The sequence below is a fragment of the Trachurus japonicus genome, chromosome 15 (genome assembly GCF_045865225.1).
Source record: "Trachurus japonicus isolate A0001 chromosome 15, Traja_1.0".
Taxonomy (NCBI): Eukaryota; Metazoa; Chordata; class Actinopteri; order Carangiformes; family Carangidae; genus Trachurus; species Trachurus japonicus.
In genome coordinates, this window is record NC_140921.1 from 11192739 (window position 1) to 11318671 (window position 125933).

The 125933-nt window shown below is 41.2% G+C and overlaps 4 protein-coding genes across 4 annotated transcripts in view; 2 read left to right on the forward strand and 2 right to left on the reverse strand.

Annotated features, from left to right (window-relative positions):
• The window catches only part of LOC146973245 (inactive phospholipase D5), a 54591-nt gene extending 52342 nt beyond the window's left edge, over window positions 1-2249 (reverse strand). The window contains exon 1 of the mRNA XM_085799575.1: window positions 2064-2249. Coding sequence (XP_085655701.1) covers window positions 2064-2234 — 171 coding nt within the window. The 5' untranslated portion in view covers window positions 2235-2249. The remainder of the gene's footprint in view (window positions 1-2063) is intronic.
• A 4856-nt stretch (window positions 2250-7105) lies between these two features.
• LOC146973246 (SLC35A4 upstream open reading frame protein-like) lies at window positions 7106-9689 on the forward strand. The gene is made up of 3 exons (XM_085799579.1): window positions 7106-7203; window positions 8103-8201; window positions 9476-9689. Exons 1-3 carry the CDS (start codon window positions 7189-7191, stop codon window positions 9671-9673), a joined length of 312 nt encoding a protein of 103 aa, XP_085655705.1. The 5' UTR covers window positions 7106-7188; the 3' UTR covers window positions 9674-9689.
• A 2383-nt stretch (window positions 9690-12072) lies between these two features.
• Window positions 12073-15921, reverse strand: cd74b (CD74 molecule, major histocompatibility complex, class II invariant chain b). The gene is made up of 8 exons (XM_085799578.1): window positions 15835-15921; window positions 15622-15698; window positions 14231-14400; window positions 13820-13890; window positions 13708-13729; window positions 13314-13526; window positions 12583-12633; window positions 12073-12351 (listed from the first exon to the last, which is right to left on the reverse strand). Exons 2-7 carry the CDS (start codon window positions 15684-15686, stop codon window positions 12587-12589), a joined length of 588 nt encoding a protein of 195 aa, XP_085655704.1. The 5' UTR covers window positions 15687-15698; window positions 15835-15921; the 3' UTR covers window positions 12073-12351; window positions 12583-12586.
• A 2495-nt stretch (window positions 15922-18416) lies between these two features.
• On the forward strand, window positions 18417-64197 carry srbd1 (S1 RNA binding domain 1). The gene is made up of 20 exons (XM_085799577.1): window positions 18417-18481; window positions 18808-19204; window positions 19397-19630; window positions 20063-20229; window positions 21049-21166; window positions 21344-21482; window positions 21819-21915; window positions 22096-22282; window positions 27030-27133; window positions 28197-28304; window positions 28616-28773; window positions 30175-30265; window positions 30372-30479; window positions 42732-42823; window positions 45274-45356; window positions 54525-54631; window positions 55540-55707; window positions 57088-57237; window positions 61773-61957; window positions 63781-64197. The coding sequence occupies exons 1-20, from the start codon at window positions 18417-18419 to the stop codon at window positions 64071-64073; spliced, it is 3051 nt and encodes a 1016-aa protein (XP_085655703.1). The 3' UTR covers window positions 64074-64197.
• Window positions 64198-125933: the final 61736 nt, after the last annotated feature.

The window sequence follows — 125933 nt, forward strand, 5'->3', positions numbered from 1 at the left end:
CTTTCTCTAGGACTGACACAGCCAAACATGTCTGATTAATGACCAAAGTTTGTCTTGCAGTTGTCGACCTTGGCCTTGGGACAGATGCCAACTGCCAAGGGACCTGAACTAAGACTCGTACTTGAACCCACTGGCAGGGCTGTTGGCAGGAATTCTGGGCCCCAAGAAAAAATACTGTAAGTCGGCTCCTGCCCCATCACCATGTTTTTCATATCCTACGATCTTTTTTTTCTACATTTATTTCAACCACGACAACGATGGCAGTGAATGATGATAACAGACAATTTGCCTGTCATTCTGATTTAATAGTCCTCCACTATGTCTCATGAAACTTTTGTTTTTCTTGTTTCTAATGTCATACCAGACATGTGACAACACAGTGTAGGTGAGCGCCCTGTATTGAGACAATAAGCTACAGTGCATTTTATTTTTCAATACAGGATCATCTCATATTATACAGGATTGTCCAGTAGTTAAATTCAACATATAAAAATCATGTTTTAGGCAATTACTGTGTTACGTCAGTGCACTCTGAGGGAGGCTGGGGCTGGTGCGAGGCCCATGTGCGAAAAGCCTGCTGATGCTTACGATGACAGGTTACAGCACATCTATATGGCAAAAATGATGCTTTCAGAGTGTTCAGACAGATAGGGTTTGAAGGATTTCCTGAGACTTACGACTGACTCAGAGTTTGACAAGTTGTTGCTGAACTCGTGACTTGAATCACGCTACTTTGACAGCAGAGCTCAAGGCGCCTGGAGCACTTTGTATCCAACTTCTTATCTCATTCTCCTTGTAGCCTACTACTTACTCCCCATTAATCATCAGTGTTAGCAGTCTAACACTTACACTTTAAATCTACCATCTGTCTGAGCCACATCTGATCAGGAAAACTCTGTCAGAGACTTTTCATGACTAGAATTAGAAATCTAATGGCTCGCAGACGAGTCCAGAAGTCTGATTTACCACACTGCAGATGTTGCCAATACATCCTAGATTCACACTTTATGAAAAATATTACAGTGTGTGTGTGTGTGCATGTGTGTGTGTCAGTGCATTTAGCTCAGTTTGGTGTTGAGTTAAACTGCAAAAAATCCTTGTCTGTCAAGCCATTGCAGAAGGCTTGTCTGAAACATAGCTTGTCTGTCTGTGTGGCCTAGTGCCCGCAGGAAACCCACTTACTGTACGTGTGCATTTAAGTGCCTGTGTGCACTTTACGTGTATGTGTGTACGTGTTGGTCTGCAGAAAGGGGACAGGCTGATTCATCATCCTAGTTGGTTATGCAGACAGGCATGGAAAGCAGCTCTCTGGACGTGGCACTGTTCCCCTCCAGCATCAAATATTCAGCGCACACCTTTTCTATTCCGTTGCCCGACATTAAATCTCTACACCTTCGCCCTCTGTAGAATGCTGATATTGTTTACCTGCTAACAGAGAGTGTGCCGAGGACCTTATAACTCCTCTGTAATAGCAAACAAAAGTGACTGTTAAGTGGCACAAAGACATGAAAGAGAGGTAGAGTGTTACTGTAACAGGGTAAAATAAGAAACAGCTTGTTCCTCCTCCAGCAAGAAAAGGAGAGCTCCCACAACATGCAACATTTAGAGACTTACAGTGCACAGTATGTCTCGTTCAAACAAAGCTCTCCTGAAGTTCCTCAACACAGTCTTTAGTCATATTTGAGTGCCAACACCCTGATGCTATGCCACCACTGTGATACCAGTGTTACTCTGATCATTCATCCAGACATTTTTAGCGTAATATAATGTTCTCATTCCCTGTAAAAACAACATGCACAGAGCCAACATGCTACAATGCATAGCCAAATGTCATGAAAGTATATTTTGGCTAATATAACAGAACCTCTATAACACATTCGGTGGCTTTGTCATTCCATTTGATCCTATTGCACAATAAGGCTCTTCAATTTAGTCACAGACACATTTGCATCTCTTTAATATGAATGATTTTGGGGCCTGATACTTCAGTTCCCCACTTGTCTTAGCACTTCAACCTCCTTCCATCTGTCTCTCAGACCTCAGCTCCAGCATCCACAACTTACATGTTCCAGTTTGTCCCTCCTACGAAGCCAGACGCTGGCTGAGTAGTCCTGCTGCTGCACCGCCGTTATTATGGAACTTGCTGGTGGACCAGAGACCGGCACGCCGAACCCTAACCCCTGACCCCTCAGGTCCTGGCCACCCATTAGACCACGGGTCCCTCGGAGCTCCATATGGCTAGATAGTTGGGTGGATGGTGCCGTTTCAGTTTTATTAAAAAATGAAAAAGTGAAAAATTAACCTGTTAATCTCCTGATAGTTGCTGAAGAAAACTCCTCCTTTTTTGGATGCATCATGCACATTTAGCTTGACTGCCTCTTTTAATTCCTTTGTAAACGGTAAAAAAACAAAAAATATACTCTCATATTATCATCCTGCAAAGGGTGGTATTTGCAGCAGCTTTCTGTGAGCATTCAGCCCCAGTGACTTGTCCTCTCAGGGAATGTTTGAGAATACAGAAGATAAATATCACAAGCTTTCAGCATTAGCCGTGTCTTAAATGGACAGAATCAGAGCTAGGAGATTTACACTCCTCAAATGCCTCACCAAATAGCTTTCATTATCATCATACCCCTGTCTTCATATAGTAGAGGCATCTCTGTCTTCACCAGTGTAGGCAAATGTCCACAGGCTGTCAGAAATCCTGCTCCAACGTGGCTCCAGAAAGCTGCGCTTCAGCCTCTCAAGATAGCTAATCACAGACCTGTTAGGTTCAGGTCTCAGCAGACCAGGGACTCCGACGACTCTGCTCAGGACTTCCACCGATTCAGGCATCCCCCGGTGTGAGAGCGTGTGTGTGAGGAAGAGGAAGAGGAGGAGAGAAGAGAAGAGAAGGGAGGGGTGGAGAAACTCAAAGAAAGAGGTAGAAAAAGAGAGAGGGTGACTGACAGAGAGAGTTGTGGTGATGCTGATGCAGCATCACAGAGGAAGGAAAGACCCTCCTGTGAAACACCCAGTGCCTCCGGTCGACACAGTAAATGGACACGTTCGTTTCTGCGTCTCTTCATAACGCCTCACTTCACATTGTCACTCTTTTTCTCATTAACATTCCTGCTTGCAGCCCCTCAACTCCTCTTTTAGGGCATTTATTACAGACTTCCCTCTCACTACAGCACATATTTCTGCCTCTACACGTTAACAACTCTTTCTACACACTACTACACACACTTTGCCAGCCATATGCAAAGTGGTTTTGTCTCTTTTGTTCTCCGTTTATTTCCACCAATCCCAACTCAATACTGATAAAGTTTTACCCTTTCTCGTTCAATCAGCAGCGGTCCTCTGTCCTTTGACTCTGTGAACAGGCAGCTATATCTGGCTACACATATGCACCTCTGACTGCACACACAGACAGACACACACCTTGGCACATCACAGCAGAGTGGTGCAGTGAGGCTGCAGTACCTCTCTTCCCTTACCTTGGCTTGCCTCAGTGTGCCAGAGAAGCAACAGAGCTTAAAAAACTTTAATTGGCTCATAGCTGGCATCCAGGCAAGCCTATATACACCACACACACACACGCCTGCGCACACGCACACACACCATCTAAATGTTGAAATCATTAGTGGCAAACAGCAAGTGCACCTTGACTCTTTGAAATGGAAACAATCCATTTTAATTGCACACCTTCGTTCCCAGCTCCTGCTGCTAAATGCTGACTCTCATAGATTAAAGGAATACACACAAAAAGAGAAGAAGGAAAATGCGATGCCAAGTCAGAAATGACGGTTCATCAACAATGGAAATAATATGTTCTTATGCTCTTTAGTTTTCATTGCTTTGATTGCCAGCGTGATTACCAGGAAATGTATTATTTAGCAGTTTATGTGTTTGGAAATGAAACACGCAGCAGGAGCATCATACTGTTATGATTCACTGACTGAAATGGACCACTGTAACTCTGTAAGGATAAAGCCAAGGCCTTGAGTTTGCAATATAAATGATCCTGAGCTACAGTTTGTGAATTCTCTTGTAGACCAATTTGACCACAGTCAATACAATTTGACCTTCTCTTGTTGCTGCGGGCTGGAAAAGTCTCTCCGACCACACACAGGAAGTAAATGTTATTTAACTTGTCCGTCTGTTCAGTGAGACAAAGAGTCCATACTTCAATCAATGCAGTGCTTGTTCTCATTCCTTCGAGTGGCAGATGATTTTTCTTTGGTGACACTCTATTCCATCTCAACAGCGCCGCTGAGTCATGCACATTCATGATTAAAGCTTACATCGCAAAAAATAAAATGTGCGCCCAAACTCCCGTTCCCTCTGATTCAGTCCTGTTGTATTCCAATCACATTTCTCTCTGCTAGCAGGGTGTACTGTATCAGTAGCCATCAGTGGAAACGCCAGCTGAATACTGAACGCCGAGGTTAATGAGGCAACTAGGCTGAACATGAGCCAAGTCCGTCCAGAAAAACATAAAGCCGGGAGGTTCAGACCATGGAAAAAAAGCAACATTTTGTGCCAGACATCAAAAAATGTCTGACTTGTGAAAAGCTTTCAATGATCCCAATTAATAGGTCCAACTAGATCACAAAACATGACATATGCACTGCACTACATGTCAACATATAGGCATAGTGCAGTGCAGCACAGTGGAGAAAGTACATTTATCACACAGGGATAATAAATCTATAACAACACAACAGAACATCCAACACGTTGCAGCGCAGCCAAACGCAGCAGAGCAGAGCGCAGCCCCAAAGCCAAGAGCACACACAACATCTCCGACTCAGAGCACAGGTTATGAAACAATAATTCACTACTTTTGACTCACGGGGCAGCAAGGAGCAATTTGTTTACACACGCATACTTTCACACCAAGATATGACATGCTTCGTGCCAATTTTTTATGTTTTTTCAGAGGCTTGGAAATACAAAGGCATCTACAATAAAAACACTTGAGCATTTTGCAAGCAGCCTATCTAACTTTTTCTGTGAAGCTGCTGAAGCTGAAATGTGCTTATCACTGAGATTCATGTTGTTCCCAAGGTTACTAAAGCCCATGTCACCCCTATTTCAAGTAAATCCACGCTGGGATAAATGCACCTTGTGACGTTTCTGTTTATAAGATAAATCATTTTTAAAGGACAATGATACTGGCTGTACCCACTGCACTGACTATAAAGTACATTTTGAAGTGCTCCTCAAAGCCTGCTGCTAAATAGACTGCATACTTTTATGTCCTGGAGCTGCATGGGGGTTTCTTTTCTCTCTATTTGAATCATAATAACTGTGCATACACAAACAACCCTTACATTTACTGTTTGGCATATAATACAAACTGCTGCCATTATGTAAGAAGGAAAACTCAGCTTGGATCATTAAATAATAGATGAAGCTTTAGTTGCAAAGCTTTAAAAGAATATAAACACATTTGTATTTACTTAAAAGCTTATTTCAACTTTTATAACATTATCACAGATTATCCTTCTTTTCAATTCAATATGACAGTACAAACATATACAGTGGCTGCCTGGAATACACAAGCCCAAAGTACATCACTATAATGACTGTACCATAAGCTTCAATGACCTTTCCTTTACAGTGGTGTCCAAAGATTAGTCAGCCAAATATGCCTCAGCCAAAATCAATACCCACTCCTCTAAACCATCAACAGCGCTGAAGTCCAAAGACATCTTACCTCCATCACTCCCTCTGGTTCTGCAGAACAGTGCTCAGCCTCACGGAAGAGAAGTATGAAAACTGTTCACTCGCGGTGTGAAGAGAGCGTTAAATACTGTGGTCCATATCAGGTCGGGCCTGCGATAACCCTGAATAAGGAAAGGTTAATGGACTCTCTGCCTTGCCAAGTATAAGGATTAAATACTTTTCAGGCCCTTGAGAGTGACAAAGTCCTGCAGAAGAAACCACCATATTCTGTTTGAAGAGTAATCATTTGTTATGGCAAGATTAATCTTTTAAAATTAATCCGAGGCAGAGACCTTTACATATTGTACTGTACAGTCTTCCTTCCTCTCTGTGTGATAGCAATCACTCGCTTGTTCTCTGCTAAGTCTCTTATACTTCCTCTCTCCATCTTTCTCAATGTCTCTCTCCCTCTCTCTCATCCTCCGAGCTGTGACTCCAAGCTCCAAAATTCAGTCTCACTTTGACAGTGAGTCACACTTGTGACCAGTCATCCAGGCAGCCAGTGTTTGCTGAGGGAAAGTGACACATTAAGGCACACAGCATTTTATATGCAACTCAGGCCGTATAATCATTAAATTTGTCTTATAATTCAGGGGCGAAGGGGGCGTTTTTTGACTGTTTAATCTGAACAATTTTTCCTCCCTCTTCAGGCTGAGTTGATGGAGCGATGGTGACAAAATGTGGCAGATTAAACACCTCTGATATCTCTGCTTCCAATGCACATTATCCTTCTGCCCCCTATAACAATTGTCTCTCACACCTCTTTTCTCAGTGTCTTGTCTATGCTCATGCAGATTGCAGACACTCAGGCTGCACAGTCTACACACAGTAGCCTACGTCCAAGGTAATTAGGCAGGTTGCTCCCAGTCAGCTGGGGGTGGCAATATGGAGGTTTGCATAAAAAACCATGCAGATTTACAGTACTATTTGCAATGAGATACTAATGAAGTATAGGCAAAATATTACAACATACTGTTTTGCTAGACAGGAGACGTGTTGCAATATGCTGCAATTTACTGACAGCTTCAAAACATGTGGAGGCTGATGCAGAGCCTGTGTAAGGCTACCCAGCATAATATTAAACCAGTATCAGACACAGACAGCATCATATTGTCTACTGTATCTAGTAGCCTACAATTGTTCACACTACACCAATAAACTGGCATTTGGGGTCACAGGAGCCTCAACATGAGAAAAGATGTGAACATTAAGAAATTGTCTGCTGATTAAATCAGTGTGAAGCTACAAAAAAAAAAAACCCAAGACATAGGCAACAGAGTATAGAGAAGGCTGCATCTTCACATAGCCTATCATTTTGTACAATTTTGCATGTTAGTTTTGAAGATCATAACACTAGGCAGCGTTTGTGAGGAGCCAGTAGAGGGCAGAAAGATTAAACCTCAACTAAATCAGCGGAAGAAGAAGAAGAAGAAGAAGAGGTGGAATCAATACAGCAGTGAAACCTCGAGTGAAACTATGGCAGATGACAAGGTCGGTCCTTAAGTTTTTAATCTACATTTGCACTATTGTTTATTAACGTACCTCTGCTGTGTCACTCCTGCTCCTCCTCGGTTACAGAGCCGTGAACGTGTCGTTTCACGTAAACATGAATCTCCCTCAGCTGTCCTAGCTTGTGGTGTTAGCTTTACTTACTGTACTTACTGCTCGGTAGGTGGCTAATTACTTTCCGTACAGGACTGTAAAGTAACACAGGATTAATTGCGGGTCGTTTAATGAACAAGACACCGCCTAGCTGTTTAAGTAGATGTTAAAATAAGGACTGTGGCTATTGGCTAACCTGCTAACTGCTAACCTAAGGCTACAGTAAGTTAGCTGGGTTCACAGTGTGAGCTAAGTTAGTTCAAGTAGAAAAGTTTGAAAGGTCTAAATACTCAGAGAAACAAAATGAAAGGACCATATGAAAACCTTTATTTCATGTGCTATACAAGCACTCAACTCAACTTAATTTGTTTGTCTGTTTTTATTCTATTTGTTTATATTAGTATTATTATTAGTATTATGTTAACTTAACCTATTGCTGCTGCTATTTGTTATTTCTTGTCCACTTTTATGGGTTGTCTGTGTGTACTGTAATCTTATGTGGGGAAGCCAAAGCCAAATTTCCACATAGGTGGACAATAAAGTTAAAGTTAACTAAAAGCCTGTGGACGTTCAGAGAAACAGTTTGAAAATGAAAATGAAACATGACCTTCAGTAATAAATGTGATTGTTATCTCAGATATTGTAACATTTCCATGTAGATAGGCTAGTTGTTAAACACTAGTGGTTCTTGTACTGTATGTGCAAGGTGATCATAAACCTTGGGTTTTAGGAAAGCACCACTAACGTGTTGTTGTTGTGATTGTTTGTTTATTTGTGTGATAATGTAGAATCCCCTGGGGCAACTCAAAGACCTGGTGGAGCTGAAGGACCAGCTGGAGGACATCCAGAGACGAGTGGAGGATGAGATACAGGCTGGTGTTCCTCCAGTGAGTCTCACACACAGCCACTGACTGACGTGCTCATGTTAACTCTGCCTTGAATTGTGTTCACATGTCGGGCAGCTCGAAAAACATGAAAACTGTCATGGATATAAAGTACTTGATCTAAAGACGGTTAAGAAGCAGCAAGATGCCCCACGACGAGTCAGTTTCCTGTATCTGTGTCACGTTGGGTTCTCCACTACTCCGCTCCTTCAGGAGACCAGCAGCTGGTCTCGAGTCTGTTGACTCCAATGGGAGAAGTGAACGTGAGCACAGATTATGGTCGATTCTTTCGCCCCATAGTCACTGAAGTAAATATTGGACTCAATTTTCACAAGCCACATACACTGTCCGTCCGAAAAAAAGGTCACCTCCTGGATTTTACAAAGCTAATTCTAATAGCCTCATAAGTACTGCGTGGATGATTATGTTTTAGCTGGCAACAACTTATTTAACCCTAACTGATGGAGTCTCATTTCTTAAACAACCATGTTGGAAGATGCATCCTGTGGTCGTGGAAAAGATGTTAATCTGTTTTAAAAGGGTCAAATTATTGGCATCAAGCAAATAAAAGAAAAAAGGAGATTGCTGAGACTACTAAAATTGGGTTAGGAACTGTCCAACGCATAATTAAAAACTAGTAGGATAATGGAGAACCATCATCTTCAAAGAAGAAATGTGGTCCAATGTGACCACAGAGTCCAGAGACCTGAACCCCACTGAGAATCTTTAAAAGATTAATGCAACACTGGATGAGAAATAAATGTTGTGACATTGCAGAAGCTTATCGAAACGATGCCACAGCAAATGTGCACCGTAATCAAAGCTAAAGGCGGTCCAACGAAATGTTATGTGTGTGACTTTTTTTTGGACGGGCAGTGTATATTCTGAACATTTAGATGGACAAATCACGAGAAAATGAACTTTGTTCAAGACCTGTCTGTGTCTCTACAACACACTCTTGTGAGATTTGGCACAGATGTCTTAGGCAATCTCAACTCGTTCGCGCTAACTAATTTTCCCAATGCTAAATATGACTGTTAGCTGTGTAAATATTAGATGTTACCATAAGAAAATATACGTAAATACCTCACTTTCCTGCACTGACAAGTTTTATAAATCCACGTTCACAACACAAGTTGGCGACACAGGTGACCACGCCCACTTAGGAGACAGGAAGTGAACCATTTCATATCATTGACACAGCTTGTATTGAGCCATCTTGTCATAGTAGAGTATCTTTGCTTGATCTGATCTCTCCTCTCGTCTTTCTTCCCCAGGGAGGCAGTCTGCTTGCTTCTCCTTTCCTGAAGGGTTTTCTGGCTGGGTACATCGTTGCCAGGCTACGCTCTTCAGCATTACTGGGTGTCGCCGTAGGAACGTGTACAGGAATCTATGCAGCACAAAATTACGCTGTTCCCAACATTGAAAGCACCGTCAAAGACTACATTAACAACCTGAGAGGAGGACGCAAATGAGACGACGGAAGGAAAACTAAGAAGACAGAAGGGATGGGTATTTCAAAAGTTCAAATATTAGAGTTAATTTCACTCTTCCACATTAATAAGTAAATAGGAAAATTCTACTGTGGCAAGCAGATTTATAGTAAGATAAAATCTTTTCTTCATCAGAAACTGTGCATCATGAATATGGAAAGGGAGAGACGAAAGAAATACTTATATTGACTGACCCTGTATCTCTTCCCTAAGTGATCACTGACTCAAATTTAGACAAACTGTTACCTTTGAAAAAAAAACAAACATAGTCTCTATCATTGATTTCTGATCCCAACCCTGTCCTGCCTGAAACTATAATATGTGCTTTTCAAAGATTGTTTACGTCTGTTGGCTCTTTTCACCTCCTAAAGGAGCAACACTTGAAGGAAGCACCACACATCTTATTTACTATTTTAACAGATAGGAGTGTTGAGCTTCTTCCACAGTAATTTCTTTATTAGGTGCTTTAGAGGGATTCCCCTTTCCGTATCCAAAGCACATGAAGAATGTGGTCTGTCATCATGTCTTTTGCTGCCTAGTGGTCAGAAATCAGTGATAGCAGCCTTAACTAATTTGCACTTGTAATGTATGCTCAGGGGATGATGGAGCATGTAAAAAAAAAAAAAAAATCATAGCACATCACATCATGCTCCTCTTTAAAAACCTGCCACGGTTGGTGTTAGTATTATAAATGTTGGCAGGTGTCAGAGCAAAGTCTGTGGTGTCATGTGAGGTGTCTGTAGAGGTTCATAAAAACTCACTTACACTAAAGACTTTCAATTTTTTCATTCTAAATTACTCCTTGACTGACACACTCCTTTCATACTCAAGGAAACAAATATATATATCCAAAAAATTTAGTAGTTCTCTTTATTTTACCTCATTGCTAAAAAAAAAACCACAATACATTTCAGTCTGAAAAAGCTGGAGAACAGCAGTTGGGAAGTTGGGTGAAAATGTGCACCAAAGTTGGATTTTTGTGCAAAGATGTAGTTCAAAATGTGCTTGGGAGTATAGTATATAGTATTTTATGTAAAATGTATATTAAGAGTGCCTACTCTGGTCTGGACTTGATATCATCTCATGCCATATGTGCAATAGCCTTCTCCTGATGGGATATGGGCTGCCTCTTTCATATGCTGGAAACTAGTCGATCTTTTGCACTTGTTTGAATTTGAGGGTTTAAAACTGTTCTTTTTGTCTTCCAGAAATCAAGTGATTTAGATTTTTGTCCCCAAAATGTCAAACGTAAATCAGTGATAAAGTGACATTTGTGCTTATTTATGAGGTATCTGCATCATGAGCAGCAAGAGAGTTTAACTGTAAGATTAAGTCAATATTATGTCCTCAAATAATAATGTTGCTGCAAGACAACTGTCTGAAAAGATTGTATAAGAAAACTAAGTGAACAGTAGCATATTCAACAACACAGCTGACGTGCAATAAAGCAATGTCATTTTTCGAAATGACAAGCATTACAGTTGATGGAAAGATACCAAAATAAAACTGAAATTGAAATTATGCCCTCCCATACTGTCATTGTTAGCACCATGTCTGTCAGTATCATGCCAATGGGCTAAGCACTTTTATTTGTCAACAGTTAACTTGCACCAGAAAACAGTTTTTTATACATTGTATTTTGTAGCTTTCAGAAGGGTTTGTTCATTTTTGTAACACGCCCCTTTCAACAAGATTAAAGAAATCAGAGTTTTGATGTTTGAGAGAACATAACATGATCATATAGTACCCAAAATAAAGTTTCTATAGGGGTGTATTCATACGTGCCTCTGAAAACACTCAAGATAGATGTAAATGCAATGTAAAAAAAAAAAAAAAAAAAGAGTACTGCACTAAGGTTCTCATGTAACAGAAACATTTGTGTCCCATGTACTGTATTGCTGCTGTTGGACTTGTGGGAAGTATTAGCAAAAAAAAAAGCCATAAAAGAGAATCATATACAAGTTAAATTTGTTCTTACTTTGACTAGAAAGTGTATATTATACACATACTGTGTGTTTGATAACTGGAAACCAGAAACAACTTGTGCCTATTTACAACTGTTGTGTTGCTGTCCTTATGTTGCATGCTCTTAGTTCTTTAATTTTGTGTCTTTCATTATGTGTTTGCATGTTTATCTTGTTATTTAAGCGGTACCTTTTCTTTAAACACCTTTTATTCTGTGGAGTATAGAACATGACGAATGAGTTGATGGTGTTTTCATTTGCTCGTCAGTCTGTCTAATTGTCATCAGTTTTTACTCCTGCACATCAATGCAGAAGTTTATAACTTCCATTATGACTTTGTAAGAGAAAACAACTGAAACTGTCTTTATTATTTTGGTTTATTTGGGACGTTCCAATAAAAGGGGAAAATACAGTTAAATACCTGTCTCGTTTGTTCCTAATAGTTCCCAAATATGTGAAGCAAGAACACGCTATTCTGAAATCCTTAACTTTTATTAGCCATTTAAAAAGAAAAAACAAAAGATGTAAATTAATCAGTAGTTAAGGGTCACACCTGTCTATATCATATTGATTGCAGATAATAAGATGATAGTAAGCAAACTTATCAGGAAATATTATCATGATTATAAATTGAGGAAGTTGCATGGTCATGATAAGAAGGAGCTGGTTGCTGGTGTCTGGGGTAGAGTCCGTCAGCTTCAGTTTTCCAAGAGAAAGAAACAGAAATTGTTTATTAAAAAACAGAAAAAACAATGGAAAGTTATTTCCCTTTCCAAAATAAGTACTGAAACCACTGGGCTGAAATAAACTGAACTGAAACTACACCAGAGGCATCATCACACGCACATACATATTGTTGACAAATATTTTTATACGGTATCAATGTAGTATACGTACAGTAGTGAATCAAAGGAAGACTATACTCACCACACTATGCCTGGGCAATATCATCCAGACCCAGCATGGTGTTCATGCGAGCTACAAAGACAGAATAACATCACATCTTAGATTCTGGGCTCCAACATTATCGGTTCTTTCAGCTCTTGTTATCTGCTTTCAGACACAGTATTCTCGCTGCTTCCATTTCGCGTGAACATTTCTCATTTAATTCTGATAATTTAAAAACAGTCACACAACATTCATCAGTTAGACTTACAGATGTCTCTTTAATCTTGACGCTGTCCTGCATTGCATCAGAGTTTTTAATCAAATCAATTCAAATTTACAAATATACAAAAGAACTAGGACAGCCACAGCCACACCAATGAGAAATGCATTAAGAGTCGTGGCGATTGATGTTTCTTTGAATTGCATCAAAGCCAATGAGAAACACTGAAATATCAGAAATGTTTTTGGCTATCACAGATCCTCAAACAAGCAGGACTGAAAACTTGAAGAAGGTTATATGGATAACCTCAAACATAACAACACCAATACATTTATATGCTACTGTGTGTAGTACTTTAGCAAAGCTGTAAGTCTATGTGGAACTTGAGGACTTCTGTTTGTGCCGCAGTGAAATCCACTGCATTTTCCATAAAATCAATGATTTACTGAAACCTGAGAGCTTTTTGTTTGAAACTACTGATTCAAACACTGGTTGAACTCTGCGGCTTATATTCTCAGTCTGGCTTTTGTTGAAAGTTATCTTGTCTCACCAGCTGGCCTGGCTCCACCGCATCTGACCGGTCCAGAGCTCATGGATCCAGGGACTTGTTCCCCGCTGGATGGGTTCACACACCAGCAATGGTTCATGAAGCACTGCTGGGCCTTGTAGAGGCCGCGCTCATCACAGACAGGGAGGAAACCTGGCACCTGCACAGGCTTCACACCAGCAGCCTCCTGCTGGCATGGAGTGCCCTGCAGAGGGACTGAGAGCAGAGAGGAGTTACATCATATCTGTCTTACAGAAAACACAAGACTACTATCTTAGATATGAGTGGAGGGAGAGGGGTTCGTGATTGTAATCATATGTAGATAGAGAAGATTCATAGATCAAGATGACGATTTCATTTGCTATGTATGTGTAGATGAATACAGTAATAGACATACCCAGTTTGCCAGTGGAGGACTCCTGCAAGACAATCAGTGAAATAGATCATTATGGTAACCTGTATTATTTATATCAATGTCAGGAAATCTGGTCTTGATCTATTTTATCCACCTCATCTTCAGGATCGTAGGTCAGCTTGGTCAGGGCGTTCATGGGCATGTGCATCCGCACTGGCACAGACACTACAGGCAAAAAGAGAAGTGTGTGTGTGTCAGAGGTTGAGAACCAAAGGAAACAGGTCCTACCAACTTACAACTTACGGTGCTACAGGATTGTTTAGGACACATATTGTGTTTAAATACTATTATGAATTTACAGTGAGATTACAGTTTTCTATGTATTCTTGCAACCTTGGCTCCCATCAATTAGCTTTCAGCTTTTGAAAGAACAGAAACTAAAGAATGCAACCTGCTGACCAGGTTTTTGACAGATAAAGCTAATGCGTCATCAGACATTATACAGGACGCCGCAACAGTTGCAGTTTTTCCCATCTTTTATCCAAACTGAATTCGGCCTTCTCACCAGATCTTCCCTTCGTCAGTTCGGCCTGCATGTTGTTGTTCTGCTCCTCCAGGGATTTGATGTCGCTCTTCTGGCTGAGGAGGAAGTAGGCGGTCATCACCTGCCCCACGATCAGGATACAGGCCAACAGGGTCAGACCGGCCACCTTGTAGGCCCGGCTGGGACGGCCTCTGGAAAACGAGACAAGAAAGAAGGGTTATTGGATGAAAATGGCACACTTACATTATAGAAACTGAATTAAAAAAAACAAATAGGGGAAATTTGAGGAATATCTTTTAATATGTAGGAACCTTGTTATGAACAATTGTTTCTACTGTATTTTCCCTGTTCACGCATCACTAAGTGGGTGACCTGCTCTAATATCGTTCTTGATAAATGATCTACCACTGAGGAGGAGGTCACTGAGACCAAAGCCTTAGGCCGGAAAAAGAGGTGGAGCAGACGATGAGGCCACAGAGGAGAAAATTGAGTATGAGGAATATGACTGAGGCCGATGCTCCTTTGAAACAGGAACCTGACTGAAGGTAGCAGTGTGCGTCACGCTGATTGAATGATGAAATCGTTTGTTGCCAAGCAGACACCTAAGTGAAAGTTTAGGAATTGTGCATCTTTGTTTGTGCCCTTTTTGACTTCCCTTTTTGACTTCTTTAGAAAATGCCACTGATTGAAATGACGTGTCCCCTTTTGCTTTTTAACATCAAATAACTGAAATATCCAGCCAATTGATGCAAAACGTATTAAACAAAATCCTGTTTTCCAATGGAACAGTAACGAAAACAAGACATAGCCAACACACTTTTAGTAGAATTACAACCATTTAAAAGGCTGTTTACAATTTTATTTCCTAATTAACAACTTGATGTAGCCTTTACTTATTAGTGTGGTTTACTGTTTTCCTTTGAAAGTCCTTTGGCTTCCATTATTTTTCATTTTGTCACAGATCCATTACTGTTGTTGTAGCTAGACGGATCAAATAAATCTCAGCTATTGATCTACTTCCTTTTAGAGAGTCTGTTGATTTTCATTGAGGTAAATGGAAATCAATTGTTTCACTATCGTTATAAAAATACACAGTATTAGTCAAAAGTTTGATCAAACCCTTTTGGACAAATGGATTAAAATGTGATTTAAAACATGGACATTCACTGTAAAATTACTTTGGCAAGTGAAAAAAGAAAAAAGAAAACACAGGAAACTCCCTTTTTCACGCATATACACACACTATATCTTTGTCAGGACTTTTAACAATATCCAAGATGTACATTAGAGACTATTTTATAGAATTAATTTACAGTAAATGTGTTTGTGCTTAACATTTAAAACACTGTGGGCATCAGGTTTTTGTATCTCACATATCAAGACATTAATTAAGCAGCAAACACAACTCTTACCCCTCTGGTGCTGCCGCACTGGGAGCTCTAAGAAGAGGCTGAGCTGGGTTTTCTGGGTCAGACATGTTCACACAAACCTGTAAACACAAACATACACAAACAGAAAATTGCTTTTACCATAGGGAATGAATGTTAAAACACTTAACCACACACACCATGTAGGCTACTTACACACACAGACACACAACACACAAACACCCACAGAATTAATACCTTTTTTCAGTTGCGTATCCAAGCGGTTTCACAAAATTGAATGGCAGATCTGACTGATGTTTTACCTTAACTATGGCTGGACAGACAGAGGGAACCGAAATCAATGGGAGTGGAAAACCCCACACTAAGGACCAAAGTATGCACTGGCTGCTCCAGACTGAATTTCTGATTGGTTGCTTAGGCTGACGCGTCATCTGTTGCCAGGGGCAGGGTATAAAGCTTGTAATCCAAAATCACTTTATGAGACATTTAACCCCTTTTAATTTCACATTATTTGAAAATATCTGTAATTAATTAAATATCCATTAACATAACATAGCAATAATTGCAAACAAAAGTGACATGACATTTATGAAAATGCTAAATGTTGAAACACTCACTGACTATGTGTACAACTTATTTATTTGATATGGCACATTGGTATTGCTATTGATGTTTTTGTATTAGCATTATTGTCTTTTTGCTGTCATGTACTTTAAAGTATAGTTGTTCTTTCTGGGTTTCTGGACTTTATTACTTCTGTGGTGAAATCCCTGGGGGCCCTCATTACTGTACAGCCCCTTATCCAGTTTTTTGTCTTACAATCACAAGAACATTTCAACAATTACACAGCCACTGAGCTGTTATGTTTTCATCATGAATGTGCCAAAGGGATGATACAGAATTAATGAAATTATATTTTCCATGTCTGTTCACATAGACACACTCAAACATTTAGGCTATCCTGTTTAGACTTCCTCTATGACCATAATGTCCTGCTCACCCTATATGTATCCTAGATATGAAATCTATGTAAATGATGTACACATGTACTTGTAGACTCAACTGGATTGCTGTCAGTGTTGCTTCTCACATTTGAGATATTTGGACATTTGGTCCAGACGGGTTCAGGATCTTTCAGAAGCTATACTACCCTGGGCCTGGTTACAATATGGACATACACAACAATGTGCAATACAATTACTGAGCTAATGCAAATAGTTTGGTTTAATATCTGGTCACCTTTAAGGTGAAGAGCAGGTCAGGTTACAATAAACGAAAAAAGAAAAGAAAAAAAAGACTGTAGCTTGAAAGTCTGACATTTGAAATGCAGTAGCGGCAAAAGGAAGTGAGAGTTCAGTGGGATCTAAAGGGGACTTTGGTGAGACTGATTAACAGGAACAATAGGTAAAAAAAAAAATTGAATCATACAGTAGATAAGGATAAACTGAGGTTTTAAGTTTTCCCCACTCTCTCGTGTGAGTGAGATCATTTACATATGGACATTAATATGTCAATATAGCTAGCCTACTTGATTACATTGTTTATTGGTAAGGGGCCCAAACATTAACCTGTCATCTGGATAGGAGGAAGTAGCTATAAGAAAAGGAAGAGATGTGATGTTTTTGATTTGATTTGATGATTAACCTCACAAATGTCAGAAATGTAATCACTGATGATGTAGATGGCCTACATAAAAACAAGGAAATTAGGAGTGACATTGCTAGAAATGCTATTCCATTAATACAGATGTTCTGGTCTTCTAGAAATAAAAAAACACAAATAAGATTGATATGAGAAAATATGAGAGTAGGCCATTTCTACTAGAATATAAACTGTGATTTTGAAATGTGAATTATTCAATGAAGCGAAACCCTTGAGAGCTGAGTGTGTATTTGTTTTTACTCTCTCTATATATGTCTCTGTTAGTGTTATAGCCTAAATACTTAATCAAAGTAACTACACATTTTTTATTAGTGTCTGTGTGCGTGTTTGAGGGTCGGATGGGGCGTAACCATAGACTGTAAAAGGGCGTAACCATACAGTCAACAGGTGAGCGGGCTCTTTAAGAAAAAAGTGTCTCTGGCCCTTTAAGACTTTCGCCCGTTGTGATTGGTTGAACCCATATTGTTGCAGGAAGCGGGGATGAGCTGCATTTTCCCGACGGAATACACACAAATAATTTCCGGCATTGGCATTGGTATAAAGGTAATAATGCTGTGTTAATTGCGCTTAATATTGTGCGAGACAGTCATGTCGTGAATTAATACGCCTCTTTGTGGGGCTGCTCATTCAGCTAACTTTGCTATCGTCAGCGTGAAGCGGCAAATTTGAATGAACAGCTAACCTAACCTGGTGGTAACTGTTAGCTAGCAAACATTTTGCAAATGCATGACAGGTTAGCTTCAGTAAATTCAGCGTCTCCGCTAAAGTTGGCGTGAATGAAACACAACTGCTCTCATCTTTATGCTAATATCTTGGTTTGCGACGTTGGCAAACGCTGTTTTACCTGCGGGTAACGTTATGAAATTGACCAGTTGACGCTAACCTTACGTCGCTACGTCGAGTCTAATGCTATTATTGTATGATAAACATTATCAGTGAGTTAATTTTTAATTAAATGAGAGCAGGTGTGCAACTTTGTAGAGGTACACCGTTTCTTGAGTTGCAGTTGAGCACAAATATCTTAAAATAGCTTACTCATGTAGAGTATTGCACACAAGCACGGTGCTACTGTACAACTATGGACAGTAATCTAATGTATGTGTTTTAATGTTACAACTTTGATATAAAGCTGAATAACTAAATGTATTTCCTAACAGATGGCGCGAAGACCCCGAACAGCAACATGCAAAGCTGTAAACTACGCAGAAATGGATTCTGACCTGTAAGTGACTTCGATTCATAAGTCTTTTCTTGCGCTATCAATCCATTATCTACAATTGCATCTTCATTTTTATCATCATATGTGGCAGATTGAGCTGTGCCTCAGCTTTAAAGGATGATGTTAGCAGTTCACATTATTGTCAGTTCATCACAGGCCTACTGAAAAAAACCTCATATTCACCTTATACAGAAATAAGATAATATAGCCTATCAGAGACACTCTTAGTTTATTAACTAGTGAAAGTAACAATGCAAACCTGAGGAAAACACACAAAATATTGTGGTATAATAATCAAATTTTCCACTTTTTTCATATGTTACTATTAGGTCCTTTACTGTGGGTAGTGATGAGGCAGGTGAGGAATGGAGGCCATCAGAGCCCGCAAAAGCCCCTAAAAAGACTGCCAGGGTCCCAGCAGCAGGGGAGAAGAAGGCAGCCACCAAGCGAGCTGCTAAACCAAAGGAGCCAAAAGCACCCAAAGAACCTAAAGCTCCCAAAGTGCCCAAAGAGCCTAAAGCTCCCAAAGTGCCTAAAGAGCCTAAAGCTCCCAAAGTGCCTAAAGAGCCTAAGCCAAAGGCACCACGCAAACCTGCAGCAAAGACTCTGGCTGGAACAAAGAGGAAAAAAAAGGATGATAAAGATGGAGAAGCAGAAAATCAAAATGTCTGCGCAGAAGGAGAGAGGGCTGAAGACAGCGGGCCAAGTATCAGACCGAAGGCCGAGGTAAGAATAGTATATGTGTGTTACTGAGCCTTGCACATCAAAGTGGTTGTTCTTATAGCCTAACATTTGCAACAACTGGCTTTTTTATTGTGTGTCTGTTGTTATCGAGACAAAGTATGTGGACCATCACTATTATCTTGTAGTATTTTTTCAATCCTATTCGATGGCTTTTCTCTTTCTGTTTTCATACAGAGGGTATCATTCATCGTCTCAGAAGCTCCTGAGGCTGACAGATGGGCGGGCGAGGGGTCATCACTGGCTGGCCTTATAGCGAAGAAAGAGGAAGTTGAGGATTTCACATTTGATGAACCTTGTCTTAAGAAGCAGAAGACCAGTAGTGCCTGCCACGGACAACCAATTACTTTGCCACCAGCACAAGCACAAGCTTTGAGAAATGAGCTCAACATGAACTGGGACTTGGTTCAGGTATTGTCAAGAAGAGTTTGTTGGTGGCTTTATCTATATTTGTGGCAGATATTAAGCTATGCAGCGTAAAACAGTGTCCCTTACTTACTGACTGACTGACTGACTGACTGACTGACTGACAGACAGACACGTAATGCTGAAATGGATGTTTTGAAGGTGGCCCAGTCAGGCTGTCATGAAGTTGTTACTGTCAAATTTAAACACTGTAAGTAACCTCCAATGTTTATTATGGGTGGCATCTATAATATAGTACATTGGTGGTTAATTATAGCTGAACAAATATATCATGGAGAATATACATTTTCACCACAGAGAGAATTAGTAGCTGTCTCTTATGCACATTTTAACTACATTCTCTTTATACTAAATTGTTCATAATTGGTGGTTATACTGTATTTGCAGTGCCTCACTGTGTATTTGTCTTCCCCTCAGCTGGTGTCCATCCTGACATGTGTGGAGCGGTGGGTGTGTGCAAACATAATTTCACTGCTTCGGGAGGAGAACACGGTGCCATTCATGGTGCGCTACCGCAAAGATATGATCAACCACATGGATGCTGATTCTGTCCGCGATGTCCAGCTCGTATTTGAGGAGTTATGGTAGGAAACATTGAACAACAATAAAAAAAAACACATCATATTACCCACTATTCTTCTTTCTTTTTTTTTAATTTAACAGGGACAACGCTTAATACATACAGTATATTGTGCCAGATTTAGCTGTAAACTCATTTTCGTCTGCAGTCCCTGGGCACAGCCAACGGTAAACAACATGAGAGCTAGGCGATCGTTAGTAACTTCAAAAACAGTTACATCCATACATGGTATCATTATCATCTCACCTGCACACATTCTTCTGTAAAAAGGTACATTTCAGTTTTATTTAATCAATCAAACCAATCTAAATAAATTTTACTGTCTCCGGAGGGAAATTTGTCAACGCATACACACACATACACAATAAAGAGAGAACACAAACAGACAAACAGTGCTACTAGTTCACTAGTACAGGAGTGAGTATACATATTGCACTTCCTCGATTGTTACATCTTGCCCCTAGTAATTGCATCAGTCTCTAGATATTATTGCACTGTGCATGTATGTGTAAACTGTACTCATCAGTCGGGTTCAATAACAGGTAAGGTATAGTATACAGTGCTGCAGCCATGAACTGTTTTCTCATTTGAGCCGAATAAGACTGACTGGGTTTTGTTTCTAGACAACATATTTGACATTGGCCACTAGATGGTGGTAGTGGTCAACCTTTGAGGCCTGAAACGGTGTCAGTTGCGTATCATTACTTTACACATGTATCACTTTGCCTAGTGTATGTGTCTGTGTTTGTTGTAATTAAGCACACTATATAATCAGTTCTTTTTGTATGTTTGTGTTTGTCTATGTGTGTTTGTGTTGCTTTAGCACTCTTGCTAAGAAGACCCAGTCTGTGGTTCAGACCCTAAAGAAGGATGGTGTTTTGACAGCTGAGTTGGAACAAAACCTGAGGAGCTGCCGATCAGCTGATGAACTGGATCATGTGGTCAGAATCACATTTCAATAAAAAAGAAAAGTTCTACCTATCATTTCAATGTTATTTGGAGATCTGTGTCCTTTTTTGCAAATATTATTTATTCACACTTTCACCCATACCTTATATTGAGTCTCTTCTCTCCTTCATTCAGTCATTTCAATTCAGTGCTTCTGTCTTTGTCTTTAGTATTCTCCCTATAAAAAAGGCAGTAAGCTGACAAAGGCTCGCCGAGCCAAAGCACTTGGCCTTGAGGAGGCTGCCTCTGCTCTGATGAACACACCACACACTCTGGATTTAACGGCATGGGTAAAACCTGATACTGAAGGTATGGCATAAACACATCATTCAAAATGAGTAGTTTTATAGACATCAAATGGCTCATAGCACTTTAAGTTTACATTATTTTTGGATAAGAACCTCCCTCGTGGATTCTAGTTCTTTTTACATGATTGAGAAATTACTAATACAGCTAGTCTTTTATGAGCAGATTTTTCCAGGATCTGGGATATCACTTGAATAACTTCACATACCTAATGGTCCCTAATTTCAAATGGTGTAGATGTATAAATTTAGACGGACACATATTCATACACAAGCAGGTAATTATAGTTGCGAATTAGACTGTTTCGAAATAAAGTATGCATGTGTGTTTCTGTAACAGGTCTGTCGACAATGGAAGAGGTGGCCACAGGTGTGGAGCATATCTTGGCTGATATGATTGCAAAAGACCCTGAGACACTCACCTACATAAAAACATTGTGAGAACATATTCCTATGCAGTATGCACACAACACTTCAATTTTTTTGTCATGTACAATGAAGCACTGTGCATTTTTCTATTGCCCGTCTTCCTCCCTGCTCTTGTGTTTCATTATTTCTGGGATCAAAGTCTCCTTTACTCAGTGCATTCCCTCTGCATTTCTCTTTTGCTGGATCAGGTGTGAGAAAAGTTTTGTGACGATCCAGTCAAGTGTGTCTAAGACGGCCCTAAAGGAAAAAGAGCAGAAGAGCGCTGTCCAAAGCCAAAACAAACCGGGGGCTCACCAAAACAAAAACATGGACATTCACAAGTTTGACCTCTACTTTGACTTCACTGGCAACGTCCAACGCATCCAGCCTCATCAGGTAGTTATCGTCAATATCTCTTTCATTGTACATCCACCCATCCATATAAGTGACATGTTGGCATCATTGTTTTCTAATCCAGGCCATTCAATTCAATGCATAAACATGGGTGAAAGACACACACACACACACATTTACTCTGCTTCAGGGATTGTTTGTTTTCAGCTGAAAATGCAGTGGATAGGAATGAAAAGCGATAAGAGATAAACTTTTGTTAACTCCTTATTGTTTATTTTGTCTGATAATCCTACTTTTATAGTACTGTATTGTGTGTTTCAACTTGCCTGATACTTATAAGACACACACACAAACACACACACCCTTGCACACACAAACAAATGCACACCATCTGTTTGTGTTTGTGCCATTTCTGTCTGCTTAGTGCGTGCCGCTTCTGAATGCTAGCGATGTCAGTCGCAGTTAGCCTTGTCTGTGCCTCCACATTTACCCCTCCTGTGCCCTGCCCTACCTCCTCCGCTCCCCCTCTGTCCCTCTAGTGACTGGTGGGTTACTCAGAGTTGGTCCCGGGCCTCATGTGTCACCATAGCTTCCATCACCCGCTGCCTCTCTGCCACACCACACTCTCTGGCAACCGCGCTCTGCCCTACAGTCATAAAATCACATACACATACATGCATGCACACACTTGCTCACACACAAGCACACCCTGCAAGTCCCCTCATTCTCTCCTCTTAACATATGTGACATGTCCCCTGCCGACATGCCATTGGATTAGGAAGCTTTGATTGACAGGCGCTCTCCTGTAGTGACAGCTACTGCTGCTGGGCCCACAGGCGGGAGGAAGGATGTGGAGAGGCAGTGGGGGCGGTAAAGGGAGGGAGAGAATGAACAGATGAGCGATGTTGAGGTGCGTCCGTCACTTATCTCTCTTGCTCCGCTCTGATCCGCCTCCCTCTCTCTCTCTCTCTCCCTCCCTCTTTCTCTGACTAAACCTCAGCCCACCAATCCACTCCACACCTCCCCTTTTCCCCTCTCCTCCCCTGTGTTTGCGAGGCCTTTAATGCGATGACTCGCCTTTGTCACGGAGCGTTAATCCACAGGCTGCTGTGACCCTGCTAGCTGTCGGATTCCGGCTAAAATGAACCTTTTCTAGCCGTCAAGTTGGCGGGAAGGGGGAGCAGGTGGGAAATGTGTTTTGACAGGAGGCATGTGTGTATGCACACACTTGCCCGTTTGTTAAAGGAAAAGGAAGGGGCATTGTGTGAAGGGAGAGATGAAGACATGTTAGAGTTGGTTCATGCAAGTTCACCTGTGGATCTTTACCACTAATTATACAAAGACAAATATTTCTAAATCCAGTGGATGAAACAAGAAACAAGAACATTCAGTGTTTGTGGTCTGCTTCAAATTCACTTCACTTCACTAATTCATGATTTTTCATAGGTAATTGATTATTTGTGTCTGAAACCCACAGACCTTCACATTTTTCAATCAGTTCAAGAAAAGCTAGAAATTCTCACAGTTTAGAAGCTGGAACCAGTGAATTTATTTCCAGACCTAAAAAGTATTTTAATAGAATATAATTACTGTACATGCAAGAAAACTCTTTCCACTGATAGCGATAACTTTTTGCTTCTCATAATCGATGCTGATACCGATAACCAATAACATTTTTAATAGTTTTACACCTACCTGAGGTTAAGAAAGGCTAAGATGTAGTGAGTAAAGATGAATTTAACATTATAGCTCTGCCTCTGACTTAACAAAATGATAAATTGACATCACTACTGTAATCCCAACAAAAACAAGAACAGTTATGACTCTTAAAAAATCAACATTTATGAAATCATCATATTGGCTCATCATAATTATCAGACAAGATCGATAATCATCTGTACTGATAGTTATCGTGCATCCCTAATTTTAAGTTGAATGTAGTTCACTTAACTATATTAAATGATAGAAAAGTTATCTTTTTAAACTAAGTATATATCAAGCTCTGTTAGTCTGTGTGTCTTAAAGCATAAGTCATTTGACATAAGTAGTTAGCGCTGATTTAATTCCATCAGATCGGATTGAAGGCTTTCTTCGAAGGGTTTGCATTTACCTTATAGCTATTAGAAGCCGGTATGCGCTCGAGTATGCCAAGGCAGATTTGTTGAATGTGCAGTCGTCTACTTTTAATGTGACTTGCGTTGTGATCAAACGGTAGTTTAACACTGTAGTCTGAGGCTTCCCCGCAGTGGGGCTTGGATAAATGGAACTGCTTCATCAATTAAACACTTTTTTTTGATGGACTGGTAGAAAAATAACAACTTATTTGTACTGTCACCCGCTCACACAAATAATCAGATTGTGTGAGTGGGTGTTAATGCCTTAGGAGACCTCATAGGATGTGATAATTTGGTGCTACTACTTTTGTGACACAAGTGCTAAACATAATTATTTTTGTCAGTATTATAAAACACAGTAAATCTTCCAGAGTTTACAGAAACATACGGTTTCTGCACAGTGACCTCTTTTTCATTTGAAGAGTGGAGTCCCGTCTGAAAATGTACATATGTACACTTCAGTGCTTTGTTGTCAGTTTAATTCCCCCTTTTCTGTCTTTTTATACTTATATTAATTTTCAATGTTCACAACCATGATAATTTCTTAATCGAATTGTTAATTGAGCTCTATCTAGGCTTTTGATTAGTTTTTATTGCTGCTCTTGCGCAGCCATATCAAAAAGAGTAGAAGTGGTGTGTGAATCTCTGTGCCAGTACGTCTGTATCTGCATGTTTATCTTGGATATGTCGGATGGATAGATGTGTTGATGACAGTATTCCTGTAAAGAACGGGTGAGAGAGACAAGGAGACAGATAGAGAGAGGATGGTCGTTGGCTGACTGCCCCCCCCTCGGGGGCTGGTGGAAGGATGAAGGGGGCGTCCAGGGAAGACAGTCTGTCTGGTCTTGTCACAGTTTGGCCAGCACTTGGCTACCTGTCACTCTTGGCCCATGTAACACACAAACACACACTTCTCACTCTGTCTCACATCAACCTTCCTCTCAGATCACTCTCAACCTCCCACTAGTGACCCAACCCGGGCAGAAAGTGAGAGACGTCCAGACACTAGGTTGTTTCTCATCTGCAAAAACAGTGGCCAGCTACCAAAGCAAACAGGCAGAGACACAGATTATTCAACTGTTGGAGACGGCCAAATTTTAAACACAGTTAGGGTTTGGCTGCAAAGCAAAGAAAAGATTCACTTTGCGTTTTTTGGTGCTTGAAATGTGGATTTGCGGCGCAGCTCGTCTGTATTGTCTTTAAATGTATGTTCATCATGCAGGCAGCAAATGGAAGGATGACTTTTTAATATCACACACACAGAACCTGCATAAATACTTTCTGCCACATTTTTCTATTTGATTTACAGTATATTGTCTGAGTTTATTTAAGATGTGGTGACGAACATCATATTTGGCCGTAAAACTTTCCACTATTAGTCTTTTTTTTATTTTTTAAACCATTTAACTTTGTGAAGTAATTATTTATTTTTAGTTGGTAAGTCATAATGTGTCCTTAATTATTTATCTAGTAAGTCCCCTATTCAACAAGAAGAGAGCATGTTAGGTAAAGTGTAGGAATCAGCCTGGCTTGACAGTCATGTAAAGACCACATGTCATTCGTCATCACACTAAGTGATGTTTAAAAGATTGAATGTTGAACCCTGAGAAAACGAATTTAGCGAGGCACTTTTGTATTTACCACTTTAATTTCACTCGTGGGCTTTTCCAGATGTTTAGCGGCTCCACGGAGAGGTGTTGTTCCTCCTTCCCTGGACAGCATGTGAAACTTCTGTGCTTTGATGAAGATTGCTTGAGAAATCTCATCACAGTCAGCGCGGCGGCCCGAGGCAGGAACATGCCAACAGAGGAGAAATTTAACTTTCATCATAATTCAAGCAAGCTCGCTGCATTAATTCTTGCCTCTGCTATGCCATTAGCTGTGTTTTTCATTTTTGTGTTTTGCAAGTACATCCGAGGGTGCCGCTGACTGGTAATGGTTGTGGCACCCTGTGTGTGTGTGTGTGTGTGTGTGCGAGCGTGGGTGGGGGGCGTAGGCCTTGCGGTCTCAGCGCTGATGGTGGCGTAGTGGTGGCATTTGTCAGCTTGCTTCTTCCGCTTGGGCTCCAGATTGACGTCTTGCTTCTTGGCCCTGTTTTGTGGCGGGCTAAAGGTTCCCCACTGAAAAGGTCAGACACTTACTACTGTTTGCTTAACAGCATGTAACAGTTCATCTGAAGGGGGACCAGCACACAACACAACAGGCCTGGCCACAGGACTCACTCCTGGGCTCATCACTTTTACACGTGTGTGTAGGGAGTTCAAAGGACTTGTTTTGTGTGTATAGAAATTTGGGATACTGTTTTTTTCCCCCAATTCACATATAGTATAGTAAACCTTGTCTAACCCAAAATAAGTCCAATGTGTTCAAATGATGATTTAATATTTTTTCATTCTGGCCTGCAGTTAAATAAATGACCAAGAGCCTGTTGGTGTTAAAAGCAACAAAGACAGATTTTATGTCTTTACACCAAAATATTACTGTCTGTTTTTCTACTGTAGATGCGGTTGATCAAACTTCAGTGATAAACTTAGATAAAGAAGCAACAATGTCTGAGTGATCTTCCATATGTATTTATGCTGTTGCATTTCCAAATTATTCTTGGGAGCACCTGTTTATACATTTTATTGTCTTGTTGTGTGTCTGTTTGTGTGCGTGTGTGTGTGTGTACACAGACCCTGGCTATTAACCGAGGGGAGAGTCTGAAGATTTTGACAGTGAAGGTGAACATTCCCGACAGGGTGAAGAGTGACTTCACTGGGTGGTGCATCAACAACAGGTCAGAAAAACAATAATACACAAATACCCTGAAACACACTGACAGACCAGACAGACACAAATGTACAAAAACAGTGCAAATACATGTTGTCATGCACTGGTTTATATGTGGAGGGAGAAGATAACCTTATATTTTATATGACAATAATGGAGTTATTTTCTTTCATTTATTTATATATATATATATATACTATATATATATATATATGAAAGCACTACATGTAGGTATGATATCTACAGATAATATATCTTGGTTCCTGGAAACTCCTAAGTGGAAGAGCTTGCCAATGTGCATAGAAAAACTGCTGCAGATTCTTGTTCATCAAAGCCAATATTTGTGATATTTGGTGTTAAAGGATTTATACTGAATTAGCTCTTGATTGATGCTAAAATGCTAAACATTAAATTGCTTTTTAGCATGACAAATATGAAAGCTCCTCATGTTTTATACAAGCTATTCATTGTTCAAGGTTCATTCTTTATGTGTCTTTAGAGGAGATTTTACCTTGAGAAATAATTGACATGAATACAAAAAAAAGAAAATCAAAGCATGACATAAGAAATAACAAGATTCTTTCAGGGGTTTTCTTCTGCTGCACCATTCATTTTAATCATACTTAAATGTCTTTTTTGAATTTAATACTGGAGAAAAACTCAATAACAAATGCTTTGTTTTTTATAAAGCTTGTATAAGAATATAGACAAGTGAAGCAGCACTTTAACAAATGTCCTCCCTCTACTTATCTTGCATAAATAAAAGTAAAAAGAAATAGAATTACACTTTATATTTAATCACGAGGTTGTGTTATTTGTTTGAAAGAAATAATCTGTTAATGTAACGTCTGACATTCAAAACAGTCAAAACACGCAGCAAATGAAAATACACTTAAACCAATTTCTTTTACAAAATCAGGTGTATTCATTTGTGTGTGCTGGGATGTGTGGTACAAAGAGGGAGCGAGTCTGTTTGTAGACAAGGGGAATTCACATTCACTTTAATAGATTGTATTTATCAATGGAAATGATAGAAGAAAAAACACCTTTATTCCATTATTTAAATGCAGGTGGAGGCCGAAGACGTTTGCAAGAGAAGAGCTTAATGCAGTCATCAAGAATGCAGTGGAAGACTCTTATAAAAGGCTTATTCTGCCTTTCCTCACCAGGAGTTACAGGTATTTCAAGTGTCTGTATATTTGCTTTCAGGGCTTTTTCTTCCTTTGGTAACTTTGATACTTATTCATTTTCAGTTTCCCTATTGCTTGTCCCCTTCCCCCCATTTCTCTCTTATATATTTCCGTCCTTCCTCTTTTTAAAAAATCTGTAAATCCTTTCAACTTTCCTTCTTTATTTCACTTTACCCTCACAATATAACTAACATCTACCAGTTTTTACACCCCCTGCTCCGAATCATTGTGATGAAACCCACTCTTCATCCTTCTAGTTTGCCAATGTTTTATCTCTCGCTTTCATTCCCTCTCTTTAGGACGAAGCTGACAGCTGCAGCAGAGAAAGAATCAATTGCCATGTTTGTGCGTAACCTCCGCCAGCGTCTCTTGGTGTGTCCAGTCAGGGGCTGTGTTATTATGGGGGTGGATCCTGGCTTTAGACATGGCTGTAAGCTGGCAATCCTCTCCTCCACTAGTAAGTAAACTCATAATGTGCTGGACTCAAGTGTGTATGGTCAGTAGTATTGATTTTAACAGGCACGTTTATATCACTCGCCTCCTTTTTTTCTTCCACAATTGTTTGAGTTACATTGCTCACAAGCCTACTTAGCCATGAGGTCACATCTTTATTACACCCTTTATGAAAGCTTTACACAGGGTAGATCATACAATCTTGGAAGCAGAGCTGTGTCTGAAAGGCTGTTGTGTTTGGAAAGCACATGCTGACCCACTGAGGTTGACTGCAAACACAGGTACATACTTGTGCCTTTGTTCATCTAAAAGAATAAATAAAAAGTACAGCTCTTTGGCTTCAAATATGTTACACCAACTTGAAGTGAGACTCTGCTTGACTTCTTGACTTGTAGCGCTTTTGTTGTATCTGATTAATACATCAGAGAATATGGATATTGTCCTACTGTAGATGAAGTGTTAGCTTCTCTTCTGTTGGTTATATTTTAATATATTCACTTAGAATAAAAACTAATTGCTATTACACTTGTAGCTGAACTGTTTTTCAATATTGTCACTGTTGTCACATATTCATGGATTTTCGACTCTTACATGATATGCTAAGTATATTACCCCTGCCCTCATTTTTTGGCCATATTATTCTTTCCGTCTTGTTTCTCTGTCCATCTCCCCCCCCCCCCCTCTCTCTCTAATCTCATTATGATTCAGGTCTAGTCCAAAAATATTGAGTCTTTTTGTTACATGGATCATTTGATTAAGCTGTAATGAAGCAAAATATTTTGTCTGAGTGGATGCCATGTAACCAGGGACTACTAGACCCATTATTACCACTGAAGTGTGTGTGCATGTGCATGTCAGAGACTAGATGCCAGTTGGCATGATCCTGGCGGGTGGAGTGTGTGTGTGCTTGTGGATTTTTTGTGTGTCTACTGTACTGTACTGTATGTCTCAGCACGTCTCACAGTGGGTTTCGCACCACACTGTGCGAGGGTAGGTCCCACCCTCTGGGTGACTGATTGTGTGGCCACAAGTCCCGCTGACAATCTTACAACAGACAGACACCAGCATACGTATATTGCGTGTCAGGCCGAGCTGGGTATGATCACAGGTGTGCTCACGTGACTTCCTGTCGGAGCTGTCCATTCAGATCTGCGCCTCTCCTCTGAAGGAGCTGGGAACTGGCAGGGGCTGGCCTTCCTGTGGAGGCACAGACACTGCTGATGTGGAGTTTGTGAATTATTTAATTTATCTGGAGCATTACTGCCTCGGTGGAGACACACAGTGCAGAGACATAAGCTAATAGTATATCATCTACTCTAATGAGGCCGCTCGTTGTCATTGTTATATTTCGTCAACAACATTGTAATTTCTCTCTTTCTCTTTGTCTTCGTCTCTCTGCTCCCAGGTCAGATTCTCCACACTGATGTAGTGTACCTGCATACGTCAGGCCAGCATAAAGAGGCAGACAAACTGCGCCACCTTATGACCAAATACAGGTACTGCTGCTTTTGGGTTTCAGTTGACTTGACTGAATCTGCCACTGAAAACAGAGAAAGTGAATGGTGGTGAGAATAATATTTTTGTTGTGTCCATCCCCTGTAGCTGCACAAAGGTTGTCATCGGCAACGGGACAGCATGTCGTGAAACTGAGTCCTTCTTCGCTGACCTCATCTCCAGGCGGTTTTTTCAACCTCTGGACGTGTCCTACTGGTAAGGTCTTTCACCAAGCGCATGCACACACAGAGTCCAGTTACCCATGACCCTAATGATGAGGGAGACAGTATGATGATGATGATGATGATGACGATAAATCAGAAATTATGGTTTAGGTATAAAAACGTAGAAAGTTGAGTGTAGGAAAGAGTGGGTGAACAAAGGGGGTGAGGAATGTGAAAGGGTAGAGAACAGAGGAAGAAAATGTGTGGGAGCGAGAGAGTGGGACACAGATGGAGAAAAAGACAAATTGGAATGTGTCCCTCAAGCGAATATTGTCTATTAAAGCCATCTGGACTTCGTTTCACTTCGGTCCAATTAAAGAGACGTTTTGCGGTACACGTTGTGTCTGTGAACAGGCCAGTCCACACTTCAGAATACAACGGCACAGATCCTGGATCCAAGTATAATAACCACTGGCCTCTCCTTGCTCCGTCTCTGTCTCTCTCTGCTGAGTTCCATGTGTGTTTGTTGACTTGAGGTTAGCGTTGGGACCACAGCCTAGAATGATTCTGAGCTTTGCTTGTGTGTGTGTGTGTGTGTGTGCGTGTGTGAATTTTCTCAGTATCTTTGAGTTCATGCACACTTCAGAGGTCATACCTTTTGGTTTAATAGCCCATGTTTTTTCAGTAAAGTTCCATTTTCTGTCTGTTTGCGAGAACAGAAACAGTAAAAGAAAGGAGGTTTATTAAGTTAACTTCCACTTGATTATTTTTCATGAAAGACATTTTTTTTCCCTTTGGAGCACGCCTGAGCACCTCCAGAGCAGCAAAATTTCACATCTTGATATAATGTCTCTCTTGTTCATTCTTCTTCTGCAGCCATTGGCACTCATGCTTTTCACAACACGTAAGAATGTCGGATTTGTGTTTGATGTGGTTCTCGTATCACCTGATATGATTAACTATATTTTTGCAGCACGTAACACATGTATAAGTGGTCCGCCTTTGCCTTAGTAGGGTTTGTAGAATATAGGCGTGTGGAAGTGCATGAACTTTGGAAGAGCAGAGAGGTGTTATTTTGACATTAACCATAGAAATATATGGTTGTTATTCAGATGATATCGCTCTTGAATTGTCTGGTCCTGTGTCTCACTTTGGTTTCTTTGGACCGTGGCTGACGCAGGCTCGAAAACATAGACCATAAAAGCTGAATCTGTGAAAAATGCGTCTCCTCTCCATCTTCTCGCACACTCTTCATATTTCTGTCTGCACTCTCCTTCCCTGCTCTCTCCGTCTTTCCTCGCTCCTGTGTTTTTCATCGCCTCTCCTCTTCATGCACTTCTTTCATAAAAGCACAACCAATTTAATGTGCTTTTGAAACGCTCTACAAAGTCCAAATGCTGGTCTACTTTCACTCTTTCCTCCGGGATGGGGTCCCCCACATATGTTTTTGAAATACAAGACCCGGGGGTATGGGCCCACTTTGCACATCGGTGTGGGATATATGTGATGTCTGGGTGGAGTTAACATGAAATTGATTGACAAAAATGAAATTTCAACTCCACTGTAAAAGCCATAGAAGTGAGAGAGATATGTTACACAAATCTCAGCCTGTATGAGGAACATTAATTACAAAAAAAAATCTGTAAATAATTTTTAATGAATAATGAAATAAAACAAAACCATCGATCTCTTTGTGTCAATAAAAGATAATATGATTTTTTTTTAGATACCTTGCATCTAAACAGAACAGAAATATACAATATTTAGAGTTGGATTTATGATCGTGTGCCTTGTGGCTAAATTAGTGATGTGTGTTTGTGTTCTTAATTCAAAACCCTTTAAAGATATCTGTGTGAATGCTCGACCAAAAGTCCCCTGATGGATGATGATGATAGGGGGGCAGGCCTCAAGGAGCGACGGTTGTAAGTAACCGTGAGGGTCTTACTCCCCTGCTGACTGACCCACGGCTGACCCTGACCTGCCATTAGGGGAAACCTCATTACCACAGCAACAAGGATGATGGCAATGACGGAGAATAGCGATGTAGCATCAGGAACAGCGAGGGGTCTGAGTGCTTGCTGTGAAATGTCCACAGTACAATTAATTGACCCAGTTTCTGGTACACTTTGTACGATTCTATATGTATGAGCATTTTTTTGTTCGTTGACCTTGTACCCAAGTTGCTTCAAACCACTTTTGATCGATTGTTGTAGAAAGTCTTTGATGGGAAACTGACACACGCGCTGCACAGACCGAGCTCATACAGTACTGTCTCGTCTGTTTCGCTGCATTTACAAAGTCACTGACTCCACTTTCCATCTCCACCTTACCATCTGTGTTTCTTTGGCTTTCTGTGTTTTTTTCTGCTCTTTCTTTGTCATATCCAGCTACTAAAAACAGCTGTGCACTTGGAAAGACGTATTCTGGCTCAAAAACAAAAATCCTGTGTGTGTGTGTGTGTGTGTGTGTGTTAAAGGAGCGAGAGTGAGGTTATATTTCGTCTTCATTGTGTTATTTTACCAGATTGAGGAGCAGTTTTGGATTTTTAACGTCATTACCTTGTTAGGTGGGATCAGTCAGTAAAAATGTGACATTAACAGTGTTGAAAGGTTTTTTTTTTTACATTTTGGCACAAGCACTGTTAGAGGTATTATATGACTGTGGTTTTTATGGCTCTGTGTGTGTACCTGTACAAGCACATGTGCATGCGTATAGGTCTCCACTCCACTGCTCCGCTCCACCTTGACAGTGCAGCAGTTCATTAAAGACCTCAGCCTCATTTGCGCCGTCTGCTTCCTGTCTCCCTATGAGCCTTCATTGTGTCACCACCACCCCCACCCTTCTCCACCCTTTCTTCTCCACCCGCGTGTCTGTCTCTCTGTGTCCTTCTGCCTCAGTGCTCAGCTGGAATGACAGCCAGAAATGGCAGCCTGCAGGACATCCTTACTTGTGTTTTGTGTGTGTGCGTGCGGGAGTGTGCGTGCGTGAGTATGCATTTTTCATTGCCTTAGTCCTGTTCAAGTAGACTCATCACACTCACTGAGTCACTTCCTCCATAATTTGTACGGAGTGAGGGCTCTTCTAAAGACAACCATGCAAGGGCACAAGGTTGTGTATCTTTGTGTGTATGTCTAAATAGTGTCATGTAGATGGATGAATAGCTGTGAAAGTGTGTGAAAGGCCAGTCAGTGTAATGTCCAGGCAGATCATTTATCTAAGGTTAGATGCATGTTGCAGGCAGGGATAGGATTAGGTGGATTATTTATACATTTTTTGTTGGATAAAAGAAAGGTGCTATTTTTAGGTATGAAATAAGTTTTTCCATTTAGGATCTCAACTATATTATGTCATTTTATTCTGTTGTATTTTTTATGAACCATTAACTCTACATAATGTTGGAAAATGGAAAAAATATGCCCATAAAAACCAGATGTCATCAGTGAAATGCTTGTTTTGAGGAGTTTGAGCAGACAAATGTGTTGAGTTAAGGTATTAGTCAGTAAATAATGTTACTGATGATTAATTCTCTTAAACAATGGAGTAAAAATACTTATTTTATCTGAAGGTTTTCATGATCCATGTTATCTGTTGATGGAGGCGATGAGATGCTGGGGAGAGCTGCAGAAATAGAGATTCAATGGATCATGTGTTTTCACTGTTCCACTGTCTAAAGGGTAATTTCTCACTTCAGCGCCTTAACTCAATAACCACCCCTTAACTTTTTTAAATGTAACAACCACCAAACTCCAGCCTACTGTACAACACTTTTCACTGAGACTTAGATGGCTGCATCACCAAACATTCCTGGAAAGCCCAGAGTTTGAATGTAGAAAGTAGCATTATTGGTAAAATTAAGCTTTATTTAACCCCTTTCTATTGGTCATGAAATAACATATTACATTTTTAGAGTCAGCCTGCTTATCTCTTCAGTTGTGTTATCTCGCATTAAAATGATGACTTGCTTCAGATTGTTTTTTTTAATAACAAGTGTATGACCTCATGAATATTTTGGCAGCAGTTTCCACCATCGCTGTGAACAAACAAGCATGAAGTTGTTTGTCTTGGATGCTAATATTGACCATTACATCATGAGTCCATGTCCATCATGATTTTCCCACAAATGTAGTTTTTGTAGAGAGTATAAGTACAAGTACGGAAGGAAGAAACTTATGCAATCAAACTATTTCACAGTTAACTCTCAGCTGCATCACACATAACCTTTTACTCCTGTCTTTGCTGAGTGAGGGGAAAAAAATCACCAGATCCCCCTATTAGATTTACAACAAAGTAACCTTACATGATTAAGCCTGAACAATGCCTCTATGAATGACCTGCATCCTGCAGGACATTGTACAGCATGAGGTATTATTTAGCTGACAAGGTTTGTCTGTGCCTGTGATGGCCCCCACTGAATGCACATTAGGTTATCTGCCATACAGCTGTGCCCCAATAATTTAAAGACCTCCCGCTGGACGTCAGTTTATGACGTATTGGTTAAAAAAACACATCAAACTTAATTATTTCATACGTTTTGATGGCTTAAGACTGCATGTATATGGATGTGTGTTAGGTATATGTGCAAATACGTGTCTGTTTGATAGCCTGGTTATTGTTATTAACACCTGCTCATGGCTCACTCTGTGTGTGTGTGGCCGTGTGTGTGTTCGTTCCTATCTGGCTCCTGACAGGCCAGTGCAGCATGACCTTGTCTGTCATTGCGCTTTACCACTGACTGGTAGAGCATGCAGGCTTTGTCAAAGCTCATAAGAGTGCTGGCCAGACAGATGTCTTGTGTGTTTGTGTGTGTGTGTGTGTGCGGTTTTCAGTGGAGTGCTTTCCTTGGTGACGCACACTGCTCTGTGTCGCCCTCGTCAGAAAGTGTTGTAGCTGATTGGCAGGGAAGACGATCCCTGATATGCTTATTGACCCTCAAAGAAGTAACTCCTGTACCTTTGGAGAGAAGATTTTACAAATTCTGGCAGCTCACAGATCGACCTGTCATCGGCTTAACGACCGTACTTAACTAAGCAAACAAACCTGTTTGCATATCCATCTGTTGAAGTACCGGAGAAAACACTTTTTTTCAAGTTTCAACATGAGTGGTTAGGAGGAAACATTACGAAGAGCAACTTTCCTCTGGAGCAAAACAAATTCCCTTCTCTGTTTGTATTGAGAAATCATTTACAGGCAACAAAAGGCTGATTGTGGAGAGTTACTGTCATTATGTTCGACTTATTGACTTCATGATTTTTCTCCTAACCCTCTGTAGCTGAGGTATTTAGGCTGTTCAACTTGACTTTAAATGCATTTAATAATATTTCTGGGACTGTGTGTGCTTGAAGAATGACAAGTTGACACTGGTTGTAACAAGCTGAGTTTAATGATCAGAGGGCAAGAATATGTGGGCTAAGGTTAGGGAGATCTTTGGGCAATGATGATGATACACACTCACACACACAGTAGTGTGTAAAAGTAGTAGGCCATGCATCTCTCTTTCTAGGAGTAGTCATCATTCTCTCCTTGACTGGTTCATACTTGAAAATGTCTGAGGGCAGGACAAGTAGCTGCAGCAGGAAACCTATTCAAATAGCCAACAGTGCATGCCTGCTCTGACTGAGGCATGCTTACAATAAGTCCTTGACCGTCTTGCCCCCTAGCCCACTCCTGTTGGGATGAGATCATTATTACTGGCTAGTTGATAGACCTGGAGGACAGTGTTGTAGACTGTATATATGACTGTGTGTGGCTGCGGCTGTGTGTATCCCCTGTCATGTCCTGTGTCCGGGCGTGCTCCCAGGGCCAGGCCGAGTGAGTGATGAACATACAGTGGCAGGACCAGTGATGACTGAACGAGATCCAGGCACTTGGGCCTCACCGACGGTCTGAAGGTTGGATAGAGGGAGGTGCAGAGGGACGGATAGATTTAGAGGCATGGAAAGGCCTCAGTGTACTTTTCCTTTCATAAGAGAGGAAAGGTTAGGACAGCAAGACAACTTTGGAAATGTTAAACACATATGGATGTGGTACAAAAGTATAAAAGAAAAGTGTAATACCAGACAATAGCATGAATACAAATCCTTCAAAATTATGGAATTACATTTGTTTAGGTTCAGTATGCAACCATAGAAATATCCTTAGATAATCCATTCATTTGTAATCATTCATTTGCTTCTTTTAAGCCAACAATGAGTTTATTGACAGGTGGAGAGAGAGAGAGACAGAGAGTGCTGCATTGAAGGTTAGGATTGCAGAAGGAAGAGTGGGCTGTCCTTGAATCACACCCTCTGTGTCTTAGAGGAGCTACATAACTTTGGAGGCTGAAACGTGAAGTAGTGAAGGCAAGAAAAATAGTGACGGAGAGGACTGCACATCCCTTAAGGAAAATTTATTACCGAAGTGTAATTTAGAAAAATGTTATTGTTTTATTTATTTTGCCCAATATCACAAATTGCACCTTTACCTCGGGGGGCTTAAAGAGAAACAAAGCCGGATTTTCCTGTGGCTATGCTACATTTTTACCTTAATTAAAAAGCTCTGGAGTAATTGTGATAGTTAACTACATGACTTGTGACTTGTTAAGAGTGAGAACGGAGGCTCTCTGCCTTCCACCTGGCGTCTCATTGCTGAAAACCAACATTGCAACATCAGTGCAGTACCTGGCCACCGCCCCAGTGCCCCTGCTCTCGTCTCTGCGCACTGGCACACAAACGTGCTCCTTAACCCGTAATCTCTTGTTTATGACAGTTAAAGCAGAAGTAAGCGATCCGGTCGTTTTGGCTAACTTCTTGTCAGCCGATGGAGTTAGCAGTCCCCGCCCTCGTCATGGATCTATTGGTCCTCGTCCCTACGTCACCACATTCACGCGCATCCCTTGGCTGCACACACAGCCCTTCATGCCGTTCTCTCTCCTCATTGGATAAAGGTTGTAGGATACAAGGAAGTATACAAGAAGTTTTCTCCTCAGCTTACAGCAGAGCAGAGTGACTGACAGACCCGTGTTTCGGACCAAACACTCTATGTAAGTGATTGCTGTCGGAAGATATAACTATTTAAGACTTATATTAACACAAATATTCCGCTTATTTCTGCTTTAAGACTACACAGATATACACGTCACGACATTGTATATGTCATGTAAAGTCATCCACCGCTCCATGTATTGATTTTTGGCCGGCTTCGTTGTAAACAAATGCACATGGCTGAGAGGAGGGTTAGCAAAACAGCGGAAAAGCTACCGGACTTGCATAGTTTCCCTTGACTGGCCTGTGACCTTTGACCGTCAGTTTGATATATTACAACAGATTAGACCACAGCCAACTTTAGCAACGTTTCTCTAAAAAGAAACATACTTGTGTTTGTGTAGCTCATTGTGAGTGACGACGGGCACAGGTGGTGGATTGTGAATATATCTGTCGGCCTCGTCCGTATCACCCACACCCACTCACCCGCCTCCTCCCATCATGCCCGACTGGTGGTCAGCCTCTGTCCCGTCGTCGTCCCCCTCCCTTCATGCCGTCCTCCCCTAGGGTGCCACTGTTCCCTGCGATGGTCCTGCGTGTGACAAACATGAGTCCGTCTGACATGCTGTGTGTGGATTTGGGATTTGGGGTGTGTGTGTGTGTGTGTGTGTGTTTTTGCGTGACACGAGTGCAGGCCTTCCCTGCTACCAGATTGACATAAGTGTCTGTGAGGCTTTGCTCTTTTCAGACGTGCCTCACACTGGCAGTTGGAGTTTGTGTGTGTGCGTGTGCCCGCCTGCCTTCTAGCGCCTCTCTAGAGACTGACGGCCCCTGACACCTGCCATTTGGACGCTTTTCTCTGTGAAAAATGTCATCGTCTTCAGACCCGACGTGTGTGTCTGTCTGTGTGTGTGTGTGTGTGTGTGTGTGTGGGTGTGTGTGAGAGAGAGAGAGATGGTGCATCCCTCAATTTCTCTCCCTGAGGTCAAGCTTTGCAGCTGACTGAACAATGGACCCAAGCTGTTTGAGCAGCCGGGACAGAGAAACTTGTGTGTGTGTGTGTGGGTTGATATGAGTGTGTTTTGGGTTGTTAATATGTGACATCACAGCTCATACTGCTACAAAATTAGGCAATCCAGTTATCTTGAATACAGTCTTGAGTTGAGAACAAATGCTGCGACAGATTAAGTCAATGAAATATGACACTATATAGTTGTGTGTGTGAGTGTGAGTGTGTAGGTACTCGCTCTCAAGTGCCCGACTCTATACCCATATAGATGGCTAGTAGTGAATTTTCTATTTACTTCTTCAGTGACTTCATGGTACTGTAGGTAACATTTTCATCAGATGGCATATGTAGTTTGATATAGCCGCTCTCAAGTAAATGGTTGTTTATGCAGTGAAGTGGAATCGTAGCTCATTTAGATTTCTTACTCAATCGTATATAGATGCATATTAATAATAGTGTAGTTTTTTCATTGTGAGAGAAAATGTCGCTGAAATATGTCACTTCCCACTATGTGAAATCTACAGCTTTTATGTAAGATCAACACTGTACTTTGAACAGGAGATTCAAAGGAAAATAATGTTCTGCTGCTGCACTATTACTACATTTATGAAAGGACAATCTGTCGTTCTTTCAGCTTAACGAGCTTGATGAAGGTGCTTTAGTCGGGTAAATATGTGGCTTGTCTTCTTCTTTTCAGTGCTTTTACCGTTTGGAGAAGCCGATAATAAGTCAATCTTTCCCAGTTTGAAAACACACACACATGCATTATTAAGTACATTCTTTTTTTAATTCATGAGGCCTAGCCTCCTTAAAAATGTCCTTGTTTCATGTACTGTTCAGCGACATATTAAGATGTAGGCATTTGTATATCTTTTATATATCATTTAACCTTAAAATTTAAATGTATGTCCCTGCTCACTTTCTTGCCCGCTACCCCCTTCCCCCCTCCTTCCAACTTTTTGTCCTCTGTATCAGTTAAGCTGGTGATATTATTGCCTGTCTTCTTTTCTGACTGATATGATGAGCTGTTTTTAATTAAGATTAAGGATGTGTATGCCAGGAGGCTGTAATGAGGTATCAAAGTGTGTATCCATCTCTTCCAATGTTGGGTTTCTTGAGGGGCAGCAGGGGGCCAGTCACGACGTGTGTGTGTGTGTGTCAGGCCCAAGGGTGTGTCTCAAAGACAACCAGGAGGGGAACGGATAGAGGAGCCAGTTTTGGTGACTTTGCCCCAGGATGGGACAGGGCTGAAGGCAGATCTGTGTTTATGTGTGTGTACAATTGAGAGAGCAACAGAGAGTGTGAATGTATGATAACCCTACAGGCCCGCCAAGTCATCGCTTTACACCAAGAGGCGACCATTGACTTTGTGTCTCAGAATGTGTGTGTGTATGTGGTTGTGTGGTTGTGTGTGTGTGTGTGTGTCCACGCATCTCGACCCTCCATCCACCCACTTAGGCCAGAGAGCTGTGGAGTTGACAACCTTCTGCTAACTGCCAGGACGATGCCCCGACTATGGCGACGGCCGTGGACACCGTGGCAATGAGAGCTCAGAGCTGTATCCATGACAGTGCGGTTACCCAGCTGCCCCAGCGGCAGCCTTAATTAAGTTAGACATGATAGGGGCTGGTGGCCTCCCGTTCTGCTCTCTCCCTATTCTCCTGTGTGTTTAACGATACCTTTTCACTATTTTTTTTTTTTTACTCATGCCCCCCCCCCTCCCCCCAACATCTATTCTTTCCTCTCTTTTTGTCTTTCTGTCTGTTTCTTAAACAAAACTAGTTGAGGCACTGACACTCATTCACTTGACCTCCATTGTCCTGCCGACTCTGAATGAGAGCAGAGAGTGAGGTTAGAGGTGTGTGTCCTGTGTTTTCTCTCTAATTGAAAGCTGTGGTCATTTGTGTTAACACTGAGAAAAGAGAGCAGCATGAGACTGAAGTTTTGTGGATTTTGGATGATTATTTTTTTTAATATAATATTCACTCATTTATCTTATGCAACTTACTCAGCATTAATTAACTTGCTTATGTGTATATGTGTGTGTCCCCTCTGTGTGTGTGTGTGTGTGTGTGTGTGTATGCGTGAGAGAGACAGTGTGTGTCGGGTTAATGACCAGCTCTGCTCTGACCTCTTTGAAGGTCATGTGCCAGTGCTCGTTAGCGGCGTCACCATGGCGATATGTCAGCTGTCAGCGCGATGGATAAGGAGCTGACAAAAAGAACAGTGGGGCGGAGGAAGGGATGAATACAGGGGATGGGAGAGAGAGAGAGAGAGAGGAGGAGAGGGAGGGAGGGAGGACAAGTTCATTTAAATGTGATTCTCATCAGAAGGCCTCTGCCACTCCTCATTAACAAGATACGTATAATTGGCAAGGTTGTTGTGGCAAGGTCCAGGCCTTTAGGATAGTGTGTGTGTTTGTGTGTGTGTGTGTGTGTACCACAGAAGGCCTCACTCTGAGTTTTGTGCTGACCCCCTCATCATACTGGTCACCCCTGAGGAAACCTCCCCCCTCGTTCTTCCTCCAATCCTCCCTTTCTCTCTCCATTCACCCGAGAGAGAAGGAACACTAAACAATACGACAGCTTCGGTTGTAGGTCGGCAGCATTATCGCGGGTATCAGTGGCTTTGTTGTCCCACCGTCCTGTCTGTGTTGTGAAGGATGATAAGCAGCCTACTTTAACCTGAATACATTAATGTAGAAAGTGGTATCATTTGTTGTCACATTAAACCAGTTTGAATTAGTTCATTTCAGATGTTGAGGTTGACATGCGAAAAACATCAACAGAGAAATAGATGTATGCAATTGAATAAATGTGTTTTTATTAATCTTCCGTTACATACTGTGCGTTTAATAGTTCCTCTTTTCTAAGAAATTTCATTAAACATTGATTCATTCATTTTCAAAACATATCTTCTCCTCGCTTTGTCCGAAAGTATTTTCTTTTATTTTTCCAAGTTTTCCATCTTCAATAGCCCCTCAAGTCATCGTTTCCATTCAATGCAACACAGTGCCACAGTCTTTGCATAAAGGTGCAATGAATGATTGACCCTTCATGATGGACCACGTTTGAGTTGATTGAATCTGCCATTAGACTAAAATTTGAAATTGTAAAAATGTGGAAACATGGACATCAGTTTTTTTCACCTGAATGTTCAACTGAAATCTGATTCCATTTCGGGGAGAATTAGAACAAATAAAATATATTATGTACTTTTTCAATTATTGTTCAGTGATTTTGTCACAGAGGAAGTGATTGTTGTGTGTGTGATAGCTGCTGGTATGAGTGACACAATATATAAATCTTGGAGACCTGTGAATCAAGCAGCAACTGTGCTTATTTTCTGTCTCAAATATTTTATTGGACTCCCTGAAGTACACCTCCAAGCAATCTGACAGTGGAAAATTGGAAATTCAATGTACACAAATAAGTCTGTTTTGTTTTCAGGTTCACATAAGAATGAACAAAAGCAGATTATTTTGACTTCAGTGAAAGAATCGTGTATCAAACTTATTTTAAAAAGGGTAAAAACAAAAAAGATTTTAGGTTTAAGTTGGACCAATATTGGACAAAGTATCAGTATCACAATCATGACACCAACAACACATTATTTGTGGGCACCTTATCAAATAAATGTGACTGCAATATCAAAACCGTTCTATACTGACAAATAGTCATAGACCACCATGACCTCTAGATGGCAGTAGTGTCACATAAATTGTAAATATGCTGCATAGGTCTGCTGACTCAGTGTCTGTGCCTTTATCAAACACACAACACATCATACTGCCCTGTCATTAAAGTGTCATTCATTTCAATGTGAAAGGGAGTCGATCCGAATTATATGACTCACTTAAACATGTATACGTTTAGCAGCAATAGTTAAATACGAAGCCAATGGCTCATTTTTATTCTTCATGTGGTTCTTTACACCTGCCATCATATGAATAAGAATACCTAGAAGCTCTTGAAAGATTGCAATTGTGCCGTCAATGTTAAGGTAGAGCTACAAATGACAATGCTATTTTGGCCTCAATGTGCTAATGATAATCAGTCTTTTACTACAAAAGATCAACCAGGGTCAAGTAAGAAACCAGTATGAGAAGTTGTCAGCTGTATCATTTAAGGTGCAGGCAGTGGTGATTTTCCTTGATAGCTTTGCCATTATGTCTTTAAGCAGTAATAACTACTGTGCTTTTCCCATCTCACCTTCTCCCCCACTGGCCAACTCGCCTCTTGTTCCATGTTTCTATAAAAGGCCCTTCAACTCCTCCTCCCACTCTTTTTTTTTACATTCAGTCTTTGACTTGTTTTCCTTCCCTTTCTTTCCCCAGTATAACCAATGAGGCAGGAGCATCCATCTACAGCGTGAGCCCTGAGGCAGTCAAAGAGATGCCAGACATGGACCCCAACCTCAGGAGTGCAGGTACACAAGCTTCTGATAGTGATTAAACATTTTGCCAGACAACAAGGTAATATACTCTTGGCATCTATATTCCTTTCAAAAAAATATGACCACATTTTTTTTTGTTTCAGTTCTATTTCCACTCTTTTCCCAACAGTATTGTTACATGATCAGTGAATTTCTGAGGTTCCCTTTTGTCTCTCCTTCTTTCCTGTGCCTCATCCACTCATTTGCCTCCTCTCCCTCACTCGGTCCACATACAGTACTGTACGACATCAGTGAAAACACAGCAGAATAAAAAAAAATCACACAGCAGAATAAAAAAAAAAATCACACTGAGTTTTGGAGAACCAATGTTTCCAGCAGACTTCCTCTATAAAAGCCGTAAATCAAGTGAGGCTGAATTATTCCTCACTAGTTTCCTGTGGTCAGCAGCACTGAGAGCCATGGAAAGCCATATTTATACCTCTAATGAAAGCCATGAGAAATCTACAGCGTCTGACTTTGGATGGGTATAAAAAGAGGGGGCTGCTCGGCCGGGACGCTCCGGTCACAGATGTGGTGACAGAGTGTTTCTGTCTGTCTGTTTTGCCTCGAGGGGGGTGTGCATGTTTCTGCCTCTGTCTACTGTATACCAGTGGCCATGTACAGTAGTATAGTATGTAGGAAACTGTGAGTTATAGGCACCCTCCATCTGTCCTGTTTAAACACAGAAGAGCTGGGGACACCTAGTGGTGATAGGCAATATTCCAGCCGTGCTTCAGGAGGGCTGTTTTTTGTGTTTAGCTTTTATCTTGAGTTTTTCGTGTATGAGACTGAGCAAGAGATTTGTCACGCGTGACCGCAGTGAAAACTCAGCACAGATAGGCTTTCCTGGGTCATTGTCACTGACTGATTGCCAGTTGCAGTATGACAGGGCAGGCTGTGCTTCGAAAGCTGAACTAATTTCACTTAACTTTTTTCACCTCAAACTCTGCAAGAAAAGTTCAGCTGCATTGCAGCCGCCCCCCCTCACCATCCCCAACCCCCCAACCCCCTCCTGAGCCGGCAGAGCGCTGCACGTCACATTCTTCCAGTCCTCCCAAGAGATGTGTCTGTATCTGAAGAGGGCCTTTCTTTATTGTGTCTGTCCTCATTGCTTCCCAATTTTGTAGTGCTGTATTTGGCTCATAAACTTTCAATAAGTGCTGGAGAGTTATGCTGGACTCCATTTACAAATCGGCCCCGCTCAGTGAGAGGGAGGGAGGGAAGGAGAGCGAGGGAGTCGGAGACAGAATAGATGGAAAGACTATTGGAGAGTTTTGGTGGTGCACTGAGCAAGGCCAGGGTTGAAACTCCATCCCTGTCTAAATATTATCTCAGGCAGCAGCCTCCCACCGCAGCCAGAGGAGAGAGAGGAGAGGAAAGCCATTGATTCCAGACATACTCTCTCTATTACATCCCATCCCTCTCCTTCTCTTTGTCTGTCCGTTCCGCCTCAAAGATCTAAGTCTGACATGTCTCATGCAGCAAACTGCGTTGCTGACCACTGAAATTCAAACGTACACAAAATATACATATACAAAACATTGACGAGCCACTTCACAGGCAGGATGGAGGAAGGGACAAACTGTACCCTGTAAGTTTCGATTCATCAAAGAGTGTATTTTGAAATCCTTAATTTAAAGTGGATAACACAGGGTCAATCTTTATACCTCGTTTGAACTCTGAACATTTTGTGCACTCAAATATATGACTGATGTTTCAGGGCGTCATTTATTCTGGCTTTAAAAATAACAAGAATAACAAAGAAAGAACAATGTATGGTGTTAACACCCACAGCTGACATGTCCTCTTTGTCTTCTTCATGGATTTGAGAACAGTTGTTTGGCTGTGTTGTTCTCCTCCTCCTCCTCCTCTCTGTGTGCCTGTGTGTGTCGAGGGGTGATGTCATGTATTATGGTGTGTATGCGAGTAAGGTTGTTTGTAATTTTTCTCCTTGTCACTGGGCCTTGCCAACTTATTCATGGAAAAGACATTTGGCTTCATGTGCAGCAGCAGCAGGCTGAAGCCTTACAGACTCCATCGTTAAAAGCAAAACCTCACTTTGGTCGATATGGACTGCGTGTGTTTATTTGTGCACTGCATTTAGCTATATGAGCCGGTGTATATGGGTGTGATTGAATTAGTGGTTTTAAAGGTTTGTGCCTGCCGCATCTATCAGGAAGCCAAATGACAGGTGCAGACAGTTAAAAGCCAGCTTTAATTATTATTATTGGGGGTGGAGGAATGACAATTAGGTTTGGCCTACCCTCAGGCCAGCGCTGTAATATGCAGGCTATTTGCATATTCAGCAATTATAAATATTATGGATTTGCATATTCAATAACTGAGATTCTGATAGCAAGTTCATAAAAAACACAAACCACAGAATCTCATGAGACGTATATCACATGTTTACCTCTTTGTGTGGTGTTTTTGTGTGTCGACAGTGTCCATTGGAAGACGTGTCCAGGATCCGATGGCTGAGCTCGTGAAGATTGATCCAAAACACATCGGCATCGGGACATACCAGGTAACCGTGTGTTTTGAGATGCTCATTGTGGGTTAGAGCCTCTTGTCCCTGGGCAGGGGAACATCTGCTGCGAGTTAGAACTGAAGCAAAGGGCTGAGCAGGCAAGTGTGTGTGTGTGTGTGTGTGAGGTTTGCGTATTGGTATAAAAGCACATTAGCAATAAACCATTATTGTACACATGAGTATTGTTGTTGTGCTGTCTGCCGGAGGAAGATCTGGCAAGTGTAGTTTTTATTTTTCTCTCAATTTCTTTTGAGAGAGTCCTCACCAAAAGGGCAGCTAAGTTTACTCAACACACAACCATCTTTCAGAAAAGGAATGAGATTAAGGAAAGATAACATTGAAACACATTAAAACCATAACAACACTGAACTTGTCCATTTAAAAAATACTGCGTTGAAAAATAAAGCCAACACAGAAATGCCAAAAAAGAACTGCTGTTCCTCAAATGGCCACTTGAGGCTGGCCGCAAAAGTGAGTCAATCTCAATAGACTCCAATGTTAAATGCTCAGGTTCACAGCAGAAATAAACATGTTGACAAAACAGTTTTGATCTCCACAGATAATTTGACTTTCTTAGATAAATTTAAGTTATGCATTGTGGGCGACGGGCAGAGCAGCTGTGGGTGACAGGTGGGTGTTTGCTTGGTGTCACATCCGAAGTGCGTGGGTGATGTCGTGAAGGCTTCATCCGTCTTTACGAGTGGTCTATGGGTCTGATCTGTTTAGTTATTCAGTTATTTTCACTCACAGTTTTTCCAGAGTTTAGATGTGACCTTTGCGTTTCAGGAAAAAGTAAAGACAACAGAAAGTAGACTCTGCAGCGTGAGTTTATACGAGTGGACAAATGAGGAAAAAGTTAAACAGGTGGAGAGAAGAGAGGCGAGCAGGGAAGTAGATAAACTTGGCAAAGGCCTGTGTCAACAGATGATGTTAAGGCTGACAGCAAATTCAATTAATGGAAGTTCGGGCGATGACGTATGTTTGGACATTTGTTTTTGCTTGTGTCCGTTCTGCTCCTTGCCCATATGTGTTCAAATGTGTGTGCAGATGAAACAACATTGTGTGTTATTGTGTGAGGCAGACAAGACAAGCATAAGGTCAGTGTGCATACTGTTTACACCAGTTATTAATGGACAATTGTTCTCCATATATAGATAGATACTGGAAGAAAATGGTATGAGAGGATGGAACTGGATCAAAACAAGATGGACAGAGCGTGATGAAGACTGAGAGCTTTTTACACTTGGAGGGCTCTGGAGGCTCAGATTAATGTAGTAAAAAGTGTTGAATAATGAAATTAATCATGATATAAACTTGAGCCAGTCTTTTGGACTGATTTCCGATATAATTTCACTGAAAAAATTAGGGTTTGTCTATGTTTATACCTCTGGTTAAGTTGAAGGATTTACTGTAAACCATCAAACCATTATGAATTGTTTGTGCATCATGAGTGTTGTGTGCAATATAAACACTTCTGCTCTGTCACTGTTACATTTACATTTTTAAGCACAGGCCTCATCACCTCATTAATGTCCAAATTACTCCAAAGTGGTGACTCATTAGTTTTTTGAGCGAGCAAAACAAGACATTTAGGCTTCATTAATTCTCAAGTTATGAGCATTATAGTAATAATGAAGCACAGATGTTTGTTTTGCTTTAAAAAAATCAAGCAATTATACAACAAACGATGCACAAATTGTTGAGAGCACTTTGGAGTCACCTGGGTCTTGATGGGGTGCTGTCAAAATGGGGCCTACACTTAAAATATTTAGATTTAACTTGAGCACAATATTTTTTTGAGTGCACAAACAAATTGAATTGGTGTGACTGATGATTACTTTACTAAACTCTTTGAGTGCAGGTTTCAGGAAAGGTTTGGTAGTTTTCCCCACAGATGTCAGTAATTTAATTATTTGTTGTACTATCCTTTTAATTGGTCACTCAACCTGAGTAATTCATGCAAAAGTTTAATGACAGAGTACAGTTCAACCTTGTTGCCGTCCGCATACACACTTGTCAAGAGCCTATGTCTGACTGCTAAGTGCTCATATTCATTCAACCACTAATACGTGATGCCAGAGGTGCGAGGAAAGGTGGAGGGTGGGAACATGAGTTTGTTCTTTCTTCACTGGACAAATCCATTGGTGTTAAATTAGCAGAATCACTGTTGTTCTGATAGAGATACCAAAGCATCAGGCAATAATGAGAGAGAGAGAGGTGTTACTATGTCATGAGGCTGACAGATTAACAGTTGATCACTTAAGAAACTTGTTGATGAGTCATTTTTGTCGATAAACCGGGTTAATCGTGGCTGAGCTCATGTGAGGTGTTCAACTCACTTCTCCTTGGGGTTATGGAGAAGCCTTATGTACACGGATTAAACTTTTATGTATGCTTCTCTCAGTGTCAAAATGTCAAACATTTAGCAGCTGAAAGTCAGGGCTAAAAAAGTATCATCATTTGTTGATGCTGGCCGTCTGAGCATCGGTGTCAGTGTTAACAAGGAAAAGAATCCAGTGGTGTAAAGTAAGAGCCTCGGTGGACAACCAGTCCGAACGCGAGGGAGAGGGAACGGGGGTTAAAAAAGGACAGTAGAGGGTGACAAAAGTCAAAGGAAAGGGTTTTAAGGGTGAAGGGGGGAGAAACGGAGATTTGAAAAGAGAAAGTAGGAGGTCACAATGTGCAAGAGCTTGAAGTGTATGTGTGTGTGGTTGAGTATGTTAGGTCACAGGCCCGTGTCTCTCATCATGTCCTGACTGGGCTCCCCAGGGTGCCCGGGGTTCTGCACCTCCCGCTCTCAGATCATGTGACTAGGTCAACAAATGATAATATAACCGAGTAAATAAACTCCGGGTGCTGACAGATATGAGATGGGACATCACTTTGACCTGCATGCGAGTTCACACACACACACACACACACACACACGCACATACACTCAAGCCGCTTCAGAGTTAAAGAAAAAGTGCGTGTGAGAAAAGTGCATTCATGTATGTGGTTTTTCCCCCCTGCAGATTCTTTTGTGTAATTCGTGGCATTTTGAGCTTTCTGAAAGTTTATTACCATTAGACCCAAAAAGCATAAGGGCAGATGTAACTCTAGACAGCTGGCACAGCATGCTCCCTCTTTCTATCTCCCTCTGCTGACCCAGTGAGTGACAGCTCGGAGAGAAAGGAGGAAATGAGCTGAAGGCGAAAAAGGAGAGGCCCATTAAAACCTGATTGGACGTAACTGTTGATGTGGGAACTCGTTTCTCACAAGGCCAGCACTGGCAGACGGGTTTTTCTGGGTAATGAGTTTGTGAGGTACATGCGATATTATTAGTATTTTTGGTTGGTATTTAATACAGTAGGATTAAATACCACTGATGCTCTTATAGATTTCAGATAAGTTGTACTGACAGTTGAGGTCACTATGGCAAGCTTGTGTCCTGACACTTAGGGGGGGTGTGGCCTTTGGACAGCTCCTCCATCTGTCAATCAGCTCCTTAAATTGCTCTGGTTTGTTGACAGCTGCTAATCCCCAGGGCTGTGAAACTAACTGCAACTGAAGAATACACACACAGACACACACTGCTGTGTAAGAAAACATTGCCTGCCACCCGGATATTAAAGAAGCTGTCATTCTTCCTCTCACCTTTTTTTTTTAACTGTTCTACTTTTTTACCCCCCTCCTAAATTCTTTTACTTGTCCCAGTGACTCCACTTCTCCCATCTTCGAATCTGGTTTGACGTCGCTGCTTGTTGTCACAGTGTCAGTTGTTTGAACAGGGAAATTAGAAACTGGATAAGGCTGAGTTTGGACGATGCAACCCAGCGTGGCTTATTAGAGCCATTGAGACGGGTAACAGTATTAATATTTGAGGTTTTGTACTTGCAGCGAGTGCAAGTGATGTCACTTTCACACCTAGGCCACTGTGCCTAATGCTTTTCGTGTGTTGTTCAGCAGTGCAAGTGTGTGAGTGTGTGACTGCACTTGAGCATGCTATCTTTCATTCCTGAATGGTTGTGCCTTTAGGGGAGACAGGAGCAGACAGAGCTGAGAGAAGGAAGGCGAGCAAGATGACAGTGATTGATAGTTCCTGCCTCTGCTATTTTGAGGCATGGGAAAAAAAAAAAAGTCAGGCTCTTAAAGACTTGATCATTGGCATCAGCTGCCAAACATTATTTGCTACTATTTTAATTATTTCCCTAAAGGTATTTTTACAGCATGTATGTATGTGTATTTGTGGGTTGAGTGTGGTTGGGAGATGAGTATAACCTGTACCTTTGCTTATTTAATCGACTTACTTACGTTTGGTCGTCTCATTCAGCAGTCCATACAATATCAGGCTTCTTATATAAGAGTTGTGCAGTTTACAATATGTGAAATATTAAGACTGTAAGTAACTAAACCACGCAATCATACAAACTTAGGATAGTGGAAAAGGCATACAGTAAGGATAATTGGACAAATATTCCTTAACTTCTGTGCCACAGAAAATGGCCAGATTGCCTCAAACCTCTTTTCTTTTTATTCATGGAATATTTGGTAAAAATCTAAATTGATTTTATCATAACATAAAGATCCTGCTCAAGTCAGTGTATTATTTGGACTTCCTGTACCTGAGACTGTGCTGTGATTTTCTCATGCTCTGTTTTGCAGTCCCTCGGGTTATGTGTGTATGTGTGTGTGTGTGTGTGTGTGTGTGTGTGTAAATTAGTTTAATGCTAGTCATAAGTCAGCAGCTGAAACTGATATGACAGCAACTAGATAGTTTTATGTTTTTCCAACACCCTTCATGAATGCCTTAGGGCCGTTTCTCCACTTCCTGCAAAACACACACACATGCATGCGCACACACGCCGACGCACTCACACCAGCTCACGCCCACTCACCCTAAGCCTACATGCCTGGAATAGTATACAGTATGTTTAAGAGGGAGTTCTCCGAAGCCTGTCAGTCAAGGAAGCAGTGACCTTGAGGTAACCTTAAGCATTTAAACAAGACTGTGCGTAATTGAATAATTACGAAAGTGAGAGATATGAAGTAGTCCTTTTATTGTCACACTTAAGCACAAGTGGGACACACATTTAGAGCGACTATACTCCAACTATTTCATAGGTCACAAATATTTTAGAAGTTTCCCAGAACAAGCAGACTCCGAAGCCACTAAAAACCCCACTAACACCCACAAACATCTGGCTTTTTCTTCTTGGTGAAAGGGTACAATCAGCATTAATTTCCAATGTCAGATGACTCTCTAGAATTCATGGGTATTCAGCTTCGACACCTGAATGAACACACTAACTTTCCTGTTCTCTCAGAGGGCACAAACACCGCAGCTACAAATGATTTTTGTATAGTCTTTGAACAGAAGTAAGAATAGAGTACAGGTATACAAACATGACAATAGCAACGGAATAGCAAATTAAACACAAAGGAACAAGCAACATGGTCCCAAACATGAAGAGCACCTTCTCAGGGTCCATGAGTTGAACATATTTTAGTAGCAAATGCTCCTTTCAGTTCTTCTTAAAAGCAGACAGAGATAATTACATTTTACATTGTTGTCAAGCTCATTCCACATCTGTGGACATCTGTAAACCACACTGAAACTTATTGGCCAGTTTGCATGGAAACTACTGTAGCAGCTTACTCTGTCAGAACAAGGAGGAAAATCGTCTACTGACAATATGAAAGGAGTCGATCTTTTGCGCCTCTATTTTGCCCTTACAAATTGCAGTAATGTATTAGCATCAGAGGCAACCAATGTGCATAATTTTTCACAGTTTTTACTGATGTCTCTCTTACCGGTAATCTAAACCTAAATCTATATCTAAATTCTTGGCTAGATCTAAATGTAGATGTCACTACACTAAACATATAAATATATTACAGAGAAAAGAAAATTAATGTTTTCAGTTTGTTAGTGCTGGGTTTAAGCACTTAAGGAGCAGACAGAAGCACTTTGTTCTTTTGTATTGCTTGGCGCTCTTCAGATGATTTCTGGCCATTTCAAACATGACCCTCTCACATAAGGATCCAGTCCATTGACTCTGGATGATTTTGAGGTTTGGGGGTCTGCGCACTGGGGCCAGAGAACAGGAGAGTAGAGGAGGTTTCAAAAATGGAGGATGGTCGTAACATGTTCTTGTGTTTTAAATCTCTCTTAAGTATCTTTACACCACCTAGTAGTCCTGGTTTAGATGCTAAACATGCACCCCAATTAAACGTTCACGTGCACCTGTGCTAACAGTGACAGTACCTGAAATCCTCTTCTGCTGCTCCCACCTCTATAAGGTTTCAGTAAGAATGTGAAGACACATTCATTAGGATTTTACTGCAGGTTAAAACTCACGCTGCCTCTCACACCTCCAACTTTCTCATGTGAAAACATTATTCTGCGGTGTGACATTACAGGTGATTTCCTCTCTCCCCTCTCCAACTACCTACGTCTCTCTCCTCCTTCTATATCCAGTCACCGGAAGTCATAAATCTTTCAGTCCTAGATTTGTGAGAACGTTGTATTGTTTGGAAAGTATTTCCAAGATGCCTCCGGCTGTAGAGTCTGAGGTGTTCTTACCCAGACTCAGACTGCAGGTCATTGAAGCAGTCAGCAGGGGCGCTGCTTCATCCTGCTGTCTCTATCTGTTTTCTCCTCTCTGCTGAGTCACATACTAATTATTATCTTGTTTACTGTAGGCGAGGTTTAAAGTGATATCACAGTATTCATTAAAAACCTGCATGCCATGAGGATAACTAAACCCAAAACCTGAGCTCATTAAAAACAATTCATTTTTTATTAAACATAGAAATGACTGAGAGGTTATTCCAGTCCCAGTCATGCAGAACTGTAAACAGTACTGGGGGAAGTGTTGAGATCATTTATTTAATTAAAAAGTACCAAGTGCCCTGATCTAAAAATATTTTTTTTATTGAAGTAGAGCTGCTGCCATCACACAGATGGTGCTTACCTTTTGAAGGAACTTAGTCATAGACCTTTTATACTCACTTGTATAATATTACTAAGCAGCCAGTGTGGGTGCTAGTGGTAATACTTCATTTGTTTAATCCATATTTAATGTTCAAGTATGCAGAGCTTTGTTGGTTCTGCATTTCTATTGACACAGAAATAATAAAGGTACCAGGCTGTGTTAGTATATTTTGATAAAACTCCCTTTTCATGCTCATGCTAGATTTTTACAGTGTTATGAGATACTTATTGGATAATATGGCTATTCTTGTCTGATTGCACATTCATTTATGGTGAACACTATAAATACAAACCAGGTTTCTAATGAGTTTTTTTATGCACAATAGCAGAGTGAAATTGAAAATGTGCTTGTGAAGTAATGTATCATCTTTAAATACACCTGTAATAATTAAAGTGTCAGTGCAAGCATTCAAATGTAATTAAAAGTTCAGTGACTGTAAAAACAGAAGACTTATTGTTGACACAGCGAGCTTGCGCTTCCTCTCAGCATTGCTTCTTGGCATCGTGATTAATCGTTACATGTTTGTCTTGTCTATGTGTGCGCATCCCATAATTATGATTATTGTTGACAACCGTTAATCAGTGGTGTAGGTTTGTTTTAACAGCTCTTAAAATAGGTCTGTGAGCTTGTTCGTCAGGCTCTGATGAATGGGATATATGATTGTAATGTGTGTGAGGAAGGAGGTTTGTGCTGAGCCTGGATGAAAACCTTCATACATGTGAATGTCTCAATTGTGGTCAAGTTTTTTATTTGTTTTATTTGCTTTATTTGTTCGGATCCCCATTGGCTGCGCTCTAGAGCACAGCTAGTCTTCCTGGGGTCCACATTTAAAACCGGTACATTTAACAGTCACAACACGAAAAAGACAAGGCAAGTCAACAAAAACTTACATTAAATCTGATTGTCATCTACATCAAAGAACATAATGTACTGTAAGATACTCCAATGTATAAAATAAAGTAACATAAAATAAAAGGGTAAAACAAATGAAAATGACCACAACAAACCCTACGGCCCTACATAATAGTGAAACTTCCCTTGTGTTCTCCGTTGGCCTCTCTGTCCTCATCTGTCCTGCTGTCCGGCTACTGCTGACAGAAGAGTGCATTTGCTAGCTGGCCTTGTTGTTATCTATTTACAAGCCAGGGTTTGTTCAAAGCTTGATCATGTTACAGCACAACCCATGCTAGTCTCGGTCACGTTCGACACAAACACTTGCACAAAACGCACACATAGCTCAACAGTAGTCTAGTTTAGAGTGACAGCTAATCCTCCAGCAGTTGCTGAGACATCAGTCTACAGCTGAACCCCTCTGTGATTTGGCCCTGTCTCATTGCCAAGGGCTTCTGTGTTTCTAGTGGAGACAGGCTGCTTGACCTCAGAGGATTTCTGAAGTCTTATTTTTGTGTTTTGTTTTGATTAAGTTTTATTTTGATCCTGTCATTTTTCATGTTTGCATTTTGCTATTTCCTCCTCTTTTCCCCCCAACATATTTCTCCTCTCCTCTCCTCTCCTCTCCTCTCCTCTCCTCTCCTCTCCTCTCCTCTCCTCTCCTCTCTGTCGTCCCTGCTCCTTATTAGGAAACAAATTCTGGCCTTTTTGGAAAAATATGTCCTGATTTTACAGTTGATTGGCTGGTGGTTGAGAAGTGTGAGGAGTTCATTTGAAGGATCTTTATCGACAGCGAGCTACAGTAACGAGAACACTGTGTTAGCAGGAAAGAAAGAGAGATCGTTGACAAGCCAACCTAAACATTCGCTCTCCCTTTTCCCTTCTGTGCTCCCTCTGTCTGTCAATCAGCTCTCTTACTCTTTCTCTCTTTGCATCACTACCTGTCAATCAAACTTCTCCCTCTCTTTTGTACTCTTTTTCAATCTGTTAGTATTTTATTGCAAACACTTACTGCTGCTGTTTATCTCTTTAAGGATAATCTTCCTGCAAAAATTGAATTATTGGTGAATAAATATCAATAACTCACATCTTGCACCCCCCCATAACATGAAGTTGATCCTGATGAGTGCCATCACTGTGTACCTTGATATTGCTTTCAGTATCTCTCTGTGTGTTTTAAAATAAGAGGCAGGGTGTGTCGTGTGTGTGTGTGTGTGTGTGTGTGTGTGTGTGTTTGTACACCCATGTACCTGCTTCTATGCAAATCTTAATGTGTGTTTGCTGTGTGTTTCTCTAGCACGACGTGTCAGCGGGAGCTCTGAAGGCGGCGCTGGACGGCGTGGTGCAGGAGTGTGTGAGCTTTGTAGGGGTGGATATCAACATCTGCTCTGAGACGCTGATGAGGTAGACGATGTGCGCACACAAACGACCTGTCCTACACACACATACACACACACACGTCCAGACACACATGCAAATTATGAAACGGAGATGAAGTAGGGCTCAGACCTCTGACATACTTTCCCTTAGCAGTCACAACATGGCAAAGATTCATTCACACTCTTGCGTGCGCGCACACACACACACACACACACACACATGGCCTGCCAGTTTTCTGTTTAGACTAATGCTTCACACCCCTGCCTCACTTACTGGGCAGACTGGAATCAACAGAGGGGATTAGGCAAGGTAGATGCTCACACATACGCACACACAGAAACACAAACGCTCTGCAGCAAACATTTATTCATATAGTCAAAAGTACACACACACTTTAGTACTATGACATGCACAGTACATTTATACTCTCAAAAACACAGGAAGTTCCCAAATTTGATATATATACACACACATATTTGCAGTAGACACAAACAGTGTGAAAGGAGCTGGCGTTCGCTGCGGGGCAGGCATCAGGTCATCTGTTTACCTGTCTGCAAGTGAGCCTTTTTCCACTCCTGCCAGAAGTTATGCTACACACATACACACATATTAAACACACACAGACGTGTTGATGACTGAGGTATTATGTGGACTGTTGACATAGCGGTGTGTTTTAGCCTGAGTGAGTCACTGTGGACATTAACAGAGCAGACCTAATTGAGTTTCAAATCACCTCTCTTCTTGTCTCGGCCAAAACTGGACGAATGCACTCACTAAATATTGGCTCATGTGTAACTCATATCTCATTTTGAAACTAAACCCCAGTTTCCCCCCCGAATGTAATTTTTTCACTGTTGTGTTTTCTCACAGTAGCATCCAGTGTCAAACGGTGACCTCAGAAATAAACAGAGCGTTGTTGTTTTATCTCCCAGGCATGTAGCAGGCCTGAACGCGGGCCGAGCGCGTAACATTGCAGAGTGGAGAGAGCAGAATGGCCCCTTCATGAACAGAGAGCAGCTCAAACTGGTCAAAGGCATGGGGCCCAAAACCTACCAGCAGTGTGCCGGCTTCATCAGAATAAACCCGCAATCCTTACAAAGGTGGGCTACGTATGCACACTGACACAAACACAAACAGACTCATTACTTTGTTATTTACCTCTAATTAAAGGTTCAGTGTATAATAATTGGCAAAATCTGAATATCCTACCCATGAATATATTTGTATAAGTGTATAATCGTTAGGGCTGACCCAAAAAAGCTTTGTTCGTTGCCATGGTAATCGATCATGAAGTCCGTGATCAATTTTTTTTTTCTTTCCTTTTTCCTTTTTGACACCGGTTCTCATCGGCAGTTGTTACATTGAAATGACTAGGCTACTTGACATCCTGGAAACCTGCCTGATTTTGGAGACATGCACTGTTTGTTTGCCATATATTCATTATTTTCGCTATGATCGCAGACATATCGTAAAATGGTTTAGATCTTCACCTCATCGCTCCATGCTTCTGAAATACTCCCAGTCGTCCCAGTCGTGGTAAACAAGTTTTTTTTTTCCCTCCGAGGCCACCATAACTTTGCGGACAGAAGGGAGAGTGCGAGTGAGCGCTGCAAACTAGAATCTGAACGCTAGATATCGCGGTTTTACCTCCATATTACACACTGGACCTTTTAAAGGGTTTAGTTTATATAAGTTGAAGTAGAATATATTACCTATTAACAAGCAGTTACTTAATTTTTCTCAGGTTTTCTCATATATTTTTTCTGTAATTTCTTAGATGAATTTTGTTTTTGGTGCTCTCATCGTTAAAATGTACAAGTTAAAAAGAAACAAAGACACTTATTATTCAGCTTCAACATCACAGGACTGCAGTTGCGGTTGCAGCTCTTTCCTTGCCATCAACACAAAAATTGTTTATGCAAAACAAATAAATGAAGTAAAGAAGAAGGTTAAATACGAATATGTACATAAACAATACACATAAAGATAGGATATGTACCAAGGAGGTGATGTGCAAAACAACAGGAGACCAGATCAGCGCAGTGCAAATGTCACAGATGCAATCAAAGTATTTATAATTCTACTTGCATAACATGTACATCACACAGAGCAGAAATAGATGAGGAGTCGCCATGGATAATCCACATACCTCACTGTGAGCACTGTAAATGGAGCACATTATACTCTGGATCAAAACAAAACCTTGTTTCTTGAAAGACTTACTTGACTGTGCTATGAATTGTGAAAAACTTTGCAAACAAAATGAGTTATCAACCACTGTATTGGAGCAGAAGCAGGAATATCAGAGTCAGGAAAAGTAAAACGTGAAGTGCTTGCATTGCTTGACATCTTTACAGCAAATATGTTATTTTTTGTAATCTGGCGATTTGACTCTGATAGAAAGTTGAAGTTTTATATTCAGGCTGTCAAAGACATGGACCTCCTCCTCTTAAATTTTAAAATGCCTTTCTTTTTGTCAGCGCCAAAGCCTCGCCACATGTGGAGCCAGCAGTGGCAAAGAAACCAGCGGCCAAGAAGGGCAAAGGAAAGTCTTCTGTCGATGTACCCACCTCGTTTAACCCCCTGGACCAGACCTGCATACACCCCGAGTCCTACCATGTGGCACAGAGGTACAGCACACACAAATAATACTCACACACAAATAATACTCACACACACATACACACACGTACTTGTATAGCGGCCTACCCCACTGGTCAAAGCATGTTCGGGCTGAGATGGAGTTGATTTTGACACCGTCTCATATGGGGCTGGTTATCGTGGTGGAGGACTCTGATTTGATTTACACAGACATGGGATACAAGAGAGGAGGTGTGTGTGTGTGTGTGTGTGTGTGTGTCCTTGTGTGAGAAATGATTGTTAGCGCTGCTGATGCTGATATCAAAAGCACATTGAACATCTGACATCAAGACTTCTATGTCCTTTCTGTGTGTGTGTGTGAGTGAGTGAAAGAGCGAGGCGGACGGACAGAGAGGGATGGTGGGCCTTCTCTCCTGCAGCTGTAGTCACTCAACTGTGTTTAGTCTACATAAGTTCTGACACTAGTGGCTCTAAGCATCGCTCCCTCATGTTGATGTGCCTTTAATGGCCTCAGTGCATGTGTGTGGGTGGATGTGTCTCTGTGCACACATGTGAGGATGGATCGATGCCGCTTGTATGAAATGCTGTTTTTGCTTGTCTGTCCTACTTCGGCTAAGTGATCGTGTGTGTGTGTGTGTGTGTTTGTGGTTTAGTGGAGACCGGACTGTACAGTTGTTCGTCAAAGAGGTGTTAGGGGATTTGAAGAGACTCTGAAAAGGAGAGATGACAAATTACTACCCCTTCTTTTTTTTTAATACATCCTTTATTTCTTACTCTTGCTTTTTATTTGTGCACACCTTACCCTGATATCTATCTTCCTCGTTTTCAACCATTTGTTCATCTCTCTCTCCCTCCCTCTCTGTCACTTTAGTCCTGTTCCATCAGTCATGGCTGGAATTAAACAAATTTATGATCAGATAAAACAGTTCTTATAAGTAGAAAAGTTGACAGTTTACATTTTCCTAAAGATCTTACGTGAAAGATTGTCTTCATAAAAATGCAGCTATGAAACTGAATCAGGGAGCAGAGAATATACCAAGTTTACTTTTTTCCTCAGTGTGTGCAGCCCACAACCTCTCCACATCTTTTTTTTTTGTACGTTAAATATCCTACATTTAGCCAAGTAGGTGGCAGTATGTGGTTTTTCCTCTCCCACTCCGTAATTAAATCTCCCTCCTCTTCCTCACCAGTCTACTTATCATTCTCAGCTTTTATATTTTTCCTGCTGCTCAGAATTCTTTACCCTGTGTTGGCAAATGTCGTATCCTTTGTTATGACTAGCTTGTAATCCCTGTCTGGGAATTTACTCAATTCAATACTGATTAATTTGTGATGGTCTCAATTCTACAAACTCCTGCAGAATTTGAGACACAATCCTTGACTTTTTTTTTTTGTAGAACATCTCATAGCATGTCTTGTGGTTTTTTACTGTATGTCACATCCGTTTTTAAAACTCAATAACGACGGACGGCAGGAAAAGCCACGCATGTCAGCACTTGCTCTTCCTTGAAATTCAGACAGCCTGGTGTCGTTTTGATGCAGCGGAAAATAAATCAACTGACACTGAACTTTAAATCTGGGGGATGTGTCACGCCTTTGCAAAGTACCATCCTATTCGGTGAGTGTGGAGTTGAGCCTGATTTGCCTGTCTCCTCACATAAGCCCTCAGATTACAGCTGTAATGTTTAGACATTGATTTGTCTGTCTCAGTGAGTTTTGTGGCCATTCATGGAAAGTAATTGTTACTAAGAGTTTTGGCGGTTCATTTCAGTGTCAGTGCTACTGAAACTCAGAAAAGACGATTTCGTTTAGAGTTATTAATTATCGTCATGCACTTAAATCCCGTCTAAATGAACATTCGTGGACCTGGGTCGAGCATCTGATGCGAGGACATTACTGGGATGCCTCACTGCTCTTGTCACATCGTCACCGACAACAGCTTGGGACAGGAGGTGTGGACGGACGACTGTGGAGGAATGCTGTTTGTGTGTGTGTGTGCGCCTTTATGGTGTATAAGGAATATCATGTTCATCACATTAGAGAAACTGGATCCCCCATTACTGCTCACAGCCCACTCATCATCTCCCCTTTGTAACCATATACAACACACATACACACGCGTGCACACACAAGCTGGAAGACAAAGGCAGAGACATGATTTGTCCGTCTTTGTTTCACCGACAGTAGGAAGCATTTTGTTTAAAAGCAAATATTCTTGTGTTACAATGAAACATTTCTGTGAATAATGTTAATATTCAGATGTAGAGGCGCCACGCTCTGATATTTCACATCATCAATGAAGCATGTTGTAGAGCTCTGATACGAGACAGAGGGGGTCCACTCTATGACGAATATGTCTCTGATCTGCAGTCGGGGCCCAATATTTCTATAATACAAGGCAGAGTGGGTTCTTGCTGTGGGCCTGGATAAAATCTATATCCTAGCCCACCCAAACCCCAGGTTCACACATATATACGCACACACACACACATAGTGTTGGTAGTAATTATATGAGTATGAACCCAACAGTGATGGGGGCCTCTGGACTCCCGGTACCCCTTAAATACTAACATACAGCACTGAAAAATGAGATGGGCAACACACACACACCTGAAAGTAGAAACCACCACACACCAAAACCATTGTAAGACCCAGAGCCAGAATGCAGGCTGCTCTTAAATCAACACCCTCCTCTCCTCCTCTCCTCCTCCTCTCCTCTCCTCTCCTCTCCTCTCCTCTCCTCTCCTCTCCTCTCCTCTCCTCTCCTCTCCTCTCCTCTCCTCTCCTCTCCTCTCCTCTCCTCCATATTTAGAGATGTAAACTGGCTTCAAAGTTTGACATGTGAGTGGTCAGTGGAGAAATGCTTGCAGTTCTGCTTCAGCATATAATGAAAAAATAATTCAAGTTGGATTGAAGCTCCAGTTGCTAAATTTCCAGTAAGATGATAAGTCTCAGTTGTTTTGTCTGTGAGGATTTAAAAAGGCCGCACGTTGTACTCCAGAGGCCCAACACAATGTTCTCCTGCTGCCTTTCTTTAAAAAAGATTGGTCAGCCTGTTGACACTTTAAGATTATTTGGCATTTTTACATTTTTTCCCCACGTTGTAGAAAAAGACAGGGGATATTTCATATAAGAAAGAAGAGGAGAGATGACCCTCAATATACTAGGTCCCATGCTGGATACAAACCAATGGGGGCTACATGGTATGTGTTTTAGACTTTGAGGCCACCAAGACACAAATATTTCTTCTCCTGTAAAGAGATATATGACTGGAAAGTTAAGACGCCAAGAGGGACATAGGAGAGGGGCTCTGAGTGTTAGACAGGTATCCATTTTGGTCCAAAGGTGCTGTTGTCTCACCACCGAGCCATTTCTGGCACATACTCAGCTACTATTTTGCACTGATCTGGCCTTGTGGTGTTGAGGGATTGATTCTGCTTGTCTCCCTCTTTCGGACGGTAGACGCCGGTGACGTCGCTGGCAGGGGCCCCTCCATTCACAGCTGTCTCGTACATAGTTTGTACACAAGCCGTGTCGTGTTACATCCGCACTGTCCCGGCTACTGCCAAATGAGCATTTCTGAACAACATTGTGTATGAATCAACTTTGTGTGTATGTTCATGCGTGTGTGTCCACCTGTTGCGTCCATCATGGCAGGGGGGACAGCTGTGGAGTCTGTTTGGCGTCAGGCTGCCAGTGAGCGACATCCATCACGGACGCTACCCAGCTGGTCCTTACATGAATACATGCATAGAGGCAAATGCATTCACATCTATCACCAACTGTGGAAAGTGCCTACTGTAAATAATTTATATAGTATGCACCCTACACATACACACACACATCGTACATTTTTCCAGAACACTTATTTACTACTCCGGTGCTCGTGCCAGTTTGTTACTAAGTCTGTTTAGATTGTGGACTAGTTAATTAGTTTGGATTTAATTCTCCGACTCGGTGGATTTTAAATGGTGCAACCTGACTGACTGTCTAGACACTGTTGAGGTGGGACATCCTGCTAGAATAAAAGTGATACAAGGAGATTTTTCCGAGCAGTTGAAGGACAAACAGTCCGACCTCTGCAAAGTGGAGGCAATTTCATGAGACAAGGTGTCAGGGCGTTTACAGCCCACTGTGGATTTACCTGATTTACTAGGGGGTAAAATAAATGTGAGTGTTTGTGAGTGTGTATTTTTTCGGAACAGAAAGCCCAGTCTTGACAGCTCAAGACTTTGTGTGTAATTACTCTCACACCTCTCTTCCCCCCTCTGCCTTCTTTTCCACCTCGCTCTCACTTTACCTGCATTAGCTTAGCTGTTCGCTTCCTCCTTCCTATTTCTTTCCTTGTCTTGTCTGTCATCACTTTTCCTCCCTCCTCCTTTCCTCTCTCATACTCCATCTCTTAAAGACCCAAGTTTCTTCCTCAGGCCATAAAGGATGTGGTTCATGTGCTTTTACCCCAGCAACTTTGATCCAGTGCATAACATTGTCTGTGCAAATCATTCAAAATCATAGTCAACATTGTTTGTTAAATCTATATTTTCACACTCACTCTCATCTCCAGGTTTCTGTCGCTCGTGGGCGGGAGTGTAGACCAGATCGGGAATGTCGGCCTGCGGCAGTGTGTGGAGAGCAAGGTTAAGACCAACAGTGAGGAGCAACTGGCTAGATCAGTGGACACCACACCTGAGACGCTCAAGCTCATCATCGACGGTCTCACGCAGCCTCCTGGGTTTGACATGCGACAAAGTAAGACTCCCTGCAGGAACACTCAAATACTGACACAGCTCATTTCAGTTACACAGAATAAGAAAATAGTCAAGACTCAAACTTGCTTTTTAAATTACTGTGTGATTTAAAATTATGGAATAATACAAACATAAAAAAGAGTGCAAATAATATATCAAAAAATGCCAAAATGAAAAAATACAACATATTCATTTATATAAACTCAACATTTTCACATAATTGTTGAAAACGTTTGCAGTTTCGGTGCAATCCCATATTGCCCCCAGGTCGGTTAGCAGGAATCCAAACTGAGTAAATCAGTTGAACTATTTTTTAGTTCAACCGAAGATCAACTTCTACTATTGCTGCATATACCGTTGTGCAAAATCTTGTCACTTAACACGAAACTATCAGTGTTTTTAATCATATAAAATTTCACAGGCACACATACAGTACGTGCAAGCCAGAAGCCACAGTAACTCCTCTAGTCTCTCATCTTTCCTTCTTGATGTCCTTTATAGGCCCCAACTGACTGAGCAAAAGCTGCACTGGTGTTTGTCCAGTTCTTTGACTGGTTTGCTAGTTGCAACACACACTGGCTTTTCTGGTGCCTTTATTGTAATAGGCATATCTGGGTAGTGTAACTTGATAGGCTCTGACAGTGCTGTGGCTTCCTCCCTGTAGCCCAACAACACAGGCAATGTGTTTCTGACAGGGTGTGATGGGTCCAGCAGATTGTGTTGTTGGACAGAATATCACATACACAAAGACCTCTGTTTTTCTCCTTAATCTCATGCTCTTGAGTTCAGGCACACATAAATATACCAATAAAATCATACGCAGTCACAAACCTTTAGGTTTTATTTTGCTGTTGAGCCAATTCTTTTTCTCTAGACAAATTCAAACCACAACTGTGTCTTTTTTTCTTTTCCTTTTCTATATTCTGAATAAAAGGTATATGAACTATAAAGAAGACTAGTTAGATAAGGACCTTGTACAATGTATATGCTTTAATAAGCTTATTTGGGACTAAAAAACAGAAGCAAAAGTCTGATGAAACTGAGAGAAGCCTGTGCTACTTCGTCTGACAACAAAAGCGAGAAACATTACTGTTTTCAGTTATAGTGGCTATTTGTATTAGTATTTGCATTTGTATTAGGATTCTTAAATCGTACTTAATAAGTATGCAATACAATACAAAGCCAATTAGGAGACGACTCCTTGGCGTTTGATCCTTACACAAAGCAAGGATAGAGAAAAAAAAAGTCAAGTCCAAATCCAAACTCATTCCCATGCCTTATTACCAGGCTGTCCTTTTTCATACAGTTTCATGGAGAGGAAGTAAAGCCTCGGTACCCAGTTAGCGCTGGCTAACTCTTCTTAAAATTAAGGAACGCAGCTTCAAGGTTCATTCTCAGGTTGGCCCTATTCAGTTGCAGCACACTATGCTTGGCCTCCTAGCCAGCGCTCAGCTGAGTAAACAGATGGGCCGAGGCTACCGCATGAAATCAGTGCTGTGGGGAGGATAATTGGACCGGACTATTTCCTGGGGCGCGAGCCTTCCTTGTTTGTGTTAATGCTACAGAAAGGGAAAAAGATCTCTCATGAACAGGCCAAGTGGAAAGTGGGATAGAATAAAACACTGAAAAATGTGGAAGTATGTAGACCCAAGTATTAGGTTACTGCTCGAAATGTAATATCTGTTTGTCATTTCTGCCCCCCCCCACCCCAATTTTCCCGCATCCCCATTTCCCATTCTCCACCCAAACATTCTTCCTCATTGTCATTTTGCCACCTCATCGTTTGATATTCTCTTTCTCGATCTCTCCTTTTGCCATCCCCAGATTTTGGGCAGGCGGACTTTAAGCGGGGCATTGTGTCGATGAATGATCTGCGGGTGGGTGCGGTGCTGACGGGCCGTGTGGACAACACTGCGCTGTTTGGGGCTTTTGTAGATATCGGTGTGGGCCGATCGGGCCTCATCCACAAGAGTAAGATCACCCTGGACAAGCTGCCTGTCAGTCAGCGCCGCCGCAGCCTAGCTCTGGGACCGGGAGAACGGGTGGAGGTCCGGGTCTTGAATGTGGATCTTCAGAGGGGACGGATCGGTCTGGATCTGCTCAGGGTTCTAGAATGAAACCACTCTATTGCCCATGATCAATAATCAAAGGGATGATAAGCAAAGAACACAAAGCTACAGAGCAATTTGACTTATGATAGCTACGACCGTGGATGAGAACTGTTGGGGTTTTTTAGTTGGGCCAAACCCCAACAGAACGGACATGGTTCTTATCATCAGATGGCACATGACTCTTAAAACATGCAAGTTGTTCACTTTTCTTTTATAGAAAAGGCACTTTTATTCTGTTTTTGTAATTTCGCAGATTACACACAGTCAACCATTGTTTGTATGATTGGGGAGTCCTTTCTTTTGCAAAAAAGGTTCAGTTAAAGATGATCTGTTCAGTCAAAAGTCCACTGAAATAAAATCAAACCAGATTCCTCACAGTTGATGTTGATGACTGCAAGACTCTTTCTACTGAAGTCAAACCCTCAGGTTAGATTCATTCTAAGACTTTGTTTTGCTCCCTGTGCACTTTTTTTTAGTAGTAGTGCTTTACGTAGAGTTTAACTTGATACTTGAATGCCTCATTCAGGGCAAAATGTCCTTTTTGTTCATCAACAATCTGCACACACTGTTTACTAATCATTTAGTAGAGAGTATGATGGGACCGCTCACTGAAATGAAACCCATGACATTTGTGCTTTAGCAGTAATGCTAATGACTTCATACTTCAGCTAGTATTGTTCAATGTTTATGGGTGAAATAATACTTAAATATTATTCTCGTACTTACCCAGATAAATGTAATTTTGTGTTTGGTTTCATACTGTTGTGAAGAGTTTATTAAGACACATTTTTGATGTGTTGTTCAAAGTAGACTTTACAGTATTTGTGTTAAGTTACAGTAAACCAACTGAAGGACTCAATATGTAAATAAAACAAGGTCAAAAGTGAGTTTTTCCTGTATACATTACGATCTTTCAGTTAATTGTCTCAAAATGAAGAACGACACAATTGACTCAGCGAGTGATGTGATGTGATCTAATTAACATTGTAGAAGATGGACATAGATGAGAAAGGAAAAAGGGAGGATACAGAGGAGTTTGGCAGAAGGTGCAGTGGATGTGTGAAATGACAGAAAGAGGGAAGAAGACAGCGGTTAAAGATGAACATATTCTTCCAGACCACAGGGAAGATGTGAAAAAAACCGAATGGGTGGGCTCAGGGAGGGGCGGGAGGGGATGGGCAGACACAAGGAGAGGAGGGGGAGGAGTGTTTCTATCTTCCAGACTGCAGTAAAGCCTGAAGGCTATTTAGGCATGGTCCCAGACACAATTATCCCAGGACACACACACAAATACACTCTAATCAGCTGCTTCAAAATTAATCCCAGACTCCCCATCCACATTATCTAATTTGTTTGCGTTCATGAAACTGGAATAAATAAATAAAAAAACGCACACACACACAAAAAACATAAAATATGATTCTGAGAAGGCCTCAGGTCCCCTGTGCAAAACCCCCTTATGCTGAACGTAGAATACCTAATCACTGTTAGTGCCGCTGCTTCACTATCTCCCCTTGGGGGAACAAATGGAATATATTCGAGACACACAAACACAAAGAGACGTTCGATCAAGATTAATCAGAAGTGGCAGTTTGTTAGTGATGATCTGAGAAAACTGCGCACACATTCAGACTAAATTCACATACTGTATTTCGTTGTCTTCCTGTACTTAGCCATTTTTCAAAAGGAATTTTTATTTTCTAATCAAGGTTTTTTCTTTTCTTATTTGACATTAACTTCCTTTGTCGTTTTGTTGTCTTTTATTTCTTTTGATCTCATGTGCTTTAGCTCGGCACAGTCTCTTGTTTTTGTGTTTCCAGTGTTTTTTTTTCTTTTTTTGTTTTTTTTCTTGGGGAACACATGTATTTGTACAAGTAAACACAGCTTCCCTCAGCATCATTCCTGCTTTTCCCACCTTTAATCTTCCTCCCTCTACTAAAACGTGAGTGCGCAGATGGGACAGGCAATCTGGCCGCCAGCTACCGTTGCCCCTTGGAGTTTTTGTCAAACACTGACCAGTAATGAGCCTGTGATAAGAAGCAGAGTGACTGCGGGAGTACTAGTTGTGTAGTTCTCTGTTGTCCTCTGCTGCACTGTTACTCAGCTGTTGTGTTATGGATTGAGCTCAGGTGTGCCTTGTTGTTTTTGTGAAATATGAAGGACGTTGTTTTTAAGATAGCTGCTTAATGAATACCACACACAGCCACAAACCTCTGGATATTTTTTTTGTTTCATAAGTCTTAGGTTATTAAAAGAAAAGTTAACAAAGAAAAAAAAATCCCATGTGGTCATGTGGGGCTCTGTTTTATCATTTTGTTCAAGACTCAGCTGCGGAGACGCAGGTGGACACAAAGTCATCTTAACTTTTCTCACACAGCAGCAGAGGATCGGGCTCGCACAGCCAGTAAATGCATCCTGCCAAGCAAACAATGAGTAGAGAATATAGCTTTCTCTGTTGCTCTCTGCTTTCTCAGATCACCTGTCAAAAAAACAAGAGTAAGAGATCTGCAAACAACACCTGAATCCTGCAGTGCTTATTATGTGGCTGCTTCTAGCTTCAGATACCACGGTATTAAACAATGCGGGTGGTTTGCGGCACATAACAATTTATTCATCGTGGAAATTGAAGCAATAGGGGTTAAACTTTGAATGTTGATTGTGCTCTTTCTGTACTGTATGTGAGTTAATTGCTCAGCATCAGCAACATGGTAAATAGAGGTGCTGCATATAGAGGTCCTGCTATCTAAAAGTAAAGTTGTTGTTCCATTGCTGTGATTGCTGCAGTTTGATTGCAATGATTAGCACTGGTTTCTCCGTCCAACAGAAACTAACTCCAGATTAGCAGTGTGACCAATAATTTCCTTTCAGATGTATTATGCTTTAAAGATTTGTGTGTGTGTGGTCGACACACATTTCTACTGACAAGCATCACAAGAGTTTGTACTCAGGTGAACTCGCAACATTTGGTGGCGGCTCAAATCAGCATTTCACTTCAGCGAAACCCACTGTTTGGCAAACTCCCTGTAGCTTTTAGTATTAGACCCTGAAGAACAGTGAGATACAACCAACTCCCCATTGATTTTAACTTTTCTGTGGACTTCTAACATATACCCAAAAGTTTTTCAACATTATAGATCACCTAAAAGTACGTTTTCTATTTTGGAATATAGATTATTTTAGGTCATCTTTAGTTTATCTACTAGTTATTTAAAGTTTTGCACAGGGCTATTGTAGTTCATATTTCAAACCGCAGCTCAGTGCTGCTCTCCAATATCCTTCCTCCTGTTGTGGGCATGAATGTGTATTTGCATGTTTCAGCCCAAGCAATGCGCTGTAATGATCAAGTCAATCAATGGATTAGTCAATTGACATAGAAAAAGACTTTTTTTTTGCCTAATTCCAGCTCATTATCTATGAGGATTTTCTGTCTTTTATCGACTAAACAAATAATAAAATAATCATCACAGTGATTTAAAGTGAAAAATAACTGTCAGTTGCAGCCGCAGTTTATTTCTGTATTTTTTGGAAAAAGTACAACATGATGTAAATTCATAACCATTACAGCATATCACTAACACTTAATGTGTGAGCACTTAGCAGTAAAAACCAGAGCACAAGGGAGAGGAGTTTTAATGTGTGAAACATGAATGACATTTACTCGTCTCATTTGCTGAACACTGAATGCGGTCACTAAAAAAACAAAACAAAACAACAAAAAAACGCTGTCGTACTCTTGTTTTCCAGTGTTGGGTGGCACATACTGAAAAAATCCAGAAAGCCAGAGGGTGAGAAAGACTTCAGGCTTCTGGCACCACTGGTGAAAAACAGGAGTGAAGTACGGGCGGGAGGGTAGTGGTGAGATGGATGAATGGAAGTCGGAGAGAGAGGGATGGAATGAGACAGGAAATGAAAGGCTTTCTCCGGTTTCACTCCCTGTGACCTCATCAGTGTGATCATGGGTTTTATGAGCTTTCCCTCTCGACGCCCACACACCACCTCACACGTGCCAGGACACACATACACACACTCTCACACACATATACACACACTTCAGGCAGTATATTTCATTCACTGGCTCAGAGACAAACACAAGGTACATGTGTTTTTGTCTCTCTGTTACTTTTCTCACACTCTCTCTGTCAACCTTTCACATACTTCATCACGCACAAGGACACCCGACAAAGTCGACACTCAGAGTCACCGACACACAAGCACAGACCGAGAAGAAAAGATTTCATTAGTCTTTGCAGGGAAAGTATGATGCTCTGTGTGATGAAATAAATCCATTTATCTAAGCTAATGTGATAGAATATATGAAAACCACTACATTTACACATCTCACATAAGCACTTTAAGCCTGTGAGCTCACAAACGCACAATGAAACACAACAGGTTTTCCTAAACATGATCAAATATTAGCAGCTTCTTTCCTTCAAAGCACCTTCAAAGTGTTTCCTCTTGCCTTTTATTTCCTCAGGCCATCCCATGTGCTAATATTCATCCCCAACTTTTTGCCAACCGTTTGTAAAAACCCACCACTACGTCACTAACAACTCCAAGCCTCCATCAGTTTCGCCACTTATCTCCACAAAGCGGGTAATGCCTTAAGACTGTGTGTTTGTTTTAATCAGCGTTAAGTCTGTTTGAATGTGGAGTGGAAAAGCGGGTAAAGGGAACCAGTGGACGGGGTTTGTCGAGAGAAAAGTTCCTTAGCAGTGATTCCTGCCTGGGTAAATATTGTCATAGGTGCCAGGTGTTCACCAGCCATCTCCTGCAGTCTCATACCCAACACTGAATATCATAAATTCAATTTTGATTAATTGATATGCTTGCTATATGTATACCATTTTGTATACAGTATAAATACACAATAATGAAAATAGAGGCAAAAATAATAATGGACAAATCGGTGCAGAAAGTCAAACCGCAGCAATAAACGAAGAAATAAGATTAGTGTAGCTTTCTGGTTGCCAGGTTCGCCAGTGTCAACATGCTGTAAGAGTCGGAGAAAGAGACTTGTGTTTTTGGATTTTGATGAAATAACTTCAGAAGCGTTAACAGTCATAAATCATCTTAGTCCCACACTGAGGCCTGTATTGAAGACGGCCAGACAGCCTAGGACTGGCCATGTATATGTAAGCATATTAAAAACAACATATTTTTTCTAATTTCCATACATATTATTTATTTGTACTTTGGCATTTAACAGTAGGGCTGCATCTGTCCAGGTTTTCTCTAAACTTAGGGCTCCTGACTTGACTTTCGCTGGGATACTGGGTAAACTGGATTGAACTTCACTGTGAGGGAATCACTGAAATCTTTTCCTATTTAAAGTAACATTAATCCATGAATTTCTGTGGCACTAGAAAGTTGAGTTGGCAGCCTGAATGAATGAATTGAACTGTTAGAAGAGAAAGTAAAGTTTTATAATGACATTGGAAAATAAACTATGTAACGTGGATCTGTTATATCATGGCTGATACACCAAACCTGCTTCATAAACATCAGCATTGGTGCCAATACCAATCCAGCATATCAGATTTATCCATATCCCAAACTGTAGATAAAAAAAAAATCTCAGGAACATGAATTGCGCTGTAATCTTGTGTTTTGTAAAAAGCACAGGCATGTGTGTATCAGATGCTGTTTAAATAAGTATAGTCTTCCACCAATAATATTATGTAAAGTGGCAGCATTTTCAGCCCAGTCTATACAAAGAGGCATATTATATTACATTGAACATTTCTAGCAGTTTGGGCTTGTATCATGTTAAGCTAATACACTTATGTTGATTGAAGGTTGTTATAGAAGTCAGATGCAAATAGCCCACCACTTATGCTGAACTCCCACTACACACAAACATACATTATACTGAATAGCAAGTCAAACACACAGATACATCTCTTTATACATGGCTCCCTCCAGAGTAACACAGTAAGATCCGTTCAGGGACAACAAGGCCTCTTCCTGTTCCCAGGTCACGACCGTGGTTGGTGGCTTATAGTGATTGACAGCTGAGTGTTTGGGTTAGGCTGCCACCTCTGGGTATTTACCATAGGCAAAGCCTTTATACACATCCAATATAGAACAGTGGTGAGATCTCACACACACACACACACACACACACACACACATACATACACACACAGACGTAAAGAGCAGCATACACATTCACACAAACACACATAGACACAGTGTCTAGGCACATCCCCCTCCGTCCTCCATGCTGACACACACATGCACATATACAGAGAGTGTGTGGGCATATCTCACCGACATATCTGCTGGTCATCCCACAGGGAGCGCAGTCTGAGACCATAGCAACCCTGTGTCAGGGGGGAGGAAGGAAGTGGGAGCTTAGGGGGAATTCATTTACACGTAGAAACGGTTAGGTTATGGAATATCCCAGAAAAGTTATGTTTTAGCGCAGTTTCTCTGGATCATGATTTTTTTTTTTTTTTTACCTTTTGTGTGGGAAGCTGAGTTGAAAAATTATATTAATTACAGCAGTATACTGTAGCTCACTGTTTTAAGTTCAGTATAGACAGGATGGAAAATTATGGAAATTATTCAAGACCTGGCCCCTATGGTAACATGATCTGGTTGGCTGCATTAATTGTTATATGGAGATTGATGTCTCTGGACAGTGGGAGCTCTCGTGGAAAATTAAAATGAAAATAATATGGACTAACACAGCAGACTCTCCACTTTATGATTTGTTACAAACCATTACATGGGACAGGACTTCAACTTTCTGTTATTTTACGCGTGGATTAAAATTTTCCATCTTTGTGTCATAAGATGCTGTGTCAAGTTGTGACTGTTAGCACAGCTGCTACTGTACGAAGGGCCAAGTAACATCTCTAGTCAGTGCAGACCCCTCAGGGCAAAGACAGGGTGAGCTAGCAGTGGCAGTTGTTTGTTTAGCTGCGTATTTCAGCAAGCCATTAATACTGAGGCCTAATAGTGCTGTCAGTAGCATTAACACACATGGGAGCAATTTCCTTAACACAGATTACACATGGATTTAGGCTACCAAAGTAGTGCTTCCTGGACACGGATTTAACCTGGAGTACAAATCTTCGGGGTGTGGCACACCTTGAAGGGAACACAGATAATAAACCCAGTGAAAGTGATTTTGTAAATTCCCAGTAGCCGTATTTTAAATGCACCTGTATGAGGAGCTAAACACTTTAGGAAGGCTCTGAAGAATAATTAATGACCAATCAAGGACGTTTCCACACCTTGTCTTATTAGTTTATTTAAACCCCTGAAGTTTGGTCAAATGGATACTCACATTACATTTGAGTACAAAGAGAAACAATCACAACTATTTTGTGGTTCGACTCAACACAGGAGAGCGCGAGATAGTTAAATTTAGTTTCAAAGCAGACAGTAAATAATCAGTTTTCATTCCCAGTCACTACCAATCATGCATCATTTACACAGTAGCTGATATTAACTGTGATATGTTTGCCTAAATTGCCCTTTGGGGGACTAAGATCATAATGCTGACCATCTGGTCCTGCACTCCAACACTATTAGTTATAACTGGTATTCTTCATTGGATGAACTCTACTCTTCCACAGATAAAATACAACACCGCCTTATCGGTCTATGAAGCAAGTTTAGGTAATATTGCAACTAATCTTTCCCTTTAAAAAAAGAATTACTATATTGGCAGGTGAGTGAGGTAGATGATGTAGAGAGGAACAATAGGGCAGTTTTCCCTTTGTGTGATTGTTTCCCTGCGCCATCATTGATTTTCCAGTTTTCTTTTTGTTTTTTTTTGCCTGCCCCGGGTAGTGTACCATGAAATGAGCCGTTCTCATCTAGTTTACAGTTTGACACCTGCGAAATCATCGCATTCATAATGTAGCGAGACACCAAACACTCCCTCTCTCGTGAGGCTGTAAGTGCCTCAACAGTGCAGATATATATTGTTATCTGCTGAGAGATATTTGGCGCGCTCGCAGCAGCTGGATCTCATAGGACATTTTGTAAACCCCCACAGGTTTCTGTAGCAAAGCAGAATTCAACACAGTGGGTAGCACACTCAGAAATAGTGGTACAGGAGGAGTACATTTTTTTTGCACCAAATCTTTCACAGATGTGCTATGACAGGTAGGCACATAGATACATTCCTCTTGATTCACCATAGACTTATAGTAGTTTCTGTTAACACTTGAGTCTGAGCTAAAGGTAGCCTGTAGTGGGTTAGCTATTGAATTAGTGAATACCATTTTTCTATATATGGGTTTTCATTATTTGATTGATTATACATTAATAGTAGAAGAGCACTGGTGGTGGAACAGATGGGCTACATAGACAGCCTGCACCTGCAAAGTATAGTCAAACTGCGTTTATGACCTTTAAAGGAAAAATGATACGGGTACAAAAATTGACATGCAAGAAAAAGGATACTGTTTTTACCTGTAGACGATAGTTGCTGATATGCTTCTCCAAAAAGTACAATTCAGTTAGGTTACCTTACCTATTTCCAGAGAGCGACTGAGCCGACCTCCTACCAGACAGAAAAACTAGAGAGGCATCGATGGAAAGAATATTTCACAAAGAGTTTGTTTAGCTGTTTGCCCCTGGGGCTATTTCCAGTTGCTTTTGTTTGTTTTTCTCCCGTTTTGGATGCTGTGTAATGGTGGAGAAGTCTTGAACAATTTATTTCCCTGCAGAGGAAAAATTGCATTTTTGAATGAACCCATGGGAGAGAAGCAATGTAGATAGATTTTCTTTTAAGTCTTTTTCTCTTTCAAGTAAATATTGAAATGTATACTGCGAGGTCCACCGAGGAGAATTGAGATGAGACTATTTTCAGAGGCCCGGCTCAGATTGCTCTTTGGTAAATAAAATCACTAGCCGGCCATCTTTTCTTGAACAATTTCCTCACCTCCCACAGTGTTTCCCAACCAGGGGCCTCATTTATCATTGTGGATACACGCTTTTTTACACGCTCTTTCCCCCATTTTGTGCGTACGCACTTTTCTCCGCCTAATTTGGGATCTATCAAACCAAAACTTGTCGGGAGTAAGAGCAAAAATTTACGACCAGTCCGACCATGGCGTACCGGCATTTACACGCTTTTTGAAGAACAAGAGGAATTGGCGACACCGCTGCAGAGTCAGAGAACTGCAGTATGCGAGGGAGAGAGGAGCGCGGACACTGTTTGAAGTAGTGGTGGTGATGATGACCCCCCCCCCCCCCACCACCACCACCACCACCACCACCACCACCACCGCACACGTGTTGACGTCGGCACTTTACATGAAAAGCACAGCGACTCAGATTTTTCCCCTGTGCATTTACACTAGTTTGCTCCTAAATACTGGCTTTATAAAACGAATTTCGTTTTCTTTTGATATCATATTGATATTTTTCCCCTGCATGTAGGCTACACCTCTTCCACAACCCGTCTGTCCAGTCTGGAAAATAATTTCTGCGACGTGCGTGTGTTACGTAGCCAGACTGGACACACACAAGCAAGCAGCAAGCCCAATAATGTCGGAGCAAATCAAAGCAAATGAGAAAACATGATCGATATTTTTTGTGTGAATAATATTTATTGTATTTAACAAAACTGGGTGCTGCCCAACATCATTTTAGGAAAAGTCACAGACTGGTGGACTTCAATGTTTGTTTGTTTTTTTTTTTAAATATATAGCTATGCACAAATGAAAATCAAAGTCTTCCAGTGAACGGAAGTTGGGGGTTAGTGGAAAGGGGTGCAAAGTAGTACTGACTGGCAGTGGAAACCCTGCTTTAAATTATTATGACATAATCTAAAATAAGGCAGAATAAATATGATTCTTCTTCTTTCTGTTCTGTTTCATTTAGATTTGGGAGTTTTTTGTTTTTATTGTAGCCTTTCAATGCAAGATGATGTTTCTGACTGATATTGCCGTGTTACCGTGTATCTCGCTTTCAGAGAAATTCCGCTTCTTTCTCCGCTCTCCGTCTGTCTGTTGTCTTCACCGTCTTCCACTGACGTCATTCCACACGTTTCCAGAGTGCACATGGCTACTTAATATGCACGTAACTGATTTGCATTGACCACATATGGTTGCGTGGGGCCGTTTAGGGGGCTGGGTATGAGGCGTGTTCTCATCCACGCTTTTCTCAGGTCCGGTGTGATCTATCAAGGGAAATACCGTGCAGCCGTGTGTACGCGGAGTTTGATAGATCTGAAAAGAGTGTATATTTTTTGGTCGTACGCACATTTTGCCTTTCCGTCGTACTGAAAATTTAAGAGGACTTTTACACGCTCTTTGATAAATGAGGCCCCAGGGGCCTCATTTATCATTGTGGATACACGCTTTTTTACACGCTCTTTCCCCCATTTTGTGCGTACGCACTTTTCTCCGCCTAATTTGGGATCTATCAAACCAAAACTTGTCGGGAGTAAGTGCAAAAATTTACGACCAGTCCGACCATGGCGTACCGGCATTTACACGCTTTTTGAAGAACAAGAGGAATTGGCGACGCCGCTGCAGAGTCAGAGAACTGCAGTATGCGAGGGAGAGAGGAGCGCGGACACTGTTTGAAGTAAGTGGTGGTGATGATGACCGCCCCCCACCACCACCACCACCACCACCGCACACGTGCTGACGTCGGCACTTTACATGAAAAGCACAGCGACTCTGATTTTTCCCCTGTGCATTTACACTAGTTTGCTCCTAAATACTGGCTTTATAAAACGAATTTCGTTTTCTTTTGATATCATATTGATATTTTTCCCCTGCATGTAGGCTACACCTCTTCCACAACCAGTCTGTCCAGTCTGGAAAATAATTTCTGCGACGTGCGTGTTACGTAGCCAGACTGGACACACACAAGCAAGCAGCAAGCCCAATAATGTCGGAGCAAATCAAAGCAAATGAGAAAACATGATCGATATTTTTTGTGTGAATAATATTTATTGTATTTAACAAAAATGGGTGCTGCCCAACATCATTTTAGGAAAAGTCACAGACTGGTGGACTTCAATGTTTTTTTGTTTTTTTTAATATATAGCTATGCACAAATGAAAATCAAAGTCGTCCAGTGAACGGAAGTTGGGGGTTAGTGGAAAGGGGTGCAAAGTACTGACTGGCAGTGGAAACCCTGCTTTAAATTATTATGACATAATCTAAAATAAGGGGCAGAATAAATAGCCTATGATTCTTCTTCTTTCTGCTCTGTTTCATTTAGATTTGGGAGTTTTTTGTTTTTATTGTAGCCTTTCAATGCAAGATGATGTTTCTGACTGATATTGCCGTGTTACCGTGTATCTCGCTTTCAGAGAAATTCCGCTTCTTTCTCCGCTCTCCGTCCGTCTGTTGTCTTCACCGTCTTCCACTGACGTCATTCCACACGGTTCCAGAGTGCACATGGCTACTTAATATGCACGTAACTGATTTGCATTGACCACATATGGTTGTGTGGGGCCATTTAGGGGGCTGGGTATGAGGCGTGTTCTCATCCACGCTTTTCTCAGGTCCGGTGTGATCTATCAAGGGAAATACCGTGCAGCCGTGTGTACGCGGAGTTTGATAGATCTGAAAAGAGTGTATATTTTTTGGTCGTACGCACATTTTGCCTTTCCGTCGTACTGAAAATTTAAGAGGACTTTTACACGCTCTTTGATAAATGAGGCCCCAGGTGTGTTCCCTTCACTATGATTCAGTTGTAAACAAGGCAGATATTGTCTTTCCATTGCATGATGCACTATAGTCCACTTCAGTTCACTGTTGTTCAAGTGAGTCCTCACAGCTTCTACTGTTTACTGTTTCTCTTTACAGGACTGAAATGGCTGAGGCTTTTGTAATACTTGGAATATGTATTTCTCTCCTCTAAAATGGCTTTAATACAATTCATTGGTGTCTATTTGATAGTGCCACTGCTTCATTGACATGGTCCTCGATCCTCGTTCTCGTGTTTTGCAGCCAGTAATTACCAATTAAATCTTCAGTAATATCAAAAACATATATTCCGAACTCTTTTGTTCTTTTTTTTTTTTTTACTCATTCTGCAGCATATTTTCTGTATTGCCTTCAGACATATAGTCTCTTCACTTGCCCCCTGCTTTGATATGACAATAATCCTTCTTGACTTTTTATTTTTGACTTGCATTAACTGAACTGAACTAACTGAATTTTCTACATGAACCTCTGGAAACAATGTGACTGAATCGAAGGTGCTGGCAGGATATTGTAAGGACAATGACTTCCTCATCTACCCATATGTTCATTTGACTAAACTATGAAAATACAGACAACTTGAAACCTGAGGATACCTGGGTCCTAACGCAACCAATCTTCCCTACAGTCGTGTAAAGCAAAAGCCTAAAATTTGTGATATTTTAATAGTTTGACTGCAGCAACTACTGCCACCTGCTGAGGTAATAGAAAAAGTGGGGAAAAAGGAAGACAAAAATAGATAAATCTAGAAATAAATAAATAGGTCAAACTGCCACAGACAAACATGTTCTCCAGTTGGATTTGCTTAACAGCTGGATATGTTAATATTTGCGGTGTTTGCTTACGTGTCAGATTTTTCGCTTTTTTCCTGAACCAAATGTCTTGTTCATTTCAACCTCACCAGCCTTGTTTGATGTTTTCGATGGTCAGCCAGTAACAACATGAGTCTGGCCCGGGCAAAGCAGACTTACAGTCTGATTTCTCAGCTCGGTTCCAGTGTAAATCTTGCCATGGAAAAGTATGTCAATTCTGCTTTTTGTCTTTTGTTAATTTATTGTACCTCTTAGGCAGATAAAAAATGACTTCAGAATCAGGAAAGGAAAAGAATGCCCCCCAACTCACACACATGTGGATTTATTCCAGTGAAACACGAGAAGGTAATTAAATATAATGAAGATCTATGCAGAACCAAATGGCCTGTGAGGGCTGGAGAGAGAGCCAGGGAGAGCTTTAGCCAGTCAGAGCCAGAGAGCGAGAGAGGTGGAGGTTCAGGAATTGTCTTGTTAGTGTGTGCGTCTGTGTGTGTGTGTGTGTGTGTGTCCACCTCACCTGCCTGTGGAAAAACCCAATAGTTTGGTGTGGTTTCCTGGGAATACACTTCCTCTCTGTTCCATCTGTTCCACCACACGTCACCCAATCAATCGCTAACCTGATACTCATGCCGTGCTGCCAGCCAGCCAATCGTAGGAGCCATCCAGGGTCATGTGATACTCCAGAGACAGTTGGCAGCCCATTTGTAATGTACAGTTAACTGTATAATGGTATTTCTACTCCACTGGAAACCACCAACGTTTGTGTGTGTGTGTGTGTGTGTGTTTCTGTGTGTGTTTCTGTGTGTGTGTAGATCTGTAAGGATCACTCCAGCCTTTCATTCTTTAGCACTCTGCTGATAATCTTTGACATGTATATGTGTGTATGTGTTTGCACACAAGCTGTATCACGTTCTATCTCTATCTTCATGCTGTTGTAACATAGTGAAACGTGTTTATATAAAGACATTTGGTAGAATCTGGTTTTGCATCCAGCTTTAATCATCAGTCAGTGGCACTAATGTCTGTTTGAGCTGCATTGCACAAAAAAAAATGACCACAAGTGCAGATGCTTAACAGGCATAAATCTTCACATCTGAGTGATGTACATCAGCACTTGGATGACTGCGAGCATGTTGGCCGTTGCACAGTTTAAGTGTTTTCCAGCTACAAAGCCACTAGACTCTCACTCTGTCTCTTAACGTCTCTTTTTCTCCCTCGTACTTTCTCTCCCTGCTTGCACGTGTACTTGTTGTTGTTTCCAGATCTATCAGCTTAAATGTTATCTGAATATCACGTTTGAGATTTTTTTATTCATAATCAAGGCTTTGGCCGTGTTGCCTTGTTGAAACTGACTGTTGTTTCACTCACCATTTCCAAAGCAAACAGATTGTGATTACAGCGTGAGGAGCGTGATCTGTTGTTAATGGTTTTCTAACAGTCTCAGTGACAGTTCTCAGGCTGCCACTGTGGTGTTGCTTTTAAAGAGCCGAGCAGGATAACATGGCCACTGTGGAGGTGAAGAGATACAGACGACATTTAAATAGGGGAATGGGACCAGAATGAAATGTGGAGGAGAGGAGTAGATGTTGCGAGAAGAGAGTGTGTTTCTCTTGGACGGGGTCACAGTGACTGGAACCAGAAAGAAGGTAATTGTACTGATTTTAAAATAATGTGAAGAGTATGGCACTTTTGTGTGAGAGCAATGATCTAAATTTTAAAACTGATGTTAATTTTTCCTTTGGGAGGGAGCAATTTAAATATAAATGGTATTGTGCACAACTTGCGCACATTTTAGTCTCAAACACAACTCGGACCATTAACATCGCAAGTGGTTTATAGTCAATTAGAGTTCAGTTGGCCTCACTGACCAAAAGCACCTTTTACTGATTGCATAATGTCTCTATAATTTCTGTGCAGAGTCTCTTTCTTTAGTTAATGGTAGTGTTTCAGTATAAAATCATCCTCCTTTACTACACAGTCCCCAACATGTACAGTCCACCACAAAAGTTCCCACAATGGAAACATGCATTTAGTATGCACTGCGTGTTGCATTTTATAGATGTTAAAATTGCAGTTGTGCGACACTTCACCTGTCTGTACTGATGTAAAATAATGATTCATGTCTGTAAGTTCATTTTAAGGTTCACTGTATAGTGACGTATTTGATGATCAGGAGTAATTGGATGAATGGGTGATTTTTAGATGGTAGGCCACGACTCTGCCTTGACCTGTGAACCAAATGTAACCAGATTTCACAACCTGATTTAAAGCCATTTTACTACAGTGTCTATAAAGAGACTAATTTAATTTAAATGACTGTTTTACTATTAGACGTTTTGTTCACATTTGCAATGTTTAGAACCACAGCTCTTAAATAGGCCCATGTCCTGTTACAGTCAGTTGAAAAATAGACAAAGTTCTGTGTCGTAATAATTATAATTTTTTAACATATAAAGTCTAGGATTTGGCTGTGGTCAAGTCCTGGTCAATACAGTAATAACTGTTTTGCACTCGTCTGTTCTGCTGCAGTTTCAAAAACCTTAAAAATCAGTTGCGAGTGGAAGCGTGTCGCCAGCGTGCTTCAGAGCGTCTCGCGTCTGAGAGATAAACACCTCTTTGTGTACGGGCACTTCACCTCAGAAGCCAGAGTTTTGCAGGGCATATTGAGCACATTTCATCTGAGTATCAACCAACTTCCCTCAGACATGAAAATGATTGTTTAGACAGGCATTGAAATGACTCTATTATAGTGTGCATGTGTGAAGACATGGGGGAAATAGATTTTCTCGCACCAGTGGTATTTATGATGGGCGAGTAAAGAGGCGAGAGAGAGAGAGAGAGAGGGTTGAAAAGAGAGTGATGAATGAGAAGCAGTTTTAGTCATCATGCTCTATCTCCTGAGCCTCTTTGTGTATTGTGGTTGGTTCATTCAGAGCCAAGTGGGAATAAGGAGGTTGTGTGTGTGTGTGTTTGTGTGCATGCATGCGTGCGTGTTGGTCTTTGCAAGTGCTTCTGGTAATGTGCTTCTTTGTGTATGTGTGTGTGTGCGCCTGTGTGGTAATGCTGACGGAGAACAGCTTAGAGAGGGCAAGCCAGACGCGCAAAAGGCTGCCAGAGTCCTACACACACACACACACACACACACACACACACACACACACTCCAACAGGAACCATCATTATTAATACTTTAGTGAGAAGCCATCCTGATGTGGGGCCAATTTAGACCCACCACTACACATAAATCTATCCCAGAAGTCTGTGCTTCTGTCTGGCCAGCTGGCAGGTAACGTTGGAGGCCTTGGAATGAGGAGAGAAATCCAGCCAGTTACTTCTCCTCATCCCCGATTGGTGCTGGCCTGCAAAGAGAGACAGTGGGGGGTGAAGGTAGGGATGGGGTGGGGAGTTTGCTCTTTCTCTCTTTCTCCTCTTTGGCTGTTGATGCTCTTATTTAGGCAGACAAACAATGTATCACACTCGGGGACGGAACATGCTGTGCTCGGTTCTTTCAGATGGCTTCGGTTGATACGGTCTCATTTTTGTAGCTATGGCCAAAGCTTCCATCAGATTTAATAATACTGTACTTACCAAGATTGCTCAACTCTGGAAACAAGGCAGCGCTCTGTTATCAGACGATCAGATTAGCTCTTAAGAAACCACTGCTTTGATCAAATTATCTCAAACTTTTTATTTGGAGGAACAACCCAAAGTTATATCGCCATATTCCCAGATCAAATTGATAAGATTTTGTGTGCAAACAATGGAATTGCACAACGCTCTGTGAAAAAATCATTTGTTAGAATTATTGCCTTTTTAAGTGGAAAATAAAATGACATAAGAAAATAGGATATTTTTTTCCTAAGTAGCCTATAGTTTGATTTTTACATGGAGAGTCGGTTTTGTCCCAGTGCAAACCTCAAACAGATACGACTTACATTACTCTGTTACAAAACTGTCACCACCTTTTGTTCTCCAAGTGCACGTACCCACAGGTGCATCGAGCGATGAGGATGTGAATATGTTGTTTTATGAGCCAGTCATCTCTGTGTAGCCAAGCTATAGTGGGTTGGCAAAAAAAGTGCATAGTTGAGAAATAAAAAATGCAGTGTCTCTCCCACAGTTTAAACCACAAGAAATCCTTTACCCTGCATGCAGAAGTAAAACTGAAGAGGGGATAATGGAACCTAAAACTTCATTCAACGCCTGCTGAGCTGGAGAATTATGAAGTCTATAAAAATATGCATCTTTATACGAGGGTTCATGTGTGCGCAGATTTGGTTTGCTGCCTTCCTGTTGTAGTTACAGGAACGCCGTATCCTGGAATGAGGCAATATGTTTCTCTAACTTGCCAACTTGCCAGGGCTAAAACACTAACATCAGACACACATTCACACACACACACACAATGGGTGTCTATAGACTCTATAATTCTCCCAACTAATTATGTTGGTCGAGGAGTAAATGTGAGCTCGAAACTTGGCTTGTGTGAGTCATGATGGATCGTGTGCTCAGTAGTCTGGAGTAGAGTTCATAATATTTACCCAGATACCGCAGGAAATGAATGGCTTGAAGTACGGCAGTTTCAATTTACACATTTTTCAGACCTCACTTTTTGGCACTTCCATTGAAACGGCTGAGATGATTATTCCTGTCTCCCTTTGTTTTATTTTCTCACAGCTCATTCTGTGCGTCCACTCCACTCGGCATACTTCTACCAGAGTACCAGGACTCACTGATGACTCACAGTCGTCCCCTCACCCTAGCCTACCCCACAGAAACGGCCCCCTAGCATGCTCGCGTCCATGCTTACACCCAAAGTACCACCTTAATCAAATTCCACCGCCATTAAAATAATAACTCCTGTACCTTTACAGTTACATCGAAAGCTTGACTTATGTATGCGTCCAGATTAAGGCATTGTGGCTGGCCTTCTGTCTTTTGCTCTGACTCTTGGCAGCTAGAAACCAGACCCCTCCATGAACTTTTGGGAGTGCACTTTAGAGCTAAAATGAATCATGACCATACAAGGTTGGTGTATTTTTTATTGAAATTGTTTATTCAAACTCCATAGTTGAGGAAAATGAAGAAAAAGAATAACTTTTTTTCCAGAAAATGTGTAAATCAGAAACAATGACCAGTGAGTGGTGTTTTCAGGTGAAGGAGCACAATGAAACTGTTTATATATAAACAGTCAGTTGAAAAGCCCAATAAAATACACAGAAAAGTAATGTAAAGATTATCTCCACTAGTAGCCCTTGTTTTCTTATTTGTAGGCTGGTTTGTAGCACCTTTCATTATGGTCATCAGACAATAAGAAGTATAGACATATTTGATTGATATGAGTTGTGATGGGAGAAAATCAAAGCTGTATTGTTGTTGGCGTTTTTTTTGTTAAAGAAACTTGGTTCATGTGACGTTAATGTTACAGAATCAAAACATGGAACCAGAATAAATTCATATTACATGATAAAAGTTATGACAACTAATCCAGTGCTGCTGTTTAGGCACATTTACTCATGCTTTAACACAAAAGATGTGGATAAATTTGTGATAATTGCACTACCACCGCCTTTTTCAGGTTTCCATCTGATTATCAGTGTGGATTTATTGACAGGTGGAAGCAAACTTGTCGAGGCATGAGGGGTTATCACTGGTGATGTATCCCCCCCCTGAGGGTGTAAGATTTGGTTGGTTTTTCACATGGGAAAGGAAGCTTCACTGTAATATAAACCCCACTACCTGAGGCTCTACACACACACACACACACACACACACACACACACACACACACACACACACACACACACACACACACACACAGACATAAAAATACACATGCTTTGGGCCTCCCTCAACTTTGTGCCTGTTTGGGTTTTTTTTGTTTTGTTTGTATTTCTGTGTGTGTGTTACAGCATGTGTGTCACTTTATATGCACATCTATGTACACCATATTAACACACAAACTTGTGTCATTGTCAAAATTTGCTCAACTCTGCAGTTTTGCGTAAACGAAGTCAGGTGACGGAGTTTTGATTTTGAGAAAACAGGGGTAGAGGAGGGAGAAGGTAGAAGGCAGGGGATGAATGAGGAAGTTGAGATGGAAACTTGAGATGGTCAGACCTCACCTGGAGGCGGAGCTGGCCGCCTCAGGGCCAGGAGCTGTCACTCACCGCAGGAGTCGGCGTGTTGTTCCCAGGACCTTTAGCTCAGGTGAGACAGAAGACGAGTGCGAGAGGGAAATGGTACGAGAAACAGAGTAATGTTATTTCACACATACTGCGCTGATACCTGATAGTACATCTGCCATCGCATATAGATTGAACTCACTTTTTCACATTCTTCCGCAGCGCTATATGTACTGTACTGTATGTTCATTTGCAGTGTACTTATGTTCATTTGCAGTGTACTTAAATTCAAATTGACATCTTTTTCTGGGACATGTAGTTGGTGTTAGTCAGTAAACAAACTTCCACAAGCAGTAGATATGACATTAACGTTTGTGTTTCTGATGGAAAAATTCAATTCTACTTTTGATTTTTGTTTTTAAAGCTGGTCGTCAATACAAAATACTTACTTTGCAGAGATATAAGTACTTTGACACTATTCTTGGCTATACGTACAGTATGTACATTTGAGTATCTGTCTGTGTGATGTGTGTGGGAATTCCCAGAATTGTGTCGACAGTGTCATGTTTCCTGCTCATGTGGGTGGTTGTCCCATGGTGTGCTCTGATCAAAATACCCTGGCCTTTGCTGCTGAATTTTTGTGTGTTTGCATGTGCTACCTATACGTTTATATACAGAAAACCTTGAATCTCCAAAACATCTTCATTATTTCTTTCACATTGGGTCTGAAGTGTCTGAACTCTGGTGGAGCGATAAACAACACTCCACCAAAAGCTGTTTTCACATTTAGTGTTTTTATGATGACGGTGCAGAGTGATGTTATTCCAAAAATCTCACATAGCTGGGGTGAGATCTTTCAAATGCCTTTGTGTGTACGTGAGTGTTTGTGCATTTCATTAGTTATATCGTCACCATATTTTATTCCAGCTCCAATTTCCAGGGCCCTATGCCTCATGTTAACTGTCGTCAAAGTGACGAAACATGATCCCCACACACTGGGTGCTTGTTTCACATTTATTTTCACAGGAAAGTTGCATCCTTCCCTGCATCCGTCTTCCTCCTTCCGTCTTTTATTGTCTGCAACCGAGATGAGTGGGATCAAGATACGTTGGGGGAAGGAGTTTGAGATCATAACGAGGAAATAGAAGCAGGAGAAGAAACACAGTTTTCCTTTAGTTCTATTAAAAATAATGGATTTTTTAAAATTCACTTATTTAAATTATATATATTTTTTTATATTTTTATAGATTTTTTTCACTGCTATCTGACATTTTATTGATAAACATATTACACTCAGTTAGTTTCTGCCTGAATATTATACTCATAAATCTATCTAAATGTATAGATATTCAAGCTAATCGCTCATAAACAGAGTTTTTAGAGGGATTTGGCTTCACTTCCTGTACAGCCTATGTAGTCCAGTGCTTCAAAAACTGTGTGCTCTCTGAGGCCAAGTCGGAAAAAGCTGCGTTTATCCACGGTACTTTGAGGGAATACAGTTTTTTCCTGTGTAGCCCCAGTGGGGTTTAAATGTGTAACCCTGACTATATCAGTGACATACTTTACATATTAATGTGTGAGGGATTACGTTAATGTCTGTGCCTGTTGCACAAACATGGTTGTGATCATGCCCGGCTGACAGTAAGTGCATGCTTGTGTGTGCGCGCGCATGCATGTACTAGGTGTGCATACGCAGCTGACAGTTGACTGCTGAGTATAATGAATGAAGTGCTGAATGTATTTGTCTCCAGGGTCTCTCTAATTAGGGCACTGTGGGGAAATATAGTCCGCACATGCACACACATCTACAAATAACACACTCAAACACACATATCCCTCTTGTATCGGCCCTGTCTCCTCTCCTCTCCCTCACCAGACATTCCTCTTCTCCCCAGTGAGGGAACCATTAGTTGGGCAGCTCAGGGCTACGCGCTCCCCAGGCTCCCACTTGGCTCCCGCTCACTTAGCACCTCCCCACTCCAGGTCCTTCACTCCATGCCACCGTACGGCCTATTTCTGGGAGGCCCAGAAATTGGACTCTTTTACCCGCAAACAGAAGGCCTTTGATAGGGATGGGCCGGGGGAATGAAGCCCTGACCAGAGTAAGAGACCCAGTCAGTCTCAGCTTTCACAGGGGGACTTCCACAAACCTTCTGGGACATGATGAAGATGCGGGAAGTTCATTTCTCGGGTCCAAATATGCGACCTTGTACCTTTTTCTCTTTCGATTAACACTCGGCCAAGTTTTCAGCAGATCAAGGAAATGTTTGTAGACCAGGATGGGAATAGAATGAGGAATGTAAAATGTGGTTTCTGGACATTTTTATACACGTGAAAAGGAGCTCTTTTTTTAATTCCTCACTTGCTGCTACCCCACACTGCTAATCTCATTTTCTTTCCTGCTACCACTCGGCATCTCTCACATTTGACATGTAGAAAAGAATACAGAGGGCATTGTTTTCTTTGTGCATGTGTGTGTCTGTGTGTGTGTGTGTGCGTCTGTGCGTCTGTGCGTGTATGTGTGTCAGCTTTCCTGTAAAGTTGTTGAGACACGACAGTCCTGGCAGATCCTCCAGTTCTTGTTGGATGAACTCTCTGTGACTTTCTGCTGAGTATGTCACTGCTCAAGTAGCTGACACACACACACACACACACACACACACACACACAATGACTCACACGTCGGCTCCCATTTGGCTAACACAGCAGGTAAATATTTAGGTGTCTGAATCTAAATGTGAAAATGAGGAAAGAGCTGTAAGCCATTGAAATTGACAGATGTTGTCACACCAGTTTGTCTAATTAACAGACATGAATTGCGCAATTGTTGCAGACAGTGTGTCAGGTAAAGTGACAAAGGGCGTTATGTCTGAGAGTGAAGGTGTTAAGCGGGCAAACATGCCTACAAGCGCTGAGCATGGAATACACACATTGTTGTCAGTCTTTTTTGGGGGGCAATTATATGCGTGTCTGTTCCCAAGTGTAAGAATGTCATGATGTACACACTTAACGGTAACACTTTATTTTAAGGGGTCCTTGTTCCTGTGTATCTACCTAATTAATTACAGTGTAATTACCTATGTAACCGTATGTAATAACATGTACTTACATTGTAAATACATAGTGTATTTTGGTGTACTTACAGGTCCTTGTTACACTTGTAATAAGAAATGCCAAAGTGGCCTCTCTCTTTGCACAAGCATTTCTTATTACAAGTGTAACAAGGACCTGTAAGTACACCAAAATACACTATGTATTTACAATGTAAGTACATGTTATTACATACGGTTACATAGGTAATTACACTGTAATTAATTAGGTAGATACACAGGAACAAGGACCCCTTAAAATAAAGTGTTACCCACTTAACTAATGTGTGACAGCATGTTAATTATATCTGAAAATCTTTGTCCTGTACAGAAGAAGTTTGACAGTTGTGCAGAAAGGCGGTGAAATCTTTGGTTGCCTGTCGACTGTACAGTAAGAAATGTTCACCGACAGCCAGCGCAGAGCTTTGCCAACCAAAGACGGCGTGTATCGAGTTCCTACAGTGTCAGATAAGTAGGATCCGATTCCCACTGTGAGCGTGAAGGGTGCAGAATAATAATACTGTGGTGAGCTAGCATAATGCTACTGTTAAACAATATAAGCCTTTTCTCTCACTCTTACTTTGCTGAATCAGCATTACATATTGCCATCTTTCCCAGGATGCAGCTGGGTTTTTAGGTTTTTCAATGCATCTAAGCACCCAAATTGGCCTCAGACTTTTTAACCCAGTGTTTTTGTATAAACGTATATTGACAGGCTTTGAGATGTGTGTGTGTGTATATATATTTATGTGACATCCGTTTACAATATAAGCAAATCAGACCTACATAAACATACATATTTGTGTGGGTTAGATATGTCAATATATGCTATGTAATTGTTCCTATTTCTAATATATTTTACATTTTTTTTACATCAAAAAAAATGAATGAATGAATGAATGAATTTTTATTTTGCATTTATTCTATAGGTATGTGTTGGTCATATGTAGAAATCAGTGTTAATATTTGAATGTGGGCCAGCACAGTTTTGCTAGATTCTTACTTATTGCACCATTTTCCATGCATTAATATTGATTTTGTACAGTCAATACAGATACAAGACAATAGTGGACCCATATGGCGTTTCATTACTAAAACAAACGATAAACTACAATAGCAGATATGTTTTATAGGTAATATGACTGCAGCCGGTCTACATTTTAACATAATTAGGATTTCAAGGGGACAAGGTTGAAACTGAGAATGTGGGTCTACGTGTGCAAGTTAAATTTGTCGCCTGTCCTATTTTGCCGCCATGTGCTCAGCTGTTCACACATCTAATCTCTGCTGGCTTAAACCACTTCATCATGCTAAGTCCACCACTTTAACACACACACATGCACAGACACACATGATGTACACACGTACAGTCGGCTGCGACAGGTTCACTTGCACCTAAAGGTTGATCAACAAGCTTGTGCACACACCTGCACGTACACACGCACACACTTTCGCAGAAACAGAGACAGATTGACCTGCCCTGCAGTGTTGGAGAGCAGCTTATTATGAAAGAGCATTTTCAGCATTCCAATCATGTCACCTAAAACCTGCTGTTTACCATTTAGTGCTGTGGGAGCTGTCCATCCAACCTCTGTGTGTGTGTGTGCATGTGTGTGTATGTGTAAAACTGTCGATAGGCCCATCTAATCTCGCTCTTAAGGCTTTGAGTGAACATGTCAAGACCTTCCTCAGTTGTGTATATATGTGTGTGTATTTCTGTGTTAGGAGGTTTAGGTGCAGGTTGACAGGTTGTCATGTTATCCAGGTGCTTCTGCTAAGCCTAGTGTTGACATTATCAGTAGGAGATACATGGGGGCTGTGTGGGAGAAGAGGAAAATTGGAATAAGAACAGAAAACCGGCTTTCGTGTAATTTCTTTTCAACCTGACTTTTTTTTATTGCTGCAGACAGCACATCACCAATATGATACTGCTGTTAGATTGTACCTGACAATATCTTGTTAGTTTGTCTGAGTTACATTATTTGCACTATTATTATTTACAGGTTTCAAGGTAATCACAATGCAAGTTAAACTTAAAATGAGTTATTCAGTTTCCTCTGTAATGTGAGAACTTGAATCCATTGCATTGTAGATGGATCAACCTTTGGATGACCAACCGACTCCTGGCCACACAACCCCGTTCTGTGATGTTAGAGATGAAAATTTCAATTGAATTACCATGCAATCGTTTGCATATGGTAATATGAGTAGCTCTGCAGTTCACTTGTCCAGTACATGAACTTAATAATGAAACAGCAGTCTCACTGATACCACTTCTAACTGTAACTTTGCCTTTTTAAGTACAAGCAGACAGACGGTTGAGGGAAGTTGGAGATAGACGTGACAGTCGAGAGGATGCAGGTGACTGGAAGGAAATATACGGTTGCGGAGTCAAATTCACATACCCCTTTTATGACATCGCATCTCAGGTCGTGACCTTTGAACCTGGCCTTGAGGAAGTGGCTTGCACCTGTTTGGAGGCAGGATTGTCAATTGTCAATTGTGTGACTCACCTGCTCCGTCTTCACTGTCACTCGCAGTTTCATCTCGTTCACATCTGCGTGCCGGCTGGCTCCTCTCTGTGACCTCCTCTAAATGAAAAAAAACAATGCAGCTGATGGTGAAACGCTGTTACACTAACACGGAGACAGGAAGACAGGAGTGATACTTAATGAGAGACATGTGCCCACAATTTAGCGTCATGTTGCACTTTTTATGTTCACCATAAATCAGTCATATATTTATTGTTTTGATTTATTGGGGTCAAAAGGGCAAATGCCGCCTTAAACACAGTGTGGGAAAGAAAACTAGTTGTTCCTTTGTTGAGAGTTGTTTCTCTATAAAATCTTAGCATTATGTATGATCTGATGTTTAAATACCTTAGTGTTTAGAACAACACACACTGCAGGCATATAATGAATTGATCAGCATCTACTATATCTAAGTTAACACATCAAATAGCATATTGATATTGACATGTATTGATGCATCAGAATACACCACTGTCTTGTTTACCAGTGCAAAATGTGTAATGACCGACTACACCTTTGTGAATAGTCCGTTTTCACTCCCACGTGTTTGTGTCTTTGTCTTTGCAGCTCTATGTGAACAGGTGTGAAAAGGTCATAGTGTGAAATAAGAGGTGATGGAGAGGTGAAACACAGCAAAAGGGTGAGAAACTGAGGCCCATAGTGGAAGTTGATGTTCCTGTGCCCCAGGGCAGTGTGTGTGTGTGTGTGTGTGTGTGTGTGTGTGTGTGTGTGTGTGTGTGTGTGTGTGTGTGTGTGTGTGTGTGTGTGTGTGTGTGTGTGTGTGTGTGTGTGTGTGTGTGTGTGTGTGTGTGTGTGTGTGTGTGTGTGTGTGTGTGTGTGTGTGTGTGTGTGTGTGTGTGTGTAGGCGTGCATGCCCAGGGCAGAGTATTAGTAACAGGATATGGCTGCAGTAGAAAGCTGGAAACTTGTACCTCCTTATCTAGAGGGCAAGTGAGTCTGTGTGTGTCGTTTTTCTCATACATACCTGATCACGACGATAACATACACCCTGTATACTTGTGTGTGTGTGTCGGTGTGTCGGTGTAAGAAGTCTCAGCTTTCTGTAAAGTCCCTCTGATATAGCCCATGGCTCACAGGCAGGGTGAGACAGGGACTGAACTTTTATTTTGGCACACTTCACCAAACCATCACACAGTAGACAAAGAGGAACTGTACAGTAGATGCATCATAAAGCAAGAACATGTGATGTGATTTTAAAAAGGTGAAACTAAATTTAAAATCTCAAGGTGGTAAATTAATATAGTGTGTCATATTGACATGCACATGTGCTTTAAGGGTGATATGGATGCGGAATAACAAATTAGTGTTATTGAATTGCACATAATACTTTTTCTAGATCCAAGAAAAATCAAATTAGAAGTTATTAAAAGAAGCAAACAGGGAGAAAAGAAGGAGGGTGTGATATGCTACAAAAGTTCCCAGCCTCAATCAAATTATTAAAATTGACATTACATGGTAAACAGCTTGCACACTGTTTGAAATCAGTTCTTAAGTGCAGTGTAATAACATTTACTGAGATCAAGTAATTTGAACATTTCAGTAATTATGGTTCACCATCAGGCCAGTGAGTGATTTATGTGAAGAGTGTAATATTAATATTGTTAAGTGTCAACTGTTATAATTAATATCATGAATCACGTTGCTTTCATGGAGCCGCAGGATGAGTTTGGCGTGAGGTAACATGTAGTTGAGTGTGTGTGTGTGTGTGTGTGTGTGTGTGTATGGTAGGCTACCATTATTTCTTCATTAGACAGTTGTGATCATTATCAAAGACCCTGTTTTTTAGCTTTTTCCTTCTCCAACATCCCTGTATCAAACCCCTCCCACCTCTCCTACTCAACCGTCTCCCCCCCATCCCCCTCCTGCCTGCTCCTGCCACCACCATCACTTCCCCCTTTTTCTCCCCTGTGTTTTCAGGGAGTTTTAGGTTCTGCCTGTTTTTTTTCTGTCTTCCTGAAAAGGTAAGACGATCCAACCTCTGTTTTTTTTTTCTTTTTCCTGAGAACAATGCAGGGGGACGGTTGGAGCTGGCGAGGGACTAGAAAAGAAACGCAGGACAGAGTGAGACAGAAAGAGAAAAATCTGGGGGAACAGAGAGGTGAAATGCTAAAGCTAATCATGGTGTGACGTGTCACGGCTCAGGCCGACCACCTTCAACAGTGGAGATATAAACTCCAATCTGAGCTACACGACTCCTTAACATCTCCCATTTATTATCTGTAGCTCTGCTTTCTTGTTCTTTGTGTTTATTTATCTTTGTGCATTCCTCCCTTGTTCCATCATCACTTTGTCATCCCCGTCTTCCTTTCTTCTTGATTTGAATCTACTCTCATTCATCCTCCTGTTCCCCCACTTGGACCTTTATGTCCTCTTTAATCTTCTATTTACTTTTATAATACATCTATATAAAATGCATATAACTTATTAAAGTATGTAACCAGTTTCACTTGACCTTGACATGACTCAGTGACTCATCCATTTGAATAACATTTATATTCAAAAATATCCTCTATTAGTCATCTGACCTTTGCCAGGAAACCAGATATTCTCTTTATAATGAGTTTGTAGGATGGTGTCGTCTTTTTTAGACCTTTTATATCCTGAAATACAAAAGGAAGTTGTAATGGACGAGCTGACTGTGATAAATGAGTGTCACTTCCAAACCCAGGGATAATGTCATGGTATCCTTCGTTATTTTGGGAGTTTACAGGTTTTGAAAAATCCCCATTTTAGCTCGGAAAATCCGCTGCAAGGGATGCTGCTATATTAGAGTTTGGCGTAATGATCGTGGCTCTGTCCTGTTCTTTATTGGATTTGGGAAAGTTTACACTCCAGTTACTTCAGCTGAACTTGTTACGAATTTAGATCTATAAGCTAGAAATGACAATCCTGCTTTTGTTTACTCTAAAGACCCAGATGTGTCCGGCTGTATTTCTATCACTGCTAACAAGAGTATTCGTAGCTGGCTGTATTTCCATCCATAGAACTGTGTAATCTTACTTCATAGCCATTGCTCAGCTTCAGCGTATGGGTCCAGATGCTGTTCACCAGCCATTGTTGCAGCTCAGTCACTCTTTGCAGGGTCACAAGAGCTCTTTTCAAACTCCCAGTCACCATCAGACATCCAGCATTTTATAGACGGCTCAACTCAAATCCCTTTCAAGAGTTAGAAAAGCCTTGCAGTCTCCTTTCATGTGGCGCAGCCAGAGGATGAGAGGGAAGGGAACGGCTTTAAGGTAGACGACAGTGAGATGTGAGTCATCTCGTACAGAGGAAGAGACGTACCTCTGTGGAAATCATCTGCTCTGTTCTCCTCTACCTACACAGCAGACTCACTACCTGGCATGTGTGAATAACTCTTTGTGTGAGCATCTATCTCTCCACCGATCATATTTACTCACTCTTTTCACTGACAACTCGATGAGAGGTTTGAGTTTTGTGTTCTTGTAAGTTATCACCAGATGTGGAGGACTTCTCACCTCCACTCACTTTTATGTTATTTGATTTTTTCGGATCCTTTTGGATTGAGAAAAACACACGACTGGTATAAATCCCTCTCTCCCCTTCGTCCCTTCTGCTTTGCCTCATTTTTCTGCATTTCTTTCTTCCATTCAAACATTCAAATTTTTCTTTTCCCACTCGCCTGGTTAAAATGTCAAGCTGGCTTGATGGTCTATCGATCATTACAATTCCTCCTCTTATTCCCTCCATCGCTCTCCCTCCCTCCACCCCTCCCTGCGTCCCCTGATACCTGATATGGGTGTCAGGTCATCGACGGTTGTGTCAGACAGAGTCATGAGTCATGCTTCTATTCGGAAGGCCAGCCTTATAAACTGACTGCCGTGTTGGGTTACTGGACAAACAAACTTTGAGCCAGCAGAAAATCCATTAGCTATATCGATAAACACAGGCGCACGCATGAATGCGCTCAGGTACACACAATGAAATGCAGATGGAGACAGACACATTCTTACACACATAAATACTAAAGCAGGCGAAGTTAAGCAATGGACACATGACACACACAAGTAAAACCAGAGAACGTGCACAGACATAAACATGATTTCATCAGCACTGCCAATAAACAGGAAGCAGAATGTCAAATACCTTTATGTGCCTATGTTTTAACACATCTGATGAATACATACCTAATAATGAATGGAGAAAGCATGATGATGTTTTCATCTACTAGACAGTATCAAAACATGTTTAGGCAAATGGTGGAATACAGTATGAGGACAAAGGGCGTGGTGACGACAAGGGTTTGGCCTTTCAACACCACCAAGAAATGACCAATTTGTGTTTTTCTGTTTTTCTTCCACTTCATTTTCCCCATGTTTCTCTGTCCAGAGTTCACAAACTCCTGCCTGGAAACACTGAGCTTGAACATCAAAAGGAAATGAGAGCTTTTTACATATATTCCACTCTTAATGCACAGGCACAAACACACAGATGCAAATGCACACAGTCATACTATATACACACACACACACACTCGGACACATGTTTCCATGCGGTTAGCACAGTGGTGGCACTTTGCTATGAAGGTTTTTCCTCAATTACGAGCACTGTGAGGAACCTTTCAAAGTGTGTTAACCCGTCAGTGAGGTTAGTGAGAGTGGAAATGTTCCCAGCACACACCAGTTGATGAGCTGGGAAGTTTTAGAACAAGTTTTACAGCTGTAACGCACCTAATCATGACATTAGACACCAAGTTCATATTTATATATTTGTATGCCTCCATGCTGGTGACAGCTGAGGGTGGAGGTGTTAGGTTTTCAAGTTGTCCCTCCCTCTGTCTGTCCCTTTTTTGAAGACGATAGCCGAGTAAGGCTTTTTTTTTTTTTTTAAATTTGGCACAAACATCGACTTGGACTGGAGGAAAAACTGATTAGTGGTCGAAGGTCAAGGTCACGTGACCTGTTGTTTTGGTCAGGTACATGCCATACCTCCTCTCAGGAATCCCTCAGCCATATTTATTGATTTATCTGTGTTCTGTTTAGACATGAGGAATACTGTATTATTCAGGATAAATCCAGCTTGTCTTTCACTTCATCTTCTCCATGTCTGTTGGTTTCTCTGGGTTCAGTGAACTTTACGTTTGCATTTTTGCATACACACCTGTCAGCTTCCTAGTGGTGCATGAACATACACTTAAACTGTCAGGACTGCAAGTGCTGCTATTTAAACAGGCCCAAAGTCTCAGCTATGCCAGAGCTACATCAGGCAGATGGCAAATAGGGTTTCGGGGTAACCCCAGGGCAAACAGGGTAATAGGGTAACCCTAACCCTAAATATACATGTATAAATAAGCGCTAATTGACTGTATTGGTGCTTATCAAGGAAAACTAAAACATGTGGCTAGGACTACTGTATGAGAATAGGTCTTATGCTACAGTTCCCACCAGATATCACTCCAAGACGAACAGATTGTAACCTTGATAATAATATAATTACAAATGTTTTATAAATTCATAGATTCAATAGCTTGGTATGCGAATGAATGCATTTAGTCTATTTGCTGAATCATGTGCTTCCCGGGCCGTCCAAATGTTTGAACCTATTTTTCCAACAACAAATATATCGGGTAACTAGAGCCGCGCCACGTGACGAAGGAGACTTAGGGCAGTTGCATCATTCCAATTTGACAAATGTCCTTTCAACATGAAGCATGATGGGACCTTTCCACAGTTACCCAAATAAAACTGTGGTGTTCGCCCACTCTCTGTCGCTCTCTCTCGTGCTCTCTGCCACCAGCAGTTGCAATCACTGCGAGTTAGCACCTCGTCATAAGCATTCTTTAGGACATATTAGCGCAGGCTTCTCTGACCTATCTAGTTTCAAACCACACACACACGCACGTACACACATGCATACACACACACATGCATGCACTGCAACCTAATATGATCTCACTCCCACCCTAACACAATTTTTACAGAAGGCCTCTCAACAACAAGTGCTTGGTATAAAAATATCCCATGTATCATTAAGGACGTGGGGTCTGATTGGTCGCGAGCAACGACATGTGACAGGTGCCGGCCAATGGAGAGAATGGAGGACATAGAGGATTGAGTTACCTGCATCTTTGCTGCTGCTGTGTGTGTGTGTATTTGTTTGTGTGTGTGTGTGGTATTTATATCAGCAGTGAAAGTGTCAGTGCAAGAAGGTCAGGACTTTGGGTAAACACTTGTGTCTGCAGGATCTCCAGGACGCCTTGTTAAACGGGTGGCCAGTAGCCCATGGGTGTGAATCGACACGCATGCACACACACACATAAACGCAGTCACGATTCAAATGCTTCATTTGAGATGAACGGAATTCAATTTCTGTAGTTAAGTGACCCCACAGTCGTCCCCTCTGTCCCCCGACCGCTCCACCCCCCCTCCAGCCAGCTGCCTGTCCGCCTGGAGCAGAAATCAAGACTACCATATTGCACAATTTATGTCAATCCAAATGGAGCAGAAAGGAAAATCAAAGACTTGAGTAGGCGATAAAGTGCATATTTGCCCGGTGCTGTAATATGGTCTGTTACACTGTGAAACGCTCGCTGAGTGATGTGAAGTCATGCAGGTTGTCCGGTGGGAGCCAGCTCTTTCGATTTCATTCACTGGGTGAATTCCTGGTGGCACAAAATGAGTGTAACCACATGTCATTTATTGGCACTGTCTTGTGTTTCATATCCTTGATTGGCTGTCATCCTCTTTCTCCTTCTCTGAGCTCTTCATTGTGTTGAATGTAGACAGTTGACTTTCCCAGTAGTTAGTTTTTAAGGGAACAATTGCAGATTGTTTTTAGTGCCAAAACGCTCATAGATTTGAATTACTCATCATCAGACAACATTCATCTATCAACATTTCCATCTTGTCTCTTTATTAATTTTCGAGTTCAGCAGATGCACAACCTGTCTGACCCGGTTAATTACCGCAAACACATTTGCAGACAGTTTCACAATATGGGATTGACACATTGGGTGTGAAGCAAGACATCCGCCGATGCTATTTAGAGCCGTTCAGAATGACTCTGAATCGTCCACAGATCATACACCACCCCTCCCTCCACCCAGACCAGCTGATCGAAGAGCCACATGTTGCTTTTGGGATCACGACTGAGCTGGGAAATGAGAAATGGTCAAAAGTGTGCAGTGGCATAGTGTCAGAATCTGGAGTTTCGTTTTGAGCGGAGATATTTAAAACCAGAGCTGCCGGCGTTATATGTGATCCTGACCTTATTGCTTACAAAATCAGTTAATTGGGGCATAATATATACATTTTTTATATGATTTAAGGTGCAGATTGTCCATTATATAACTATTTATATACAAATTAAGTGCAAGAAATGTCTAATATTATGTTGTTGTTTTACAGTGTTGTATAACCTGCACAGATCAAGTAGATAGAGATTTATGTGGATGACCAGAGCTCCTCTCTTAGTCAAAACTGTAAGCCTATGTGAAGAGGAATGACTTCATTAACTGTGTCACTTCTTGCTCTTAAAAATAGCTCAAAACACGAGACAAAGTTATAACTGTTGCGTTAAAATTAGCTTCTACGCCGCAGTTGAAAACCAGGCCAACGTTGGAGAAAGTCAAAGGATGAGAGAGGGAAGAAGTAAAAACAGACAGGATGGGTGGGAGGATTTAACACGGGCAGACATAGAATCAGACAACCAGTCTAAGAGACAAAGAGTGGGTGGACGACAGGCTCCCCGAGGAGACCCTCCGTCCAGATCTCAGACACAGCTCCTTAACTCAGCGTGACCATACACAAACTCTCAGACGATCCCCGAAGACACTCGCACACACACACAAGCCACTGACCCCGGGGCTGCAGGTTCAGAGGTTTATCTTATGGTTTCCCCTCTGCGTCCTTTTAAAAACTGCAGATGACAATTACGGAGAATTTGATTAACAGAGCGAGCGACACGGCAATCGGGAGGGGGGCTTTTTCTTTTTTTTTTTTAAACGGTGGGCCACTGGATCATGTTTCACTGGCTGTCATTTATACTGCCACGGGAAGGATGGGGGAGTCCCTTTACTGGGCCTGAAGCAGACTTCAAACAAAGCCCAGTGGAGAGAGGGAGGGAGAGAGAGAGTGCCAAGAGCAAAAAAGAGAAGGAAGAGAAGAAAGGAGGAAGAGAGAGAGAGAGAGAAAGAGAAAGAAAGAAAGACAGTAAAAAAACAATTGCACAAATGAACGAGCAGACAGAGACAATTTAACAAGAGATGTGGGAACATTCCCCCAGTCATCTAGAGTTGGGTTTCATTTTGGCAGCTCAGTGTGAATAGCCATTACTTTTCCAAGGCCATCACGTTGTACAATTGCTACTATGTCAGGAAGATAAAACCCCAATCCGCCCGCGCCTGCGTATGGATACTGTCATGAAATCAGTGCGACCATGAAACAGCCAGACAAACAGTCTGGAAATCAAGGCTCAAGTTTTTGAACAGGGGGCTGGAAGAATGTGTTGCTCTGGGGTTGCAAAAAAACGCCGAATGGAGAAACACTCGGCTGAGTTTTCGCATTCCGGGACGATGGACGCACACGACCTCTACGCAACCGCACGTGTAGAGAACCGAAATGACACATTTACACATATTAGCGCACAAACAGTCAGTAGAACACGTTAGGGACAAGATCTGCTCTGTTAATCTAACATGATAAGGATACAAGTTTTGAAAGGATGTTGACATAGTCTCCATAAGATAACACATGACGTGTTGCTTATTTCATTGAAATATATCAGAAGATGGATTTAAATTAATTACTATACTTAAATTTATTACTGTTCATTTTAAAATATCAGTTGAAAAAAGTGTTTGTCAATGAACTGTGCAGACCTTTTCTTGGTCCAGGTCTAAACTTCCAAACATTAAAGGACCTATAGTGTAGGTCGTGGGTGAGTGGGTAATCCCCTCCCTTCCGACACGGCTACTAGAGTGAACATCTCGAGTTTTTGCGCGCACACGCATGTAAATCCCGACATATGTAATGGCAGGCTGATTATCAACAAGTCAGTTATTCAGCACGTTCTCAACATCTGCTCTCTGTCCACCCAGAAATCTGTGAGTCTGCCTCAAACAAGCAACACACACCGCACATATTAGACTCACATGCAGAGACAAAAATATGTTGGCATTTATTTTAATTTCGAGTTATTACAGATTTTGCAAGAGTTTAAGCTGTTTTATATAAGTCCATATGTCAATCAGATATGCAGATATTCATAGTCAGTCCTTTCCCATCCTTTCCTTTCCTCATCCTTCCTTCCCTTCTCTTTCCCTTCCTTTCCTTTCCTTTCCTCTCCTCCTCCTCCTTCTCCCACCCCTTCTCTCTGGAACTAATTTCTTCCCCTGTAGCGAGTCTGTTTCAGTGACTTCTGAGATGTTCACAAGCTAAACTTGCCTTATAAACACCCGCAGGTCACAACCATTTGAAAATCAACCTTGTAAACATAACTCTGAGGAGTGGTCCGATGAGGGCGGAGGATAACTTTTCACTTGCTCTGATATTTCATTTCATCTTCTGAGCAAAAGCCACATTCAAAATATGGACATGTTACCTGGGAAAATAAATTGACTGTGTCAAAGAAAATCCAGTGCTCCACCTCAATAATTTCTCATTAGGGAGATTTGTAAATACTTTGGCACACGCACACTCACACACTCACACACATTCGTAGATACACAAACAAGTACACACGTTAACTGCAGCCAAGTGAGCATGGTCTGTGATTCTGAAGAAACACAAATACACACAGATCTAAATGGCTAATGTCAATGTCAGCATGAAGTGTAAAGAAAAATCTGTCAGTCACACACATATACACACACGCTTACACACACACACACACACACACACAGGAAAAATAGACTCCTTGCTGTCATGTCTTTTCAAGTTCGGCCAAGAGACACATTGGTAGAAACTGAGGCTGACATTTCCAGTATGTTATGAAAAGAGAGAGAGCAAAATAAACATAATAAATAGTAGGATTGACATCATGTGTCTGCTCCGGAGCGCCAATATGAAAAAAAACTGGCCTGGGGGACTCTGTGACTCTCATTCAGGAAGAGCTGAGAGACACAGAACAGCAAAGAAACACAGGGCTTATTTTTACTGTGAGATATTTAACTGCAGGATGTAATTCCCACAGAAACGCTACTCGGTTTATGATTTATTAGTTTCTTTTCTGAGCTTGTGTCACAACAGTGTGATGGGCTCTTGGTTTTGTTTCTTGCCTGTGTACTGTCGGTCATCAGGTGTCACAGGAGGCTCCTCAGGGGGGGTGTAGGTGTGTAAGACCACTCAACACCATATAACCAAAGTCAGACATGTACAGTAAAACTAGAATCTAAAATTAGAATAGATTTTCTCTAAACTTACTTACTCACTCACTCTGGCCTTAATTGAGTAGTTTCTGTCTTCACTGTCTTTTATATTTGCCCTTGTGTGCGTTTTTGTCTTGATGCAGGGCCTGTGTTTTGCTCTAAATGGGATACAAACCATTCAGGCTCCACCTCTCACCTTTTTTTTTAACCACAGAAAAACTGGAAGGAAGTAAAACAATGTGTTGATGTGTGAAGTAGACAAAACAAGAGAAATAAAAGGATGGAGGGAGGGAGGGAGAGAGCGGAGAAGGAGGGAAAAAACAAGGAGAGTGTTGAAAGATTCATAACAGCCAACCAAAGCCCCCGAATGTTTATTTTCCCTAATTATGCATATGAGCTGTAACATGATACGCTGTGCTGTGGGAATGCCACAAAACTAATTATGGTGTAACTCCGATCCTAATTAGCCCATAAACACACACACACACATACACACACGCTCGCAGAGACGTAGACACACGCTTTAAACACACATGGATACACAATGCAGTAAAAAGCTGTGTCTCTATTACCAAACTGCTTAAAAGCCATCAGTGCAGCTCTTACTGTTGCACATACAGACGCGCTGAGCTGCCTCATTTACAGTTTACAGTTTAAACGCAGGCTGTGGTATTTGGTGTGGTCGTTAATGTTTGACTGTAAAGCTCACGGCTGCTGTTTAGGTATGTTAAGAAGACTGGGAGCGCCTATAAGCCACGTTATGTAGACATCTGATACATTAGTGTCTAGACGATCCTGCGCTGATTTTCTTTTTTCTGTGGGAATCTCCAAATAACGGCCCATCGTGTACAGTACGGGAGGCCGAAACATATGTAAGTTGAAAGACAAATGCAAGGTTATTCTTAAATTTACATTGTTACGTTGTTGTCAGCATTTAATTTTACAGTATCAAAGATCAAGACAATAAAATATTAATCAATGTTTCCGTCCCTGTCTTGTTCCCTGTTTGGCAATGAGATGACAAACAATATTTCATCAAAGTTTATGAATTTTCTCTTTAAATTTCCACATTGGGGTAAATACCAAATAGGAGATCTGTGTCAACTATGACATTTTTTTTTTTTTTTGTGATTCCCCCTACAACACAGTGCGAGACATGCCCTACGTCAGAGTCTCAGCCCTCAGTATGTCACTGTATCCTCACTTCTCCTGTTCCAGACATGGGTCCAGTGTAAACCCGGCATGACAGACACTCTATACTCTGGTGTAATGTTGCCGACTTGGCCTCAGCTACACTCTAACATTCAAATCACTGGTTAAACTATACATGAACTGGTCTATACCTTGATTTCCAATACGCAACCTTTGTGTTGGAGAACCTGCAGGTGTTTGGAGTGTGGATGCTGTAAATTAGTACAGTACACAGTGCTGTGTGTGTGTTTAGTAGTGTAGTGTCTTTAGGTAATTTGATTTTAAAACACGAACCATCTGAAAACTCTACCAGGTGGTCCGCAGAGATTGATTGGCTGTTGAATTATAGCTGTTTTTGTACTTACAAAGCAACATAATGTGGTATAATTGCCTTGTTGCAGATGCTTATCCCAGCAAATTTCCTGTGTTATGAGTGTTCACATTTTGTTTGTGCCTTTAAATCAAAATAGAGTCAAATTTCAGTGCCACAATCCACTGTAAACTTTAATTAAATGTTTACAAGAGGTGGTGGATTCACTTCAGCTAAAAGCATTTTTTAACAAATCTAATTCATTTGAGTGGATTATCTTCATCAGTTGTTATCCTATCTTAAGACCCAGCGCATGTAAAGAAATATAGCACCATAAGGTTTGCAGAAAGCCAGATTGGGTTAGATTAGAGGCAAGTCATTCAGAAAGGGGCACAAGGTGTGTAATTCTATCCCACCCCCAGCTCTCAGCTTCAATTTAAGTGAAAACGCTGCAAGCACAAGACCCTCCGTGCACAACCCAAACTCTGTAAGAGAATAACTCGAGCGAAACACCTTAAGCCTCTTTCAAACAAATTTGCCCGAATCAAAGTGGCACTTATGAATAATTACACCGGGTGTTTTTATGTTGGAATAAGAAGGAAAACAACAATTAACAGTGAAAGTTTTCTCCTTTTTCTCCCCCTCGGCCTCCTCCTCGCAGGCAGCTCTGTCGGCGTATGTGCCCTGATAGCTTGGGGAAGTATCTATTTACTTAGTGATTAGGACAATTTGACTGTCGCGGGCTAGTAAATTCAAACCATTCACTCCAGCATATTGGCCCAGACAACATCATCAAGCCACAATGTGAAATACAGACACACATACATGGTCAAGTACACACACTCACACAGGCTTAACCCACTCTGCTCAACACGCATACAAGACCCTCATCTGGATTTCTGTCTGTCTGTCTTTTTTCTCCATGTTACCCCCAAACTTAAATAAACCTTCACATATAATTACAGCCAATTCTGTATATTTTCATGTCCATTTCCTTGAAACACTCAAAAACGATAGCCCCTCTAAGAGCAGAGCGAGAGCGCCTTGCGTCTTGATGAGCGAACAGCACACACATGCTTCTCGACTCGGGGAAGAAGTGAAAGAGCGTCTTTTATTTATTCAGGGGTAAAAAGGTAAGAGCAACATTAGTCGCTCTGTCCTTCGCTCACGTAGAAGCCGCTGTGTATTTGGTTTGTGCAGAATGCTGTTCATCTGATCTGGTGTTGCCGCGTAGTGATGAAAACATTATCAGAGTCAATATTATGAGTGAGAAAAAGGTCCTCTTACGTAGAATGTGGTATTGTGGTCACATCTTGATGTCTCACTCGCACTAAGTGCCAGCACTGGTGAAAGAAAAAAAAAAGGGAGACAGTGGAAAGTCAAGTTAAACACTCAATCCAAAATTGAGTTTGGCGCCACCTGTGACCTTCTCACCCAAAACACACATGCACACACACTCACATGCACACTCACATGCACATTTTGCAGTGTAAAGAAACCGTAGAAGTATTTTATACTTTAACATGGGTGAATTAACACAAACTGTCGCCGTGATTCTTCAGTTTGACAAATGACAAACATGTGGAAAATTACACTGTTCAAAGACAAACAAATTTTGTTAAATCATTGCCATGATTAATCTCGTTAATCGACTCTCATCATAATTTCTATCCAAATGAGAGGTGGAGAATGACTTACGATCCAACGGGACAAAACCTGGCAGAACAAGCATTCAACAGCAAAACTTAATAGACAAGTCAACTGAGAGAAAAAACACCTGTGGATTCACTTGTGGGCATGAAGCTGATCTTTTGCTTCCAGTTCAGATGACTTCTGAGGAAACTATTGCAGAGTTGAGCTGAATTACATCTTCCACGTCCTCTTGTGACCGACTAGCATTAGCATGTTTGTTGCTGACTAACCAGTTAGCGTTCGCTCTGCAGTTCTACCAACTCAGCAGCTTGTTCTGAAGCCACATCATCATCTGCCCATAATACCACCTTTGGTATGTGGATGAACTTGGCTGAGCCACTGTCTAGTGAGACCAAGGCTCGAGAGTGAAGGCCAAGCTCACTGCCCTGCTCACATTATTGTTGTGTTGTTTGATTTTTATCGAACTTCTATATTGATGCATTGAATTATTTTGCAAGTCATGCAACTTGTTTCAAAATGTCTGAGTCATCAAACTGTCTCAACACCTCTTCAGCCTGAGTTTGCTTGTTATTGCAGATGGAATAAATCAATACACATACAGCAGCTTGGTCAGGAATGGATTTAAAGACTCTGTGGACTGTAGGACAGGACAGACTGTATGAAATAGTGGATAAAGGACAATGTGGACATTTTACTTGTGGTATTTATGGTCTCTGAGTTTCAGATTTGGGCAGCATTGTAGAGTAGAACAATTACATCTCACCTTGCCTTATATGGTCACAATGTGACTAACCAAGAACTGGATTATGCACACAGTCCATCTTAAATACCTTGAAATTCATGCAATCTTTCTGTTTATTTGTAAAAACAGTGTTGTGATTTATGTGTTTATATCCAAAAGGAAATGCTTCTCTGTCTCATGAGGTGGAAGTAGTTTGACTTTGTGCAGTGGGGTCTCTCTCTCACTCTTCTTCTACTTCCTTTGCTGGCTACTGCTGATGACTGTTGATTGTCAGTGACTGTGTCGAGTGTTTGACTGAGTTTCATGGTGGCGTGTGTACATGTTTTCTATACATTTGTGTTAGGTGTGTGTGTGCGTGTGTGTGGTGGAAGACTGAGATCTGGTCAGTGTCCCTATGGCCAGAGAGGGATGTAAGCAATTACCAATTCTCCAAACACTACTTTGCCCTATTTAAACATATTACATGCCTCTCACAGCCTCACAGCCACCGCAGGCCACTCCCTTTGCACTGCAACCTGTGAACAACACACACACACACACACACACACACACACACACACACACACACACACACACACACACACACACAGAATATCTCTACACTACACTTGCAAGCTGCCTGCAATTAACCAATCATCATCACCGTCATCATGGTCGTCATCATCATCATCATCATACAGAAGTGAGCACACACACACACACACACACACACACACACACACACACACGGTGCATGCAGACCCAGGTCCTCAGTGAGAGTTAATTTACACCAGTGTTGTTTTTGTTTAACTTTCACTTCATTCTCTGGAGGGTAATCTGTTTTGTAAGCTCGGTAAGCCGCCGGCCAAATCCATACAGCCCTGACCTGTCCTCAACAATTTACTACGTATCTCCATATTGATCCATGCCAGAAGAGAGCGCAGCACTACGGGCTTGTTGATTTTAGTTCTGGTGTATAATTTTTCAGTGGTTATATATAGTATTTTTGGTTGTTGTTTTTTTCCTGCATGGAACATTTAACAAATCTTCACCATTCACATAGGAATGTAACACAACTTCCACAAAACAATAGAAGTATACTTTGTCGCTTTTATATATTTCAGTCTAACAGTCCAACCACTAACTATGCAGTTTATGGACAAGTAAACTGATTGACACATGAATTCAAATTGAATGCATTTATACGACTTCAGACACAGAATTTCATTTAATTTAAGTTGACAAATGCTAAAAAGTGCTAACTTAATTAGTTGAGAAAAAAAGTTAATTTTGAAAAGTTCTCAGTTTTCCCCTTTTCATTTTTCAGACTTCTTTTTTTGACTAAATCCAGTATATAAATCTTCATCTAGCATGATTCATATTTGATCCATGACTGTTGTTTCAGCACAAAAGGGGACTCATAAGGCAATAATGTCAATGTCATGTGGATGATGAATCATGATGAATTAAAAAAAAAGAAGATGATAACAAAGAACAGTACATTGTTTATTGTTTAAACAACTGCAGAGAATGATGCAACACAACCTGTTTTGATTGCTGACTGATACATTTCACAAGCCTTTATTCAGAATGACAAGTTTACACTCGTATGAAATCCTTGTGCCATAATAATATCATCCAGGTAATTATTGTCAGAATTGCTGAGCTGTATCACCTTAAAATGTTTCTCGTGTATCATCACATTCAGAGTGACAGGAAACAGCAGCTGGAGCTCTGAACGGCTGATTGATAGGCAGGCTGCATGCTAACGCGTTAGGCAGGAATGGCAGGGAATGTGTCACACAAGGCGAAGGCCAAAAGGCAGACGCTGAGCTCCACTGCACCGTCCTGCCCACGGCCCTGACAACTGATCTATCTGCACACGGAGAGAGGGAGGCTGATTAGTTTAAGAGGGCCTGAGGGCTTCATTACAATATCACAACAAACAATTATCATGTCTCTGGAGGGGCAGAAGCTGCATGTGCACACACATACGTACCCACGCACACACACACCACCGGCCTCACACACAAACACTTTATGGTAGATATTGTAACACACTCCTGACTGCTGCGTGGGAAAATTAAAAGCCATGCTATCAGTGTTTCACTTCCTTTAGCGTTTGGATTTCACCTCCTGAAAACTTGTGCAATATTTATAAATCTTTTACCTTTGCCGTTTTTTCTTCTTTCTTTCTTTTTTTTCTCCACATACAACAGGTGGTTTATGAACTGTAAAACAAAACGCCAAATGTCAGAGCAGTGTTAAACAGCTGAGAGGTTTTCTGGTCTTAACCTTTACATCCTGTTGTTCCTTTGTCTCTGGGGAAAATCCGTGAACTCTGTATAGCTCATTAAACCTGTGAATTTTATTGTTAGTTATAAAATACATTTAGCATCACAAGCTCTGCTTTACATTAACACAGATTTTTTTCCTTGAAGTAGATACATGTATTTGTATTTATCATAATTTCTCAGGCTGAAATAGCTAAAATTATTGGGTCAAGAAACAATAAAAAGTTAAAATTGCTGAAATACAAATTCAATCAATTAATTAACCATTTACATTTATTTAATCTCATTTAATTTTTTTGGCAAGTAATGGTAATTTGGTGTAAATATAAAAAATATACTATTAAAGAATTGCATTAGAAAAGGAATGAGACACTCTGGTGAACAGTCTGTGGTGAGCTGCTGCTCAGACAAAGAGCTGGTGTTCGGTTGCATTGCAGTGGCCTTTGCTCAATACTCACACACGCACACACACACACACACACATACACGTACACACACACACACTGCAGTAACCTTTTGCTCATTCCCCAAGCAAAGGTTATGTCCCACACACCACTTAACTCTCATTTGCGGGAGCCAGACTAGAACAGCTCATTCATAAATTCATGCAGCCGATACAAAGCTTCATAAATAATGTGTTGTGCAATAACATGAAACACTGAACAAATTCAATGTATAAATCACCACTTTTACCAGTGATTAGTTATTTTCTGTTATTTACTGTCACATCACTAGTTTTTTTTTCTTTCTTTTTTTTTTTTTTTAGCAAAAATATAGTGAATATGAAGTAATTCAAAAAACAATTCTGCAGACACGTATTTTCCTTAGATGAATATTTTTAATTTCTTACATGTACGTACATGTATGTAAATTTAATGCAGTACTCGTACCAACACACACACAGACAGACATGCATATGTAGGGATGAAGTAATATTTTTCTGGCTGCTGCTACAAAGCTCTACAATATGTGGGAGAAGACAAATATTCAAACTGTAAAAATGAAACAAAACTCCTGGCTTTTTTATCGCTCCGCTCTGTTGAGTAATGACACATAATCACCAAAATTAATGGCATGCAGAATATTTTTGTACCATCATCCATGTTCTAATTATCCACCTGTCTAACAGCAGCCCAAATGCATTAAAGGTTAGTAACACTCATTACTCGTCAACAATGTCCAGAGCTCTTGTCAGCCTCATGATTAATGACCCTCTCACTCAGACAATATTGTTTTAACATGATTTCTAATAGAGCAACTTGAACTGCCAACAACACGCAGAAGTCTCTGGATAAAACGCAGAACATTGACACTCATGCAACATACATTAACTGCACAAGACAAAACACAAGCCAGCTCAGTGTGAGCCAGATTATTAGCTATCTCTGCTATTTTTAGTCTCTCTGCAAATTGCACTTTTGGTGGTAACTGAATATTAGCAACAGTTTTTTTTTCTCTTTTTATTCCCAAAAACATGCTTATTTGAGTTAGATTTTCCATGTAAGACCAGTGGCAAATATCAACTAATATGACAATAAAATAAAAAAAAACACTGAAAAACATAGAAAAACATCACCCATTGCACATATTTTATTAATCTGAACAACAGGAGGATTCCCCCCGTGCCAAAAACATTTAAGGCAAGGCAAGGCATTTAAATAAAAAATCAAGACTTTGTTCCCCCTGAGGCAGAATATCAGTTCTACATCCTCCTTTTAGCCACAGACCTTTGAACCTGCTGGACACGGCATCAGTACACACGTTTCAGTTCAACTTACCACCCACACACACATCATTTCAAAACTCTTGAAACAGGCCAGTAGAAGTCCTCGCTCTGTGGTCTTCCCAGCTTTATGGGCTCTGAGGTATCATCGTCTATGTTTCAGCTGCACTGAATTAACAGCTACAGAGTTTCAAGGCTGAGCCCGGCCTCATCTTACTTAAAATATTCTCTTTTAGTATCCCCTGTGTGTGTGTGTGTCTGTATGTGTGTATGTTATAGCTAGTTTTACAAATCACACTTCATTGCAATGCAATTTCTCTCTCATTATTTCAGGTATACATTTTGAGATTGGTGTTTGTGCTGATGTTAGTGCATCGTTTTACTATGTATTTGTGTGTAAAAGGTCTGTGAATACACAGCGTGTGTGTGTGTGTGTGTATGTGTGTGTGTCCCAGAGCAGTGTAGGGTGTTAAAGGCGTTGGTTGGGGGGCTCAGCAGGGACTGCAGCATGGAGTCTTAATTCAATTTAAAGCTCCGTGTTTTGACAGGAGTTAAGAGTTAGCTGGGGTGCCGAGAGAGCTCACTAGTCTGCACTGTATAGATCAGAAACACACACCTATATACATGCACACACATATACAAGGACGCACTCAAAGTTGCAACTGCGATCGCTCACATTATATCTGATTTAGCACAAAAAAAAAAAGATTCCAATAAATCTTTGACACAAGAAGCAATGAGATCATGTTTAGCACAGTCTTTCAATATAATGAAGTCTCCACCTTTTCCCACTGTATTATCAGTGTTAGTTTCATAACTGTGCCAGGATCTAATACTGCATAATTTGATCCAGGGGGATAGATTTAAATAACCGGCAAATACTCATTCTGCTAATAAGTGCCTGGAGGAATGAGCGGCGGCCTTGTCCGCCATAAAATGACGGCGATAAACACTTATAGCAATACCACAAATTAATAAACTCAAACGAGACAGCTATTCTCTCTGTCTGCCCTAATTACACATAGCTTGGGTGAGTTGTGTGTGTGTTTGTGTCCCTCTCCCTTGCACCTCTAAGTATATTCATGTGTGAGAATGTGTGGCCCCCTGGAGACAGAAAGCAATATATTTTAGATTTGCATAGAGCTGGGAGAAAAATATATTCTAATTGTGTATATTATTAGTCATATTCCCATCAGGGGCAGGTAACTAGGTATGCATTCGGCCTAAAGGGAGAGAGATACGCGCTATGTGTGGAGTGTGAGTCTGAAAGTAGGTGCTGCTGTGTTTTTTTTTCAGCATGTTTGCGGTCAGATGCGTGTTTGTATGTGTGGTGTCCGGACTGTGTTTCAACAGAGCAGATTCTGTGTGTGTGTGTTTGTGTGTGTGTGAATTACAGATAGGCATACAGAAGTGAGCAAGAAATTGATGGAGAGAGGGAGAAAGAGAGCGAGAAGTGATTGTGGTGTGCTGGTAGGCAGGCAGGCAGGTTATGGGGCCTATCTATTTCATGTCTTCCCTTCCCATCGTCTGGTTTCCTGCCATTGATCAGAACACCCCACCTCATCCTCCCCCTCTGCACTGATGGGCAGAAAGAAACCTGATCGTTGAGCAAGGAATGGTGGTGGTGAGGGTTGGTGGGGTATGGGAGGGTGGGGGGGGGCAACAGAGCGAGTGAGGAAGGAGAAGAGAAGGGTAAAGGCATCAGTGCCGTCTGCAGCCTCTTCTGTCAACCATGCAGAGAACCCTGCAAAGAGCCACATCATAAATGGAGTATCTTATTCTGTCCTAATCTAATTTCCCCATTCCTCTTGGCTTTACTGTAAAATGAAAAGATCATCTAACTCTATGTGTGTGTGTGTGGAGGAGGAGGAGGAGGAGGAGGAGGGGGAGGAGGCAGGAGGAGGGGGAGGAGGGGACACAGGGAGACAACAGAGACCGAGTCAGGGAGATCGTTAGTGGAGAAGTGAGAGTGAGGAGGAAAGAGTTCTTTTTTCCGTGGAACAGATGTCAGAGGAGTGTCAGTCACTCGTGGGGGGACGCTGTTTGCCGTAGCACCCTCAGAGTCATAACACAACCACCACTCTCCCCCCCTCATCCCTCCGTCTTCCTCCGACACACAAATCTACGCTCACACACATCCACACACACGCTGGGATTTTGAGTGGCAGTTGTGCCGCTGTTCTTGCTTGCTGGGGGGGGTCATCACCCCTGTCCATCTGTTCCTGATCCGGATCGGCCCCCCGACTTTGAAAGCAGTCACCTCGCAAACTCTTGTCTTCTGAAAACACACAAAAGAAGAGGAAGGAATAAAGAAAATATGTTTCAATTTGTCTTTCTTGACACAGTTTTAAGTCTAAGAAATGTACATGTAAAATTAAAGCGTCACAACAGAGAAGCTCGACTAGAATGGATCGGGGTTAAATGAGCTGCAGTGAGCGGGGGCGCCTGCTGTGCAGAACAGCGAGTTTTAAATCTGGCTCAACAGGTCTCTGAAACGTTAAAAAGTCGTTTACCCACAGTGTCGACAGCAGAATCGTCATCGTCAAATGTTGCATAGCTACATATAGATAAATGGTTGTCTGTCAGTTGTTTCAGTGCTGTATTAAGGCAGAGGGTAACACTTTATAATAAGTGCACACTGTTAAGCATTAGTTAAGCACTGAATTCATCATTTATAACACACAAATACTCATTACACAGTTAACAATGTTTTACTCATCATTGATAAGCACTAACTGTGTATTTATAAACTATACTAATGAGAATTCATGCGTTATAATGCTTAACTAATGCTTAATAGTGTGTAGGCCTACTTATTATAAAGTGTTACCAAGCAGAGTTTAATTTACTGAGTGCATCAGGCAGCTGCTTTGTACTGACAATTCACCCAAACCAAATGTGTGCAAAAAAAGCATTATGTAGAAACTCCATTGCTGAAAGTGCTACGATGGAGCGGTGCAAGCCAAATGTTTGTTAGGGTTGGTGTTTCCACCTGTCCTGCTGTATTCAGTTATCTGTGTAGGACTCAGCTAATGGCATAATTGCAACACTAGTGAATACATTCACCTTGAGACTGTGGAACCATTGGCTTCTTAGTTTATATGTAAATAAGTGAACATTTTATTTATTGCGGACTTCTGGCTGTCTTTCTTCTTCTCTCTACTTTATTATGGGTTTTTTTCTAAATATATCATTTTTTGTATTTTTATATGAGCCTTGAATAAAGGAATTATTAAAAAAATAATTTACATGAAATCCAGTTTACACAGTGAGCGGTCTATTTCTTGAAAAGTCAGTCATTTCAACACTTTTATTACCATCAGAATAATTGTTTTCAGAAGCCATGAACTTGTGACCTGGAGGTTACCTGCTGCAGCTTCCTCAGCTGCCTCATTCATCTGCAGCTTCCCCTCGTATGAGAGGGAAACATTAACATGACAAAAAACACCAACAACAAGCTCTGTTTCTTATTGCAGAAGTATTGCTGGTGGTTTAATCATGATAATTTATAGCTCGTAATCAGAAACCGTAATCGGAGAATTGTTAAGTGTTTATTTCTGCTTTGGCCAGAGAGAGTCAAGTGCTGCTGAAATTTGACAGGCTCGAGTTACTCCACTGTTTTTTAAATAAAACTGCTTTATCAGACTCTGTAGCTCCATTACAGTAAATAGGTATAGTGGGATCCAAATGTCGGAGACCACATTCCTATTTACTGGAATAGGGAAGTGGTCTCAGACTTTTGTTCCCCTTTTTTTGTTTGAAATGCTTTACATATTTTCCTTTTAGTCCAGATTTAATCTCTCAAATACAATGAAGGATGGTCACATATTTTTCACATTTTCTTCCTATTTTTCTCTCTCTCTGTGTGTCTCGCAGAAACAGACGGATGTTTCTTTCTTCCATGGATTTCTTTCTCACTCTCAGCTTTCTCTTACATCTCAAGGCAGACCTCAATTCAATACTGCAACCTGATAGGCCCACACAGTCTGGTCCCTGAAGCCCTGTACGCTCCTACCTCCATTGTCCCAGCCACACCAACAAATTATCCACCTCCAGTCTCTGCAGTGCAGTCCCACTGAAGGGGAAACAGAGGGGGAAAGTAGCAGAGAGACATGTTGATGAAGTTAAATTAAGCATGGTAATTCCTCGTCCCTGTATCAGGGCTGCGGTTGGCACAAGTTGTAGAGATAAGGGTTGCATGGTGTTATGGATGGTTGAGTGATTAAAGAGCACGCACCGGCAGCAGGCTCTTTGAGTTCCTGGATCAGTGTTATTACAAGCTGCAGATTATAAGTGCAGGTGTCAGCACCTTAAACGCATCAGAAAAAATGATGGGGCTGTGCAAACTCTGACTGGTTCCTTTGTTAATACGTGTAAAGTTTTGCATTAGTTTCTTGTTCTTGCAGCGGTTCAGTCCAAGTCCCAGACAAAGCCAGTCTTTCAGAATATACATGTATTTAAGTCACAGCAGTGGGAAAATGGAAAGAAAATGGCTTAAAACCAGTAAGTGTTCATTTTATCTACAGAGGAAATCTCCCACAGATGTGTATGCATTCATCAAACTGACTGATCTCCTCTGCTCGCCTGCGCCTCTTGCTGAGCTTCTATTGTGTTTCTGGTCTGGAGAGTTGGGAAACGCAGACCCTGAGAGGCTTTTTGGGGGATTATTATGGGCTATAAGGAGAAACAGGCTGGCAGAGGCAGAGAGCTTGGGTAAAGTGGTGGGAGATGAGTGGATGTACAGAGGCTGAAAAGGGCTCTGTGCTGTAAATCCAAGCAGGATGGGAGGATGGAGGAGATGAGCCGAGGACTGACTGTGTGCCCCGATATAAGCGGCTGTGTATGTATTTATGATAAATGAGGGCCACACTGTATGAAAGTGTGTGTGTCTGAACATGTGGTATGTGTAATTGCAGACATATAAGATACACACGAGTGTTTGTATCACCCACCAGTTTATGTAAAAGACTAGAAACATTTCCGTCTTCAAAGTTTACACCTTTCTTGTTTTCATTAGGGCTAAAAATGTTTTTTATTTATGACCAACATGAAATGCACTGACTGTCGGTTTTGCACAATAAATTAACCTTAAAGGACGATGATACAGTTATTTCTGGCTTCATAAAGGTCAGTGAAAGCAAATCCACTGCTGAGATAACTGATAAGAGTCGATCCAAAGAGACTCTTTTGTTTATGAACCATGATAAAAAAAACAACACACACGTACACAAAATGCGCAAACACATTTGCCTGAGGCATGCGGTGGTACCTCCTCTGTTTATTCCCCACTCTGCTGAGCTAATAGAGTCAGATAATGAATTTACTCCCAGTCACCAAAGCAGTTTTTAATAAAAGGCAAATTCCCTCTCTCCGAGTGTTATTGCCAGCAGTGTCCTTACCACCTCAGAGACCGGCAATTACACCCTAATGGCATTATGCTGTCTCGCTAACAGTTATTGGCATTAAAACTGCTCATACAGTATATGCAAAATTATCCTTCGCAAACATTTGAATAAATACATTAATACATTTATATAATGTATTTTTGAGACATTTTATATTGCACACACCAAATTGTATCAAAGTTAAGCATGAGGATGGTGAGAACTCTGCATACTGTATGTATTCGTCAGACACATGAAGCAGATTTATTTTAGCCAATCTAATTTGCTTTAAATTAAACCCTTAACCCTTGCCCATATATTAACCGACTGTATAAATGGATTACAGTGTGTTAAGGCACCAACGCTGTGCTGGTCAGTGGTGGAAAAGGAGACGTTTTACTGTGTAAATAAATGATTTAATGCATTGAAACCTTTCCCTTAATTCAGCCTGAGAAACTTCACAAAAACACAAGGTTATGTGAAGGAAATTAGATGATTTCATTTTCCGTACTTTGAGAAAAAAGCAGCAGCTGTTGTATTTGTAGGAGTTAATAAATGTCATGGCCAGAAATTGAGGTTTATGCCCATGACCGGTGTACACACCCTGAGTGAGGCTGCTGCACGGCGGCACAGAGTATACTGCACTCACTGTATTCCCTGGCCCTGCAGCCTGCACACTGAAAACTCAGCCAACTGTAAAACAAGCTGCTTCCTGATTATTATTTTGTCATCTTCTGTTGTTGATTTTTTTTCTGAATTTATACTGAGACATGAACATCTCGTTTGTCCTCCTTCAAAAATACCATCTGAAGCGACTTAAACTAGATTTTTTTCCCTTAGTTTCAGCCACTTTGTGAATATATTAAGTATATTATCAAATTATATTAACTAAATTAGGAAATAATCTAATATAATCTAACAGTATTTGTTACGGTAATCTGCAACCATGTTCCTCTTCACCCTCATTAATCAACTGATGAACAGCTCAGCTAATTAAATCAGTTTATACAGTATATCTAAACATTTACATTTTATATTTTTAGGCCTTCTCCGGTTAAACACTCCAACAAATGTGTGCGTCTCGGACCTACACACCCCTCCTCGTCTTTCTCAAACAAGGAAACACTGCAACAACTAATCTAATAACTACAGCCTGCAATAAATCACTAATAATTTACAGAAGATCCCTTTAACAGCTTTGGACTGTGCATCACTCAGATCCCCCGGTCCCCATCCCTCGTAGCCTCTGCACTAATGCAGCGCTAATGCAGTGAACGGGGGGCTTGTTTTTATTAGCTAGTGTCCCACTGTTTGGATAATCTCTCGATTTACCAAAGCCCCTCGTTGACAGCCCTGCTTGTCGAGTCCCGAGCCCCTACAGGTGTCCAAACACGGGGCTAATGGAGCCAGCACAGTTTTTAAGGCAAGAACACGGAGAGAACGAGACACTAAGAGATATATGGAGTCCATTTTGTCAATGCCAGATTTTTCACTGCTGAGCAGCATGTGAACCAAACAGTTTGTCACAGATTCATCACGCAGATAATAACTTGTAAATTAACTTAAAGATAACTTCAATAAATACTCTCAAGTTGTGGCAACTAAAACAACAAATAATACAAATACAAATAATACTAGTTAAGTAAAACATCTTTATTTAAACATTTAATGCAATATTCCAGCAAATATGCATTTTTAGAGTGTAGTTTCGGTAACTCTCACTCAACGACTTGTTTGTCTGGGGCTTGTGCGGCAATCGTACTGAAGAAAATATGAAAACCAAAATGTACAAAATAGGTCCACTCAGATGTTTGGGGCAAGTTCGTCTTCCACAACGGCTGTATAGCAATCACAACATGTCAAACACAATAGGCATCAACCGTAGCCTGTGGGTGAGTACCATGTGACCAGATACTCGGGCCAAACTAATAGAGCGAGAGCATCACTACTGATGATAACACAGGAAACACAGAAAAACAGCAGTGATGACAGTAAGTGGGATATGCACATGGTGTGTGTGTGTGTGTGCAGGTCAGCCACACTCAATTGAATGGCTTTTGCAGGAGAGTAATTTTTCTAATCCTTGCACTTTTTCTCCTGAGACAGACGTGGAAAGAGTTTTGAAATCTTATAAACAAAGGCCAAAAAAAAAAAAAAAAATCAACGAGGTTATTCAAAACATAAGAGAGTCTGGAAAATATGTGAGTTTCACAGTAAACCAATAAAATGTTCATTTTTAGTTCATTTCAGAGTTTTTTTTATGAATGTCCACAACTTTTCACCATAAAATTAGATGGATGATTAAATTACTCCACTTGTAAATACAGAAAAAGGAAAATACAAGTAGAAGTACAGAGAAGTATCAGTACTCAACAGTGTCATCTTGATTACTGTGTCCATCCTGTAGTGTGTGCAACGCTGCAGAGATAGAAAGTGCAGTAAGAGGCGTGTGTATGTGTGTGTGTGTGTGTGTGCGTGTGTGTGTGTGTGTGTGTGTGTGTGTGTGTATGCGATGGTTTGCCATGTCAGCCCATTGGAATGGTTGATGAGTTCACACCAAGCAGGCCCGGGTGATGATGGGATAGCTCTTAATGTAGACAGCCATAAACACAGCAGGCCATCTCTAATCCTGAGAGGCTCCTTTGTGTACCTCACACTGCACAAACTGTTTTGATGAATCTCCCGACCTCTGACCCTTTGATGACGGATGGCGCTCTGAGGGGAAATGTAACCAGAAGGCAGCGGATCGCCTGGCCATCCTGTTTGGGCGATGAAATGGACTCTTGCTTCATCATCCCAGTTTCTCTTTTTTTTTTTTTCTTTTGCTATGATATATTTAGTTTCAGTTTAGGGTGGCAGATGGCTTGTGGAGTAAAACATCAGGACACTGTTAGAGGATTTATTATTGCCTTTTATTAACAAAAATTACAATCTGTTGAATTTCCAAATATCAATTTTTTCCATTTAGATGTTTAAAACCTACACGATCACAACAGTCTCACTGTCTGTGAGTGGAAATATCCCTCAGCAGCAACTGAACAGATTGAAAAAGTCCGCTCCGAATAAAAACCAAAGTCCAATATTGAAGTGGTTAAACATCTGTGGCCCAGACACAATCACTTGTCATGAAATCTAAACTACATTTCTACCACATCATACTAAGACTCACACACTATTACACTGAGCATCAATCACGATTTAAAAAAAAGAGAAAGAAAAACAGCATTGTTGTCAATCAACATTATAAAGTTAATTTTTATAATTATCTTAGCTTTGATATTAGCTGATATAAGTATGTATGGATTAAAAGGTTACAATTAAAATAGCAGCATTAGGGACTGTCATTCTGCCTGTTTGAGAAAAAATATATTGCTTTTCAAATGCTTATTATTAAATAAAAGTAATAGTTCTATATTTGCATACATAACAAGGAGGTGCAGTTAAAACAGAATGAGCTGTTAAGTTCTCACTGACCTGAAAATCAAAACCATCTTACACACACTCGTAGGCACAACGTGCACACATCCACAAACACACTCAGGTCGTGTCTCCTTGCACAGAGCCTGTTTGTAAGAGCAGCGCATTTGTGAACCTGACAGTGGAAAATCTGAGCCGCTCCTTCAGCCTCCGTTTGGTCTTGGCGTTTTGATTTGTTTGACAGGGGAGAAAATTATAACAGCGGGGGGAAAGAAATATGAAAATATGACTGGTAATACTTTCAAAACACAGATATTTTCCTTGCTGTCTTTGCAGAATCCATACAGTAGTGTGTGTACGTGCATGTGTGTGCGTGTGTCTGCATGTGTTTGTACTGTGTGCGCTTGCATGCATTCACATGTTTGTATGTGTGTTTACATATAGTGTAGTGCATGTGCATATGCAAACACGTGTGTGTACATCAGGCTCCAATGATACAACAATGAATCATCTTTACTGATGACATGGTACGCTAATCGTTTGTCTATATATTGCAGGTTTGTTTCCATATCTCAGGGGTTTCTTGTGGTCTCCGCACCATTTCTCTGACTTGATTCCATGCTCTTCATTTCATTCATTTATTTATTTATCCAGTCTGCTTTATTGCTTTGATTCTCTGAGCCCGGGGTTATTTTGTTTTAATGAACGCCTTATACTTCTCCTTTGTTAGAGTCAGTAACTGAAGTTTTCTGAGTAAACTATCTCATTGGAGATGATGGTTCAGTTGTGGAGAGCAAACACAGACTGTTCTCTGATTATTCATAAATCTGGCATATTCACATGAACTCTAAAACATCACATGCAGGAAAAAAAAAAAGAAAAAATCAACTTTGTCCGTGTCATCACATCTTTGTATCCTCGTTTCGATGCATATTTCTTCTCTGTTCATTTTGCAAAAGAAACCTGTGACACTTCGGCCTTTGGCTTGTGGTCCCTCGCTGCACTAAACCCAGCAGCCACTTTAACGCAGCAGAGCCAGGGGTCAGCCCACATGATGAATAATAATGCTACAGTTTAATATAAGACAAGACAAGTTAATATTATCTTAAAGTAAAACGAGTAGGAGCTCTGGTTTATCTGTGTTTGTGTGATTAATCACTGCGTACGCCCCACAACTACTGTGCACATCACAACCCACCTCCCCAGAGAGTGTCAGGATTCAGTGAGTTTCAAAGAACCACAGAGGTTTTCTAATTGCCCCCCAAAAATAACACAACAGCTACTTTCAGCCTGCAGGGCCAAAAGCTGAGTCAAAATCTAACTGTCACTCTTTTATTCGCTGTGGTAAAACTGCTAAAAGCTGCTTACAAAGTAAATCTTGTTTTGATACAAACACTGTGTAATATATATATATATTTGCATGGAAACTTGTGGACATGAATAATGAATCAACTTTTGTCTTGTCATAGAAACCTAGTGTTCACGCTACCGCAGTATGTTTCGCACACGCACTGAGTGGACGCAGTCTTTATTGGATGAGGCAGCGCTAGCTAATATATCAGACAAGCCTGTGGTGCGGCGAGTCACAGAGATTAAATGACTGTTCGGTGTTTGGGTTGCGAGGGCTGAGTGTTGGCCATCGCTCCGATGCCAGAAATGAACTTAAATCACACAGAGGCAAAAAAACAGACACAGAAAACACTGATGCTATTGTGCAGTGTGAGCAAACCCAGCGAGGCTGCCGGTGTAGTGGTGAAAGGAGGTAAGGAAAGAGGAGCAAGACAGATTAAGGATCCGAGAGAGAGCAGAGTGAAAAGAGAGGCAGGAAAGGGGTAATTAAATGAAACAAAGGAGGTGTGAAAGAAATGCACAAAAGGCATGGGAGGACATGAAGGGTAAAAATGAGAAACAGAAAAGACAAAAGGAGGTGGGAAAAAAAAGAGAAACAGGAAGAAAGTAAGTGAATGAGAGGGAGTTTTAGGACAATCGATGCAGCGTCTCTCCGCTGGGACCGAGCTAACAGCGCAGCAGACCGTGGATCTCAGGTGTCCAGTCGATGGCTGATGCATTAGGCTGCTGATACCCGCCGCTTTGGGTTCAAACACACATTTTCTTAATACAACATGAGCCCATTTCCCTCCCTCATTAATCATGTAACCTGATTAGGGCTAGAGGTCTGGCCTGTACTGAACCCTGCTCCACTCGCCGCCTTTCATTTTGTCAGGCTTCTCATCACACACACACATGTTAGAATACACATGTGAATGCGCACAGCGATATTAACCCGTGGTTTTCCACAGGTTGGGAAGTAAACGTGTGCATCCAGTCAAACTAAAGCTCAGACACTCTCAGACGTTAAACCTGCAGCATGCATACGGTGGCGTTCACAGGGTGGAGTGAACTGCTTCTCCTGCTGTTTTTACTCTGATCTTTCTCTAGAGAACATTTATTTAACCAGGACCAGTCTGCACCAAAAACTCGCTTGTTCCATTTGGTGTTTTGATTTCTTCCCTAATGTCACTGACACGAGTCCAAAACGCCTCCCTCCAGGTGATGGTGATGCTGTGGTACAACTTTAAAGGATAACATTGTCAATTTTTCTTTCGCTTGCTTGCAATACTATCTGAAGTTCTTCTCCCTCTTTCTACTCCTTCTATCCCTGAGCAGGAGTTTTGATTATTGTGCAGAGGAGGTGCCCCCCTCCCATCCCCACCAGGCCCCCTATAAGAGTTAAGTGTGTGTAAAGTACACTGATATAAATACACAGCAGTGTGGTGCCACAGCTGCAGGAGAAAGAGTTGTTCTCTGCCTCTACAAAAAGTGACTTGGAGACATGTCAGTGTTTTGATTTGGACTAATTTCGGCCACTCGTCAGGGCAGCGAGTGTGAAAGACAGGCTGACAGACAGAGTTAAACATTCTGGTATTCATTGACAAACGACAGATCCAATCATTGATTTCCTCAGGCTCACTGTCATGCAGGCTAAGTAAGCTGTGACCAATAACCTGACCTGAATTTTATGTTTTACATTTTCTTTATTCAGTTTTTTTTCTCTTCACACATTCATGTGAAATATTCACACAGTTTACAGACTTTGTATTCCTCCTGTCGTACTTCTCGTTCACCTGTCCTCTCTTATTAGCTATGATTGCATTAATGCCAACACACACACACACATACAGAGGCCCCTCATTTCAATCTCATAAACAATTATCATGTTAGTGGTGGAAAATATATACACACAAACGCACACAACAAACATTTCATTGAACTTTTAAAGCGTTGTGCGACTTATTCCTGAGTAGAGACACAGATGCGCCTTCATGTCAGATGAGAGGATGGCTCAGATGTTCCACTATGATTTAATATTTCTGTTGCTTCTGACTCAGTGGATGGAAATACTGCACAGCACGTCTGCTTGAACTCTGTCTGACTCCAGCTTGTTTATAGATAATTGTAAATGAACAAATGCATCCAAATGCATTTGTGCGTAAGGTTGATTTTCTCCACTTTACGTGTGTGGAAGAAAATATTCATTTGGTGTGGAGTCAGAGACACACATAGGTGTAGGGTTTAATGGTACTGTAAAGTTTTACAGAGAAATCCAACTGTGCACTCACTGAAATGAGAGGCTTTACATAAGAGTTACCTGTGTTGTGTGCGTGTGATGTCTCTGTTTCTGTTGTAGCAGTATGGATTAAAGTCCTTTGATCATGATGAAGCTATTAAAGTTATCAGTTGTCTGCAGCATGGTTCATTCTGGATTATCTTCTGCACAGTGAAACATTTGGTGATAAAGGAAAAGTTCATGTAATTATCATAATATAAATATATTTACATTTTCATAAGCCTATCTATATTTTGACAGTACAGTACAGTAGTGCTATATATCGTATTTAACATTGAAACTCTTTTTGGAGTCTGATAAGTCTTGTTGAGGATCTTTCACGTTGATATTCTGAATCATCAGATATTGTTTAGGATGAGAAAAAAACTTTATGACGACTTTGGTTCTTTTAGTTTTTCATCGGGAAAACACAAAGTTGAGATTGAGAGACTCAAGCTTACTTTTCTCTTATTTAAACTGGTTGAAAAGATTGTACAGTACGGTAATGATAGGAATGACATAATTAAGTATATTGAAATATACTGCATATTGCTGACAAGTATTATGTTCAGTCTGTCCTTTACGGTCCAAATGTACCTTTTTGAAAAATTCAAGAAATGTCATCTTTTCCATAGACTGAAAATTAATTCAATCATCAGACAACTTTAAAACAAGTAACTGAAGGCAACTGAGTCACGGCCTGTTTAAAGTCTGGCCCAACAATTACAGAAAGTCCGTGCAGCCGTTTAAGAAGTTCACTGGTGTGAGAAAATCTGTCTCCACAAACGTCAGAGCTCGTCCGCTGAAAACTTGTCTCATTAGAAAAACATTACCACAAGTCAGAGCAGCAGCAGCATCCTATTGGAGCAGCAGCGCAGGTCTGCCTGTCTCAACTAGTGTGAGAACGCAGGAAGCTTCGCCAGGAACAGAGAAACAAGAACTGTGTGTGTGTGTGTGTGTGTGTGCACTGCAGGGACCTGGAGGGCCATAGCAGACCAGGTCAGGCTGGGTTTACATGCCTGACACACTGTCACAGATACCCCCGCTGCGTCCGTCACTCAGCACATACACGCATAGATCCAGACAGTGACATACACAAACACACACACTCTAACATACACACGTGTACACTTGAACACCACCACTGTCCGATCACTATCTGTCAGCTAAATTAATCAGAAACACACTTTAGTCTCTTGAGTTTTTTTTTCTTAAACTAATCAAAGAAATCCTAATCATAAGGCTTCAGTTAGATCTACACACACTTTATAATCCCCACAAATTAATAACCATAGAGATGACTCTTACAAACAAACAAAGTTGACTTCCTCTGTATTATCATATAAATTACCTAATTTCTTTGTTCTTGTGGAATTGATTCTTTCCGTTAGCCAAAATGCTAATTCAATAGACGAATTGATTGCATATAAATCTGTGTTTCATTACAAGTTTGAGATAGTGAGGTGAAGTAAGAGAGAGGAAAACAGAAAGTTGACTTTTATTCACAGTGAAACAAAACTCCCACTGAAGAAAAACAAAACAAAACACAGCTATGATCACCTGAACCTGAAGGAGCAGCTACTGTACAGTGTTTTTATATAATGGCACAAAGATGCACATATGGTATGTTAAGTACCATCTCACTGTCATTTTCTCTCTAACATCATCACACACGCACACACACGTCTACACACACACACACACATGCGAGGATGATATTTCAGTCCGTGGTGAGGACAGTGCAGAGATTTTGAGTGTGCTGTCTGTGTGGTTTCCTGCCAGGGATTCATCCCTCAACAATCACAATGGCCTGGATACAAGATACCTATTCAAACACATGGACACACTCTAACGTTCAGCCCTTAGTCACATATAAGTTGTATGTGAGAACCAATACAGTAAACGGTGCACTGATCCCCTAATTTAAGAGCTAGGCACTTAAACAGACAAAAATCTAAGATACCTTTCCTGCAAAACGTTGTTCCCTCTACATGATACACATGGAGACCTTCAGACTAAAAACACTTTATCGCCCCATATCCTCAGCTGAGCCAGATTGTCTGAACCATTAGAGCTCCTATGCAGAGACTGGGGTCACTATAGGGATTAATAAGTGATAGATGATCTATATTAGTGCTCGTTGGTTGGTATGAAGGCAGCAGACTGCGCTCCATATGCATGCCACACTAACCCTGAGTCTTTGCCTAATGAGCCCCCGTGGTCTCCAGATCAATAAAGTGTTAAGTGGCCCTTTGAAAATAACATTGTAGTGTTAAGTTGGTCTGTCAAGCATACAGTCCACAAACTGGGCAGCAGCACTTCAACTCAAGAGCTGCCATCTTGTTAACATAGATTTACTCATCAGTGGGTTCAGATGGACTCACACAGGCTGCTACACACACACACACACACACACACACACTCACACACATGGTGATACATCTGCACACATGCAAATGCACTTACTCATCCACAGATTAGCTACTAATTCTGCCTGGGGTTTGGTTGTATAAATAAACTATTTCGACTTTAAGTATAGATCTCTGCAGTGAATCACGGTGCTAAATTAAAGGCCACTCGTCATTTTACGTGCTGTTTGACTAACGGTGATACTAATCACTACAAAGGCATTAAACAGAACCCAACGTCGTTCAGAGTGACGGCCTGGGAGCTACACGGTCAGATTGACATGACACAATGTAAAAATTTAAAAGATATAAATGAGAGAACAATAACCGACTGAAATGCAGAATAGAAATCACCTTGTTTTATTGGGAGAATCAAACCTCTCTCCCTCCTCCTCCTCCTCCTCCTCTCCCACCTTCACCACAACCAACTCCATCTTTCCAAAGAGTCACATTTAGCCTCACTCTGTCTCCCACCCACAGCCTAGCAACACACACGCACACACACACACACACACACACACAGCCTAACTTTGAGGGCGAGCTAGCGAATTCCTGAGGGCTATCAGGTTTCGGGTTGCCTTGGCGACTGAGCACGGAGGCAGATCCATTAATCATTGAGAGCAGTTCACTCCAGAGTGGAGGTCAGACTGATTGCTGTGGATAGGGTATCATCCCAAACACACACACACACACACACACACACACACACACACACACACACACACACACACACACACAATGTGGATCAAGGACCTTGATTTGGATGAAAAAAGATTATACTGCCTCTCCTCTCCCATGTACAGTAATATACAGTGTGTGTGGACGCACAAACAGACACATATAAATAGGACAGAGAACAACTGGCCGTGTATATAACACGCAAACACACACTCACAGTTTTCGCCAGCTCTTGTGTACTTTTTTTGTTTTGCTTTCTCTTTCTTTGGCTCTCTCTCTCAAAGACACACACACACACACACACAAAACAATCTCTCCCTCCAGTGTTGTCTGGGCATCAGGACGGCCGTGGCGGTGTCATGTGACGTGGCTGCGTGGAGCCGAGTGGATTAAGAGATTGGAGCTCCACATTTATTTTTCAGGGACTCGGCTGAAACACTAGACCTGCACAGGTGTCTAGGAAAACTGAGAGAGCAACACAGAGAGAGAAGGAAGGAAAGAGAGAGAGAGAGATGGAAGAGAAAAAAAAGACAGACAGGAGCAGAGAAAGATAGAGAGAGAAGTTACATAAAAGAAGCTATTAATTTTCCCCTACATCTTTCAACATCTTTTCTTCTTTCTGCGTTCGCATTTCTCCTCATGTTGCCAGCTTAAACTGCTGTGTGTGTTATTGAGCATCATAAATACTTTGTAAAATCATAATTCGAAAAATATGATGCAACAGATCGGTGGAAGGATACCAAAGAGATGGATTGCGAGACTGCACAAACAGTCAGAGGGATTTTCTTCATCCACGGTCTCTGCCACAGATTCAGTTTTTCTGAAAGGCCGAGCAGCAGCAGTGGGAGACGGTTGGCCACAGATGGTCAAAGACGGCCCAGTGCTGATACAATACGTAGTCATGCAACTTTATGCATGCACACACACACACACACACACACACACACACACACACACGTACACACCGCAAACATGTGCATGTGCATCTAGCTCCAACACAGTTTGTGCAGCCAGATTTACAACATCCTGGGAAACTTGATGTAGACGCTCACAAATCAGCGAGGGTATGAAATAGAGTCACACACGCACACACCAAATCTAAACACATTTGTGTCACATGCACACACAAGAAACAGAGGCAGAGCCATGATTCATGTGAGCCCGCATGCACACGCAGCAAACACACACATACTCTCGCAAGACACGTGCACGTGCACACATGAAATATAGGTACAGCCAATGCACCACTGAACCAGCTCCCAAAGGTGCCCACTAAATTTACTGGCTCCTACAGCCACTTCAAAAGCTCTCCATAACTTAGAGGCCAGACGATTTTATTGTTTCATGGAAGAAAGGACGGTGAAAGAAAAAAGAAGCAGAGGAGAGTGAAGGAGTGAAAGATAGATGTACTGGGAAAAAATTAAATCCTCCTTTGTCTCAGACAATTAAAATTCCTCTGGTTGCGAGGCACGTGCACACACATCTATACGTCGAAAGTGTGTGCGTAGTACCCCTGTGTGTGTGTGTGCATGGCTGAATGAACGCAGACATGGTGAAAATGTGCTCAGTCCGTCTTAAATCACTGGTGGACAAGAAGTACAACTTTCGTTCAACTTAAAAATCTCTTGGGGTTTTTGGACTCACATCTTTATTTAATGTGTCAACGATGAAGGAACTTTTCATTTTAATCCTTTTTTTCTTTCTTTCTTTCTTTCTTTCTTTCTTTCTTTCTTTCTTTCTTTCTTTCTTTCTTTCTTTCTTTCTTTCTTTCTTTCTTTCTTTCTTTCTTTCTCCCTGCTTGTGTGTGAACCACCCTGCGTGTTGCTATCAGTGTAGCTAGTTAAAGCTAATGATGTAGACACCCCTCTCCTCCAGGTTATGAGGCAGCGAGCTGGTAGCAGAACTTGTTAATGTCCACTCCAATAGTAACAATTTCCATCTGGCACTAATGATAAGCAAAGGTGACGTGTGGCCGTGCCTTCCTGTCACACCGGCCCACCGGTCAGTCCTGTTATAGGATGGAGGTGACTTTCACAAATCAGTCTTTTTGGACTGGATTGAGTTTTGTCTTCATTGTTTCAAGTGAGCCTCTGGATTAACTGAAGTGTAACAGAGCTCTTTCGACTTTTTGGTGTGTGTTCACGCGTCTGTGGTGGAAAGCCACAGCTTGCATTGCTTCTTCTTCACATGGTTCTTGTCCTATTACATTATCAGTAATCAAATACTTTTGCACCTCAGTCGTTCAGGTAAATGGCTCCCAACGTACCCAGACATAGATACACACACACACACATTGATGGGTTAGATGAGACTTTGTATTCGGCAAACTGAGCTTCCCGGCAGGTGGTCCACCAAATGTTATCTTATTGACCTCTGTCCTCATGCACACACATTACACATGCATAGACACACACACATAGACACACGCACACAAAAACAAGCCAATTGAGTAAGTGAGCAGAGGGAATGGCTGTGTGATAAGGAAGCCTCAGACAGTAGAACAAGGATTTACTGACTAAATCGACCTGAAGCAGAACAAAGACACAACACACACCCACACACATGTCAGAGATCATTATAAGGGTTGTTTTTTGTAAACAAAGCTAGATCCTGTATATCAGTGTGTTTGTGTCAGAGTGGCCGCTGCAGTGGCGGCCCCTGTGGAATAATAGAGTGGTACCATCTGCTCTTTGCCATGGCTAAGGCCAAACTCCCAGCATACAGCTGGTGGTCTCAGATTTAGCAACCCTGCAGATTGTCTATCAGTGTTTGCATATGTACGTGCGCGTGTGCATATCGCTGTGCGTGTGTGTGTCTGAGCTCCTTCATAAACCGATGTGTGTATGCTGCAGCCCACCAAGTCAGAAAACCCAGATGGGATGAGGGATCGTATTCTTGATTAAAAATGACGCAGACAGTGCTGAATTCTTCTGTGTGTGTGGTGTGTGCATATGCCTATGTGCGAACACACACACACACACACACACACCACACAACTCCCATATGTTACTTTTGTACCTGCTGACATACTGAGTTAGGTAAAGCTTGGCTCTGAACTAGATGATAAATTCCAGATATCCTATCCACCTTATGCACAATCTGTGCCAACGGAAACAGAAATACGGAGCATTCACGGGCGGCGCACAGGCTATTCTACGTAATTAACCTTTAATTAAGCAGGCAGAATCAGAGGTGAGGCAGCAAAGAGCCACAGAGGAACAATATGCTGTCTGTTCACTGACTCACAGGAGTGTTACAGCCCTGGAGTCGCTGCCTAATGGCTGAGAGATAAATCTGGCCTGGACCTGCTCTGAGCCTTTTGGAGCTAAAGGATAATCACTGACGAGAACACCGGAGTTTAGACTCAGCATTAGTACGGTAGTCATGAACATCAGCAGTGATAGCAATTGGCCACAGAAAACATGAGTGCATTGCAATTAAAAGGACGGTCCTTTGTTTCTTTTAAGGCAAATTATGGAAGATGTCTTAGTAGCTCTTTGTGATAAAACAGTGGCAGTTCAGCTTTCTTTTCTCCTCCTATAGGTTAGTATAGTTGGATTTAGATTTTGTTTTTTAAAACTGACTTTAAAGGAAAACAGCCATGAACATGCCTGCATACACATAGAAGTCCCAGCCAGGTTTATCACTTTTTAGTGTCCACTTAAAACACTTCTGTTCAGCTGCAGGACAGATTTTGAAGTTTGTGTTTGTGTATTTGCATTTATTTTCTCAAGCTGCAGTGTGCTGAGCTCCCAGGGCCACCGTATGAAAGTCAACATCTGGCTTATGGTGAATACAGCAGAATAAATGTGTTTGGCTGTTTTGTTGCATTGCGGAAAATAATTGTGTGTAGGATGCAGAATTTCAGTGCAATTGACTGACAGAG

Excerpts from the sequence above, each read along its gene's own strand:
- cd74b (XM_085799578.1), bottom strand. The coding sequence starts at position 15,686 with ATGTCTGACCCAGAAAACCCAGCTCAGCCTCTTCTTAGAGCTCCCAGT. Across the intron at positions 14,401-15,621 it reads AGTGCGGCAGCACCAGAGGG|AGGCCGTCCCAGCCGGGCCT; the intron begins GTAAGAGTTGTG and ends CTCGTTTTCCAG. Across the intron at positions 13,891-14,230 it reads ACTGACGAAGGGAAGATCTG|TGTCTGTGCCAGTGCGGATG; the intron begins GTGAGAAGGCCG and ends TTTTGCCTGTAG.
- srbd1 (XM_085799577.1), top strand. The coding sequence starts at position 18,417 with ATGGCGCGAAGACCCCGAACAGCAACATGCAAAGCTGTAAACTACGCA. Across the intron at positions 27,134-28,196 it reads GGGTGGTGCATCAACAACAG|GTGGAGGCCGAAGACGTTTG; the intron begins GTCAGAAAAACA and ends ATTTAAATGCAG. Across the intron at positions 55,708-57,087 it reads AACCCGCAATCCTTACAAAG|CGCCAAAGCCTCGCCACATG; the intron begins GTGGGCTACGTA and ends TCTTTTTGTCAG.
- LOC146973246 (XM_085799579.1), top strand. Across the intron at positions 8,202-9,475 it reads TACAGGCTGGTGTTCCTCCA|GGAGGCAGTCTGCTTGCTTC; the intron begins GTGAGTCTCACA and ends TTTCTTCCCCAG.